Raw genomic sequence first — 110,873 nt, 5'->3', positions numbered from 1 at the left:
TATCTGCAAAGTTTGACGAAATTTTGTGCAGCGGTTTAAGAGGAGTTGCGCTGACAAAAAAGCAGGACTGACAGACTGACGAACGGGTCAAAAACATTATACCCCACGCAACTTGTTGCGTGGGGTAAATAAACATATATAGGACATACTGCTCACTGCCACAAAAAACAATATCACATCAACAAGCCAAAAATTAGTCATTTTTGAAACAATACTAAACTAGATGTGTCGAATGCCCCCGCAGGCAGCCAAAATTTCAAATGCCATATTTAGTTTTAAATTTGTTTCTCGAACTTGACCTGTATTTTCTGGTTAAATACCTCCATATGCGATTTCAACCTTATACATATATCCCTACAAAAGTAAGAGAGCGGCAACAGAAAATTTCTTATTTTTTTTCTAGAAAGTTCAAGAAACCGTCACGGTAGCTCAGTCGGTAGAGCGCTCGCTCTGTGATGGGAAGGTCGTGTGTTCGAATCACGGACGCGACTGACCTAAGGCGATAGAAAATAGGTAGCAACTGTTCCTTCGTCAAGCGCTCGGCACTTTGAAGTGAAAGCTGAGGGTCTTAAAGATGAGACCTTAAAAACCGAGGCCCCGTGTCACTGTAGACGTTGGCATGATAAAGAACCCTCACACTACTCAATGGTCCTGAGTGCCGAGTAAAGGTCTAAATTTGAAGCCCTTCACCGCTATATGGTGACGTCTTAATATGAGTGAAAATTTCTCGAACGGGATGTAAAACCTAATTACAATCAATTTAGGTTCAAGAGGGATAACTCCATTAAAAATCATCAGACCAGGACCAAACTCGAAGTTGACCTGCGTATTCCTATGACATATCCGTATGTCAAATTTGAGTTGAATGTGTGCAACTGTTGCTGAGATAGTGAAGGGATGGTCAATGATGAAGGAACGACGGAATAGGGTAACACTATATGCCCAGGGCCATTTTATGACTTACTAAAGTTTTAATGTGTAAAATATATTATGCAGTTTCATAAAATTTTCAAATAATGGTAAGGTACAAAAAAAGACAATCAACAAGTATTTGAAGATAGATATTTTATTGCCAGGATATCAATGATTTTTTTAAATTTCTGTCAAAAGTTATTTTATCAGAAAATTCCTATTCACATTAGATTCCTTTTCAATTCTTTCATTCTTCTGATAAAGACTAGAATCACCACTTTCCTCCCTTGCCCCCCTTCTTTTTCCGTTTCTGTGCTTGGGCTGGTTTCTGTTGGCGGGGGCCCTGAGCAGCTGGGGCCGGGGATGGGGCGGTGGTGGGGCTAGTTGTGGTGGCAGTGCTCGGTTTTGGTGAGCTTGAGTCACTTCCAGGGGTCTTACTGGCATCCCTGTAAATCAGTGAGATTAGATATACTAGTCAATCTACATCCTTGAAGAAGTATAAATCTTGTTGTACTCCAATTAACACTGTTAGTGTTGATGATGAAATTCAGATACAGTTTATACTTACAGACTGTCAGTAATTCCACTGGTGGCACCTTGTGGACCTTTACCTAAGCAGAAAAAGATAATGATGAGACAAACACATATAATATCCAAAGAACACTCCAAATCAATATTTTTGAAACAAAGAACACAACAGAATTCTCTATAGGCTACATTACCAATTTCCTTGCGTTTGTCCCTTCTCTTTCCTCTATAATACGATCTCTCCTTCCTAGGCAGCCATCTTTCTGGGTCTATCTCAGCATCAGGATTCTTAGGCATTTTACCTGTTAAATTTTTATATCTTGTTTTATATACATTCTATATATTCATTATAGTCAGTATCATTATTAGGGATATGTTTGCAGTTTTTCTTGCTTGAAATAGCAAATTACAGTATGATAATATGAAGAAATGTGGAAGTTTTAAACAAATGCAATAAAGGTTAAATCATTATCTAACATATTGAGTAATTTGACTGTGTTTGATTCTTCTGTAACATACATATACTTGTGTATACCACATTCATATATACATTAATTTCAGAGCTGTTTACCCTATTCAGCAGTTTTCAGTAATTAAATGTTTTATCTCTGTAATTTGAACTGTTCGTCCCTAATTCATTGTTGGCAAAACATTATTTTAATTTTCTAATGTACAGTAGATAACTTAGATGTGAATGGTTCTTATTATCATTTAATTTCTATAAAATAATTGATTCTGATTGGATAAAAAATTCTTTTGATAACTGCATCAATAAAATCTGGAGTTCACTTGCACTTAGCAGCCGGAACTACTTTAGCTGGCTTTTCATGTATATTTCCCGCTTCTAAATTACTTTGTGAAAGAAAAATGAAATACTTTTACTCTCTTTTCCTGAATTTCAAAACTTGTCCGTTACGTTCCTGAGTTATTTTCTACTTTTGTTTCTTTTCGAATTATCCCCCTTTACTAAACAAATGATCGTCTGCATGACAACAATGCAGTTGCGGAAAAGAAGGAAAGAAATCATCATACGTATGTTAAATGTTTGTCTTTGTGATAACTGGTATGAACAATAGAACTGTGAAGAAATGTTTTTTATGCTACCAAAGCGGGGAAATGTCGTTAATCTGTAAATTCTTAGGAAATGAATGCACGAGAAAAACGACACTGAGCGAGGACGGAATTCTTTCAATGTTAAACAGTCGGCAACCGACTCTTATAGATTTTACAGCATGTTGTGTTATGCATGAACAGGTTGTGATAGTATTTATTTGTTCGGTTTGAAATTCAGATGAAGAGATGCGCGAATGAAATCCAAAATTTCTGTGACCTAGAAAGAATTGTTAGGGTTATATTTGAGTAGTTTCCCTTTGCATTTACGAACCTAAAGATATATCAGCTTACCAGGGAAAATATACCCATTGGGATATCACAAAAATTAATAACACGACAGTTAAGTTTTTTGGTGTTAAAACTTATTGTTAGCAAGTGCTGGTAATGACACGACAATATTTGAGAACGTTGTTTCTTCGTTATGTATTACTATGCATCTGAAAATTTAGGTAGCCTAACTAAGGTAGGCCTGTATGTTGGACAGTCATTCATTCTCAGGTAAAATTCATCATTGAAAGATAAATATTAAACGAGAAGATATAAATCTTATAATTTTTTCTTTGGTCGATGTATCAAAGAAACTTGGACGAAAAATTTCATCAATGCGCGTAGATCTATACATTCAGCCATTTTGAGTTTCAGCAACGTTGTTGTGTTGTATACCTACGCACAGTCTTTGATGCGTAAATTAAATATTAAAGTGAAAGAAAGTTTCATTTTATTATTTTTAAATCATAATTAAATGATAAGAAATGAAAGTAATATTTTTTTCTTTGACCGAAGTATCAAAGAAAAATTTGGGCGGAAAACGTTTTCATCAATGCGCTACTTCCAAATTTTTCTTTGATACTTCGGTCAAAGAAAAAAATATTACATTCATTTCTTAAGTTATGTTAATTTCCTTTTTGTTAGCATGTATCATGCATAAATGGCATTCTGAATAATTATATATTAGTCTAATTTAGGTTTTCAAGTATATCTTTATCATTACTAAAGTATTAATATAACCAACAAAAAAAAATAAATAAAATTTGGAGCATAACACAAATGTAATTTTCGGAAACCAATACGTATACTGTATTTTAAAACAAAAATCTGCGATAAATATTAGAGAATTTCCGTAATAGTAAACAGCTTAATAATTTGGACATTTAAAAAATCCATATATTCAAAACTTTCTCCTTACCTACATGCACAATTGTATATGAATAATTTAATCCTATGAACATGATCTACGCCCAGTATGTTTTCTAAGTCTGGACTAAATAGCATCCTCATTTTTTTCCAAGCATTCTTGGTACCTATGTACCTACCCTTCTTCTTCTTCTTTTTCTTCTTCTTGACAATCACATCACCAGCCCTACAAAATAATAAGATATATTAATGTACATGTATACAGTAAACAAGGAGATTTTCATATGAGTAAAAGTTGCCAGTTTTGTTTACCAACACTACAGATGGGGGAGTATTTGTGCAAACTTGAAGGAATGAAATTATTACAAAAATATATGAAAAACTACTTATACATGTATATGTATTATGAGATTAAAAGAAAATTGAATGGGAGGGGGATAATTTGTGAACTTTCTCTGATCACAATATATAGCATTTTATATAAATTTTGTATTTAATCTATAAATCATACACAACTTCCATACATGTATCTTATTGCAAATTAACACCAAAGAAATCCCAAACTGTTTAGGGGGGAGAAGATAGTTTCTTACAGAAATGTAAAAAAAAAATTCAAATTCATTTTGTGAATTAAATTCAAACTTCAACAAAAATTTGTAAATTATGTCGTCTTGTTGAGAAATCATCTATAACTTCTATGTGTATATCCACCATTCACATAAATTATAGCAATAATTATTTTAATAAACAAGAGCAGATCACTCAATTTTCCAGATCATGTTAAATAACACTGAGTCACGTGAAGATAAATGTAGAAACTTACGGTCCAGGTGATGGGGCTGTGTCCGTTTTCTTCTTCATATATTTAGGGCCAAGTGTGCTGAAGGAGGACTCGAGCTGATCCACGTCAATGTCCTGAGCAATCTTCTCAACGGACGGTAAGTCTTTACTGACCCTGACAGAGGGTTAAGGAAACTTGGCATCAAATTAAGAAGCTTCTAAGGCTCATAAGGGGTGAAAACATATGTATATCTCAGATACTTCCGATATACCTGTATACACATACATTCAAATTATACATCTTTCTTATCTATTTTAAAATATTATACTTTAAATACTTCATCAAAACATGTACTATGATATGTTTTAAAATAGAAAGAAAAAATGAGTAATTTGCACATACATGAATAAATTATATCCATCTGATTAGTAAATAAGCTTGTATCCCTATCAATAAGTAAGAATATGGATCTATCAAACAGACTTTCTCTCTCTCTTATAGAATGTACAGTATTAAATATAACACAACAAGGATACAGTTTAGCTTTCTCTGGATCAAACTGGGAGTAGGCAGTAATCAGCTGAGCCAGAATCCTAGGATCATCGGGTTTCTTCCTATAAAACAATAACATAATTCTTTATTGTTGTTTAAAAACCTGTTTTGTACATGTATGTTTGTTTTTATCAAATTGTTAAATTGTGGCAAACAAAATATCTATTTGTTTAATACACGGTACATCTACCTGTATAGCTTACATAATACATGTAGAGTTTTGCAAGATGTATTATGACATTCTCATTTATAACTTCAAATTTATGATAAATGCAAAAAACATAATTTTTATCATTTGAAGACAACAAAGAATGAAAAAACAAATCCTTACTTTCTCAGCTCTTCTAACATTTTAGCAGCCTGTTGAGGACTTCCATTTTTCAACTGGAAGTCAGCATTGGCTCGCATAAGAACAGGAAGAGAGGGTGACTGAGGCTGGAATAACAGAGACATCAACATATTCATATCTCAAAAAGGAGTCGAGGCTATCATTAAAACTCAAACTTTCCAAAAAACTCAAACCAGGAGGAATCTTACCTGGTTCTTGTTGTACCAGTCCACAGTCTGAACCAGAACTTCAGAAGCCGAGTCCTTGTCTTCTTGATTCAGATACAGAGTAACTAAGGCTGATACCTACAGTAGGTCCAGAGAGTTATTATCAAAGAATTTACTTCATTATACATAATAGTATTTGCCAATCTCCTTTACAAAATTTCATTTGTTTCTCTCTCACACATCTCTGCATTGGGCTCAGGTCTCGATATTTCACATGAAGTAAAAAAAAAAAAAATGATATTCCAAGGATCAATTCAAATTAAAGTTATAGCTCTAGATAAACTAAGGAACAACTAACTTCTAAAGATAACAATTATTTCAAATATCTAATTATAATGAATTAAAACAAATGCACTTTACTGTGCTAATCGTATCGATACATGTATATGCAAACCAATAACAGAGGTGAATTTATGAGCCAATGGTAGAGAGTTCACAGAGTATTTCTTCTATAGAAGATAAAATGAAAACAGCTTAAAATACTATTTAATGTGATCCAACAATAAAATACATCTATTTTACAAAACAAATTTCAGTAAAAAAAAAAAACCCAAACAATCAAGCATGTTCTGGCTTCAAAAGTAAAGTTGAAAATATCTAGTGCCTGTTAAGCTATATATTAAATGTGAAATAAAGACCTACCACCCCTGGTTTGTATCTTAGATCCCCCAATGACTTCAGTGAGTTACAGGCTTCATACACATGACCCTGAGTAAGGTACAGTTGAGCCATCACTAATTTAGTGGTCAGGGCCTTGTCTGGGTGACTCTTTGCATACTCCTATTAACAGAAAACTAATTAAATCATCTGGTTCATAATTAAAACAATGATGTGCAAGAATTATTATTTGAAACTTTCTTGATATACCTTTGTAGTTTGCTGTTGTGGACCATTCAATCAATAGATAATGATGAATCAATGTATGTGGGGGTTAATGTTCTTGCCCACAATTAATCATAATTCAACAGTATCTAGTGAGTGAACGGTCCCTTCCCACTAACACTTACATTGAGAAGGTTCTTAGCTTCCTCCGTTTTCTTCTCCCTCACAAACTGAGCAGCTTCTATCAGTACGGGGGAGGCCATATCAGGGTACTGCTTCTTCAGCTTGGCTGCAAGGCTGTGACATTGCTCACCCTTAAAATACACAATAACAGCATAAATTTTGTGTGTACACACTGCTTACATTTCATTTGGAATTTTTTTTTTCATTACAATAAACTAAAAACATTTGGCACACAATTAATTTTAAAACCTTTAGCACAAGTAAAATTCATTATGCACCAATGATTTTCCACTTTATTAATTTTATTTTAAGTTTAAGGTCATTCTCTTGTTAAATGATATACATGTACCTATGGAAACAAGACCTTACTTAATTGAAAGTGGAGGTATTCTTATATACACACTGACACCCGTAATAATGACCGTTTAAATATTGCTGCATAAGCACAGATCAACTAATCAAATTGTGCTTTGCTTTTCTGTACCTATTATTAACACCTATAAAGTTCGGTTCTTCAAGTGCCAGGTTACCCTTAAGTGATAGACCTTTAGTAGGTATTTGTGAGAAGTATATAATATGGAGAAATGATTGAGGAGAATGTCTCACCTGATTTGTGTACATGTGAAGTAGACACTGATTGACGTTTATTGAACATTTCTGACGAGACGTCAATTTCTGCTTCAAGTTGTCTCCTGTGGCAAGCTTCATCTTCTTTTTGGAGTCAAATACATTTTGATCCTGTCCAAATCACATAAAATGATTAATACAAACCTGTTTTTTGGGGGCTGGATAGAAATTTATATCAAAACTTAAAGGAAGTTGGTCATTGTTCAAATTTTACCTTATTCAGGGTGACAACATTGTTGGATGCTACTGCTAAAAGGCCAATGTCATCTGGTCTAAATATTTATATAAAAATTACAAAAAAAATACAGGATTATAAATCTTAAATGAGGCACATTTTAAATAATTTGCTTTTTATTAATTATTTTGACAGAATTGTGTAGCAATTATCAGTTAAACAATCAATTTTTAAAGAAGTCTTCCTTGGATACCTGCTTTTGAGAACCTGGTTGTACAGCTGCAGAGCTTCTTCATTTCTGCCAAGTTTTTGCAAAACAAATGCCAGCTGAACCCTAAAGATCAGATGTCATTTTTAAATAATAAAATCATTGATAAATATTGTGCTTGATAAATGTGATGGTAGTTAATAACATCAATGTATCATACATGAAAAAAATCAAAATCATTTTGAACAAAAATGTATAATATTATTTGCATTTAATTTTTAAAAAATCATGCAAGAAATGAGAGACTTTAATAAAAACCTTTTTGTTACCTGATGATGCCCAGTTCCTCTTCAATCTCCTCCTCAGTTACATCAGGGTCATCCTCAAAGCTCTGCTTGCAGTAATCTGTAAAATATTAATGGTTTGTAATAAGTTATAGGAAAGATTCAAAGTTCTGTTAAAAAAAGTATTGATAAATACTGAAATCTCCAACAAAGATTAAAAAAGGGTTTAATAAAATCCATCTACAATGATGATAGCATTCTTACCTTCAGCTTTCTTCAGCTTTTTTTCTGCTCCTTTGTAATCCTCTTTCCCAATGAGGTAACAAGCCATGTTATAACATAGCTCATATGAGTTCTCCTCCAAACCTGGGTCATCCTTTACAACAAATTAAAGAAGAATATAATTGTAGCTAACATGCTGATAGTGAATACAGTGAAACTTTGGTATCTTGCACCCTGATACACTGAATACCAGAAATATGTCAAAGTAAATCTTCAATTCTAATTTTATGATGAATTCCAGTCTCAACTCAGTGTTTCACACTCTAAGATTCTCAGATTTGTTATGGTCACCTAATTGAGTTCAAGATACTGGTACATTGTACAAGGTTTGACTACTCATGTTGACATCAAAGTTTTATTGTATCATCTTCAGTAACACAAGTTGATCAAACATTAAAAGAACAAAAGGAATGAAGGAAATTTGATCATAAATGGGGCTTTGCTTTTATTGTCATTTCTGTGTGACATCACCACAACTAGAAATCTTTTTTGAAAAAATCATGATGTATAACAATACAAAATTTTGGCTATATTCATCCCTACTAAATTCTTTGTGCATGTCTAGACTGTCTTTTTGTACAATCTCACCATATTCTTCCCCTCCCAGAGCTGCAGTGAAGCAATGACAGCCGAGAGATTGGTCTGCCTCTCTTCATCATAATCATCCTTCAAAATATAAATATTAAAGGGTATCATTTTATTAAGCCTGAAATAAATGAATACACATCATGCTAAAAATTGTGCAGATAGTTTACATATGTTTCATTGTTCTGTACAAATGGAAATTAAATACACTGATCTCACCTCAGAGTTTTTAATGACATCCCTGTACAGGTCATAGCATTCCTGATATTCCTCAAGACGATATAGCTAAAACAAGAATAAAACGTGAGTTAAACTGCATAAGATAATCATGTGATGATAGAGATTGATCAAAGTCTCAGGGAAAATAACTGACCACTTGAGCTAATAACTCCTTTGTTCGAGTGTCTGGTTGAGATATTCCTCTCAGTGTGTTTAGGGCTTCCTCTGTTCTATTCAGACGGTATTCACAATATGCCTTTTCAAATGCTACATAACTGTAGTAGAAAATATTACCATTTAATGACATGCTAGATTACAAGCACAATATATAATACAAAATGAAAACTGTTAATATCGCTGATGATGATTATGAAAAAAAAAATGTTGCCGTAGTCTGGTATGAATGAGTTATATCTTTGTGTTCTCTGCCATAATACTATACCTCGTCAATTCTTTATTCTTATTAATTTGGGTCAGAGCCTCATCAAATTTGTCTAGTTTGATCAAACAAACAATCTTGCACTGAAAGGCAGTTTCATTCTTTGGATTTTCATGTACAACTGAAACGAAAACCAATACAACATAAATAAAGAACATAGAATATTACACTTAATATTTGGATATAATATAATAATGATAAAAGAATCATTGATTTTTTCACCTAGCTAAAATATACTAAATGGGATAATGCCTATCTTTGCAAAATAACATCTTCTAACCAAGGTTTGACACTAGGGCTTGTCTAACTGACTGAGTCTACAAAACAATAGGTCTGGTCGGGTAAAATTCTGTATACAAGACAGACTGGTGTTGGAAAAATAAAAGTATCCTTCATTTAAAACCTAAAATAATTATATTCTACTAAATTAAAGGACTTATCGCAAGCTCTTAAAAAAATCATAATTTTATGAAAAATATTACCTACAACCTTGTTTATTACAATACCAAATTCAATAAACATTGTTGTATGCATATTTCAAGCAATGTTGAGAGTTGAAATTCAAATACGGCGATGTGCATATTTCAATCGGATTTCAACAAAATACTGCTCTGACTTCCTAGGCGACAATTCAGTAATAGAGAGATGAGGAATTGCATACTGTTAATGGAATTATCAACGACAAATAATTGCAATATATTACAATATTAAATTCTTGTTCATTTTTGCTCTTTTTCGTGTATTACATTCCTTATAGTCACAGAATATTTGTGTTTTTACTGTGGATATATCTCGGTAATTAAATGCTAATCGATTAAAATGAAAACTCCTGAATTAAAAATCCAAGTTAATTAAATATTGATCACGTGACCATGTGACATCAAAGACAATGACTGATCAGCTCTCCATGTTAATCTTAATAAAATATATATGTAATACAACCTGGATTTTCTGCATTATGACAACAAATCACTGATTTTTTTGGATATGAATTTGGACATCTGACCTTATATTTTTGAACTGTCAGTTTTTAGTTTTTAACCTTGTTTCTGAAAATCTAATATATTTAATAAATTATTTTGAATAAAAGATTTACAAAGTGACAGTTGCAATTATTCTTGTTTTTATTTCAAGAACATCACTTTGAAACAATAATTATATCATGGTCTCACCGTGTATCCTATTTTTATAAAGAATAAAGCCATAGCGTACAAAATAAAACCATATAAAAGCGAATTCTCATTTTTACATTTATTTCCTTATTGAATATTGACATTAATGTGCCTCCGTAGTTAAACCAGACTTTTGACAAGGTTCCAAAATGATCATCATTTTTTTACTGGTTTAAATTATTTGATTGGTTGCCTGGATGATAGAAATAAAATGTAAAAAACATGATCGACATATGCAACAACGTTCAGGAAGGAGGTATTTTTTAAGTGAAAACAGAGAAACATTGCACTTGTTTACGTAGGCGACAATTTTGTCAAATATTTTAATGACACTGCGCAAAAAATTCTGTGTTGAATATCTAACTTTTTTTCTTTCAGAGCACAGATAATGTCTATATTTTTACAAAAATGTTCCACACAAGTTAAAATTATGCACCATTTCACACTATTCTATGGAATAAAAAATAAGATTTTTCTCTCCCAAATGGTCAGTAAATACCGAATCCGATATGGGCCATTGACCACAAAACAGGGGTTAAAACCACCATTTGCAGGGTTTGAAATTAACAGTTGCCCACTCGCAATTTGCGAATTATGTTCCATGTGGGTGACTTAAAATTACGTTCAAGTTGCCCACATGGCGATTAGAAAATTTACGATAATAATTATTTGTTTTTCAATTTTGTCTGAATGTTTGGTATTTTTCTCGTGAAAAATTTCGTAATCAGTAAAGTGCTTTATAATTACCCGTAAGAAGTACTTATACATAAAGCATCTAAGTGATTGTGTCGGGCACAATGTGGCATCGACAGGTCAATGAGCCCAAGAAACCAAAAAGTACTGTTGTTATTTGTGAATGAAAATGTGCCATGTGCTCTATAGGTGTTATAACAGTATTTCACTTGAGGTTCACGTCAAATCATGGCTGACGCAAAATAATTCCTGAATCTTCCCTTCCGTTTCGGGCATTTGAACACGAGACTGGAGCTGAATTTTTTTATGAGATGAAAAACAACATGTAAACTTCCTGTATTGACTAGATTCATTATAATTTAGGGCGTGCTGATTTTTCTATATACTGTATTTGAGTGGGGAGTGATTAGGTCCTGGACTTGATTTTCAAGCACCTGCTCGACTTCAACCGAAACAAACTTGCGTGCCTTGCTGGATGGCTATGTATTTTTTGGTACTAAAATCTTTATAAAGAATTGCTTTACAAGATTTGAAAAGGAAACTTCTCAAAAGTTTGTTTTCAGTTAATACCACCTACTCAAAGTTGTGCATTTTTGGTAAGAATATATAGCAAAATTTAATACTGTTGTGCAACCTATATATGATATTGAATGATCATATCAATCTTCATAAACAGAAGAGTTCCACTTCAAATTTAGATAAGTCATGCATAATGTTACAACGGATAGAAAAAAAACACAAAGCACATGATAAAAAACAAGAGGCCCATGGGCTACATCGCTCACCTGAGCACATTGGCTAGGCAAAAGCACAAATCAGTTCAGTATTGAAAAGATTACCGGGGGAGGGGGCTTGAATTTTAAACTACCTGTTGTTGCTTCCATGTCAATATAACAAATGGCTTTGTTGTACTTGAGAAGATTTTAAAAAAATTTTCCTATATATTCCTTTGTAAAAATTTGATCCCCCATTGTGGCTCCTTCCTATCCCAGGGGTCATCATTTGAACAAACTTGAATCTACACTACCTGAGGATGCTTCCATATCAATATGACTAAACATAGCTTTTCTGTTCTTGAGAAGAAATATTTTTTCTATATGTTCTTAGGTATAACTTTCAATCCCACATTGGGCCATACCCTACCCCCGGAGGTCATCATTTGAACAAAATTGAATTTACACTACCTGAGGATGCTTCCATATCAAAATAACTAAACATGATTTTCAGTTCTTCAGAATAAGCTATTTTCCTATATGTTCCTATGTAAAATTTTCGATCCCCCATTGTGACCCCACCCTATCCCCGATTGTCATCATTTTAACAAACTTGAATCTACACTACCTGAGGATGCTCCCATATCAAAATGACTAATCATGGCTTTGCAGTTCTTCTTCAGAAGATATTTTCCTTTACATTTCTATTTAAGACTTTGATCCTCCATTGTGGCCCACCCTACCCCAGGGGGTCATGATTTGAACAAAATAGAATCTATACTACCTGAGGATGCTTCCACATAAATATGATCAATCAAGGCTATTGCTGTTCCTGAGAAGAAGATTTTTAAAGATTTTTCCTATATTTCTATGTAATTCTTTGATCCTTCATTGTGGTCCCACCCTACCCCAGGGGGTCATGATTTGAATAAATTTGAATCTACACTACCTGAGGATGCTTCCATATAAAGATGACCAATCAGGGCTTTGCTGTTCCTGAGAAGAAGATTTTTAAAGATTTTTCCTATATACATGTATTTCTATGTAAAATTTTGATCCTCCATTGTCGCCCCACCCTACCCCCGGGGGGTCATGATTTGAACAAACTTAAATCTACACTATCTGAGGATGCTTCCATATAAATATGACTCATCATGGCTTTGGTGTTCTTGAGAAGAAGATTTTTAAAGATTTTCCTATATATTTCTATGTAAAACTTTGATCCTCCATTGTGGCCCCGCCCTACCCCTGTGGGTCATGATTTGAACAAACTTGAATCTACACTACCTGAGGATGCTTCCATATAAATATGACTCATCATGGCTTTGCTGTTCTTGAGAAGAAGATTTTTAAAGGTTTTTCCTATATATTTCTATGTAAAACTTTGATCCTCCATTGTGGCCCTGCCCTACCCTCGGGAGTCATGATTTGAACAAATTTGAATCTGCACTACCTGAGGATGCTTCCACATGAGTTTCATCTTTCCTGGCCCTGTGGTTCTTGAGAAGAAGATTTTTAAAAGATGCTATTAATTTTTCACTAATTCTTTATTATCTCTCCTTGAAAGAGGGTGTGGCCCTTCATTTGAACAAACTTGAATCCCCTTCACCCAAGGATACTTTGTGGCAAGTTTGGTTGAAATTGGTCCAGTGGTTCTTGAGAAGAAGTCGAAAATGTTAAAAATTTACAGACAGACAGACGGACGCCGGACAAAAAGTGATCAGAAAAGCTCACTTGAGCCTTCTGCTCAGGTGAGCTAAAAACGAAAAATGGGATTGTTGTTTTTATATTCAATAGAAGGTCTGATAATCTGTGGGCGAATAAATTTTGATGTGGGTCCCAGAATTGCAAGGTTCAGTAGACCACATGGCTATCAAGGATTACAAGTTAGTTTGAAACCCTGATTTGGTGGTATGTGCCCAACCTGATCTATCTATGCACTCAAAACAATTTTATTTTGTTTCAAATAGAGAAATAAACTGAAAATTTTCCCTAGAAACTTGTAATGTTATGAATATTTTTTATATTTTTGTAAAAAAAAAAAAATCCTTAAAGCCGTAAAACTTTTCAAAGATTATAATGGGTGACGTTGAGTGGATGGAGAAAATTCGAGTTGAATATCAATGATCCTCATATCTCAATAACTCCCTTATTTTAACTTACTTCTATTAGCTACTTTTAAAGCTTTAGCATAATCCTGATTCTTTGCAAACTTGTTCAACTCTGCGAATCGATCAGACAAAGTGGAAGCATCTTTTTCTGACTTTTGTGCCATATTGTTCTAACAACCGGAAGTTGATGGCGAGACCGGTAAACGTCAAAGGTAGTTCGTTCCTAGATTATTCTTACTGGGTAGTGTGTGCGCAGAAAATGTTTACAATTCAAAACTTTTTCCTTCCTAGCCTCAGCTATACAATATTGTGAATCTGATAATAACAAAATTTAAAACCTCAGACATCATGTTAAATAATTGAGAAGAAAACAAATATATATCTACAGTGATGAACATTATTTTAAAACACTCCTGATTTCCAAGAAAAAAATTGGAAATTCAAAGAGTATCTTCAAATTAAAAATATGAATAGTTATACCCCCCCCCTTGATAAAAAAAGATAATCGAAATAAGGAGAAGACTGAATTTTTTTTCAATTATATTTTTTAAAATCGATTCTGATTTGTTTTATTAGTTTTGGAGAAAATGCATTCTTTATAGAATAATTGCCTCTTAAAATCTTCAAGTTTGAATTTAAAATAATAATGGAAAGCTCAGTTAAGATAGACGAGATTTCCCAGTTATCACATTTAGATCGACAATGAAAAAGGTGAGATAACGAACAGTGATAGATCGATCTCAAAAAAAAAAAAAAAAAAAAAAAAAAAAAAAAAAAAAAACTACGAACAATGCAATGATCTGTGAACAGGGCATATAAAACATGATGGACCCCCGGAAATTCCAGAGGTGCACAGAGGCCACAGCAAGTGTTTAATTTCTTCTTCTCATGTAGAAATTTCAGAATAAATTCTTCTTAATAGGAAATATAAAAATAATTCGGCTAATAGAGGAGCACAATTAATGCCAATCGGAATTTTGTTTATGACTAATCATAAGATACGAAAATTTCTTAGTTCCATTTTTATAGAAAAAGCAGTTGTCTATATATCAACAAGATTAATTTTTAATTTATTGTGAGGAATGGTTGTATAAAATGTAGAAAAGCCGTACGTTTTGATGTAATTTATTTTAGAAGAATTTGGTGATTAAAAAGGATGACTGCACTTAACGCCTGTTTTTGGGTCTTTTTCGGTTGCTTCTGTTGCTTTTATATCTAAACTTTATTTCACTTTTGTATGTTTATGAAAGAATCCTGTCAATTTGGAACCAAATTTAAATCTTAAAATGATTTTAGACTGTGATACAATAAAATGATTCAATGTTTTTTGTCCTTAGTGCTTTCAAAATATAGTGAATTTACACTTACCTGCCCTTGAATGAACATTAGATATGCATAAGAGGTGGAGCTAACATTGTAAATATGGGTCTAAAATTAGACTTGATAAATAACAATGACATGTTTGAAAAAAAGAATGTGGTCACTCTTTCCAATCTCCCTCTCCATTCTGTATGGCACAAATACACTTCTGACAAAGGTTTCAAAACGAAGCTAACAATATGAGCACGTCAATGTAATTAAAGCAGATTGTATATCCATGCCAGATGACTTAACGTATTCGAACACAATGTCCTAGTTAGCACAAAACATGCTACCTTACAAGTCACGTGACGGAATTTAGTATTCACAGAGTTACCTGAGGTAGGACATCACGTGGTGAATTATAATATTCAACATGTCGCAATCCTTGTTTACAACACAGAGAGCGAATGTAAGAAGAAGCAGTTTTTTCTCTTTTTAACCATGAGCGCATGTTTGTCTATTAATCTCCTTTTGACACATTATTATCTATGCAAATATACAACTATTGTGAAACGGAGAACAATAGACAAACATGCGCTGACTACGTATAAAGTCAGTAAAAAAGTGGGCGTCCTCATTATCGTACGGAGATTCAAGAAATTGTGATGACCCCTGCCTTTGAAAACAGATTCGAACTTCGTAAATACACACTTTTATTATAAACGTAATTACATAAAGTTGTAGATTGGATGTTGGCCATTCTTGCAATGAAAAGAAAAATGCTTGTTTTGAAAGTTTATTTTGTCGCAGATTTCGCATATCCTTAAGTGCAGTCATCCTTTTCTAAAAGTTCTTTAGAGTTTTTGAAAATCCATATCTGATTTACACCACAGAATCACAGGTGCTTGGGGAAAAAGTCACAGAATCTTTTGGGTACGGAACACGGGGGAGGGGGGGTCCCGTCCCCCCAATCACCAGTTCATATGCTTAAGTTTCTCCTTTACAGTATATTAAACACGAAATGAACAATCTAGATAGCATCCCAGGAGCGGTGTATATATGCGGATCTTCTATTGCAAATGAAAACAACTTAAACAACATATACACAAGTAAATTCTTATCAATGGAATTTTAAAAAGCATAACTGTATAGGTACATATTTTAGAGTGAATGAAATTCATAAAATAATATATAAAGTTCGAGGGTAGAAAATAGAGCCCTTTCGCAAAATAAACGAGTCCTTTTGCATGGCCAACATTTTCTCGATTTAACCTCTTTTTAGGAGCTCTTTAGAGTGGTGAAAATGAACGTTTATTTCAACCTTGCGTTCCTCGATCATACGTTTGCATTCATGATTGCATTCGCATTTTCATATATAGCGGAATATATATGATACCTCTCTCTCCAATTTTCTCTGTCCCTAATTTCCCATTAGGGAAAGTAGTCTTCAATTTGACTGTGTGAATTTTCAAATATTTCATTCCTGCTAAGTTGCCTTCTTTGTCAATTGGAAATTTTTGTCCGATTAAAAGTTGAACTACCCCTTGGTTACCCCTCAACAAGTTCATGCGAGTTGAAATCGATTTGCGTCTTCTGAGCGCTTCAGATTATAGCGGGAAATGCTCTTGAAAGGAAGTGCCCATTTGAAACAGACAACCGAGTGACAGGTTCTTGTAAATATTTATCCCTTACCACGATGTTGGTTTTGAACGGATAATTCCTATTTTAACGATAAAATTTATTCACCATGTCTGACTCAGAAGATGAGGCACCGGATAAGCAACTGAAAATCGTGATTATTGGAGATGGTGCCTCTGGAAAGGTAAGAAAATGTTACAGTGTTGGACAGTATCCAACGAAAATCGGGTTTATCTACTTGTCACGAACTGTTGATCGATCGAATTATGTAAAGGTTATCGTTATTTTATGTTATTAAATTAGCAGAACACACACTATGTGATTGAGGTTTTACGTTGACGTCAACAGGTCAAAGAAAGCAGTTGAATTCATAAAGGTTATCAAAGGGTCATATGCATTTATTCAAATACAAGTTTGAAATTAGCATGATTAGGGGTCATATATTTAGTAAATAAACATGTCAATTTCCTGAATTTTTAGATGTTAATATTTTTGTTATTTTATTAGCTGTCTTGTTAAAAATAATTTACTCCAAATTTTTGGTGTAACAAACTAATTATCATGATTATTATATTGTTTAGAAATATTCTCTACAAACAATTGAACACCTTTTGATAAATTAATAAATTATAGTTTAATAAAGTATAACAATTTTGGCACTACAGGCATTCATATCAATAAATGATCTTATACATAATTTTAAAATTTATAGTAATGCTCAGCTGTCTGTGAATGCCTTCTAAGAAGTTCTTTATGTACAAGTGAGAAATACAAAGAAATATCAGTGTATGATTATTTATGATTATTTTACAACTAACTTGTATAATTTTATCTTCAACTTTTTTTGAAATCATTGAAAGTGTTTTATTATATAGACAATGCCCAAGCAAGGTTTAATATCCATTGCATACACATGATACAGGCCTGGTAAAAGGACCCTGTTCCAATTAAAAATTGACTCTTTTTTCCAGAAATGAAGATAAAAATTTACCAATGACAAGCAGATTGAATGTTTCAGTGCATTTTATCAAAATTTTTGAATTCTGAGATTATATAAAGGTGTGCATAGTGGATAAGCCTACAGTCTGCAGTAGAACATAATTATATGTTATCAATATTTCCAAAGTTCACCTTTTTTTCCAATTCAGAATTCCCAGTTGAAGTGGTACAGGACCCTGTACAAAAAAGGGTCAATTGTCACGGATTTTAGAATATACAGCAATATATGAAAGTCAGACTATAGCCTAAGACCCCCCAAAAAAATCCTTATTGGTTTACTTTTCTCCCATCAAACATCAAATGAGACTTTAATAGCTATAACAGGAATTAATAACAATCCAGTCATTCATCAGTGGCATTTGTTAATTTCACGAACACATTTTGTCCTTCATGTCCTTAGAAGAATAATCTGAAACAAATTATCAAATCTTATCACAGATATACATGTACAGTCAAACCTTATTATCTTGAACTCGATGAAAAAAGAAAAAACTTCCGAGATATCCGAGGATTTGAGATATCGAAGGTAAAATGCTTAAAGAATAAGCGGTTGGGACTTCCAAATCACTCCGACATATCCATGGTGTTCGAGATATCAGTGTTCGAGATACCAAAGTTCAACTGTATATAACAGAAATAAACATGATAAACAATTTCCTGAGAACTTGATATATTATAGTAATTAGAATCAGCAATAACATTCAAAATGTGGATTTTATAAGTAATTTTCATATGGTGGTGGGGGGAGACCGAGTGATAGGATCCCCCCCCCCCCCCCCCCCCCCCAAAAAAAAAAAAAAAATTATGGAAGCTTCCAGGGTGCTAGCTGCAGAACTGTAGCTCTCTGGTTGAGAAAATTCAGACAGATAAACCAGAGAGCTACAGATCCAAGAATTGTAAAAACCTTCAATTTACGCCGCCGCTTTTTTGTTGCTTGCTTTGGGTATTATTTCTTGTATTTTATGCATTCCAACGCTACAAACGTGGTATCAGATAACAAATTATATATTTTACTCCCATTTTTGACACATTATTTACCTTTCAACGATTCCAAACAGCTGGAGTATCAGTTTTAAAAAATGCATTCCAAGCTCCATGTTAGTGTAATGCTAAAAATAACACGCCCGATTGGTTTTATCTCATTTTTAGCTCACCTGAGCTGAAAGCTCAAGTGAGCTTTTCTGATCACCCATTGTCCGTCGTCCGTCCGTCTGTCCGTCCGTCCGTCCGTCCGTCTGTCCGTCCGTCTGTAAACTTTTCACATTTTCATCTTCTTCTCAAGAACCACTGGACCAATTTTAACCAAACTTGGTACAAAGTATCCTTGGGTGAAGGGGAGTGTAAATTGTTAAAATAAAGGGCCAAGTCCCCTTACAAGGGGAGATAATCAAGAAAAGACAAAAATAGGGTGGGATCATTAAAAAATCTTCTTCTCAAGAACCACTGGGCCAGAAATACTGAAACTTATATGGAAGCATCCTGGGGTAGTGTAGATTCTAAATTGTTAAAATCATGACCCCCGGGGGTAGGGCGGGGCCACAATAGGGAATCCAAGTTTTACATTGAAATACATAAGAAAAATCTTTAAAAATCTTCTTCTCAAGAACCACTGGGCCAGAAACACTGAAACTTATATGAAAGCATCCTGGGGTAGTGTAGATTCTAAATTGTTCAAATCATGACCCCCGGGGGTAGGGCGTGGCCACAATAGGGAATCCAAGTTTTACATTGAAATACATAAGAAAAATCTTTAAAAATCTTCTTCTCAAGAACCACAAGGCCAGAAAAGCTGAAACTTATATGGAAGCATCCTGGGGTAGTGTAGATTCTAAATTCTTCAAATCATGATCCCCGGGGGTAGGGCAGGGCCACAATAGGGAATCCAAGTTTTACATTGAAATATATAGGAAAAATCTTTAAAAATCTTCTTCTCAAGAACCACTGGGCCAGAAACACTAAAACTTATATAAAGCATCCTGGGGTAGTGTAGAATCTAAATTGTTCAAATCATGATCCCCGGGGGTAGGGCGGGGCCACAATAGGGAATCCAAGTTTTACATTGAAATATATAGGAAAAATCTTTACAAATCTTCTTCTCAAGAACCACTGGGCCAGAAATACTGAAACTTATATGGAAGCATCCTGGGATAGTGTAGATTCTAAACTGTTCAAATCATGACCCCTGGGGGTAGGGCGGGGCCACAATAGGGAATCCAAGTTTTACATTGAAATATATAGGAAAAATATTAAAAAATCTTCTTCTCAAGAACCACTGGGCCAGAAAAACTGAAACTTATATGGAAGCATCCTGGGGTAGTGTAGATTCTAAACTGTTCAAATCATGACCCCTGGGGGTAGGGCAGGGCCACAATAGGGAATGCAAGTTTTACATTGAAATATATAGGAAAAATCTTTAAAAATCTTCTTCTCAAGATCCACTGGGCCAGAAACACTGAAACTTATATAAAGCATCCTGGGGTAGTGTAGAATCTAAATTGTTCAAATCATGATCCTCGGGGGTAGGGCGGGGCCACAGTAGGGAATCCAAGTTTTACATTGAAATATATAGGAAAAATCTTTAAAAATCTTCTTCTCAAGAACCACTGGGCCAGAAAAACTGAAACTTATATGGAAGCATCCTGGGGTAGTGTAGATTCTAAACTGCTCAAATCATGACCCCCGGGGGTAGGGCAGGGCCACAGTAGGGAATCCAAGTTTTACATTGAAATATATAGGAAAAATCTTTAAAAATCTTCTTCTCAAGAACCACTGGGCCAGAAAAGCTGAAACTTATATGGAAGCATCCTTGGGTAGTGTAGATTCTAAATTGTACAAATCATGACCCCTGGGGGTAGGGCGGGGCCACAATAGGGAATCCAAGTTTTACATTGAAATATATAGGAAAAATCTTTAAAAAATCTTCTTCTCAAGAACCACTGGGCCAGAAAAGCTGAAACTTATATGGAAGCATCCTGGGGTAGTGTAGATTCTAAATTGTTCAAATCTTGACCCCGGAAGGTAGGGCGGGACACAATAGGGAATCCAAGTTTTACATTGAAATATATAACTTAAAGAAAAATCTTTAAAAATCTTCTTTTCAAGAACCACTGGACCAATAAAGCTGAGACATATTTGGATGCATCCTGAGGTAGTGTAGATTCTAAATTGTTCAAATTTTGACCCCCGGTGGTAGGGCGGGGCCACAATAGGTATATTATAAAAGAGGGAAATCTGGTAAAGAACAGCATGGCCAAAGTTACTCAGGTGAGCGATGTGGCCCATGGGCCTCTTGTTTTCTTTTTACATACATATTGTTTTCTTTATAGACAAGTGAATTAATATACATGATACTTGAACCTCCAGACTTTTTTAATTCACATTTTCTCGACAGATGGATGTTCTTTTAAAAACTTTTTACACATGACTCCCAACATGGACATTGGGATGGGGAATTTTTAAAATGATATTCTAAGACCACATAGGGACATTTGGAACCGTTGAAAGGTAAATAAAGTATAAAGAATAGGAGTAAATTTTATGATTATAATTATTGGATACCATTTGTAAATTGGGGGAACACATAAAATACAAGAAATAATACCCAAAGCGAGCGACAAAAAAGCGGCGGCGTAAATCGAAGGTTTTTACAATGCTTGGATCTGTAGCTCTCTGGTTTATCTGTCCGAATTTTCTCAACCAGAGAGATACAGTTCTGCAGCTACCAGGGTGCAGAAACAGAAAGGAGGGTTTGTATCTGGTATATTACTAAATCCTACCTAAAGTTAAACATGAAAGTTTGGAAAATTTTGCTGAATTGAGTTTCCAAATGTTCACACATGAATTGACATCATAATCTTAGATTTTGATAAGATTTTCATTGTACATGTATTAATAAATATTTTACTGTAATTCAGACATCTCTTGCAACCCGCTACTCCCAGGAGCAGTTTGGGAGAAATTATAAACAGACTGTCGGCCTGGATTTCTTCTTAAAGAGGATCGTTTTACCTGGTTTGTGATAAGAATTCTCTTACCTTCAGCTCAATATAATCAATATTTTGATTTAAAAAAATTCGATAATAATCTGATGATTTTATGACAGGTATTATAAATCTAATGTACCTGTATTTTATGTGCATGCAGTCTAGAGTAAATTACAACTTTTTAAAATATATCTCATGCATAATTGATTGAATTTCACAGTAAAATATGAATTCTCCGAATGCAGGAACATGATATATCCATTATGTCTTTGGTAAATGTATGTACATGTAATCACATGCATCTCTTTTGCAGGAAATGTCCACGTAGCCCTGCAGGTGTGGGATATTGGTGGACAAACCTTGGGAGGGAAAATGCTAGAAACCTACGTATACGGATCAAGTGTAGGAGGACTCTTTTTTATAAAAATTCTCAATGTCCACATTTAGACTATTACTTAATTGATATTATTGATAAGTCCTGTCATGATTATGTTTCATGGTGAATTTTAAACAAATTCATTCACTCCGTTTCATTCCAAGAATATTTCAGTTTTAAAAATTTACAGGTTGTGTTGATTTTGTGCAGGGTATTCTTTTGGTGTATGATATCACAAACCTTGCAAGCTTTGAGAATGTGGAAGACTGGTATAGCTGTGCAAAAAAAGTCTTTGGAAAAGACACCAAGATGCCTCACTTAGCACTTGTCGGCAATAAAAGTAAGAACTCAAGACGTAATATTCAGTTATTGGTTGATATTTCTGGGAAACTCAAGTATGCAGTTACTGATAAGATAGAGAAAAAATTGATGTTTATTCCTCACCATGAATATGGCTGGAGCATATAGTATTTGTCATGTCCTTCTTCCATCCCTCTGCCCTGTCTTTCCATCCTTCTATCCTTCCATCTTCTTTTGGGTTTAGCTCAGTTTCAAAGAAACTGTTCAAGATATTTTTATCAAACTTCATATGCTGTAACATATTGATGAGAGCTATTCAACTGCATCAACATTTTTTGACCTCGACCTCACTTTCTTAATGATTATCTCAATTTCAAAAAAAACTCAAGATATTTTTATCAAATCTTATATGCTTAGATATATTGTTGAGAGCTGTTCAACTGCATCAACATTTTTTTGACCTTGACCTTTCCTTTGCCTTTGACCTCACATCTTATTAAGCTTCGTTTCAAAGAGACTATTCAAGATATTCAAGATATTTTAATCAAACCTAATATACTGATGAGAATTTATCAACAGTGTTCATTTTTTTTTACATTGAACTTCCCAATGACCTTTGACTTTACTATTTGTTGTGTGTTAAACTCAGTTTTAAAGAGACTATTCAAGGTATTTTCATCAAACTTCGTACACTAAAATGATTTTTTGTGTTGCATTACTAATGAACCCTGGGTGGGGCATTCATGTCCTATGGACATATTTTTAGTTTTTCTATGGGAAAAAATATGCTTACAACACATGTTATTTTTTTCTTCATAAATTCAATATTTTGGGAGATGCATAATTTTTTTTTTCATATTAAATGTTGATATAATAGTAGCTAGATATGGTTAAAAAATGAGTAATTATAAAAGATATGTTTTAATTTATCTCATTCTTTGGTACAGAAATATAATTTGATTTGGAGCTATAGTATATTTTTGTATTTAAGTTGACCTTGAACACATGAGGACAGTAAAGATGGATAAGCATCAGAAGTTTGCTCAAGAGAGAGGCATGTCTAGCCATTTTGTGTCAGCCAAAACAGGGGACAATGTAAGTAAAAGTTAAGACAATGTTAGCTAAGAAAATACGATATATGTAACAAGGAGTCAGAAAAGAAAGGAAAATATATAAAACACTAAATTGATCAAGACCATCGACAATGGATGTTAAACAATGTCAGATTAGACAGGACACAATGTATGTAACATAATGTCAGAAAGGACGGGACAATGTACATGTATGTAACATAATGCATTTAATACACCCGTTTTGCAGCAAAGAAAGGAAGAATTAATGTACACACCATGTTAGCATATATGTCTGCAAGTCAATTTATAAAACAAGTGTTTTTTGAATTGTCATGAGAATTTCATTAATTTAGTTTTCATGTCATAAATAAGTACAAGTCTTTGATTAAATTATTTTTTCCAGGTGAGTTTATGTTTTCAAAGAGTAGCAGCTGAAATTCTTGGAATCAGGTTGACTAAGCCAGAAGTAGAGCAACATCAGAGAGTTGTCAAGGCAGAAATTATTGACTCAAAACACGACGCAACTGCCAAACCCGTACCAATGACACAGAAAAGCTCATTTTGCTCTATACAATAGTACATCAGACAAAGATTAGGGGCATTAACTCTTACATACCTATTTTGTCAGAATCTCTCACTATGAAATACAGGATACAAGACTGGATGGAAAAGGGAAGACAAACAACATTGCATGGTTTTGGGTGTATGTTATGTATACTTTTAGTGATTTTTCCCATTTCTTCTTCAGAAAGTTCTAAAAGGTTTTGGAACAAAGTTCTCTTGTGTAATGTACATGTACAGTTAATCAAAAAACTGCTCAAAAGGGTTTTACATCATGTATAATGTTCTAAAAATGGCAAATGCTTTATTGAAATATTAAGAAGGTCTCTAAAAGGTGATTTTATATCAATCATTTTTGCATAATACATTATTTAAGGATAACATATACAGCTGGCTTTTGGAATCTGTTAAAGGAGTTAAAAACTTATTTTAAGTTCTAATTGCTATATAACCAGTTTCTTAATATAGAATTTCAACTTTTACTGAAAAATGATTGCAAGTGTGATTTTTTACTTTTTTTTTTTAATTCAGCATGTAAGTATAAATAAATGTTACATCCTTATTTCTAACACATGTGGCAAATGAAGTAGATGTTTTCTATTGATGCCAAATATAAGTTTTATTGTTCATAAACATAGTTGTACTGGATGGCATTATATACACTCTTCATGTGCTCTACAACATGCTGTGTATCACAATTTGTGTATGTACATGTATGTACTGGTCTTCTGGTCTATAGGGTCTGAATCTAGTGTTTAAATTCACTGGTGTTTAATGCTAATAAAAAATGTCTTTTTTTCAATCCAGTTTCAGAATTTATGTTTCTTATGAATAGATAAAATGACAAATGAAATTGATGGACAGATGGTATTCTTCTACATGTATTGAGATTCATCTCTCAAATTTCCCTTGTCATGTAAAAAGTGGAATAAAATAAGGGAATATACCAGAGATCAAAAACTATCAGTAAGATGAACATCTGTATATTTAGGTTGTGTAAATGAGGGATTTATACTGTATGTTCAATGATTTGTGTAGATAACAGAATTTTTGTTTCACAACTACTGGTAGTTTATTGACCTTCAGAATAAGTGTTTTGTTTGAGAAACAATTTTATTTTCTTGATATCCATTTTGATTAAAACACTGGCAATGAGATATATGTGAGCACTGAATTCTAAAAATTAGAACACATGTATGTTAAATGTTGAAAGTAGCTCATGGGATCCAAGAGATTTTTGTTGAAGAAGTATTGTTAAGCAACGGAGTTGAATACATTGTACATGTGCAGTTGCTCTGAGTTTGGTTCATTGATATCACCATTTATGTATACATTATATTATTTGCCTTTTCATTTCTCACTTATTTGATGTTATTAATCATACATGTTGTTACCTTTAATCATTTTGCTTTTATTCATGAATTTTTTTATTGCCTGTTTCATTCATTTGTCTTTAATTTGTACCCAGGATATTGATGTGTCTGCATTAACTGAAGGTTGTTGGGTGGGACATGCAGTACTTTTACTACATGTACCAACTTTGAGATAAGATTGTAAAATGTTGAATTCAGTCTTTGACAGGGAGATATATCTGTGTTTTTTCATATCATACTCTTTTTTCTTCATTATTTCACTCATATCGTACTTATTTATTTTCTTTTTATATACATACATTATAAACTGAAACTAAACAGCAATACACACATGTGTAACAGTGTGTGATCACAGATACTTCAGTTCTGAGTTTGTATATGTTTGATTGTTCAGTTTTTAATTTTATTTTTTCATGTTTGTCCTCCTTTGCACTGCCTGTAGTCCAAGTGCAAATTTTTTTTTCTGTATAATGTTCTATTTGTGTTTTAATGTCTTTTACTTCAGTATATTTGCGTGCCTTCATTTCAACTATGAATCAAATTCGAATTGACCCGTTTTGGAATCTTGCTCTGTAAATCACAAAAGTCTTTCAACAGTGGTTTTTGGAGAGAGAGAGAGAGAGAAAAAAAAGCTGTTTATTATTTAAAACATGTAAATCTGATTAATAAAGATATGTGAAAATGCACATAATTACATATCAAGCAAATTAGATCTGTATTAGTTTCCCTACCTGGTATTGTGGTGTTTGGATTTCCCCCTTGTCCCCTACCCACCCATAGCATTTCCTAGATAATACAAGACACTTTTGAATTACCTCAGTTGGCTTGCACTTTTGATATGTATTTGCATTTGATTCTTAAAATATTTATTGCAACCATATTCTTTAATAGTGATTTTTATTTTTTTTCTCCGATTTGAAAAACATTCGTCAAGGTAAAATGAAAAAAGTTAAAGGTGAAGAAAAGTTGATAGTAAAGAGAAGTAATTTTCACCTGGAAAAAATGTTAACTTTTCTTTCAGTGTCTTTCAGTTTGAAATATTTGCAATGGTTAATGTAAATTTAGATTTGATTTTGTTTTGTTTTGAATCTTTTAGTTGTTTTTAATGATTTTATCAAATCATTAGTTATTTAGTTAATAATATGCAGGTTGTTCCATGTTTTTGAAATTATCAGCAGGTTATGTAAGAAAGGCTTTGTTAAGATATTAAAACAAACACTTTGTCAGGTGGTTGTTGTACTCAAATAAAATGTTGACCTTTATTTGTGTTTTAATGTGTTCTGAACTCAGAGAAACACTGAAATTTTTAGTATTTAGTATAGTTAAGTAAGAATGAGCAACATGTATAAGACTAACAAAGATTTCAACAGGTTCAAAGGTGTTTGAGAGTTGGAAATTCCCTTGAGATCAGTGTTACACACACACAACTACAAACAAAAATAGATATAACATTTAGCTAAACAAGATGACCATTTACAGTGTGTTGGACTGAGGAATCCGTGAGGAATTAGGAAGATGGGATTGCCCCTGGCAACCTTATTTAACATGCTTCATTGTCAACAAAAGAACTAACTTGTGAAATACTGTATATGTACTTAAAAAAGCGGGCTTCTTATTTTAGCGGCTTTGGCGCAGACAACGATCCGCTAATTCATGAATACCGCTAAGAGGTCATTTATAAATACAATATACGGCACGGACATGTAATTCATGATTTCGCCAACAATTCTATACCCAGTGATTGCGCTAAATTTTAAACACACCAACTTATGTACATGTACAGTATCATCTTCATGATATAAAGGCTGGCTAACATCATGCCCAACTTGCATAATTTCATACAGATATTAGTATGTCATGAAGCTCATCCATGGCAACTTTGAGGTTAATAATTAATTAATTATAAGTACAGACTATTAATAAGGTCTTTGAGAGATTTTGTACATGAATTCAGTATTTTAAACTGGAATGGTAATTAGAAATAGAAAATATCATGATCGACGCTTATTTCATTTTAAAATTTTCCAACTTAAATAAGGTACATGTAGTTTCTGGGAGTCCATAGGTCATATAAAAGGTAACATGTGGTGCAAAAGTATAAATCAAACATAAAATAGCTCACTTTCAATTGATGAATGTCTCACATGCTGTCAAACATCAGTATCTAATTAAAAACATCCACTTTTTCTTTATTTTAACCTCATTTATCAATATCTTAATTTGTGTCTTGAATATTTGGATATCTTGAAGGTTTTTCTTGCTCCATCAAGTTTGAAATATCAAGGATTGACCATGTATGTAGTGAGACGCATACAAAATGAACTTAAATTAGTTCTTTTATCATTATATGGCAGGATGATTTCTAATATAAAAGATACAGGTTACATGCATTTGAAACATGAATGGGTTAGTATATGCTTAGATGTATAATCCTTTCAAAATTCATCTATATGCACCTTGAAGGTACAAGTGTATTATTTTTCAATGAACATCATGTTTCCAAAAATTTAACAATTATCTGGATATTTTATTCTTTTGTTATTTAAAGGGTCCATGGATTGGGAATCATAGCACTGCCAAATCCATTAATTTCTTTTTGGGTTTACAAGGATATAGCAGGTAATTGATCTGAGTGCATGTAAAAATTTGAAAAAGTTGAGAGAAGCTGTTAATGGGAGAAACATATGCTCTGGCTCATCACAACCATGCACTAAGTATGTTTCCTTAATAACAATGGGCAGAGAAGAAAATTTGCAAAGAAATAATGCTTTTCTACTATATATTCAAAAGAACTTCATCTTAACACCAAAACCCCTGACCCCAGGGTTTTGAATTTCAAAATTCAATATCCCTGCTCATCATTACTATGCAATTAATTTTTCTGTTAAATACCCTGGGGCAGAGAAGATTTTCAACAAAAAAAAAAATGCATTTCCACTATACATGTATATTCAATAGAACCCTCCCCCAACTAACCACTGACTCGGGGGCCCCATTTCACAATTTTGGAAGAGGATCCTTGATCATCATGACCATGAAATTAGTTTATCTGCTAAATACCCAGGAGCAGAGAAGAAGATTTTCAAAGAATTAATGTAATTTCACTATATAATCAATAGAGCCCCACCTTAACATTGAACCCCTGACTAAGGAGCCAAGATATTCATAAGTTTGGAAGAGGTGCCCTTGCTCATCATAATTATATGCTTGGTTTATCTGCTAAATACCTAGGAGCAAAGAAAAAAAATTTAAAGAAATAATCCATTTTCACTGATCAATAGAGCCCCCTCCCCCTCCTACAGAACCTCTCCCCTTGGGGTGTCAAATTTCACAATTTGGAAGAAGCAACCTTGATCATCATAACCATGCACCTAGTTTATCTGCTTTATATATAGGGGTAGAGAAGAAGAAATTAAAAAAAATATGCAATTTCACTATATAATCAATAGAGCCCTACACTAACACCAGAGCCCCTGACCCAGGGGCCAAGATAAATACCTAGGAGCAGAGAAAAAAGATTTTCAAATAAATAATGCACTTTCACTTTATAATAAATAGAGCCCCCCCCCCCCCCCCTCCAAAAGACTTCTGACCGGGGCCAGAAATTTCACAATTTTAGAAGAGGAACCCTTGATCATCATAACCCCTCACCTAGTTTATCTGCTTTAGTTAGAGGGGAAGTGAAGAAGATATTTAAAGAATTTATGCATTTTCACTATATGATCAATATATAGAGCCCCACCCTAACTCCAGAACCCCTGACCCTGCAGGGTCCATGAATTTCATAATTTTGGTAGAGGGCTCAATGCTTATCACAATCATGCCAATAGTTTGACTGCTTGATGTCCAGGAGTAAAGGAGAAGATTTTGATGGTTTTGGCCCCACTTCTAAGGCCCTTGGGGGACAGGGACCACGAAATTAACAAATTTTGTTCACCTTCACTCATAGATGTTCTATGCCAAAATTGGTTGAAATTGGTTCAGCGGTTGCAGAGAAGAAGCTGAAAATGTTCAAACGTTAACTCACAATGACGGACGAAAACGGATAGCATTAGGTCACCTGAGTGACTCAGGTGACCTAAAAAATATCTCTAACAGTATCTTTGAAACTAAGATAAACCCAAAATAAGAAATAGTACAGTCAAGGGCAGGTTGACGTTAGAAAAGTATGACACAGTAAAAAAAAGCTCTCACCAATACATGTACACATCAGTGTATGTAATGTTATGTCGTTATGATAAAAATCGACTTGCAAACTGAGGAAAGTAAGATAAAAACTTAGGGAAAGTATGTCAAGGTCATAGGGAAGGTTATAATTAAGGTCAGCTCTCACCAAAATGTATCTATGTATGAATATTAATAAAAATATCTTGAAGTTTCTTTGAAATTGAGCTTAATACAAAGATGCACAAGACAAAACTCCATGCACAGGCCATATTCATGATGGGACATAAAAAAATCTCTTCTATGACAAATTCCTGGGTAAGAAGCGGTATTTTTGACTTCTGAATGACCTTTATTTCAGTTTCTATGGTAACTTTATTGACGTCTATGAAATTTGTAAACAATCAACGTCAAACTCCTTCAGTTGCGTATAGAATTTTTATTTTTATCATTTTTAAATTTTAAAATAAGTTTTCAAATAATTGTACATTAATTACCTACAAGATGATTTTTACAAATGAAAATATTTTTAAACATTAAATTCCTTTGATATTAGACATGTTTGACATGATATTTAAATTTAAAAATCCACACTGATTAATCATCTGCTCCCTCATTTACTCATTCTCCAACATAAAATAAACAAAAATACATAAAGTAACATCTATAAAATCAATGCACTATTATACATAAAATAATATATTTATCACAGTTTACAATGAAAAATTGTCCTGTCTGAAGTGTATGTGTTACTTCTTCAGTTCTTAACTATTATATATAATGTACATGTATAACAAAGAAAATTGTAGGCATATCCATAGAGTGTGTGCAGAATGTACAGAGTTCCGTACCCTGAAGAGGAATTTATTTATTTTCTTTTTTTACTTAAAATTACCATGAAAAAGAAAACCCCTGGTTAATATTAAAAGTCTACCACATATTTGACTACAAACCCTTGGAGATAACAATGTTAGTGTCTCCCTACCAGAACCGAAGAGCACAAACCAGTTTCAGTTTATATGCACTATGACATAGTCCTCCAAATGGTCAAAGCAAGAATTTCAAATCTTTCATTTCTTACTGGATTCAAACTATTCTGTACTTGTTGCCTTTCTTTGGATTGGACATGTTTCTTTTGATGAAAACTCCACTTTCTTCATCATCTGTCTTGCGTCGTGATCCCTTTTTTCCTGATTTCTTCCCATGTTTTTTAGCTCTTGCCATTACTGATTCAATTTCTTCATCAGTCTACAAGGAAAAAAAAGCTCAAATGAGAATCAACAGTATACAAACATTTTTGAGACTTTCATGGTACCTAACACCTGAAAACTTAACTTTGTACTCTCCTACATCTACATGTACATAATAAACATTTCTCAAATTAATGAAAGAAAGAAAAGAAATACTAGTCAAAACTCCCAGAAGAAAACATTACCAAAATTATTTTTTAAAAATTATCATCAGCTTAATATAACTTGTAAGTAAGCATTCAATGAGCAGATTAATTCTTTTATACTTTGGGAGATAAATCTTTCAATTATGGTCATTTACAGAAAAGAGAATTGAATATTTTTACATACACTTTCTTCTCCATACACCCTGGTCTGTAGTTGGTACTTCATCTCAGCTATTTCTCTTCTGTACTCATCTAGCTGGGCCTCTAGCTTCTCTCTTCTCAGTCTTTCATAGTCAAGTTGTGCCTCTAGCTCAGTGATGGTTCTGAAGTAATTATATATCATCCATTCAAGAAAAATCTTTATGATGCAATGATTTGTTGGAGTGTTAGAAGAACCATACTTTATTTAATCTCTAGAATAATTGATTTATTGCAATTATTCTTTCTAAAGTATGCAAGATTCATTTATAAATGATAATCTATGAGGATTGTCAAAAAGTTTGTTGAGTTGACAAATGAAAAGTTTGTTGATGAGAAAGGAAGTTTGGCTGATGTTTTTTGGGGAAGGTAGAAGTAGAAGCTTATTAAAGACCATGAACTTTGTTGTGGAGGAAGGAAATGTTTGAGGAGGAATCCGTGTGGAGTTTGTTGAGAAGCAAGGAGATTTGTCTTACTTGTCTTTGTCCCTGATCTGCTGCATACGTTTCTTGTCCTCTGCCAGTCTTCCTCCAAGCTGTGTGTAGTTCTTTTTGGCAATCTCCAACATCCTCTCAAGTTCAGATACTCGCTTCTTGGCCCTGGCTGTAAATATCAATTATATTCATGAGCATTTTATTCTAAAATCTGATAATTTGCACCACAATTTGGGTACATTCTTTTTTAGGTAACACAGAGAGTATAAGTTTCATCTCAACATCACATTACAGAGAACTAAATACTTTCACATTAGAGAAAATGTATCACAATTCTTCATTTCACTTCTTTATGAGCCTATGCACATACACTGAGTACACATAAAGAGGAGTACATATTAAGGGGATACTTACATCTTGCTTCCTGTTTTTGCCTCTCTGTTTGGGCCACTCCTCTTCCCTCTGTGCTGGCCTCTACATCCTCCTCTCCATCTTCTTCATCCTCTTCTCCCACCACCACAGATGTGTCCTCCTCTATAAACAAAGAAACACCTTAATACAAACTCACCAGTCATTGTATATAGGTCAACATTAGAGGAAAAAAAATCTTGATTTTTTATGAAAGGACAACTTCATATATTAAGCTCATCTTACTATGACACAATTTCATGCAGGCTCAGATCTGCAGTAGAATTTTTCATACTTTAATGATGTCATATTTTAAAATTGTAAGGTCTAAGTCTTTATATTTCATAAAAATTCTCTTTACCTGGATCTCCTCCTAGAAGCTTGACACAGGCCAGCTGACCAAACCTTCTGGCCACATCTCTGGGGGTCTCTCCAGCCTGGTTGGTGATAGTCATGTTGGCTCCCATCTCCACTAACCACTGAAGAACATGGAGGTGACCATTTCCAGCAGCTACAAAAGCCAAACAAAAAATCAGTTATTTGTGTGATGGATACTGCTACCTAAACTACAGAAATATTTTTTTAACATATAAAATGAATTTGATTTCTTGCCTCTGTCTCTATTTGAGACCCTTACCTTTGTGAGCTGGAGTGGCCCCTTTCTCATCCCTTTCATTTATGTTGATTACTCCATTTTCCACTAACATGCGTAGATGATCTAAGTCTCCTGTGTAAGCTGCCACATGTGCTGGGAATGCCAAGTCTAACAAAGAGAAAGCAAAATAAACTTTAGCAGATCTGATTTATTTGAATATTAAATCAATATTTGTCAAGGTTGTAAATTTGTTTATATAAAGGAGTATTCTCAATATCTTCAGAATTTGAACCTCAATGAAATACAATGATTCTACAGTAGAATACTCTTTAGTTTTGTTAATTTATAGGTAGTACATACTTTCTGCCTCTTCTGGGTGGTCCCTCTCCCACTCTATCCCATTAATATACTCCACTATGACATCCTTGTAGAACTGCTGGGCCAGATCTTTGGGCGTCTCCCCCTGGTCATTCCTGGCACCCAGGACATGTAAAGGGTTGACACCTGTACTGACTAGATACTTCAGGCAGGGAAGCTGGCCTTCTCCAGCAGCTAAGTGAGCTGAAATCATACAAGGTGACAGGGAATTGACATGATGCCTGATGAAAATGACAATATTCTGCAAAGATCAAAGGGCCATAACAATGGCATAAAGTTAATAACATGTTATAAATCACTTATATTTCATCAAGTACCATATTTTCTGTTTTTTGGGGGGTTTTTTCTTGCATCCTCTGCGCAATAAGTAAAAATTACTTCTTGTTATTATTCAAGAGACTTTATTTTTGTTTCTTCTCACGAAATTATTTAAGAAATAATGTATCATTCTTAAACATCTATTGGGATATAAATACGCGTTGGTCATGAGATCATATTCCATAAAGCCCGATGGGCTTTATGGTAAATTTGATCTCGTACCAACCCGTATTTATATTCCGATAGATGTTTAAAAATGATACATTATTACTTATATTTACATTTATGACTTATTCATATTTTATATTTTCCTGATTATAATCTTTAACGCATGAAATGTTTTATTTTTCAAACTCAACGGCACGTATTTGATCCGTTGATTGTGCGTCGACCCTTTATGATGTCACCGAGAAATTACGTCGAATGTTTATGAGGAACCCGTGTTTATACGGATATAGATACACATTGCTTTCAATAGTGTTATATAAAGGAAAGCATTAATATTTTGCAAATGTAAATATATGAAAATAAAGTTCTTGCATTAAAAATGTGATTCACAATGTACGTGTTTACTTCTGTTGAGAAGATAATGCATGAGAAGTACTTGATGTCTTCACCTTCCAAACCATTTCTATGGAAAATAAATGTTTAAAGTAGTACCTGGTGTGTTTCCAACCTTGTCCACTTCATCTATATTTGCTCCCCATTTGATTAATAACTGAAGGCAGCCCAGACGGCCGTGATAAGCTGCTGAGTGAACCAAACTCCATCCAAAGTTGTCTGTTGCATTCACATCCTTCAAGAATTAAAATTTTAATTTACCTACTTGGTAAATCTGTCCTATTCTATAAACCTGAACAGGGCTTAATTGACCCTTTTTGGTACAGGGTCCTCTATGTATCCTTTTAGTTGAATTTTAAGTCAAAAAGAGGCAAAATTTTGAAATATCGATGCCTTTTCTCAATCTAGTTGTCATTTGGGAATTTTTGCCTAAATTTTTGGGGAAAAGGGTAAATTTCCATTGGGACAGGGTCCTTCTACCGGACTTGGATGCAAGGTTTATTAAGCCCTTTTGAATATACATGTATTCTTCTATAATATTTATTCTGACAACCAATGTACATTTTAATGAATATATACTTACAATTCCAGCCCTTAAGATTGTGTTGAGTGTGAAAGAGTTTCCATGAGCAGCTGCTAGATGAGCTGGAGTGCTTCCCCTTGAGTCTTTTGAAGACATGCTGACTCCATTATTTACCAATGCCTAAGTATGTGTAAAAATGAAATTAAGAACATTACATGAACAGTTACTAGACTTTCAACATTCATGAACATCTATATCCATCGTTTAACATGGCTTAATAAATATTCTTCAATTCACACTGAAATTTAGCTTTAAAGATCATCTTAATTTGATCGTTTACCTGCATGCAGGCATCTTGGCCTCTGATTGCTGCGATGTGGGCTGGGGTCCAACCTCTTGTTGTGGTCACTGTGGCATCAGCTCCATGCCAAAGCAACCAATGAACACACTGACAAATATAGATGGATGCAAATAAAACATATATTGCAAGACTGTCAGGAGATGGTAGCATTTGTTGGCACAAAAATGTGCTAAAGAATCTTGAATACAAATCAATTTCTTTTATACATTTGTCATATTTCTTGGTTTTCACCAAAGCAATTAAGACTGCAGAACATTAACTGGCAAGATTGGAAATATGCACCTTACATCATTTCCATCTGTTATTAGTAAAAAAAAATTAATTATAGACAATGAAATGGGCGGGTAAAGTTTGATTTGGACATCTGAGAAAATGTAGGACTGAAGTTCTAGTTCAAAATTCATTCGTCTTGAATGGATACAATAATTCAATAAATCAGAAACATTTCTGTAAACTAATTGCAATGCCTTCCATATATTTTCTTCCCTCATGCATTTATTTGAACCTTGTCTTATCCAGTGAATTTGCTTGGAACCACTCTTGAATATTTACATTTGCTGTGTTTTTACTTGGCCAACTATGAAATTAATTTGATACCATTTTCCTGTATAGTCAGGCATAGAAATACATGTATACATGGAGAAATGTGTGTTACAGTAACGTCATAATGACACAATGGAATTTTTTAAAAAATAGATAGCGATATAGGGCAGCAAAAATTTCAAACATTGACTGTATTTTTCATTGTTATAAAGCTTTAAAATATAAATATATACAGAATGTTTTTTTTTTCAGTTTCTGAACGTTATTGGTGTGTAAATCACACAGACTTGCAGTAGCACATAGTCATTTGTTTACAAGAAGTGCTTAGAGGCTTCATGAAATATGCCTATGTGACAAGTCTGTGTGATTCACACACCAATAATACTCACAAAACTGAAAAAAAATTCCTTTATTGACATGCAAACTGCATCATATTAAAACAAGGCTACCATGTCAAAATTCTAGTGGGTAAATAGGAAAGGGTGGGGGTGGTGGTGGGAGCTGGGGATGGGTAGGAGGTTACACAGTGTACTTACCTCTAATGCCCCACTATTACAGGCAGTGTGTAAAGGAGTAAACTTGTCTGCCTCCTCAACTTCGTTTATACTGGCACCATTTTTTACCATAGACTCCAGCTCCAATACATCTCCATTTTTGACAGCATCGTGAATCCCGGAGTATCTTTTCGGGGCTGTTTTTTAATTCATAATGTTTTAAAGGTAAATTATTAGAATGAATAATCATTCTAAGTTTCTTTTGCTCTTAAGTTGCTTAATTAAACTGTTAACAAACCTATTCTGTACAGTCATTTCCCACATTAAATAATTTTTCTCGAGATTTCCCATTTCAGATAGAAGGATAATTTTTATTTTCTCTTATCTTATGCATAAAATTTTGAAAGATTGTAAATTAATCTAAAATAAATGCCCAAAAACTTACCTGGCATTCTGGTTGCCAACAAACTGTTTTGCCGGAAGTGTACACTAGGAGTTTCGCAGTAAAGATAACCATCTAAACTTTCCAAAAGAAAAAAATGGAAAAAAAACAAACAAGTATGATGGGGTGAAAAAAAACAAAAAGATAATGGTTAAAATGATTCATTTATTCTGCAAAATTTAAAATTGATTGATCCAAACAATCATTTAACCGGAAACGCAGGTGCGCGGAATAGTCCCGCGGTTACTGTTAAAGCACATGGGCTGAACGAAAATCAAAACATTGAATGATTGACTGATTCAGCCATTTCAGGATATCTCTGTACAGGTTATTTACCTTTCTTGACCTTACATATTATACTGGCTTATAGTATTATGTGTTTGCAAAGAGGTAGCTTTACTTGTCATCAACATTTTAATTTGCATCCATGTGTTGTGACTTGAAAAGGAAAGGGGGTAGAAGTATCAGAATATGGACTGTGGTAAATAAAATTATATATTTTTATGACATATAATGAATATTTCCAGAATAAGCCAAACAGGACAATGCCTGGGTTTCCAAGGTTTCAGTGTCCAAATGGTTCCAACTTTTCTCCCAGATTTCATCAAAGAGGTCTATCTCCAAATCATCATAACTTCTATACCCCACCGCGTCACCCATCACCAAGACAGCAGGTTTCATACTCTGATATGAATGTCTTCAATAATGGTCCGAGAAGACTGCAAGCAGCAAACTTTGGCAAGAATACCTTTCATTCTCCACCTAACTTTAATTCCCCACCTCCCCGACACCAGATTTCCTATGCAGATTCAGACATGTTTACACCAAATTCTGGACAACAAAAGATTGTCAAAAATGGAGGTGTTACTCAACAACAGTTTAATCCACAGTGGCAAAACCCTCCACCTAGATTTGCTCCTCACCAACAGAATGGACACCACTGGCAGAATAATGGAAGTCAAAATTGTCAGTGGGGAAATACTTCCCAAAATGGAATTAACTTGAATTGTCATAGGAATTTCACAAGTAATGGTGTGGATGGTAGTACAGCAAATCACAATCAGAATAGAAACAAGAAACCTTGGTCCAATAATATCTGGAACAATCTACCAAAAGATTCCAACAGAAACCAGGAGCACTTTCAGAAGAAGGTCAGTGCTTCATTGAAAAATTGTTTTAATTTTGTACAGAATGGTATGCTTTATTTTTTAGATGTTTTGATTTTAGTTACAGGGATTTTTTTGGGGTCTCTCTGGGGCCGAAATTCGGCCCCATTCCCAATGCTGAAAAGTGCATGTTTTTCCCAAAATCATACCTAAAAATTCCCAATATGAAAAAAAAAGTATTAGGTTGTAAATTATTAAAATAAAATAATGACAAAAAGGTGTTTATGTTCTCTATGTGCGATGTACCAGCCACCCGAGGACTTTCGAGAAGTTATTCGGAATACTCCGGATCTTTGCATGCATACTTTTTAAAGCGAGATCGATGTTTAAAAATTAAAGTTGGGATCGTTATCTGAAAAATAAACGTGCATCATGCTCATGTCAGTCTCTCCAGTTTGCTTAGGACGGTAATTTTCAGGCTGTGTTGAATCACTCTTATTCTTATAAACTGATCAAACAATACCGATTAACCACTCATCTGGAACAAACCCACTATTAAATGTTATTTGAAAGAACTTCTTGCATAAAGGTAATAAAGATGACGTATAAATATGTTCATTTACAATGTTATCATACCCTGTGGCTTTGCCATTTTTAAGCTTCTGAATTTCAACAGCTGCTATTATTTCGTATCACTAAAGCTGGTTTAAGCCAGCTTCATACTATAAAAAAAGAAAAATTATTAAATATTTGACTTTTGCTTGTTTTTTCCTATTTATTTGTATGAAGATATTTTTCCCAATTTCAACCAAATATCGCTATTTTTCCCAATCTTGACGGCCCCGGCCCCTGGAATCAAAGGGTTAAAAAATCCCTGAGTTATCAGGGTTTACCTAAGACCCAGGGACTGGGGAATTTCCCCGCCTATTATGACATAATCCTCAGGTTATTCTGGTATTCTCCCACAGCCCCCTCTTAGAAGTGGAACCCCTGACTCCCTTCTACTTTTTTAATGTTTCCTAGCTGCTATTTCAGATCTTAGGGACAACCCTGAGTTATACAATGTCTGTTGAAATTAAGTATGTTATAAATGCATGTATAAGCATATATGTACATACCATTGCATTGTGCATGAAAAGTATTCAGGAACAATTCATTAGCTTTATTTTGAGTTGTCTTAAAATTTTTTAACCATCAATTTTCATTTATTTTGATATAGAAGAAGAAGCCTAAAGTAGACAAAAGAGATCTGGCAGAAAATAATGTTTATTTCTGTGACACTTGTGACAGAGGATTTAAAATGCAGGAGAAATACAGGGAACACATTCAGAGTCACGTCAAGGTAAGACGTGAAGAATTACTGAATGTCCTAAATATAAGCATTAAAATTAGTCAATATTTGTATTCACACATGTATCTTTATTTTTTTTTTTTTACTTAAAAAATTAAAAGCTTTTATCAGTCTTTCAATGACGAAATCATATTTCAAAAGAAATACTGTAAAGATCCATCAAATAAAATATTCGTTTTGGTGTTAAGCCTCTACTTATAATGTTCATTTTTCATATGTTTCTTGAAATTGGTAGTGAAAATAGATCCTGTACTTTTTAGTGTCACCATGAAGGTTGTTCTTATACAGCTCACCCAAAACTTGTAAGACTCCATAACAGAACAGTAAGTAGGAGTCCTGTCATTCAATTTGCTGAATTTTTTGGGAAATCTGATTGTATAAAGTATTTGCTGAGGGAAGTTCATGTATCATAGGCATACAACTTTATAATTTCTGATTTTGTTGATTTTAGCAACATTTTAGTGGGCTAGCATCAAAGATATGGAAACTGGAGTCCCCGGAGGACATTGAAAAATGGAGACAAGAAAGGAGAAAGTAAAATTCTACCTATTCCACATAATTTACACTCTTTGCAGTTAAAACTTTCTCTAATCTTTCGTATAGAAAATATATCTGAAATGGTTAATTATGTTTCATGTGCAAATAAATTCCATTTATTTCATGCAGAAATTTTCCAACTGCTGAAAATGTTCAGAGAAAGAAAGAAATTCTGGAGGAGAAAAAAGCCAGGGGTGAAGTTATAGAAACCAAAACATTTGGGTGAGTAATTTTAATGATGAATCATTTAACACTGATGTGTAGATACATTTATCTGTATTTATAAACATGTTTTGTAAAATTAAATACACTCCAATTAACTTATACATGATGGGGGAATGAAATCATAAGTAAAATTGAAAGTAGCAATTTTGAATAGCTTAATTGTTTACTTATGTATTAGTAAAAGGAAATCTGGAGATTTAAAAAATTCATATATTGAATCACAACCTTAATTAACTCAACCAATTTGAGCCATTCTTCTTTAAGAATGTATATTTTTTTGTGTATGTGAATTAGTCAACATTGTAAATTGCAGTAAAATGAAGAATAAAGGTGGAAAGAGAGAAAGATTTGGAAAAGGGAGAAACCGGAGACAAAAGAACAACAGGAATAACTTCTCATTAGAAGATGTTAAGAAGGAAAGTCCCCCCAAGTCAGAGGTCACCATTGCAAAGGTAACAGATTAACAGCAGAATTATCTCTTGAATGCTGTCATTTGCTCACATTAGAATACAGGTGACTCTCGATGGCTCGAACTCCGATCTCTCGAAGTTCTCGATCTCTCGAAGTGAACCTCCGGTCCCGTTTTTTCCCTCTATATAACTAAGCAAATTTACTTCCGATCTCTCGAACTTCCAATCTCTCGAAGTTCTCTATCTCTCGAACCACGACCTGGGTCCCGTTACACATATTTCATTGTTTTTTACTCTCTATCTCTCGAAGTTTTGATTGCGCGTGTGTACACGCCAATCAAGCGTAAAACTAATGCAGCTTGGACTTACCTGGATAAAAGTGAACGCCTGGGGCTGGCGTGGAGGTGTTAATTGGGTGTTTACATAGATGACACCATACCTGTGAGCTTCCGAGTGTTGATATAAATTAGTAATTGGTTATAATTGGTAAATTATAAACGAATTGCTTCACAACTTATTTTGACTGGACGGCGAGACGAAAATTTTTAGAAAATAATTTAAGAGGCGTGTCAATAATTTTCCATAGATTATGAAGTTTTATTAGAGTGTACATAATCCCAGCATGACAAACATTGCACAAGAAATCCTATCTCAAGAATTAAATACCGATTTAATACGAGAAATCTGATAAAGGACCCGATCAAGCCCTGGGGGTAGCCACACCGACGATTGCTATTCAGGTTTTATGTAATCATGAAATGAGAACAAATAAATATTGAAACTTAAAGAGATCGTTTTATTTATTCAAAATACGAACATTGTCGTTGAAATCAAGTGAATTACCTATAAAATACGAATGAAAATGTGCAATGATATTATCAACATATACTTCCGGTATTTATAATAGTTGAACAATGATGATCGGAACTGAAAATTCCGGATTTTATTCACTTTCTATCTCTCGAACCCCTCGATCTCTCGAACTTTTCTTACGGTCCCTTGAACTTCGAGAGATCGATAGTCACCTGTATATTACATATCGGGGTCTGAACTTAAATCTACAATTTAACTTTTGTCCAAAGACTCCTTTCCAGATCAAAAGTATGCAGAAATTTTCTTTAAATTTTTGAGATGTTTTATCCAAAACCCAAACACATGCATTCATGTTGTTTCCATTTAATTTTTTGGTGACAGAAGAACTAAAAGAAAAACAAATTAACTATCACTTTTGCCATTTACATCTTGGACAAACACTATATGTTGTAGGAAAATGTTGATAAAGAAGGCATGAAGAAATTTGATGGGGACCCACTGTCAATGTTAGAAGGATTAGAGGAAGTTACTCAGGAGTCAGACAGACCAGTCTCAGCAATAGGAGGACTTGCTACATTGATGGCCAACTATAGTGATAGTGATGAGGAGATAGCTACACAAACAGACTCACAAATAAGTAAGTGTCCTAATACAGGCCAGGCGGTAATATGCTTTATGAAAGCAAAACCAGGGAGAACACTTTTTGAAAATTTATGTCAGTGTATTGCTATTGATTTGATGGTATTTTTCAGATAAACGTGCCATTGTTGAAGATGCTGAACATGTAGAGAAGAGCCTGTCTGGTGAACTGAAGAATAAAAGATCACGAAAACGAAAGAGACAGAGAAGAAATGGCCAAGATAATGACGGCAATAGTCAGCCCAAAGTCCGCAAATCTACCCTACTGGAAAAGGTCGAATTACAATGTTGTGTAAAGTTTAGTGTTATTGCTTTAGTAATTCAAATATTGTTCATGTTTTGATTTGTTGAGAGAATCTATCAATTACAAATTAAAGTATTGTCAACAAATTACTTTCTCCTTAATTGTAATACCAATGTGTTAAAGAATAAAAGAAAAGCTATGTGTATTTATATACTACTAAAAAGTACTTTTATAATTATTAAAAAGTGTATATGAGATATCATTTGTAACTATTTTGATAGCTTGGTTGCTGGTTTAATATAGACTATCAGACAAACCATTCAAACACTTTTTGTGTGAATACATGCACATTGTATGTGTAAACCTGAAAATATCAGATTTTAAAAAAATTGGAGAGGGCTACATTATTGCAGCTAATATTATCATTATTATTGAATACAGGGTTATTTCCCCATATTATTTTCATAACAATATTGTCACCCTATCACTCTTGCAAACCATTTACCCCACTTTAAATTCACCTAGATACAGTTGTAAAAGAGATAAATGTTTCTTCTTTGATTTCGCTCCCTTTTAAATTTATCCACTTGTCACAAAAGTGAAAAGGGTGAAAGTAAAACTGGTGTGAAAATTTACTTTATACGAGTACAGTACATGTAATTATTTATTACACACAGTTTTGATGTCCAGATTATTAAAAAGATATGCAGCCACAAGTTTTGAAGACACACAATTTTAATAATACATGTATTGGACATAGAAGCATAGAAAAAGACAATTTTTTATTTGAATTTCCTTAAATCTCTGCTCTTAATATTTTCTAAATTTTTCTACATGTAGTCTTACTCTATTCTTTTATTGAGGCAGCAATACTGAATTTATGTCCATTGTATTTTCAGCTACTGGCACCAGACATAAGAAGGGAGAGGAATCTGATTCTGCAGTGTGTGTATCATATAGTAAAGGAAAACTTCTTTGGAGTCGGGAGTCAAAAAGAGGGAAATTCTCAAAAGTCAAAAACTACATCTAATAACAAAACCGATAATCTCTCAATTGAAAACTGTGGAACTGACAGTGATAATAATATGGTGAAAGATTGTAAAACAAAATCTTTCACTGAAATTCCTGCAGAAAGAACTGATGAGCAACTAAATTTTACCAGAAATCAAGACAATGAGTGCATTATTGATGATTATGTCTGGGAATAAATTGTTCTTACAGTTTAAATGACTTGTTGATAAGAATTATATCAAACCATTAAATATTATTTGTTACGTCTGTATGCAGTTTGTTTTATTTTACATGTATTAAGTGATACTCTGTTATTTAATACTAATATTTACTAAATTCCACAAAGATTTTTAATAAGCCAAGTCCAAGATCTGAAGAATATTACAGTTTTAAATTTTAGTAACAGTTAATATTTACTCGTAATTTTGGGATCTGAGGTCAGGCTGTAACAGCTTTTAAAAGCTTCAGAAACAGCTTGGAAGATTGGTCATTACAGAAGAAATAATCACAGATCGAAACAAAGATGCATTTCATGACATAAAATCACAATATTTTAAAAAGATGGCTATTTATCGCTATAAGCCCAATTGATATATACATCACTGTTGGCAAAAATTGAAAAATTTCAGTTTTATTATATGACTCCAGAATTTTAAGATCCAAGTATTACCATTGGTGAACCTTGTCATATAATTCTTTTTGGTGAGGGAAGTTCATGTATCATAGGCATACAACTTTATAATTTCTGATTTTGTTGATTTTAGCAACATTTTAGTGGGCTAGCATCAAAGATATGGAAACTGGAGTCCCCGGAGGACATTGAAAAATGGAGACAAGAAAGGAGAAAGTAAAATTCTACCTATTCCACATAATTTACACTCTTTGCAGTTAAAACTTTCTCTAATCTTTCGTATAGAAAATATATCTGAAATGGTTAATTATGTTTCATGTGCAAATAAATTCCATTTATTTCATGCAGAAATTTTCCAACTGCTGAAAATGTTCAGAGAAAGAAAGAAATTCTGGAGGAGAAAAAAGCCAGGGGTGAAGTTATAGAAACCAAAACATTTGGGTGAGTAATTTTAATGATGAATCATTTAACACTGATGTGTAGATACATTTATCTGTATTTATAAACATGTTTTGTAAAATTAAATACACTCCAATTAACTTATACATGATGGGGGAATGAAATCATAAGTAAAATTGAAAGTAGCAATTTTGAATAGCTTAATTGTTTACTTATGTATTAGTAAAAGGAAATCTGGAGATTTAAAAAATTCATATATTGAATCACAACCTTAATTAACTCAACCAATTTGAGCCATTCTTCTTTAAGAATGTATATTTTTTTGTGTATGTGAATTAGTCAACATTGTAAATTGCAGTAAAATGAAGAATAAAGGTGGAAAGAGAGAAAGATTTGGAAAAGGGAGAAACCGGAGACAAAAGAACAACAGGAATAACTTCTCATTAGAAGATGTTAAGAAGGAAAGTCCCCCCAAGTCAGAGGTCACCATTGCAAAGGTAACAGATTAACAGCAGAATTATCTCTTGAATGCTGTCATTTGCTCACATTAGAATATATTACATATCTAGGTCTGAACTTAAATCTAAAATTTTAACTTTTGTTCAAAGACTCTCCTTTCCAGATCAAAAGTATGCAGAAATTTTCTTTAAATTTTTGAGATGTTTTATCCAAAACCCAAACACATGCATTCATATTGTTTCCATTTAATTTTTTGGTGACAGAACTAAAAGAAAAACAAATTAACTATCACTTTTGCCATTTGCATCTTGGACAAACACTATATGCTGTAGGAAAATGTTGATAAAGAAGGCATGAAGAAATTTGATGGGGACCCACTGTCAATGTTAGAAGGATTAGAGGAAGTTACTCAGGAGTCGGACAGATCAGTGTCAGCTATAGGAGGACTTGCTACATTGATGGCCAACTATAGTGACAGTGATGAGGAGATAGCTAGACAAACAGACACACAAATAAGTAAGTGTCCTAATGCAGGCCAGGGGGTAATATGCTTTATGAAAGCAAAAACCAGGGAGAACACTTTTTGAAAATTTATGTCAGTGTATTGCTATTGATTTGATGGTATTTTTCAGATAAACGTGTCATTGTTGAAGATGCTGAACATGTAGAGAAGTAGGGATGCGCGATTTTATCGGTATACCGGTATATCGTGATTTTTCATTGCGTGATACGTATCGTGATACGGAGCCTAAAATACCGGTATTTGGTACATAACTATAAATTCCGGAAATTATTCATGTATTTGTTCAAAATATTGAATGACAATTATAGGAAGTGTAAATAAGGTTGAAAACAGTTAAACAACGGCATCAAAATTTGCTATATACTAAATAAATGAAAATTTAAAAAGTAAAGTTATGTTTTTATAGCATATTTTTAAGAAATATAATGGAAATTCATTTTAAATTGTATTAAAAATTCAGTGTAAAAATATCACGATTTATCGTGATATTTTTGGGAAAAAATCGTGATATATCACAATACGAAATCTTTACCGATACCCATCCCTATAGAGAAGAGCCTGTCTGGTGAATAAAAGATCACGGAAACAAACGAGACAGAGAAGAAATGGCCAAGATAATGACGGCAGTAGTCAGCCCAAAGTCCGCAAATCTACCCTACTGGAAAAGGTCGAATTACAATGTTGTGTAAAGTTTAATGTTATTGCTTTAGTAATTCAAATATTGTTCATGTTTTGATTTGTTGAGAGTATCTATCAATTACAAATTAAAGTATTGTCAACAAATTACTTTCTCCTTAATTGTAATACCAATGTGTTTAAGAATAAAAGAAAAGCTATGTGTATTTCTATACTACTAAAAAGTACTTTTATGATTATTAAAAAGTGTATACGAGATATCATTTGTAACTATTTTGATAGCTTGGTTGCTGGTTTAATATAGACTATCAGACAAACCATTCAAACACTTTTTGTGTGAATACATGCACATTGTATGTGTAAACCTGAAAATATCAGAATTAAAAAAATTGGAGAGGGCTTCATTATTGCAGCTAATATTATCATTATTATTGAATACAGGGTTATTTCCCCATATTATTTTCATAACAATATTGTCACCCTATCACTCTTGCAAACCATTTACCCCACTTTAAATTCACCTAGATACAGTTGTAAAAGAGATAAATGTTTCTTCTTTGATTTCGCTCCCTTTTAAATTTATCCACTTGTCACAAAAGTGAAAAGGGTGAAAGTGAAACTGGTGTGAAAATTTACTTTATACAGTACATGTAATTATTTATTACACACAGTTTTGATGTCCAGATTATTAAAAAGATATGCAGCCACAAGTTTTGAAGACACACAATTTTAATAATACATGTATTGGACATAGAAGCATAGAAAAAGACAATTTTTTATTTGAATTTCCTTAAATCTCTGCTCTTAATAATTTCTAAATTTTTCTACATGTAGTCTTATTCTATAGTCTTTTATTGAGGCAGCAATACTGAATTTATGTCCGTTGTATTTTCAGCTACTGGCACCAGACATAAGAAGGGAGAGGAATCTGATTCTGCAGTGTGTGTATCATATAGTAAAAGAAAACTTCTTTGGAATCAGGAGTCAAAAAGAGGGAAATTCTCAAAAGTCAAAAACCACATCTAATGACAAAACTGATAATCTCTCAATTGAAAACTGTGGAACTGACAGTGATAATAATATGGTGAAAGATTGTAAAACAGAATCGTTCACTGAAATTCCTGCAGAAAGAACTGATGAGCAACTAAATTTTACCAGAAATCAAGACAATGAGTGCATTATTGATTATGTCTGGGAATAAATTGTTCTTACAGTTTAAATGACTTGTTGATAAGAATTATATCAAACCATTAAATATTATTTGTTACGTCTGTATGCAGTTTGTTTTATTTTACATGTATTAAGTGATACTCTGTTATTTAATACTAATATTTACTAAATTCCACAAAGATTTTTAATAAGCCAAGTCCAAGATCTGAGAATATTACAGTTTTAAATTTTAGTAACAGTTAATATTTACTCGTAATTTTGGGATCTGAGGTCAGGCTGTAACAGCTTTTAAAAGCTTCAGAAACAGCTTGGAAGATTGGTCATTACAGAAGAAATAATCACAGATCGAAACAAAGATGCATTTCATGACATAAAATCACAATATTTTAAAAAGATGGCTATTTATCGCTATAAGCTCAATTGATATATACATCACTATTGGCAAAAATTGAAAAATTTCAGTTTTATTATATGACTCCAGAATTTTAAGATCCAAGTATTACCATTGGTGAACCTTGCCATATAATTTTTTTTTGGAAAACCATACACAAAAAATTATATAAATGCATTTAATTGTTTCTTGATCAGTATTTTGCTTGTATATCAAGAAAAAAAATCATCTCGACTTGTGCAGTTTCTGGAAACAAAATGATTGGACAGGTGTTCTCATCCTTATCTGCAAATTTTTTTCTGGCATGTTTTAAATTTATTTTTCAAAGTTCTGTTTCACTTATTATTATTTGCAAGTTTATGGATGAACATGGCTTGCATAGTTATTTTGGCCATTAAAGAAAGTTCAAAGGGGGATCCTTACTTCGTACGATCTATCCAGCACCTGAATCAAAAGCGTCTAATAGACATTGATTATTGGCGGGTGACGATCAGAGGAAATTCGGGACATGCAATGGTAAAGCGAAAGCCAGAAAAGGGGTTAGCATTGTTTAGCATTAAGCTTTGCAAAAAACAAAAAAAAATGTATAGGATGATATTGAAGGGATGAAAATTGATATTTAGTTTCCGAGTCTGATACATTTAAAGTGCGAGAGTACAAATATACTTATATAGTTCCTGAAATTGAAATGAAATTTTTCTGGTACAAGTAAATTAAAATCAGAAGGGCCAGTAGGTAATGTACAGTTATTTTATAGTCTTAATGCAATAAAATTGAGTGTAAACTCATATGAGTATGATTTAATGAAACACTGCTGTGTAAAACGGGATTAAATTTTTTAACATTCACTTTGTACAGGTTACAGTCCATCACAAAATTTTTTAAAGCATCAGAAGGCCAACAAGGTATGTTTTCAAAATGTGTTCAGAGACGTATATCGTGTACATGTATGTCTCTATAATATTAAAAGGCTATTTTGATTGTGTGTATTTCAAATGAACTATTTAACTGTGTCTGGTAAGACAGATAAACATAATTTATCACCTTGTAAACATGGTAAATGAGAGACCATTGAGGAAGGCACAAAAATTCAATCTTGTAAAGTGCAGGGTTTGACACTAAGGCACGTCCGACCGACCCAGTCTGCTAAATGAGTGGTCTAGTCGTGTAAAATGTACTTGAACTAGACTGATTGGTCGTGTTGATAAAATAACTGTTAGAGTCCCATTTCAGTGTTCAAATAAATAATCTAATTACTTTTAAAGAAATTTTTTTCTCTCTCCGAAGCCATTGCTGTATGAAATAAAAAGAAATCCCAGTATAACACAATCCCTATTTTAGCCACGACTGTAACTGGCAAGTCAGTCGAAACTACTGTCGTTCAGTATCAATATGGTTAAAAAATTTACATATAGTACAGTTTTAAATTTATTAATATTTACGATAATCATTTTATTTAATTCATCAATGTTCTTTAAGGCTTATAGTACTTGAATGTCCCTATGAACCACACTCAATTTTGGCTGGGAACTATAGAACAGTCTGTCAAAAATACTGACATGTGCAAAAGACGACATCTTTCTTAAATATGGTTTCAGAAGTTACCTCATTAAAATTCTCGATTATAAGAAATAAATTTGCATGTTTGGTCAGGGCTAGTGATTTTATGGTCAGGGCTAGTAAAAATTATCGGAAGTAGCCCGATTGGTCTAGTACTTATAAAAGTTAATTTCAAACCCTGAAGTGATTGATACCAATATATTTCCATTTCTATTTGTTTTCTCTGTGATAACTCTTTGAAAGTTAGGAGAGTTGATTTCTTGATCATTCTAATGGAATGCAAATTTTGCCAAGGGAAAGGTCAGTAGCTAAGAAGGCATAATATGCATGTAATTCTCGTGCGGCTGTCTTTGTGTCTGACTCTAAGGAGGCCTAATATGCATGTAATTCTCGTGAGGCTGTCTTTATGTTTGACATCAGTGGGCGGGGACTATTGAAATTGACATGTGAGGCCTCATGTAATTTAAATCTATTAGTCTAGATTTTTAAAATCTAAATTTATATTTTATTTCAAAATGAAATGAAAATATAAGGAATCACTGTCTAGTTAGGGAGACATCAATGATAGTTGGAAACATGGAATAATTTATGCATAATGGGCTTCGCCCATTATGCAAATTATCCCACGTTTCCAACTATCGTTGATGCCCTGGTATACTCTACTAACTAGACAGTGATTCCTTAAATTGATGTTTTTCTTAAATATAATACTGTAGCCATTTTCACAAAAATTCTGATGACTTAGATTAAAATTTGATAAATGTTTAATTTCTTTGTTCGATAAAAGTGTTTTTTTTTTTCTAAAGGATTAATATGTTGATGATGTGAATGTTGGAGCTAGCACAGTTGTGTATATTATTGGATAGCATACCCATTTACTTTTAACTTAGATCTGCCTCTTCAAACTGCATGAGACATTTGGAAGGTCTAAACTGTGATGTCACATGACATCTTATATTGTTAGTTGCATATTTCAATAAAGTCTGGAATGTTTAATTTTGTTAACAAAGAACATTAAATCTACCATCTATCTACAATATTCATTGAATCAAGGTTTATTATTTGTAAAAGTTTTTTTTTTTGGTTATCGCAAGAATTCATTTGAGCACAGTATAATATTATGGAGCATTATGGGTACTAAGTTTAATGCTGAAAAAAAAAAAATATTTGGATTAATGTGCACAGTCTGAATTTTCTCTTCGCCCAAGAGATGCTGTAAGAGCTTGTAGTGATAAGCGGCATTTTATGCCACTTGTTGCCCTCGCTATTAATTTACAATATATCCTGATGTACTAGAAATATAAGATTTTTTGTGACCTACTATAGATGAGCTACTTTATGGAAAGTAGAAAAATTTTTATCTTAGTTGTAAGATATTTGTGAAAAGGTCTGCTGATCTGTAAGTCTATACGATCCAAAGGGGTAACATTAGAGGTGTCATCTGACCGAACAAAAACGCATACAAAAAATTGTACAAACTGATAGATGGGCTTATGACAATCAGTTGTCATCTTCTTACTTTTTGACCATTCCTATACTTTAATTTATGGTAAAGGAGCCAAAAAGTAAGAAGATGACAACCCATGTGACAGGGATGGGCACGATTACTGAAAAATGTAATCGATTAATAATCGATTACTTAGAGGAATTTTGTGTAATGGATTATTAATCGATTACACTCATTTTTGTCTTGTAATCGATTGTAATCGATTACTTTGGAAGATGTAATCGATTAATAATCGATTACTTCCTAGTTTTTATCCCTTCAAATATCAAAGCAATATTTAAATGGTAAATGTTGATGTTATCCACTGAAGTTTGAATGTGTTCCTGCAGTTTCAGTGCAGATTCTTTTAACGTTTTATTCTGGCTAATATTCTCACTAAATACCCAAATGAGGGATTCTCTACCATGGAAAGTGGAGACATGATTCCTACAATAAAATATGCCAAGGAATTAATTATTCCTTTCAACCTTGGATCTGAACCTCTTTATTTATTGACTTGTTGCAAAAATTATTTAGTACTAGTCTTTATTGTGAATTACTTCATTAGAAGTATTTGGGCTGCCCGTATGTTGACAGTACACATTAAACATTCCTGTATGTGTCTTTTAAAAAAAAATAAGTAAATTAGAACTCTTAGTAATAAACATGTAAATTAAATGTGTCTTGAAGTAATTCAACTACTAGCACAATTTCATTCTGTATTGAAATAAGTGTTTTGAGAGCTATTAATTATTTTAATTATACTGTTTGTCTTCAATGGAATGAAAGTTAAACACTAGGTAGTTCACAGTTTACACCTCATTATCTGCAAATCAGGGATGTCTCGGTCAATTGATTAGCCGTTTAAGATAAGCAAACACAGTGACACACTCCCTCTATTACAGACACTTATAACCTCTCATTGATATAAAAGCAACCTTACAATTTTGAATGAAAACATGAGAATGATTTTGCAATCTTTAAAGTTACTAAAACACAAGTTTGAAGTTGTTTAAACATTTTCAGATATGAATAAGTACATGTATTTCCATCTTCTTTTTTTTTCGAGTACAATAAAGTTTATTTACCAAATTATTTATATTTAATACAGCACTTAAATCTGTTTTTGCTATTTATAATTTTCTATTACAAGACAAAGTTTTTCAACATCTGAAATATGAAAAAGGACATGCAGCAAGAGGACAATGGGTCAAATGTAAAATGCACACGAAAAATCTGTATGGTTTATTAATAAATGGTTGAAATACACTTCTGAATTATTTAATACTTGACCAGAAGGTCTATAATGCAAATTTTATTGAGAACATTATTAAACTTATGATAATAAAAGTTAATAGGAAATCCAAACATTACACTAGGTGGTTTATATTTGATTATTTATGTGTGACTGACTGGAAATAATTCTCCAAAATAACATTCATTTATGTATAAAGTAATTGAAAGTAATCGAAAAAGTAATTATAATTACATTGAAAATTTTAGCTGTAATCGATTAAATTACGATTACAAGTAATCGAAAATCTCTTTGATTACAGATTACTGTCGATTACTTGGAAAAAAGTAATCATTACAATCGATTACGATTACTCGATTACGATTATCCCATCCCTGCCATGTGATCTAATTAAAATAAGACCATGTGGATCAAAGTGGATCTGATCCACTCGCACAGATTGCTTCAGTGAAGGATCTATCAGTAATGTGGAACAATCTTCATGAATGGAACTTAAAAGGATCTTACTAACTTAATCATATTGTCAAAATATATTGACTCATATGACCTAGAGCAGAGACTGAGTTTTATTAAAAGAAACAGAGTGATACTTGGGGTAAGAAAATGATGCCTTTAATGCAGAAACATGTAAAACAAAAAAATTAAGATATTTAATATGATTAAACGGTGTTAAAAAACAGATATGACATTTTATGCAAATTAGCTGTAGTAAACGGAAAGAAGCCTGCACAGTCTCATGTTCTCTATGGCATGGAACTGTTAGAGTAACTTTCTCTTGTCGCAGATATAACCCGGCCTGTTCTCGAATTCTCTTCATTATTGTTTTAGTTAAATTATGAAATATCTATGGTTCATGTGATTCCACAAAAGTATATGATTATGAAAATCCTAATAAAATAATAATATACCAAATCCCTCTATGTGAGGTCTAGTTAACATACTATCTGCAGGAAACAGTACAGTAGTAAGAGCCATGTTACTCTACACCATATAGAGTCAATGTCAGAACATATAGAGTAGGAAATAAACACCATTTTCTTTCAAATTCTAAAATCAGTCTGTTGAATCTGCTATGCATTAGTATTATGACTCATGTGTGCTCAGTGAAGGGATTGTCAAATTCTTTGTATTATTTTGTTAAACTGTAAAGTTGGCATCTTCAGCTTACAACAGCTGCTTCAGATGGATTGCTCGATGTGTGCTGGTCAAATTAGCTTGCTAGCTTTGTATTGAATGACCAGAAAGTAGCAAACAGCAAGTATACATGTATAAAAAGACGATCAAGTTAATTACTATTAGTATTACGATTCTGTTTTAATATTTATCCTGACCATTGGTGAAGGTACTATTTGATAGATGACATGTAATTAACTAAAAAGTAAAGATAAATACTGTATGTAGTACATGTATATAGATAATATATAAACATTCTTTAATGTAGTTGTATAGGCAATAGTATTTGATACCTGCATGTTTTTAAGTTAGTTTCACTTTTAAATATTGTTATCCAACCCCATCCTTATGTCGAAGTGATTTGGAAGTCCCATACACTTATTCTTTATGTATTTTAGCCTGGATATCTCAATCCTCAAATATTAAAAAAAAATTCTCAGTCCCATTGAGTTTGAGATAACAAGGTTTGACTATACTAGTATTTATTTAATGAAAATTTGTTATATTTAACTATTTATAATTATAATTAAAAAATTCTAATACCAGTGAACTCTTGAGTACAATATGAACTTTTGATCTTGCCCCTTATGCAGTGAACATATCAAATAACAATTGTTATAAAGAAGATGGGGGGTTAAGGCGGGCAGAATGCCTACAAAGCAACGGTTAAGAAACTGTAAAAAATAATATCTCAAATTGCCAAAAATTGTTCATTTTCTATTTAAAAGTATTCCAAATTTCTCATTTTAGCCTTTAATAACTTTTTGTTGACCAGGACTTTGCTTACATCTTTTTTTCAAATGTCCGTGAACCAATAAATGTGTTAAAATGTGGTAGAAAACAAATAAAAAAAAATTTTTTTCTCATTGAGTGGGTCATCTCTCCATTTTTCTAATTACTGAATTAAATGCGTTAAACAAAAATCTTTTATTTTCAGAAATCTAAAAAATGGAGTCAAGACCCACTCTATGTTAAAAAACAACTTTTCCTACATGAGATCTGTCTTTTTGCTCTGAAAAATTTCTAAGTCCGTATAACGCAAAACAAACTATGTTTTTCTAACCGACTATTATCATGATCCAGTGTGGTGTAGTGGTAACGCGCTAGGGTTTTAAATCAAGTGTCGCTGCATCGGGGGTTCGAATATGCTATTGTATTTTTGTTTGTTTGTTTGTTTGTTTGTTTTTTTTTTTTTTATTACATTGTTTTACCTTAATTCTAACTTCTTTTACAAGAGTAATTTGCTAAATAATTTTTAGGATAAATTAAATTCCATTTTTTTAAATCTGTGTTTAAAAGTATATCAAGAATACTTTTCGAATATGCGGCTGATATAGACAGATAGATGTGGTTAACGTGTGTAAACAATGGGTCCACCGGCTCGATATGGCTGCTGTGTATGTAAAAAACAAGTGAAAGGGAAGATAAAGCGCCCTGTAAGTAAAAGTCTGATGAAGATTCTTCGCGAAAAAGGCCTACATATTGACAAAAACAGCCAAATTTGTAATCCTTGTAGACTTGATATAGCTAAACAGGTACAGGGCAGACCAAAAACTACTGCTAATTCAGTCACAATTCCTTTTTGTTCAGCTGGAAAGTCACATAGTAAGTGTGCGTTTTGTGACGGTAAAATAAATCTGAAAATAATTCCAACAGAAGCTAGAATCGATTCGTTTGTAATGTTTGGGCTGCTTGTACCAGTTGGATGCAAGTGTTGTCCAAAACATTTAATAGGAAAAAACCTTAATCCAAATCAAGCCATAGATGTGACCTCTTACAGGAAGAAAATGTCTTCCTTAACATCACAAGAAGTATCTGACTTGCTGACAAAAATCAGAACAAGAGCCATGCACAATTTAACAACTTACAAGCTTGATTTTGAAAACTTACACGATGAAGACTACATGACATTGCTAGGACTTTCAAAAGAAAACTTCTTTGATATTACATCATTTACAACATCTCTAAGAAATACAAAAATGAGATCAATAAAGAATGCTATTGGAATACTTCTTTTTAAACTGAAATCTGGTCTTTCAAATGGCATACTTGCCACACTCTGTGGAATGCGCACAAGACGTCAAGTAGCTGAAGTGGTGAAAAGTGCTCGCGTGGCAATGGTAAAAGATTTCGTGCCCCTCAATCTCGGTTTCCAACATGTTTCCAGAGATAGAATAGTCAACCATCACACTACAGATATATCCAAGCAACTTTTCACAGATCCCATTTCAGACACTGTTGTACTAGTCTTAGATGGAACATATATTTATATTCAAAAAAGTTCATCTTACAAATTCCAGCGTCTTACCTATTCAATGCACAAAAACCGACCCTTAGTGAAACCTTTCATAATCACAGCTACAGATGGATATATCGTAGATGTAGTAGGGCCTTTCTTTGCTAACGGCCGGAATAATGATGCTTCCATTTTATCACATATTGTTCAAACAAATGCTGGCAATTTCATGGGTTTTCTTAAGGAACACGATGTTTTGGTTGTAGACAGAGGCTTTAGGGATTCGGTCCATTTTTTACAAGAATGTGGCTTCCAAATAGAGATGCCATCATTCTTATCTAAAACAAGTAAACAACATTCTACAGCCGAAGCCAATTCGTCCAGATTAGTAACCAAAATCCGTTGGGTCGTCGAGGCAGTTAACGTGAGGATAAAAAAATGGCAATATCTAAACAACGTTGTTCATAATAGTCAAATTCCATACATAGGAGATTTCGTTCGAATTGTATGTAGCGTCATAAATAAATACAGACCACCAATTAAAACTAATGATGACGATGATCTGAATCTTGGTTTCAAAATGTTACTAAAATCCAGAGAAAACGCAAATGCTTTGAAACAATTGTGCACTAGAAATCACGCCCACAGGTTTACGGTAAATTCAAAATCTTGGAAAAGCATAGATGCTCATGATGCTGTTCTTGATTTTCCCGTCCTTAGTGAAGATGAAGTTAGACAATTAATATTTGGAGTCTATCAAATTCGACAGGCAAATTCATATGTCAGGGAGCACACAGAAAACGGACAGTACAACATTGATGTATCTGAAATTGAAACCGGATTAATTCACACAAGAATCCAATCTAGACATCGAAACAGTACCCTTTACAATCTCTGGATAAAGTACACTACGAGCAGTGTTTGTGGATGGTACTGCCAGTGTAAATCTGGTGCTCGTACTGTTGGGTGTTGCGCCCACGTCTGTAGGGTTATTTGGTATTTGGGATACTCCCGTCGTCAGTGTAATTATACAGTTAGGGCGAAGGATCAGTTTATTTCAAGCATTCGTGATGCAGGTGCAAACCAAACTGACTCTGATGAGTTATCTGATTAGTTATATATTTAAAATAAACTAAATTCCATTACAAATATTGTGTTGATTCTATATATAAAAATGTAATTGTATTCCTGCACAAGACACGACATCTTTTTTGTACACAGCTTTACAAAACATAGCGCACAGGTAAATCGACGTGGAATTTAAATATCCGATTAACTTCACAGGTAAATCGACGTGGAATTTAAATACCCGATTCACTCCGAAAGCAAGCATTCATGAATAGGCAATCGGCTCGCCTTCTCCACCCATCTTCTTTGTATTACAAGAGAAAACTATGAAACATTTTAAATTATGTCACTTAAAATTGAAAATAAATAACATGGTCTTCCTTCAGAAAGATAACATTCTTGTTTTGATGTTTCTCACACTGGTAAGTACAGTGATATTGTAGCTTTGTTGCTTATGCTATAGTTCATACATGTGCAAAGTATTTATGCATGTAGTGTTGCAAACAAATTACTCTACATGTACTCCTTTAAAGAGACACAGTTTTTTTTGCACCTTTGGCTTGATCCTTAGTCTGCTACTTTGATTGTCAAAATATTGATGTTTTTTTTTATAGATGAAATACATAGAAATACTGATGGCTCAAATTCTTTATCCTAACCAGTGTTTGTGCTTAATTTTGATTACAATAGTATATATATATAGTACATTTTGTTTGATAGATTTTTATGTTTTTTGTTTTCTTTAGTTTTATTGATCTGTACACTCTCTTAGCGAGCCATGAACCACTTCCGACATGTCTATAACTCAGGACATGGACAATATCATGTACAGCCCAGAGAATCTGATAAAGAATCCTATGATCTACATAGAAGAGGCTACCCACACAGAGATAGGCAAATGCCATCTAGATATAACCAAGCAGCAAGAGAATCAGTGTATAATGCTGGTAGTTATGATCCTAGGGAAAGGAATGCATATTTTCCACAGGGGTCATATTCTATTGATTTTGAGAGAGAAACACCGTGGAATTCTAATGAGGGAAATTATGAGAACAGGATGAGCATGAAAAACCATAGGGATTACAGGAATTCAGAAAGAGGCTATGAAATTTCAGAAAGAGGCAGAAATTCACAGAGAGGCTATGGAACCTCAGAAAGAGACAGAATTTCTCAGAGAGGCTATGGGATTTTAGGTAGGGGCATAGATTCACAGAGAGGCTTTGGAATTCCAGAAGGAGACAGAGATTTGAGTAGAGGCTATGATATGGTAGATAGAGGCAGAAATTTACAGAGAGGTCTTGGAATATCCAAAAGAGGCCATAGTAATTATTTTGAAAGGGAAACTTATGGAAGCAAAAGACCTTATTGGAAAGCACACGGACCAGAGGAACCTTATTATCTTGGAAATGTTGCAAGTGAGCCTACTTACAACAGACCAGAAAATGGAAGTGACCAAGTGTTTGATGAGTCACTAAGGAAGGGAACACATTCTCATAATTCTCAAAGACAATTAGGTGAGGACACTGTCCAAAATCAGACGTTTCCAAGAGGTTCATCTCTGAAGAAATCCCCTAAAAGTGCAACTTTAAAATACCCTGAAATAAAAGCTTCAACTGCTCAAGAAGTTTTGAAAACAAACTATGTAAAGAAAACCGCAGACAGAGAAAGTTCAGGAAACAGTGGTAAGACCACAGGAAATGTTCAGAAGCAGAACTTGTCAACATATAAAAAAAGCAAAAGGAGTCCCCTAAGCATTGCTAACATGAAGGACAAAAGGTTAACAAGTAAGACAGACAAACCTGATTTAGCTTATGGTCAAATGGGTTTGGATACACATGAGAAAGATGATAAACAATCAGTGGAATCAACAATTAAGAATAAAAATGTCTCTGGACCTGACAGAAGATGGGATTTCATACAGATCAATGATACTATTCCTATTGACATAGCTGGAACTCATCCTAACAAACTAATGGAGGCATCCAGTACAGAAGTGACTGTGATTGAAGCAGGTGCTAAGGATGAAATTTCTCTGGAATCTGGCAAAACTTTGTCATCTGGTGAACCAAAAAATGAAATTGAGCACCTGGAAGGGCTATCTGCTCTGACATTGGCTTCTTGCTATGATGAAGGTTAGTTCGGAATGATTCTGAGTTCTTTTTGCCTTTATTCCACCAGACTCCTCATTGCAACTCAACTTGTGTGTATTTTTACATATAACTGTGATTTAACTCATCCAGGAATGTAGCATATATCCTAAGTATAGATGAGAGAGATTGAATTTAACTAAATCTGAAATTAAGGAAATACAACTTTAAATCTCAACATGTGTCACTCCTGTTACCAAGAGGAAGCAATAAAATATTATGTATCTAATAAATGAATGAGTCATCAATACTAGCAATTTAAAACAAATCTTTTTATGATTTATTCATTATCCAAAAATTCAAAAGTTTTATCTTTTTATAGCGTGCATGTTACAATGTGTGTTTTTTGTGCTACCTGCCAATAAACCATAAATAAAACCATATACAGCTGTAGCATACTAACAGCTTGGCCCCAAGATCTTGAAAGAATTTCGACTTTAGTCAAAATCTACATATTCTGCTGAAATTATGTAGATTTAATAGAAATAATGCAGTGCAAAATAAATAAATTATTAAAATTGCATAACCAATGTTGATATCTGCAAAATTTGACTCTCACTTCACAGTGAATAAGCATCTCATAGATGTATATAATTTTGATTTTGATCTAAGTCTGTTTCATGATCTGGAGCTGAGCTTATCTTGATTGCACTACTGATATATTTCATTTTATTTGCTTCTTGCATGCCTTTCTTGTGCTATTTACCTGCATTTCTAACATAGTAATAGTATTCAAATCTTAAAGCTATATTTTTTATGAAGCACTCATTTATATTCAACATATGTTACACTTATGCATTTACCAAAATACTAGTCACATCAATTTTTCAAAGAAGGTGTCTTAAAATCAAGAAAAATAAAATTAACACCCCATCTTTATATACTTCCAAAATACAAACTTCATGATCTATTGGTATACAACAACAATATAAATCAGTATTTATCTCAAGTCCAAAATTAAAAAAATATAGCTTTGATTGGTGATAGGTATTCAGAGGAGGGGGTTCTACACTGTACAGTGGAGGATGATAAACAGAGCAATGATGATAGGGTTTCTTTGACCTATGACCTATTGTTACCCCTATGGATTGGGACTTGCATGTATTTATACCAGCACTTTCTAAAGAAAGTTTAGGTATAATGTTGCATGTATCCACATTTGCAAGACCTTCTGCCTGTCCATTTGTTCATCCCTTAGTCTGTTCTGTAAAAGTCATTTTACAATGTTTTAAGAATATGTCAAAAGTCCTTTAAGGTCAGATGACACATTCCTTGAATATCTGTTTTGTATCTCTTAGTAACGTATTAAAAATATTAATAATTATCATTATCTTATAATTTCTAAACCATTTTCAAAATGCTTTAAAAAGAAATACTGATGATTTCCAGTAGGATTATATAGAAAACACTGGTACCTTGCACAAATGTCTGGTAAGGTACCTCATTTTTTGTGAGTAAAGTTGTTTAAGTAGCAACACTTTAATGACAAATTCTTGGGGAAATTATATATTATAGAGGAATGTGTTTTCTGACCTTAAATTGCATAAGACTGGTTATATATTGTAGTTATGCAATAAGACTTGATTATGAAGAGTATTGTTTACATTCATTTGTTAGATATTCTGCATTTGTATGCCCCCAAAAATCAAAGATTCAGGGGCATATAGTTTTTGGTCTGCTGTCTGTGCAAAGACTTTATCCTTGCCCACAACTTTTGATTGGTGGGAGCTAGGGTTTTCATATTTGACAAGTGTATTCCATTTGGCCAGAGATTTTTTTTGGGTACAAACATATTTGACCTCTTGTCCTTGACTATGGAGTTTGACCCACTTGCAAAATTTTACCAAATTTTAACGTTGGCCATACCTTTTGAATGGTTAGTTCTAGGGATTTTATTTTTCACAAATGTATTTCTTGCAACTAGATCTTCCCTTCGTTACTAACATTTTTGACCTTGACCTTGGTATTTGACTTACTTTTGAAAAACTTTAACCTTGGTCATATCTTTTGAATGATTGAAGCTTTCTTTTTTCACATGTGTATTCCTTGTGACAAGATCTTCCCTTGGGTAAAAACATTTGGACTCTTGACTTGACCTTGGAGTTTGACCTACTTTTGAAAAACTTTAATTCGATGGTCATAACTTTTGAATGGTTGGTGCTAGGGCTTTCATATTTCACATGATATTTCTTGTGACAAGATTTTACCTTGGATATCAACATTTGTGACCTCTTGACCCCGGAGTTTGACATGCAATTGAGAAACTTTAACCAGGGTCATAACTTTTGTATGGTTGGTGCTAGGGCTTTCATACTTCACATGTGTATTCCTTATACAGGACCTTTCTTTGGATACCAATGTTTGTGACCTTTTAACCTTGACCTTGGAGTTTGACTTGCATTTGAGAAACTTTAACCTGGGCCATTACTTTTGAATGGTTGGTGCTAGGGCTTTCATATTTTGTATACAGGTTTTCCCTAACTTTGGGTACAAACATTTTTGACCTGTTGACCTTGATCTTGGAGTTTACTTGCAATTGAGAAACTTTAACCTTGGCCATGGACTGTCTTATGGGGGCACCAGTGTTTGATCTGAGATGAAAGCTCAAGTTAGCTTTTCTTATCACCCTTAGTCTGTCTGTCTGATTGTCTGTCTGTTCGTCCTTCTGTAAACTTTAAACATTTTCGAATTTTTCTCAAGAACCACTAGGCCAGTTCAAACAAAAATGGCACAAATCAACATCTGGTGAAGGAGATTTTAAATTGTTCAAATAAAAGGCCACGTCGTATTCCAAGGGGAGATAATCAAGTAAAGGCAAAAATAGGCAGAGGTCATTATAATATTTTCTCAAGAACCACTGGGCCAGAAGCTTAAGAGACTCTATATGAAATAAATTAAGAAAATCTTCTCAAGAACCACAATTGCACTTTTCATATGCAAACATTCCCAAGTTGAGTGGATTCATTTTTTTCCTACAATTTGGGCAATGTGGGTTAGAGTTTGCTAAAATAGGGATCAAATCTTACATAATGCATGTATACAGAAAAGAATTCTCTTCTCCAAACTGCAAGGCCAATTTAATCACAATGATATTGTAGCATCTCCATGTTGTGTGGATTCAGAGACACTCAGAGTTAGAGTGGGGTTATAATATTGGGTCACAATTTTATATGGGAATCTTCTGAAGAACAGCTGGCTTAAGTACATGTACCTAGGTGAGCATTGTGGCCCATGGGCCTCTTGTTTTTAACTTTTACAACAAGACAGACAACTTTTCAAAATTTCCCTTGCATAAAATTTTAAAGTATGTTCGAACCAAATTCACCCAGTATTGTAGCAATATTTTTCTCTGTAACAAAATGTTAAATTTACTGAAATGAAACCAGAAGTACTTAATCAAGCAGTGACTAGTCAGATACATTTAATCTGTACTACATATACAATCTTTCTTTGGCAAAATTGGTGTGAATATTATGACAAGATTTTCTAAATAACCAGTGCCTAGACAAACAGTGGAGTATTGGTATATTTTGTTTTTTGAGACTTTAGCTTGTTGTACAAAAAATCAATCTTTTGAACTCTAAATTCCCCAGAATTTAAATTTATGATGTTCCATTTCAGGTAAGGTTCTTTCATTTTATTTTGGATGTTGTTTTTTTCTTGTTTGATTTAATTTTATGTTTTATTTTAATTAGGGCCCCGCAAGGATTTGCGGGTGCCCTATAGTAATCACTCTGTCTGTCTGTCCATCTGTCTGTCCGTCTGTCATTCTTTCGTCCACAAATTTTCTGTTTTTTTCTAATAACTTTTCTTAGGGTTGACCAGTTAAGTTCAAATTTGGTATGTTGATTGAATAGGCAGTAAGACATATTTTGATGCTAAGTTTGGGTCTCTATGTCATCCGGTTTGGAGCTGGGGTGGTGGGGGTAGATTTCTTAACTTTATATAAGAGTGAATGGGCAAAGAGAGATAACTGCTGAGAATGTTCCTATTGTAAACTGTGAAAGGCTGCAATGAGTCACTTGGGATTAATTAACTTTCCTCTTGAAGAAAATCCAAAGCATTTATCTTTATCTGTCACATTGAGATTAATTAACACCTCTGTCTGCAAATGAAGTTTGTTTTGAAGTTAAGGTCAATTTTGAATGATGTTTACATGTTCTCTGAAATGTGGATTTAAATAATGTTCATACTTTATTTTGGTAAAATACACAATGAGTTATGATTTTATTGAATTCTAAAAACAATATATACATGTAGATAAAGATATCTTTTTTATTATTTTCTTTTTTTTCTTTTTTGTTTTCTTTTTTCTGCCTTATGTAAATTCAAGAATACTACATGTATTTATTTTAACAGGTATTCAGATAATAACCTCATTCTATCATTGCTGAAAAAGTTCTTATTGTTAACTTAGAAGAAAAGGTTGAGAGAGCAGTATAATTAATCCCCTGGGATTGATTATCTTGCTGGTTTGCAGAACATTTTAGAGGGTTATCTTTCTGTCACTTTAAGATTAATTAACACCTTTGTCTGCAACTGATATTTGTTTTGAAGTTAAGGTCAAGCCTCCGTGATATTTGCATTCACTGATGGCTGGCATTCATGCTTCATTCTTCTTTAAATATACATTTAATTGAGTTATTATAGATATGATGTTTTTTACTGCCTTATGTAAATACAAGGATGCTATTTACAGGTTGTTGGATATTTAGCAGTTGCTGTTGCTTATTCTTTATATATATTTAAATTTTTTTAATCAAGTAAAATTCTCATCCCCTAATCTGCACCCTTATATTTCTACCCCTCGGCGGGGCCCTTGCTGACTGGTCAGATTTCTAGTTAAAATGATTTTTTATTTAAATTCTGCATATCTACCAATGGTATGGCCTGGAAAGCATTAATTGATATGTATGATAGTCCTTTCCTCATACCAAGATAGATTGTGGACACATTTTCCTCACCTTTTTTTTCAAATGTACAGAGGGGGTTGTGGGGGTATATCTTTTAAATACCATCATGTACATAGGCAAGGCATATTGTGTTTGTCTTATGGAACCTCCTTTTGTTTGGTTTTTGTAATGAACATTTAACAGTTCAAAAGTCTGACGTTCATGTTTCCTGTGGTTGACTTTGACCATGTTGACCATGCATATTTGTGTTATTAAGCATTTAGCTTTTTTAAATACATTATAGTGAATGATCATTTAAATCATAGGGCAGAAAGGGGTGTTCATTTCCTATGGACATGTTTACTTTATTAGTAAAAGAATGAAGATAAACTATTTCTGATTTGAAAAAAAAAAATGGCCTAAGTTTCTGTATTATTTTCTCCAAGTAATTTTACATTTATAAACATGATCTTTTTCTTTTCTTCCAATTTCACATATTTGATACATTTAAGACTTCACATTTCATGATTATGTAATGTATATTCTTCTTGAGTACTCTCTTTAGTTGTACATTTGAATTTCTTCATGCTATTTTGTTATAATCTGTATAAATCATATATTCATTACAGAAATAATAAAAATTGTAGGAAAAGAACCCCAAGTATGATGTAAACATTTTATTTTGTAGATGTCCGTACCAAATCCATTGCTAGGGCTGTGAGGGAAGATGAAGCTTCAGGTGATGACTGTATAGTAGAGAATCTTGTCAGTAAAACATCCTCAGCACAAGTTACTGCAGTGGGGTGTTCAACAGCCAAAAGACCTGTAACAATCAAAGATCAACTACAAACAAAGGAAGGACCCGTAACAATTAATGAACAGATCTCTAGTGCTCAAAGAGCAAATGTTCATTATGACTCAGATTTAACTTCAGGACAAACATTGAAGTCCCACAGTGCTACTGAAAATGCTGATTTTGAAATGAAAGATGATGGTATTTATGAAATTGATAATAAAGGTAGTCAGTGTAATTCTCTTACATTACCTACAGTAAAAAGTAATAACTCTTCAAAAATTTATTTGAATGAAAAGAAAGAGAGTGGCTCAATAAAGGCAAAAACTTCTAACAGTAGTTCTGAAGAAAGCCTGGGAAGAAGTGTTGATAATTTGTGTGTTATTGGATCAGATAATACAATGTTGTCGGGAACTTTATACAAGACAGAATCTAGGAAAGGAGGCAAAGTAGACAGTGTGCAAGATAATGTAAGTGTAGAACCAGGTTATAGGACACCAGGGAATTCAGTACAGGACAGTGGTCAGTTCTCCTCAGAGAGGAAAGGAAAGGAAAGGACACCAACTAGTGACAGTAAGTATGGTACAAAGGATAGACAAAGAATGCAGAGTGGAGAAAGTCAACGTTTTCCTACGAAGGAAAGACTGGGAGAAGGAAAGAGACGCCACTCAGAGGAACCACAGTATGGGAGAGAGAGTTATCTTTTACAACACAGAAGTAGCATAGACTCCTCAAGTCAAGATAAGAGAGGGGTAATGCAGAGGTCCCAGTCAGATAATTCCCAAGAAATCACTCCTAAAACTGCTCAGACATACAGGGAATATAGAGAGGCAAAGCAGAGACAGTTGGAGAGAGAAGAACGAGAGAGAAAGAGGAATCAGATGAGGTCCACTTCCATAGAGAGGCATAATGGCCACTCTACTCCAAGAAAGGACTCCATGAAAAACTTGGATGACGTGGCAACACCAAGCAATCCTTTAAATAAAGGTGGACAGGCTAGCAGTTCTATATCTACAATTTCTGATTCCCTGGAGTCTAAATTCTGCATTGTGTATGGTGCTGATTTACCAAGTCCTCAGGAAACGAGTAAGAAATGAGTTTTGTCTTTTACATTTGTTTTGCACTATATTCATTTTATAATCTAATTTATTATGTATAAAGATAATTATTAACTTGTAGAAGTTAAGAAAAACATTGAATGAATAATAAGTACTTTTTATCCACTGGACTTCTGATATTGTTTTGTAGGTGATAGACTGAGTGACTTCGACATAGATCTAGATGACTCAGATGATGAACTCTTAGAGACTCCATCCTTTTTAAAAGACTTAGAAACTGCCATGTAAGTTGATTCCTAAAGAAAATTTAATAGATAATTGATATTATTAATTTCCTCAATTTTTGTTTGATTGTAGTACTATATGTATTTATTTAAGAAAATTTGCAGTAGATAGGTCTTGCAGTTGGTTAAGTTCAAAGGTTAAGATTTGAGATAAATGTGTAGGTTTGGAAAAAGGATCTTGGTTTAAAAGAACTTTCAAGACCAAATAGTTCAGCTATGATGATGCCTAACTTGTTCCTTAAGCTATCATCAATAAAATAGAAATAGACAATCTATTGCCCTTCTTCAGATTGATCTTGATATTAGAATAATAGAATTATTAAATGTTTTTATTGTAAGTTCAGTTGTTGATTGAATCGTTTATCAGGATTCAGTAATCTTGTATTTTGTACAGAACACAGCCAGTTCCTGGCACTCCACCTCCAAAGAATCAGTCAGTAAGTGAACATTTATTAACGACTTGATCCCTTTGTGTTCCATTATACTCTTGCAACGAAACATTCAAAATGTCTTTATCATTTAATGTAAATGCCTTAAATAGGAGAGTCAAGCATCTACTGCTTATGGGTAGATGAAATATTTTTATTTGTTAAAATGTTGTATGTATGTTTCAAGACACTAAAGAAATGTCTTGTCAAATTAAAAGAGCATATGGTTGTATTAAATAAAATAAAGCTGTCATGAATAATTCATTTACACACTTACTCTTCACATTTTCTAACAATATTGTATTCAGTTTTGATATTTCTATAGTCTCCGGGTCCAGGCAGTCCCATTCCAATGGCAAACACTAACTCCATTTTTATTCCATCCACATCAAGATTTGCCAAGTTTTCTCTGGACAGTTTGCTGGCAGAACATACAGACAAGGTAATTTGTAACATTGTAAGCAGACAAAAAAAAAAGTTTTTCATCCAACTTGACAAGATCTTACTGGCCTAATCATCTAGCTCATGAATAAATTTAAAGGAGACAGTGGTTATTGGAAGCAGATATTGTTAATGTGGAGTTGATAAATAAAAAAAAACCATGATTTGGTTAAGAGTGTAGATTTAACCATCTCAACATCACTCTTTCCTTACTTTCCTTAAGACAATTTTTACTTTGTAAATTTTCAATTGGCCTTGATATGTACTTGTAAGGTTTTATTTTAAGCCATTCATTTGCATCTAAGCCACTAAGTATAGTTAAGAAGGAGAAAATAATGTGTATTTTTAGGTCACTTAAGTTTCAAAGGTAATGTTGCTATCCATTTTATCCATCATTTTGTTATCAGTTGGGCATAAACTTTACACATTTTTGAGTTTTCTCCAGAACCACTGAGTTTGTGATTTCAACCAAATGCTCAAAAGAAGAGGGGTTCTTTCTTAAGAGTGGATTGAAAATATGGTGGGGCCATTGAAAATTATTCTCTAGAAGCACTAAGCCAGAATTGGAAAAATAGGTGGGAGCTTTCTTCCACAGTGAAGATTCGTGTTTGTTCATCACGACCCATTAGACCATAAAAGAGGTCCAAAATATGCTCTAGAAAACTAGCATAATGACACTTAGGAGACTTTTTAAAAGGCCCATAGGCCTCTTGTATAAAGATGGTTTTGTAAATAAGATTCTTTTAAATAACCGAGAACACCAAAAAAAAATTCAAAAGCTTTAGTAATGAGTAAAATTATTTTGCATTCAAAACAACATTGATTTCTTTATTGTAAATGGATAAAACCTCGTGAAGGTTAAAAAAAAAAGCACATTTTTGTGAATGATATCTTACTCGCATCATTCAATCTGGATTTTGGTGAAGATAATGATGCTATAAAAATCTTAACTGAGAAAAAAAATTATTGAGGATATTAGGTTTAAATACAGTATTCATGTATGTATACTAGTTATCTGAATGAAACATCTTGTTTAAAGACCATCGTAAAGTACAAAGTTAATCTTTTTTTTTTTTTTCATCTAAATGAAGTATGATGTAGCACAGAATTTATCATGGTCATATTTTTCAGCCTGAAGAGCAAAGGGAGTTTGAAGAAATGCAGACTGAATTAAAGGTTTGTCATTTAATTGAGAAAACTGGTATTTCCAATATAATTATGTGGTTAGACAAAACAAAAATTAAAGAAATAAATTGATAATGAGTTTGTTAATTGATATTCTATTTAGAGAATTTCTGGTGATTTTAATTGAAAAGATTGTTGATAATTATTGATTTGAAATGTGTTAATTACCCCCAGCTTAAAGGATATTATATTTTTTGTGTCCGCTTTTGTATCTTTCTCATTCTAATTATGACTGTATAACATCACATGACAGAATTCAAATGTAGTGGGATGGGGGGGGGGAGAGTAGTGTGGGGGAGGGAAGATATGTCAAGTCTTAATAAGGTTTCATAACCATTTTGAGGGCATGACAGGTCAAATATCAACTACAAAGCAAAATACATGTATTATGTGATTTTGGATTGCTAAGTTGTGCTGTATTGTAAAGTAGCTACTTATATGAAATTGGCATATTATTATCAGGTCCTCTTACTCTTGTAGCACTGGGCTTAATTTAAGCTGGAAGGGAATATCTGCTTTCAAGTCAACTTAAATAAATAACACAGTATTTCATGTACATGTACCATAAAGAAAGTTATCCTAATATCAATATTTTAATTTACCATTAGGAGTCTGTGAGAAAAGGGGGCTTTGTGAAAGACACACTTGAAAAGCAAGAAGATCATACAGAACAAAGTATGTATTATCATCACTTTTTGGGGGTTTTTTTTGGGGGGGGGGGGGGGGGTCTGTACAAGTGAAATGCTGAATTGTAAAATTTCATATGAAAATTTTTCTTTTTTTTTAAGATTTACTTCCTGAGCACCAAGAGCAGATAGAACATGTAAGTTATAAATATAGTTCAACTATTATGCCTGTACATGTATTAGGAACATGGCAGGCTTTAAAAAAACTATGCAAAATAGAATTTTTATTTTCAAGTGAGATATTATTCAGTTTTAATTACATGCTTTGTTATAAAAAAAAAACAAAAAAAAAAAAAAAACAGAAATATGAGTGGTACACCTTTGGTTTGAATATTTCAGCTTGAAATGAAGAAAAGTGTCATATCCACAGCCCACCCAGGAGAGACAATTTTCTGTCCAAATCGCTACAAACAGCTTTACACTTCAAGAATCTCTCCCACCATGTGTGGCTTTACTGCAGGGGAATCCTTCATTGACAAGTTCCTTACAACAGTCCAGCCAAGTAGGTGTTCTCTCCCTTCATAAGATACCTTAAAAGTAGGTGTTATCTCCCCTTATCAGACACTAAAAAGTAGTTATTATCTCCCTTTGTAAATTACTAATCAAGGTAGTTCTTGTCTTCCTTGATAAGATAGCAAAATATAGGTGTTATCTCCCTTTCCATCTGAAGTAGGTGTTATCTCCCTTTATCAGATACTAAAAAAGTAGTTGTTTTCTCCCTTTGTTAGATAATTTAGAGACCTTTTCAGAGAGGTGTTGTGATTTTGATTGTAAAAAGGAAAAGTGGTAAATGTAAATGAACTGACAGAACTGAATATTCCTCCTTTCAGAAGATTTTGATACGCTGTTATCATCTGAAGTTCTTGTCAGCAGTCTGGAGAAGGTGTCCTGTCCAAAAATTCTCCTCAAATGGCTCATCTTTCTGTGTATGTATATTTACTGCAACATGTATACAGTGTGTGAATTTTCTTCTTTGAAATTATAAATCATCATTTGTCTCCATTCAGTTTTATGTCAACCATAATTTTGATATTTATTTAAAATTAAATACTTGCACTCCTCTGACAGATTTTAGTCTGAGATGTCACTATATATCTATTTTTAGCTCACCTGAGCTGAAAGCTCAAGTGAGCTTTTCTGATCACCCGTTGTCCGTCGTCCGTCCGTCCGTCTGTAAACTTTTCACATTTTCAACTTCTTCTCAAGAACCACTGGGCCAATTTTAACCAAACTTGGTAGAAAGTATCCCTGGTTGAAGGGGAGTTTAAATTCTTAAAATAAAGTTCCCTTACAAGGGGAGATAATCATGAAAAGACAAAAATAGGGTGGGGTAATTAAAAAATCTTCTTCTCAAGAACCACTGGGCCAGAAAAGCTGAAACTTATATGGAAGCATCCTGGGATAGTGTACATTCTAAATTGTTAAAATCATGACCCCCGGGGGTAGGGCGGAGCCACAATAGGGAATCCAAGTTTTACATTGAAATATAAAGGAAAAATGTTTAAAAATCTTCTTCTCAAGAACCACTAGGCCAGAAAAGCTGAAACTTATGTGGAAGCATTCTGGGGTAGTGTAGATTCTAAATTGTGAAAATCATGACCCCGGGGTAGGGCAGGGCCACAATAGGGAATCCAAGTTTTACATGGAAATATATAGGAAAAATCTTTAAAAATCTTCTTCTCAAGAACCACTAGGCTAGAAAAGCTGAAACTCATGTGGAAGCATGCTAGGATAGTATAGATTCTTAATTGTTAAAATCATGACCCCCGGGGGTAGGGCGGGGCCACAATAGGGAATCCAAGTTTTACATTAAAATATAAAGGAAAAAAATCTTTAAAAATCTTCTTCTCAAGAACCACTAGGCCAGAAAAGCTGAAACTTATGTGGAAGCATCCTGGGATAGAGTAGATTCTAAATTATTAAAATCAGGACCCCTGGGGGTAGGGCGGGGCCACAATAGGGAATCCAAGTTTTACATTGAAATATAAAGGAAAAAATCTTCTTCTCAAGAACCACTAGGCCAGAAAAGCTGAAACTTATGTGGAAGCATCCTGGGGTAGTGTAGATTCTAAATTGTTAAAATCATGACCCCCGGGGGTAGGGCGGGGCCACAATAGGGAATCCAAGTTTTACATGGAAATATATAGGAAAAATCTTTAAAAATCTTCTTCTCAAGAACCACTAGGCCAGAAAAACTGAAACTTATGTGGAAGCATTCTTGGGTAGTGTAGATTCTAAATTGTTCAAACAGGACCCCCCCCCCCCCCCCCCCCCCGGTAGGGCGGGGCCACAATAGGTATTACGGGGGGGGGGGGGGGATCTGGTAAAGAACAGCCATGGCCAAAGTTACTCAGGTGAGCGATGTGGCCCTGCCTCTTGTTTTATTAATCATTCTTGTTTTGGAATACACAGAGATTTTAAATCTTTTGTTGATTGTAGTATCTGTGGATGAGAGTCATCTTGTGATGGATGGTTGTTATAAAGTATTGGAGGAATATCTGTATTGTCACAAGGTTTTTAATGACGATCAGGACAATCCCTGGGCTCCCTCTATTGAGGACTTACTCTCTGTGTTCATGAATTGTGGTAATAGACCATTTTAGATTATGTGCAGATGTATTTCAAAGCATCTGTGGTTTCAACTGGTTTGTAATTCCAAAATTTTGCACAATGAAAGAATTCAGTGTATTGATAATTTTATTATGAACACTTTTCTTTTTAAAGGAGCATCTGAAGAAAGCATTTTACCTAAAGATGTGTTTAAAGGTGATGAAGAAATAAGGTTTGTTGAAATTGGGTATTTCACATCAGAGTTGTAACATTTGCCCTTAGCTTAAAGTCTGACACGAAAAAATAAGACTGAATCTACCAGCATGTGAAGTAATGTATTTTATTTTGATCCTCCTTGTATAGATTCTAATTACAAATGTCTGTGTCACTTTTCTTTTAAAATTAGCACCCTTGGTAGTAAGGTGACTAGAGAGAATAACCAGCCCCTCCCTCCCCCTAATGTGGGCAGCTTTAACAGAGAAAATCTCAGAATGGTGATCCAGGTTATAGCACTTGCTCTCCAAAGAAGGTATGTTGTTTATTGTAATTCTCAAGCATTATAAAACAAGTACCTGCTTAGAAAAAAAATAATCATCAGATCTTAGGATGCCTCTCACTTGCAACCAGATTCTTTGTAGCACATTTTTATTTAGCTGTTGATTTGATAGGTATTCAGTATGAAAAAAATAGTACATACTTCATTTTATTATTATTATTATTATTTTTTATTGAAAGTCCAGAACAAAAATCTAATGCATTATATGTACTTAAAAATTTGGTACTTATAACTTAATTTTTTTTTTTTTTTTTTTTTTTGATATTTATCTCCTAGAAAAAAAATTAATCAATAGAAAGCACATTCCATCTTCAGTCCCTGAAGAGAAAAGCCAAGTTTATCATATTGCTGTAGCTTGTAAATAGGACTACATAAAATCATTAAGGAAAATTAAAACTCTTGTCAAACAATCTTTTACAATAAATGCATTAACCTTTTACCTAGACCAAAGTACCAGACTTCCCACCTGCTGGCATTGTATGTCATGTTATGTAGAGTGGCCCTGGACAAGTCCTTGAACTGGTAAACTAATCTATAGATGTATTTTTAAACATTACAGCGTAATTCTGTCAATGAATAATAATTTTGATAGCAAGACAAATAATGATATGAACTTGAAATGCTAAGTTTATATTTTTCAGTGGTTTAATCAACATAGAAATCCAGTCTTGTTTAGGCAGCATTTTGTGTTGTTATTCAGATTCAGAATGGAAGACTTGTGTAAGTTTGCAGTATATTATCAGACATAAAATTTATTCACTATTTTCCTTAATGGAGATTTAATACACAACAGCTTATAAATGTTATCATTTATAAATATTTTACATACATTAAACATTTCCATTCAGTAAGACTGTAGTTGAAATTAGTAAATTAAAACTTAAAACATAAATTGAAAAATTATCCTGATACATGTATCTATTTTCCTTATACATTTTCTTCCCCATGTCCATGGAACAAATACTTGTGCATGTAGACATCTCACAGGTGACATTTTTCAAAGTATTTGCATCTTCATCTAGTGTATTTGTAGATACCTTGTGTAGTAAATTATGTATAAATATTTCATGCTAAAATCTTAAGAATTGTCCTTGTAACTAAGTATAGAATGTGACTACAAATATTTACTTATGTAAACATTTTATTCTTTCTTTGATGTTTTAAAATGATAGGACTCATATTAGAGCTTAGTACATTCATCTTTTTTTTCATTTCTCTGTGCATTTTTGACCTAACAAAAACATTATTCCATTCATATACTTTTCTTACTAGGCATTGCAGCTGAGTTCAGTCCTCCCCACACTTACAGATCACCACCACAACAAGGCCTACCTGGCCTCCTTGTCCCCCTATGGAAGGCGAGGACAGTTCCTACAGAGGAGGGTAGCTTACATCATGCTGAGGCAGCTGTTTGATTTGGAACCATGTTCTACAGAGAAACTAGAAAACTGCAAGGTTACTAAATGCATCAATATAATTTGTTGTCTTATCTGCCTTTATTTGCCCATATGCTAGACAGCTGTATGTGTTCTAAAGCATACTATGTTAGTCTGCAAAAACATTACACTGAAATGAAATACATGTATTAAGTAGAATGCAAACGATTTCAAAGAATAACATAATATCTAAGATGATTTGTGAATATTGGCTTACCTCTGGTTACACCTGACAGATTTGATCACCATTGTAGATAAGAGACCTTCACCAGTTCTTGCCACACCTTCAGAATTTGGTGAACACAGACATGTACAAGTTATACAGCTGTATCATGCTAATAGACCTTTGTGTAGGGAATGGTCTCATTACTCCAGCAGAGAAGGTACTATCTTTTACCACTGTTATCTCAAAATAAAAAATTCTCTGCCCCTAATTAGAGGCACAGTACTTAAGTCAAATAAAAGGTCCACAAAATTGTGTTCAGTTTCACCATCTTATGTGCTTTATCACAGAGATCATTTTAAGAATTAATCATGGAAAAATATTCTGACATTAGGGTGAGTTAACCATGCATCGGACACATACCTTGCTTCGGACAACTTTGAGCAATAAACTTTCATTGAACCTGAGTCTCCTCGTGTTTTTACTTGTTTCTGTCTTAAAGGTAAAGATTTAAACTTTTTCATGATGCAGATTCTTATTTTCATGTTGTGATAAAAATACCACAAGAATGGCCTTGAAATTACGTCATATTTTGCATCATCAAAGGGGAGTAACCAGAATTTTCCGATTTTGCAATTTTGAGAGTTGTCGCTCTTTTAAATAGACTTCAACGGAACGAGTCGGACCTAGGTAAAATTTGTCAATGATTGATAATTTAACAGAAATTTTTCAAAAATTTTATTTAAATGTTTATACATTAATTTTTAGAGTTGTTTTTTACTAGTATGTTTGTTTCACCGTACATCGGACACAAATTAACCATGCATCGGACACTTTCCGATACATGGGTAATCACTTCCATTTTCATATAAAACCCAAATGACAGCTGTTTTTTACGGAAATAGAAAATAAAGACTCTATATTTTAAGTGAAAATACAAGATATCGATATATGACGACTAGAAGTGAACCCAATTTATTTCTTTAAACAAGATGATGATAACCCACCTGACAAAGGCACGAGTTGCCATATTACTAGCATTGTAAAGCCTTTCTAAGGCGATGTGATGTACCTAAAACACCTCTTCACATTTGTGGATCGAAATAGTCATTCAAATTTAGCTAGAAGTTTAATGTTTTAATAAAAGATAAAAATGTTTCGATATCACTAATTTTAAAGGACCGAGACCAAGGTGTGATATTTTTCTGGTTTAAATACCGTATGTCCGATGCATGGTGAATATTGTCCGATCCATGGTGAATTCTGACTTATTTCGAAAAACTCGGGTTTTAATGATATTTTCTCAATAAAGAGCACACGACTGTGTCAAAAATTTATATTTTAACTATATACTACATGTTAAGTTCAATTTTGATAATCTTCGGTCGGTAGCGATATCACTAGAACTTGTTGAAATGCGAGGGTGTCCGATGCATGGTGAATTCACCCTATTTCCAAAGTATTTTTCACAGAAATTATGAAAGAAACATATTGCATTTAAAAATGTATATGTAATGTACATCAAAATTCACTTTTCAAGAAAAAATTACTAAGGTATTGATGCATCTGGGGAAAAAAACTTTTAAAAAAAGAAGATATTTTTTTTTTTTTTTTTTTTTTTTTTTATTACAATAACCCTTTAACAAAAAGGTATAGGTAATGCCTCCTCAGAGGCCACATAGAGTCCACAATTCCCCCCTACGATTGTATACTCCAAAGGCCAGGCCACCTTTGGATAAATAAAAAATATCACAATTTTTCAGACAACTCTTTAATGATTTTGAAATCGCATGCAATACTTTTTGCTAATTTTGTTATGAAATAAAACTGAGTCAGTGCATTTTTTAAGAAACACATTAAACTCTCATTAGTAACACAAAAAAAAAAAAAAAAGAAGAAGATATTTCATTGAATATTTATGCAATTATAAAAATAGTACAGTATATACAGTTTCTTCTCTTCATATTAATTTTCACAAAGCTATGTATAACAATTTACTAATGAACATTGAAATATTAGTTGAAAATTATGTGTCATGAAAAAAAAAACAGAGCTTTTGTCTCGTGATGAGAATCGGTATGAATTTCATAATCGATGATCGGGCTACTGTAACTAACTAATTATCAATTATAATCGGACATTTACAAAGTCTGTCAATTTAGTTTATTAAATGGTAAGAATGGGTGAATAACTACTTTCTGCGGTGGTCCAGCTTTAGTTAGAATAATCTGTGTCTCGGGATAAGCCTTAGTCCGTAGGACAATATCATTTTAACAATAGAACGTTCTATCTAGTCCAGCTGGTTCATCGTTCATTTTGTAGAATCCAAAGTACGTCCATACCTGGGAATGAGCGTTGTTACCAGGGTATGAATACAATGTCTGTTCGTCTGCGCCATTATGATGCACAAATAAGTGAATAGACAAGTCCCAGCTGGAATATTTGGCTTAAAAGCTATTATGCTTGTAAAATAAAATGAATAACATGATTAATCAGAATAAAAATTTTGTAATCGAGCGCTTGGATTATGCCAGCAATCGACTGCTTTTTGATTATAATTGATGATTGGAACACCACTACTTTTGTCTCATAAAGATAAATATAACTTGAAATAAAAGTGGTATGTAGTAGGTATTAAGTGAGGGTAAACAATGAGATAATAATCTGGCTTTCTGATACACTTCCTGTTTATGAATTGAAGGATAGCCTCCAATACCTGTCAGAACAGATAAAGAAGATTTGTGGAGATACAAGGGATGATGTCCGTATGTTAGACAGAAGCCGGGTATGAATTGATCAATCTATATTTTATTTAATTTTCAAGTTGTTTTGAAATAATAGTAATATATTGTTTGAAATTCTGAAAAAAGTACTTGAAATTCTTTCTTAAGGGAGGCCAGGGACCTATATACTAACGGGATAGGCAACTCCCGCAAGTCTCGCGATATCTCGTAAGTTGCGTGATTTCGTAAGTCAATTTTAATTAAATATATTTCTTTTGCTATCAAATATTTCAGAATAAAATCTTAATTTATCTATCAAAAAAATATTCAAGATTTGTTATTAGCACTGTTTTTATTCCTTATCTTAGTAGTAATTACGTTTATTTAAAAATCAGTGTGTGCCCCTGATCGGCCGTATTTCCGAGAAATCGCTGATTTTGGTGGTTGTTTACTTAATATCTAAATTATTTTATAATATGTGCTTTAAAATTTATTAAATATCCATTCTGATACACAAAAAGAACAGTTTACATTAATCAGAAAACAAGCTTTTTACTTGGAAAAAACGTAGTTTGAAAAACTTGCAGTGTTGTGTGTGACGTTGTGGGTAAATAAACATGGCGCTGAAGGAGTTGCCTATCCCGTTAGTATATAGGTCCCTGGGGGGGCTATGTACATGTACACTGTATTGTGAAAAATAAAGACCTTACTTTCATAACTCATTCATCTTAATTGATGCAAATTTGAAATATTTTCTTAAAATGCAAATCTTTTTCTTTGTTGGATTGAAGGTGAAGGACCAAATGGTGAGACTGACTAGTAAATGGACATTGATGCTACTCACAGTGGGCAGCAAACAGGTAAGGAAAATGAATACAATTGATGTTACTCACAGTGACTAGTAAACAGGTAATGAGAATTTCCTGTTATGTTACTCATAGTGGGCACTGGGCAGCAAACAGGTAAGGAAAATTACAAGTGATGTTACTTAGAGTGGGAAGCAAACAGGTAAGGAGAAAAAAATCCATATTGACCAAGGAAAAGTCAAGGTCAGAATTTATATTTTCTTCTGGTGAAAACCATACACTTCATGCATGTGATATTTTTTATATTACATCACCTTTTGATAAGTTATGTTCCCCTTCCTAGAAAATATCAATGAGGAGGATTTGGTTTCTGTTCTAAGGAGGTAACAATGTTCTTTTAAATCTCTTTCAACCAATCAGATCCAATCATTTTAAGTGAAAGAATAATAATTTGCACACACATATATATATATTGGTACATAAAAATTTTTAATCAGAAAACTGATTATTTACAGAAGGGTATGTTAAACTGTAACATTGAAGGAGTTTGATCCATATTCAGGCCTTGTTTTTCATGTTTCAGTACTATAAAAACGTTTAATTTAAAAAAAAAAGGGGGGGGATGAAACATTTTTAGTCTCAACAACTGATGCAGTCGGAGACATGTATGTCTTATGTACGAAGTATTCTTTTTTAAACAGTGTTTTTTTTCCTCATTGTAGAGGAGCATATTTGCTTACACAAGTTCTAGAGCTCCCCAGAGTTTAACAATAGAGACAGTTCAAACCACCCAATCAGATGAGAGCCAATCTGAAGAGGACTCTAATGAGAGCCAATCAGAACAGGGATCTGATGAAGATATGGACCCGCTGGAGGACATTGATTTAGACCCCACAGAAATGCAAGCTGATGATGTCCCTACAGAAACACCAGCTGATAAAGTCCCCTCAGAAATACCGGCTTCTGATACGTGACAGGAGACAGTGCCATGTGACCTGGGATTAGTGCTTTTGAAATTTCATTTTGTTGAGATTTTAGACAGAGATGGTAAACATTGTTGACATTTGTTAGAATTAAATTAAACTAGTCAAATAAAGTACATGTATGTAATTTCACCTCTCATAGAAACAGTCTTGCTTTTCTTCTTTTGATATGGGTCTCTCTGTCTGTCCAACTGTCTGTCATTCTCTCTATGTGTAACACTAACTCTAGTTTTGGGATGATATTTCAAAAAGTCCTTGAGCTTTTGCAGTTAAATTTGTATCATTTGTAAGGCCCTATGACTTAAGGACATATGGACTTAAAAAGACCCTGTTCATTTTGAGGTCAGGCCCCAAGACCATAAACTGAGAACAGACTTAAGTCAAAATTTCGAATCAATATAACTTTTGAAATAATCTTCAGAACAAAACAAAATTTTCATCATATGTTTAAATTAAAATATTATACAAACCTGCAAATTTTTAAGCACATATGTTAAATAAAATTCAAGATATTCAAAATCAAAATTTTCAAAATTTTGACTTAAGTCTGTTCTCAGTTTATGGTCTTAAGGGCAGAGATCAAGGTCGGATATTTATATATTGCATAAAATGTTTTCCAGATGACAACTTTAGTAATCTAAGAGCTTTTGCAATGAAATTTTATGTTATAACTCCTTATGATTTTAAGAACATCCTCTTTGATTTTGAGGACAAATATGTGTGTGAGTATATATATATATATATATATATATATATATATATATATATATATATATATATATATATATATATATATATATATATATATATATGTGTGTGTGTGTGTGTGAGGGTGTGTGTGTGTGTGTGTATATATATATATATATATATATATATATATATATATATATATATATATATATATATATATATATGTGTGTGTGTGTGTGTGTGTTTGTGAGGGTGTGTGTACATATATATATATATATAAATATATATATATATATAGTTTGAGCTTTTGTAATTAAACTAAGGTGATAAATCTAACTGAAGAAAGACCTCTATTGATTTTAAGACCGAAAGGTCAAGGTCAATTCTTTTTCTTTTTCCCATCTGCATGTCTTATGTCTTCTCCTTCTACCTTCAGTGTTTTAGCTGGGGAAATAATTTCCCTGAATTAGCTTGATTATCAAATCATTTATATAAAATGTGTTCTGTAAACTTTTTTAATAAGAAAAGAAAAGAAAGCATGCATGTGTATTTTAATTAAATTTCATAAGCAAGAACAAAAAAATATCAAACTAGAATAACATGTATGTGTTGTATTGGTGTTGAGAAATTAGAATAAATTGTACTGTTTTTATGAGTGTGATTTGATAGTATATTCCTTAGACAGATAATACAGAGACATGTTGTTATGTCATTCCTGTAACAGTCCACTTTTTTTTAGCTGTTTGAAACTAATGTCACAATATAGTATAGACATCTTTTAGTGTACATGTAAATATCATAACAGGGTTTCTTTCATATTTTTAAAAAAAGTCATTGCAACAGATCAAAATAATATGCTTTTAATCAGTCTTATTTAAATTTAAGAAAAACAAGAGGTGTTTGTGAAATACTGATGTGCCCATATGGAAGCTCATGGCTAAGGTTAAAGTTTCTCAAATGCAAGTCAAACTCCAAGGTCAAGGTTATGAGGTCAAAAAATTTTGGTCCTAGGGCAAGGTCTTTTCAAAAGGAAATTACCTGTGAAGTATGAAATCCCTAGCACCAACCGTTCAAAAGTTATGGTCGAGGTTAAAGTTTCTCAAAGGTAGGTCAAACTCCAAGGTCGAAAGGTCAAAAATGTTTGTACCCAAGAAAATGTCTTGTCACAAGCAATACAGGTGAAATATGAAAGCCTTCAAAAGTTATGATCAAGGTTCAAGTTTTTTAAAAGTAGGTCAAACTCAAAGGTCAAAAGGTCACAAATATTGGTACCCAAAGAAAGGTCTTGTCATTTGGAATACACCTGTGAAATAAGAAAGCCCTAGAATCAAACCTTCAAAAGTTAATGCCTAGGTTAAAGTATTTCAAAAGTAGGTCAAAGTCAAAAGGTCACAAATCTTGGTACCCAAAGAAAGTTGTCGCAAGAATTACACGTGAGATTTAAAAGCCACAGCACCAACCGTTTAAAAGTTATGGCCTAGGTAAAAGTTTCTCAAAATTTTGTAAAATTTATTGTTTTAAAATAGTTCCTATATAAATCTATACTATAAAAGTCTAACATTAGTTCCTATATAAATCTATACTATAAAAGTCTAACATTTCTAATGTTTTACTGAGCGGTCTTAAAAAAAATCGATGTTTGACCGCAGAGTGAGATATTGGACCTGTCAGTGAGGTATTGGACCGCTTACGTCACACTGTGGATGGAATCAGCTAAGTCTTATTTGCATTCGTTGGTATGGAAGCCAGAAAAAGATAAGTGTATAACATAAAAAAATAGAAGGTATAACAAAACATTTATTGAGTGTGTTCTCGGGCAAAATGCGTTTTGCCGACCCCTTGGACCAAACTGTTTGCCTGCGGCCTGACTGCCTCAGGCAAAGAGTTTGGTTTTTGGGTCCGACAAAACGCACGTTGCCCTCGACCCCAGTTAATAAATGTATATTGTAGGCCTAGATTTAGGATATTGATATTGCATCCATTTAGATTTGGAGGAGCAAACCTTGAAAATCATTTAATTGCTGTTGTATCATGTTAACAGAGAATTCAGCAGTTAAAACTAGTGAGAATTAAGGTTCGTTTTTCTTCGTATTCCTATATAAAACTTTGATCGCCCATCATGGCCCCATCCTATCCCCGGGGGGGGGGGGGGGCAGAATTGGAACAAACTTGAATCTTCATTACCCCAGTTAGCTTTCCATTGAGTTTCATCTTTTCTGGCTCAGAGGTTCTTGAGAAGATTTCTAATGACCCCACCCATTTTTCACTATTTATTAATTATCTACCCTTGGAAGAGGGCATGGCTCTTCATTTGAAAAAAAAAAAGAATCCTCTTTACCCAAGGATACTCTGTGTCAAGTTTGGTTGAAATTGACCCAGTGGTTCTAGAGAAGAAGATAAACATGTGAAATGTTAACAACGACATCGCCGACGACAACGACAGACAACGGACAATTTTCGATCAGAAAAGCTCACTTGAGCCTTCGGTTCAGGTGAGCTAAAAAGGGGGAGTCGCAAAATACTTGGGTAAAGGACAGATGATACAAACATTTTTTTCCCCAAAAATCATGAAAATGACAACTAAATTATCATTAATATAAGTAAATTGAATAAGTTAAACCCCATAGATTTTAATTTTTATTCAAAATTTCACAATAATGTTATATAATACGTAAAAGGTTTTATAGGTTGATTACAGAAAGGTAGAATTTTGAACATGACAAAAATTTACATTCTCTAAATATTTTTTAAAAATTTTATATTTGCATTATTTACAACCAAAATAAGTCCAAAAATATGCAACAATCCAGGCATCCATTTTTTTGTTTGTATCATCTGTCCTTAAAAGCGACTCTTCCGTTCTTTTTTTTGCAACTCCCCTAAAGTAACGGTAAGATACGTTGAATTAATTGATCTTTTTTTTTATTTCGATAAATTGCTTTGCCATTGTTACAAAAAGAAATCTTTCAATGTACTACCCCTCCTACAGTTTAGTCTCATTTTAATCAAACTTGGTACTAATGATTACACAAAGTTACATTGTATAGAATGCAGTCTTAGTTCTTCTGTTAATTAACTTGAATTGTTATATAATACATAGTGTAAAAAGCTTGTGTTATCATTGTAAGACATCACAGATCACTTCTAATTTCATTTTATAGTAAGAAGCATTGGTATCTAAAGCAAGATAAAAGGGAAATCGATTTCTCTAAAAATGTATATATCTTTGTACTTTATGGGATGCAAATCTCTACTTTTTACAAGATTGTTTCTGAGAGTACAAAGAATCTTGAATCGTATCGAGATGTATTAAATAAAAATTGTTGAGCGAAATGATTTGAATTTCAAATTTCATTTTACTTTGAAACTTTTATTTTCACTAAGGCCCCCACATAAAGTATATTAGTACAATAAGAGTTTAACAATTGAACAAATCAACATGTGAACAATTAACATAGTGAACTACAAAAAGATCTTTGATATGGACAGTACTGACGGTTGTCCAAAATATTGTTTAATGTTTAATGATAATTCAAGAATAGTTTTACAAACTTAGCTACACCTAGTAATTCATATATATCAGAAGTATTCATAAAATCATAAAAAGATATTGTGTTTGGGTTTGTGTAAATATTGCTAGGTATAAATTTCTGTCTTTTATTTTTAGACTTACGCAATTAAATAATGATTTTAAGAGTTACCTTTCCTGGCTGAGGGGCAGATATCCTTAATATCAAAGGAATCTCAAGTTACGACCAGGACATTTTATATTTGGATGTAGATTGCCTAAAAAATTGACGAAGCTTGCTTTGTTTCACAATTAACAGAACACGTTGTTTTGTACTATTTATTAACTTCTTTTAATCATATTTGCGTTGGAAAAAAACTATTTAGAAGCTCCTACTGAAACAAAATTACATTACAGTCATCCTGTTCAAAAATTGATTTCTTGCATCTTTCTTCTGATAAAGTTCAGCGCTTAATTTTAGTCTTATTGTTCATAAAAGTTTAAGTTATGTTATGCAGTATTATCATAATAACACACTTTTTACAGCAAAATGAAATTATAAAATTGCAATGAATGAAATAATCAAATGCCGTAACAAAACATTCATGTAACAATTTTCTTTTGTTATTACATAATGGACAGTATCAGATGAGCACGAAGAGGTTTTAAAATATCTGGCAATCAGTTCTATGCTATCTGTTCAGCAAGAAACGTCATTGGGCGAAAGAAGCATTTTATCAACCAAACCACAAAGATATTGAACAATTTCTTTATATAGATGTTATTCAGAAGAAAAAAAAATCTTGGTGATTTCTTACTATTACGAGCTCAATATTAATTAAAAACAAATTTGAATCGGGTGATACTACTAGTAATTTGATCAAACACTAATTTAAGTGGGACCAAAGGAGTGGTAAGTTTGATATAAGACTAATTTAATTGGGACCAAATGAATATTAATAGATATACCAGACAATAATTTGTCCAATTGAAGAGTTTTCAAAGAGATATACGAGAATTTGTGGTGCTAGAACTGAGGAGCGACTCGTCAATGAGGTAAATGATCTCGCATGCTCTTTTCAACCATTTCAGTAAGAGAGAACCACCATGAAGGATAAGTGCAATTAAAGTCTGTTAAAACTCCTAGGGGAGGTGAACAGATAAATTGGAATGTTAAAAGTCTTACAAGGAAAGAAAACAAGAGGCCCTTGGGCTACAATGCTCACCGGAGTCACCATGGCTCCTGCCGTTCTTCATCATCAGATCCCCCCATATTCCTAGGTAAAACCTTGATCACCTATTGTTTTCCCAACCCTAAGTACCCCCTGGGGTCATGATTTGAACAAATTTGAACCTACACTACCTGAGGATGCTTGCATATCAATAAGACTAATCATGACTTCGCTGTTCTTGTGAAGAATACTTTCCCCTTTATATTACTCTATAAAACTTTGATCGCCCATATTGGCCCCACCCTACCCCCTGGGGTCAAGATTGTAACAAATTTAAATCTACAATATGTAATGAAGCATTCACAAAAGTTTCGACTCTTCTGCCCAAGTGGTTCTTGAGAAGATTCTTAAAGTTTTGTTCCTATATACTCCTGAGTAAAACTTTGACTACCTATTGTGGTCCCATTTTCATTTATCTATAATTTAAAAGTTTACCTGACCATAAAAAAAAATTATGAAAGTACTTTTGTTACAAAGTTTCTTGTATAATTCTGTTATTCCATTGACCTTTTAAGTTACATTATTTACAGTTATTAACTATTATAGGTGAATAGCGAAGGGGACTAACTTCTTTCAGTAGAAATTAAGAGCCATTCTCTGTAATGACTTGAACTTTTACATAGGAGCTGTGGCACGCATAGTCTCAGAATTTCTCCAAACTCTCTATGATAGAAGTCTTTGATACCGTAAACTCAAATTAGGCAAAAATTGGTTGCTACGTGTCATGGTTACCATAGCAACATGTCCTAAAGTTTGAAAAATGGCATATTTCAACATGTTCAGAGTCCCACGGTTAACGTTTGCAGCAAAGCAAACAAGTAGCAATGACTGTTTCTGAAAGTTGAAGGCTTGATGTCTTAAATGCATGATAAACATGTTTGGTAAATCAGCTATTACATACGTTACTATGGAAACAGAGTATTCAAAAGTAATAATTTTGTTCATTAAGGTATGTCACTCGTGAAGTTTGCTATATCAAGGATTTTTTGAGAAGTATATTTTGGATAATTACTCATATAGTATGACTCAAAATCGCAGAGAAAATGGGGGGTCAGTGTGCATCTAACTGAGCTACGGTACAATTAAGTTGACCTTTTTGCACTTAAATTGTAACTCTTTGGTTAATCACTTTAACCGTTATCATATTTTATCAGATGTAACCATGACAATAAACATAATCTTATTTTACGTAAAATAGTTTGAATAATATTTATCATTGAAAAAAATCATGCAAATTAATGCGCGTAAATTATTGTGTGACCTTTTTGCACTAAAAAAGTCTCATATTTGGGGTATTAAAAATCTAAATAGGCAATAGAATATTTTCTTGTATCAAACTTTTTACGACTTAAGTGCTGATTGGTCAAAAGTATGGAGTAGTTTAAAATAATGAAAGAAAAAGTTGGGGTCAGTGATGTAAATTTTGAAATATTGATCAAAATATGCGATTTTCTTGCAAAAACTGTGTAAATTTTATCTCGATTTCCTTACTATATCTTCATTTCTTGGCAAAGTTTGTTGAGCGAAGGTGTAAATTTTGTTATAAAAATATAAATTGAGACCTATATTTAATATTCCAGGCATTTCATAACGGAAAATATTCTCTGAGTAAAAGTATGTGAGGCTAAAGTTCCAAGATATTAAATTTAATAAATGTGTAGATTTGCAGAAATTTCTGCTTAATATCCTTCCACCACAAGAAATAGTCCCTTATAAATCTAGCTTCTTTGTGAATTTTTGAGCAGTTTTTTAATTGAATGTTGAATATTTTACATTGTTTAATTTAAATATGTTATAAAGATTGAATTGTAATAAATAGTTTTTAAGTAAGAGGTTCTGACTGAAATTTTCTAAAAAGCTGACGAGTGACATACCTTAATATTCACTGGTTTTGAAGCCTTATTCACCGGAAGGTCGGTGCGCGTGCAGCGGTATTGTGACGTCACTATCAACACCTCAAACAACGCTGTGAACAATGGTTGGAACGGTCGGAGCCAGCTGTGTATCTGAGCAGGAAAAACATTAGCCAAGCCTATCGCAGGATTATTTTCTAAACATTTCGATGTCTTACGAACAGCAAAAGGAAAACACGGAAGCTATAACTTGTAATCTGGACATTTTTTTTTATTTTTCCATGATAGAAGTTCGTAAATGAAAGTAGTATCATCACGCTGCCTTCAACGTCTTATTTATTCAAATCCGGGCTATATAATAAAACGTTGTGTCATTTGTCGTTGATAACTCCGTAAATAGTGTGTATATTCTCATCTCTCTATCACTGAATTGTCGCCTATGACGTCAGAGCAGTATTTCGCCGAAATCCGACTGAAATATGCATATTGCCGTATTTGAATTTCAACTCCCAATATCTCTTAAAATATGCTTTCAACAAAGTTTATTGTATTCAGTATTTTAATAAACAGGGTTGTAGATAATATTTTTCATAAAATTACGATTTTTGAAAAATCATACGATAAGTCCTTTAACAGAAATTGCATTGAAGTCTATGGAGACAAGCAATTTTTTTTAAATAATATTCAAATAATAAGAATATCAATAAATACTGTGGTGGAAAGGTGCATTAAATCATTAGAAATAAAATGACAATTGAAAACAATTTTTTACCGTATAGATTTTTTAAAATTGATTTTTATTACTTAAAAAAGAGGGCGATAACTCTTCAACAAAGGTCAAGGTCATAAATTAGAACGCGTTCCATTATTACATGCTAATAGTAATAAATGGGAATTATGTCTAAATATACTGAGTATTCCACCCGTTCACATCCGTTATGAATTCAAATTCATTGAATCTGAGGTATTAGGGATGGAATACCTAAATACCACGAAGGGATTTCAAATTTACTCTCTTAGTGTTTTAATCTTATCCTATCCTTTTAAAAAGCATATTTCTATATAACTGATGATCAATTTTTAAAGGCATTGGTCTGACCCTAATTTTCACATTTCAAAAAAATCAAATTCAATTCTTTAAATAGAGCGTTGCTACGGAAATTAGCCGAAAACATATGCAAAAAAATCTAATAATATTCTGTTTCCTTGGATACGTACCCTTGTATGTAGATTCCCAAAACTTTAATGATTGATATTTATGAACAACTAACCTGACTTTCAATTTTGACTACAACCCAATCTCAAACAGTATGCAAAAAGCTGGCACATAGGGTTTAATATTGATATAAAGTTAACAAAATCGAACATTTTCCCTTCTTAAAAACCATAGCAACACTGTTGTATTTTTCAACAAACTTTATCAATATATGATATTTAACTTTAGTTCTACCAGATAAGTACTAATAAAAGTGAGTCAAATAATATGATTCTTGATTAAAAGGTAAGTAAATTCCTAAGACAGCAAAAAATATCACTTTAAAAAACTGGTACATTGTTTTCATGGTTACACTGCAAAGTATGATGGATTGATTGATTGGTTATTGTTTAACGCCGAGTTGGCAATATTTCAGCCATATTTCGGCGGAAAATTAAGTTTATTTGACCGGTATTTGAAAGATTTTGGTTTCTCTGGCGGCCCCCAGTGAGCTTAATCTTTTTCAAAATCCAGAGAAACGATCTTTTACGTTCCAAGGGGGTTGTTATCCTTGACACGGGGCACCATTTAACGTCCCATCCGACGGACTTAAAATTTAAGGTATGTCACTCGTCAGCCTTTTAGAAAATTTCAGTCAGAACCTCTTACTTAAAAATTATTTATTACAATTCAATCTTTATTACATATTTAAATTAAACAATGTAAAATGTTCAACATTCAATTAAAAAACTGCTCAAAAATTCACAAAGAACAAGATTTATAAGGGACTATTTCTTGTGGCGGAAGGATATTTAGCAGAAAATTCTGCAAATCTACACATATATTAAATTTAATATCTTGGAACTTTAGCCTCACATACTTTTACTCATTATTTTAAACTACTCGATACTTTTGACCGATCAGCACTTAGTCGTAAAAAGTTTGATACAAGAACATATTCTATTGCCTATTTAGATTCTTAATACCCCAAATATGAGACTTTTTTAGTGCAAAAAGGTCACACAATAATTTACGCGCATTAATTTGCATGATTTGTTCAATGATAAATATTATTCAAACTATTTTACGTAAAATAAGATTTATTGCCATGGTTACATCTTATAAAATATGATAACGGTTAAAGTGATTAACCAAAGAGTTACAATTTAAGTGCAAAAAGGTCAACTTAATTATACCGTAGCTCAGTTAGATGCACACTGACCCCCCATTTTCTCTGCGATTTTGAGTCATACTATATGAGTACCTATCCAAAATATACTTCTCAAAAAATCCTTGATATAACAAATTTCACGAGTGACATACCTTAAAAATATGTAAACTGTTAAAAAATAAATTGCTCTATGTATTTCTCATCAAAATTGATAAAATAATTCACTTCTAAATTTTACTGTAAAAATCAGTTTCATGTAAATATTCCAAAATTGTATTAACATTTATATTTGTAAAGAGATATACATCGTTCTCACATTATTAAAAAGTCTACTTCGAATAGTTCCCCATTGAGTAAGTATGAATGGGTTATTATTGAGTGACCAATACGTATTCCTGAAATTACCACTTCATCTTGACGCTTCAGGCAACTTTGTTCTCTATAGCATATAATTTATCTGTATCACAAAATTCCCAATAAATTTGCCAGACTGAAGTTATATAAAGTTTTACTAAGTACTTTAGATCAGTATAAGGAATTTTTAACTGTGCAATTTCATACTGAAGTGCCATTTTTGCAACACTGTTAGCTTTAGTGTTGCCAGGTATGCCGATATGACTTGGAACCCAGCAAAAGTTTATCTTTTTTCCTTGTATAGTTAAATGTTAATGCTGGATTAGTATATCCAAAATATATGGGTGATCAATGTTCATATTTTGTAAAGATTGTAAGCAAGAGAGCGAGTCCGAAAATATTGTAAAAAGGTTTTCACTAGATGTTTTTAAATAGTCAAATGCAAGTTGTATGGCTTTTGCTTCTGCGGAAAAAATTGTAGATTCATGTGGAAGCTGTAGAGAAAATATTATTTTGAACAACGGCAGCTGCTGCTACTTTATTTTTATCTTTTGAACCATGGGTATAAATTTCGATTGTAGAAGGCTTAGATTGTTTTATTTCAGCTAATCTTTGCTTGAAAACGAGGGAATCAGTTTCTGATTTCTTGAATTTAGTTAAAGAGGTATCTACAACTGGTTTAATTCATTTTCATGGCGGTTTATTAGAATAACTTATGGGTTTTATAATATCCGAAGGTAATTCGGAATCTCTGATATGTTTTTAAGATCTCAAACCAAAAGGTTTTATACTTTATTTTTTTCATTTTATTCTTGTCATACAAATTTTCATTCTGCGGATTAAAAACACAATCAAAAGCAGGGTTATCTGTATTTGCTTTTAATTTTAGAATGTACTGTAACGTTAGTTTAATTCTTCTTAAATCGAGAGGTGGTTCGTTCGCTTCATACAAACTGTCTACAGGAGAGGTTCGGAAAACTCCTAAGCACAGTCGCAGACCTTGATGATGGACCGCATCAAGAGCTTTTAAACAAGAAGTCCTTGCTGATCCATATACAATGCAGCCGTACTAATCTAACTTAGATCTAACTAGGGAGCGATAGAGTTTTAAAAGAGTATTTTTATCAGCCCCCCCCCCCCCCATTTTGTGTTTGCGATAACTTTAATTACATCTAGAGCCTTTAAGCATTTCTCTTTAAGCATTTTAATGTGTGAAACAAATGAAAGTTTATAATCAAAGATGACACCTAAAAATTTTATCTCTTTAACCACTTTTATTGGATTTCCATCTAAATGCAGACATGGATCGTCGTGTGCTTTCCTTTTGGAACAAAATGGACACATGCAGTTTTAGTTTTCGAAAATTTAAACCCATTTTCATCAGACATCTTTTGAATTTTATTCACACATAATTGCAGTTGACGCTCAATTGCGGTCATGTTTTTAGATTTGTAACAAAGAACAAAGTCATCAACATATAAACTTCCATGCATATCATTTTTAAGTACTTCAGCTAAACTATTTATTTTAATTCTAAATAATGTGACTGATAGAATACTCCCTTGAGGCACACCCATTTCCTGTTCAAAATTGTTTGAAACTTAGACCCTAAGCGGACGTTGAAATTTCTATTATTCAAAAATTGCAAAGTAACAATTAATCCCATTTTTTCTTATGTTGTCGGTGTTGCAAGGTTCTAAGGGTGTATATGTGCCAGTCATGAATTTTATTGTTTTTCCTCAAGATAGTAGCAGTAACCCAATCTTAGCAACAGACTTTCCATGGTTACACTGTGTTACCATTGCAACCATAAAAAGTTATTTTTAGAATAATATTGCCAATACCTTATTACTTAAGGTCAAATATTTTTATTGTTTTTCTTAAGTTGTTGATTGAGTTTGATCATGTAACACCTATCAATAGAATATTGAGTGTTTTTCAGCATCTTTCAGCATCTAAAATGTATTCCAAATGTACTCATGGTAACCACTTACTTAGAGATAAATCCTAAAAAGTTTCTTTATATAGCATAATGGCAACAAGGTGTCATGTTTTGTGAGAATGGTTTGTTTGTTTTTCTCGGTCTTTGTTAAGGCTTAATAAAGATTCAAAGTAGCTGAAAATATCAATTTTTCAAACTTTTCTGGCTGTTACAATGGTAACCAAGACACATAGCAACGAAATTTTATTTGATATATGCTTCTGGTATCAAGTTGTAACAATGGGTAAAGTTTCATCAAAATCGGTGACCATGCATGGCAAAGAAGTTTAAGTGGTTACAGAGAATCGCTATCAATAAATAAACTAAAAGGTACAGAATTTCAAAATCTGGTAAAAACTCCCTTAAATTGCTTATGACAACTTTATATACTGTATTTGCCTCCTAGATGTCCAGGAGCAGAGAAGAAGATTTTCAAGGAAATAATCCATTTTCACTATAGATTCAATATAGCCCCACCCTTATACAAAAGCCCCTGATCCAGGGGCGAAGATATTCGCAATTTAGGAAGAGGCACCCTTGCTCATCATAACCATGCACTTAGTATTTTTCCCTAATAACAATGGGCAGAGAAGAAGCTTTTAAAAGAAATAATGCTAATATATTCACAATTTTTGATGAGGCACCCACCCTTGTTCATCATAACTATATATTTGGTTTATCTGCTTAATACCTTGGAGCAAAGAAGAAAATTTTTTAAAGAAATAATGCACTTTCACCATATAATCAATGGAGTCCCCCTCCCGCAGAACCTCTCACCCTTGGGCCACAAATTTCACAATTTTGGAAATAACCATAACCATGCATCTAGTTAATCTGCTATATATACAGGGGGAGATAAGAATGCATTTTCACTATATGATTAACAGAGCCCCACTCTAACTCCAGAACCCATGACCCTGGGGCCATGAATTTCACAATTTTGGTAGAGGGCTCAATGCTTATTACAATCATGCCAACAGTTTGACTGCTTGATATCCAGGAGTAAAGAAGATTTTTAAAGATAGCACTAATTTTGATGGTTTAAGTCCCACCCCTCAGGCCCGAGGGGGGGGGGGAGGACCATGGAATTCAAAATTTTTGTTCCTCTTTACCCATAGATGCCATACTCTAAAATTGGTTCAGCGGTTTCAGACAAGAAGCAGAAAATGTTCAAATGTTAACACATGACGCACGACGGACGACAACAGAAAGCACTAGGTCACCTGAGTGACTCGGGTGACATAATTATCAGTCAATATATATTTTTGTTTTGTGTCATTTTATCAGTAAAGAGCACACGGCGGGTGTGATCGGTCAATAGGGGAAGCTTACTCCTCCAAGGCAACTGATCCCACCTCTGGAATTTCCGGGGATCTGTGTTTTATGCCCTGGTCATAGATTTTGTATTGTTTGTGGATTTTTTGAGTTCGGTCACTTTTCGTTATCTTCACCTTTTTCATTTGTGTCTCTATATGATCTCTTCACATATCTATATGATCTCTTCACATATCTATATGATCTCTTCACATATCTATATGATCTCTTCATCAATATGTGAAAATAAGAAAGGTTTAAATGTATCAAGTATAAAAATAACTAATATTCCTTAAAAGTTTAAGAAAGTTAAAAGAAATCCATGTCAACCAATGTATATTTCAATTTGGTAGTAATAACTGAAATAAGTTGGTGTAGTTTACACATAATGAAAAACCTACAATATTTTAAAATAGAAAGTGCCATAGGATTGGCAATAGAAATTTTTCTTATGATTCTTAATGTCAAGGAAAAGGATGTTGACCTTCACCTGACCTTGATACAAAAATAAGAGATTTAAAAATTTAACTTGAATCTGTGAAAATGCTTTATTAAAGTAATAACCAGAAGTACACACCTAGTAATATATACAAAATGATATTTATTATACATTAATTACTTTGGCTATTGCATGTCTCTTGGAGTTATCGAGTACCTTTAAATATTAGATTAAAAAATCGAAGATTTTTTTTCTCAGAATGAATAAAAACCAGCACTGAGTTCTGCAATCTATGTATATTAATAACAATCATTTTTCCAGTATTACATTGCTTTGAAGTTATAACAAATGACTCCTCGCCAACCATGAATTAAAAAAAAACCATGGAGAAATAGTACATGTTTGCGCATACTAGAGCACATTTTATTATTTCAGTGAAGTTGTAATTGAAGTATTCAGAGCACTATTTCTGGAGCTCCAGATCAAACATGTAGAGAGCCAGCCCAGCACTGTGCGATTTCTTCATCAGATCCAGATGAGTTATAAGGTCACCAAGATGTTTGATGATTCGTACCTGGCTGTCTACAAGATTTTCATCCAAGAACAGCTTCATCTGGATTGAAATTAAAAATATATAATTAACCTTAAGGTATTTTGGGCCTTTGCATAAAACTTTATTATTTAGGGCCCAACTTCTGTTTTGATCTTTTTTATTCAAAGGTCAAGGTCAAAATGTCCACTGTGAAGGTCCTGTACAATCTTCTATATCGATCTCTACACTACATATTCAAAATACATCATAATACAATTAATAAAATATATGTATTATTATTAATCTTCTTTTAATCAATCCATTTGACAGTAAAAGAAGAAGGAAGAATAATAATATTTAAAGAATTACTCAATTTTTAACGGGACTTAAAACCCGCACCCTAAGACTTTAACGCCTTTTGTCATGATTTTTAATTTTTTACAATAGTACGTACATTTGGATCCTTATATTTGATGGCTATGCTGTGCTGCAGAAGGATCTTGACGTTCAGCTGGCGGGAAAGTTTAAGTGCCAGATTGAGCGCAGCCTTTCCATCGCTGAAGTTGATCATCACTGGCGCCTAATTAAAACAAAACAAGCTGAAATTATACTATATGTACGAATATTTACCTAGAAAATCAAGAACATGTTAAAAGTGAAAATCTTTTTCACTCATGGACATATAAGAAACTACAATTGCATGATTATCATGAGCAAGGAATCCTTTAGCAAAATTTGTGTTTCATAACCTGTTGGCCACGGTTCAGTCCACGTGGTGGGGATAAGATAATCCTGTTTTTAAAAAAATGTATTAAAAATAATCATTGAAAGCCCCCGCCCCCTGAAGATATGCCAGTCAGACTGTCTGCATGAGCATTAAACCTTTTTTTCAGATTGTAAAATGCATCCCCCTGTAAGTATATATAGGATTCATTCTTGAAGGTGGGCTTTCACTGCAAGGTGTTTTAAATTAGACAGTCTTCTTCCTTACCAATGCCATTTAGCAGAAACCTGCTAGCATTATTATGCTGGGTATAGTAATATTAATTGTGTGAAATTCATATCTTCATAGTCCCAAGCTTTTTTGATCTTTAAAATTCGAACAGAAAGGCCAAAAACATACACCCTTAATTACAAGGGTTTTTTTTCTAATACATGTGCATCACTAGCCGTCGGAAACCCACGGGGTTTCTATCCATTTACAGTCGATGGAAGAAATGTATATTGTACGAACGAGAAGCAATTGATTACTGATGGTTATGCCCGATATATCTCCTCATTGTGGACAAAAATAAGCTAGATGACGAGATTAAGGAAGTTTTTGTTTATAAGAAAATTATTGATATCTAATTTATCTATGAATATTAAGTTATGCAGAAATAACATTTTTTACCTGAGAAATTTTTTTTTATTAAAGTTTCGGATTCTCATGTACACACTCTGTAAACCATGATGATATCTGAGCAAATTTAGTGATAAACATATAAATGTTTTTACTTAGAGTACCTCAAATAGCGGTCTATGGCTTGTTTATAAAAACCCGTAAACATTCCTTACGACATATGCCGTACAGTGATTGCTGGTTGCCCTCTTAAGTATTTACACTTTTAAAGCAATTATTTTAACATACTTTATCAAATTTAAGGACATATGCAACGTAGTTTGTACTTTATTGTCTTTTTCCCTGGAGTCGAAGAGTTCCAAAACTTAAAGGAACTGTGTGCTACATTTTAATGTCTATATATGCTGTTGTACACTTCTTCTAAAACAAGTTTGAATAAACAAAACATCTAGAATATATGTTTAGTAATTTTTGTATATTTTTCTTTGAATTTTACAACAATTCTCAAAAATTGATATCTTTTCAAAACCCCTGGTAATGCATGCTGATTTTTTGTCTACGAACATCTGATAGCACTATGATCTTAGATTAAGAATATCTTGAAAAATTATCAGTAGGTAAAGTACGTTGCGTATGTCCTTAACAGAATTAAGATTTTACTATTACCAATAATGAATTTAATTACTTTAAAGAATAAAAATGATTATTTACGATTTCCAACTGAAAAGTAGATGAATGTCATTTTTAATGTGTGTTGGTAATGCTATATGATTAACTGACGTTCTTCAAGAGAGGGACATGAGTTACGTATATACGCCTTTGAAATGTTGAACACAAACATTTGAATATCTCAGTTATTTGTCATTTTCTGTGTAAATCCATTTTAAGTGTCATTTTTGTACTACTCCTGTCAAAACGAGAAAATTATGTAAATTTTGACATTTTTAGTTCCCCCTCCCCTTCTACAGACCAGACGGTAGAATTTTGTATTTCTTAAATATAATGTATAATTTAGTATTACTCGTCACATATTAAAATTTGAGCAAAAGGACTATTGTAGTATTTTTATAATTTTCTTTGAATAAAAGCATTTTCCTCATACAGTCCAATCCTACAGTAAATGTAGTATTTTACAGTAATTTGAAATGCCCCCTAAAATACCCAGACAGTAAATCTTGAAACTTTAATTACAAGTACACTGAAGTCAGTGTAGGCTTTATATGGTATAAAAGTAAAGAGATTTTTCACACACACACATATACGAAAAAAAAAACAACAACCAAACAGACAGCTCCCTTAAATGAAAAAGTAATTCATCGTTTGTAACCTACTTATATTTGCTTTTTGTTCGTTTGTTTGTTTTGTTTTTTTGTTTTGTTTTTTTTGTGTGTGTGTTTTTTTTGTTTTGTTAGGTTGCATGTTGTTTTTTCTTTTTGTTTCTTTTTCGTTTTGTTATTATTTTTTCGGAGGCGGATTCATAGCACAAGTATATAATTTTTATTCGTATATAAATTAAAAAGGTGCATGAAAATCATCGTAACTGGTGTGATGAAAATAAATATACCCTTATCCTCAGCAGTTTAAGGGTGCCTCCTCTCTTATTCATGTATTCCATCATTACTTTTGTTCGATTGTGCTCTCGTTGCGAACTGTCCTCGAAGTATTTCTGAAAACCCGGAAGGGCCACATCTGCACGCCCAAAATAGTTAGCCTGTAATGAACATCGTAATATCAAAACTATCCAATGGTAAAATTGATGAAGTTTTGAATCAAAACTGCCCAATGGTAAAACTGATGAAGTTTTGAATCAAAAATGGTAAAATTGAAGAAGTTTTGAATCAAAACTGACTAATGGTAAAATTGATGAAGTTTTGAATCAAAGCTGCCCAATAAAATTGATGAAGTTTTGAATGAATTCAATAATAGCAAAAAGCTGAAAATCTCACCATTGCAAGATATTGGTAGTGCTGGTTTAGACATTCTGTGATTAATTTGTTGAGACCCTTTCTACTTATTTTGGCAAAGTTCTGTTCAACTTGAGTCACATGTCCTGTAACTTTAAAACATTTCTACTTGTATAGATATTCATATTATGAAACCTCGAAGAAAAAATATCTTATTCACAAATTTGTATCAATAGATAGAATATATGTTAATATGACCAATAAATGTAAGCCTTTATTCATGCAAAGCATCAATTTAAACAGAAAGAATGAAAGACAATGATTAGCAGATTTCGTTTGTTGTATATAAATTCAAATGAATCCATTCTATTTTAGAAGGACAGTGTATAGTCAGCTTTAGATGTGTTCTTTTCAGTTTTATACAAGACAATGAAAATTGTTTTGACACTTTACTTTTACTTACCTAGCCGGGGTATCTTAGGGTAGACTCTCTTTGCTGTTGCTCCACCCAACCAGTCCTGTCCATGGTAACCAAGTAAAGCAATCGCAAGCCCAAATAGCGCTGTCACGAACACGCGCATCTTGTTTTCTCTTTAATGTAAACCTTACGGGAGCAAAGTGTACTTCCGGTTTTTCAAACCCGCTTGACCCCAACTAAAAATAACGATATTAGGGTTATTTAAAATGGATATTTGATTTTGAAGAAATCAAAAAATTAAGCTTGTTTATCAAGCAAACTTTAATAGGTGTTGTACTTCGATTTTTGGGATTTTATCTTTTATACCTTTTTTGGAAATAAGATAAATAGAGACATTTGTAAAACAATGCATTATTAGAAAAATCATTGAAAATTAAATTTTGATAAATAACCGAAAAAAGAATGACTTCGCAAGTTTGACATTTTTTAATTGGAATATGTCAACATGTGTATAGTTGTATTTAAAATTATGATGTGCACTACACAAGTTAACCTACAGATAACACCCATAAATATTATTTTATCATTGATAACAGATTAAGGTGTGGGTATAAATGTGATCGCTAAGTAAAGTATAACAATCCTAGTACAATATAAATGTCCTAAATAATTCATTGTTATCACGCAGACAGCAGAAGGAGCAGTTAAAGCTGAAAGTAAAATCTGCATAATCAGACAGGATGTCATTTGATTTACGAAGTGAGAGAGACATTCTTAATTGTTCTAGAATGTTCCAAGTTACCATGAACTTTTTAATCCTTTAATATAAATTATCTTATTTTCAGAAGAGTATTTTATTTCTGACCTTATCATTTTTTTCAAAGAAGCAAAAGCATGTAGTTTTCAGGGGGGGGGGGGGGGATTAGGCCAGACAAATTATCATCAGTGTCACCGTGAAACATTTACTTAGACCTCCTGAAATTGAAAGGGGTTTTCTTTCTTTATCAATCAAAAGGTTAAAATGAACACTTAAAAAAAAAATTATTCTAATGTAGAAACTCAATTGCAAAAATTATATGAGAACGAAAATTTTACTTTAACATTCAATATTTTGATATTTTAAGAGTAAAACTTGAAAGAGTTAATGATGCACACACAGTATGATTTGGACAATTTCCTATAAAACAAACATATCAGTACCCTTGGCCTGAATTGTAAGGTCTGTGCCTGTACTTTGCTCGGCTTTTTGTTCACTCTGATCTCACGTTAATCTTACATACGTGGACCGAGTATCGGACAGACTGCATTTTAAACATGAAGTATCTCATTGTTTTCGCCTTGTTTGCTGTGGTATTTGCTGGTAAGTAAAAATATAATAAATATTGATTTAATATATAAGTACTTTCACTTAAAAGAACATGTCATTGGTATTTTCTCAACTAAGAGTGGCTTTGTTTCAGTTTCTTTAGTGTTTCATATTAATTTACATGGACATTGATAGACAAGAGTAAACTTTTCTTCTATATAGCAATTTCATAAATTTACCAAATGGTAACAGAAAAACAGGATATTTTGATTTTTAAAACGAAATACGATTTGCTCGTAACATTTCAGATGTGAAGAATGTTCGTCAGAAGTTTAAGGCGACTGCCGTTACGGCCATAAATGAACAAATCACACGCGAGTTACAGGCCAGTTACTTTTACCAGGCCTACGTAAGTAGACTTTATTGTCTCGAAAATGTCATTTTATCAGAATGTCAAAGTTTAAAAGCATTAGGCAGACGTGCTATATAAGATATCAACATACAATATACCATTTTTTGCAAAGCAAAACTCAAAACTGGCTGAAATACTCAAGGTATTCATTTATTTTACGTGATTAATTATAAGAACTTATAAATCAAGAGCCCTTTCCAGTTACCTTAACATTTGAATACCAAAAGAAGTGGTAATTGCATGAATTCTTATTACTTTTCTCTTCACATTTCAATGTGTGCCATTGCACGTAAATCCTATAAAAACTCTTTTATTACTGGTGGAAGTATATATAAGTATAGATAGATAGATAGATAGATAGATAGATAGATAGATAGATAGATAGAGGCTTAAGATGTTTTGTGAGAAGGGCTCCGGATCCATTTTTTGAGGGGAATCCGAATCTGAAGCCTCGGGTAATGTTTGGATCTCCGGGAAGCCAAAACTTTATTTTGCCTGACATTGATACTATTTACTTCATATTTTACTAGAAAGGCATTGATGGCATACTAATGTAGTTTACGTCTCCCATATGATTCATATGCAAGAAAATGCTCTATTTACGAAAATCTAAAACGAGGTAGGCTACTGAAAAATAAGTTGATGTACAATTATAACAACCTCGTTTAAGGTCAACATTTCTCAAATTTCATGGTCGATACAATAACTTTGATTGCAAATAGGATCTGTCGTTAGGTCGAATGTTGAACAGTTGATAGGGGCTGCTTACACCTCCTGGCACCTGATCCCACCTCTATTTTCAGATCTCCATGTTGTCTCTGCTCACAGTCTGAATTTGACTTTTGAACATGATCACTGTTCGTAATCTCATTTCACAGTAGAAAATTTTTTCTGGTTTGTTGTTTGACGTCCCTCTGGAGAATTTTTCACACATATCAAGACGCCACCACTTGCCGGTGGAGGGCTGCAAATTTTGACCTATACTCGGCACTCAGTGCCATTGAGCAGTGAGGGATCTTTTTCGTGTCAGTACCTACTATGACACGGGACCTCGGTTTATACGGTCTCATTCGAGGGACCAGTCTCCACGTCCCGCAGTGGGATTCGAACCCACGACGTAAGGATCAACTCCTTAGTTACACCTCGACTCTAGAGCAAACACTCTAACCACTGCGCCACGCAGGCGACCAGTAGACGAACACATGTATGAATAGTTTTGATACAGGGTTTCTTCTTAATCTCCCCTTCCCTATCACCAGTACTAATCTAACACTGTTCTCATTGGATGCATGGACAATTTTGTATGTAGTCATTGCTTAATCTCTATTTGGTGTTTCCAGTCACAATACTTTGCTCGCTCTGATGTGGCACTGTCTGGCTTCTCCAAATTTTTCTCGGAGGCCTCAAAAGAGGAAAGATCCCACGCAGAGCAACTCATGGAATACATCAACAAAAGGGGCGGGGACGTACAGCTGAAGGATATTAAGGTAGTTATGCAGCAAAACTACATCATCATCATGCTGTTGTTTATGATTTTGTCAGTATGAGAATTTATTATCAGATAACAACCGTGTGTCAGTAACCTTACAAAATACGATAACATGCATCCGGGTGGAATATTATTACATTCATAAATACAAATAAATATTTAATGTTTATGTATATTTCATATCTTTGTTTGCTCCTTTTCTCAAATGATATACTAGTAGAGATGACATACAAATTCGAGGGAAAAATTATATATGTATTTGTATATGATATTTGAAGCTTATCAATACTATATAATAAAATTTGGTTATACTTTGTTTGCATTGTATAATCTACCAATAAAGAGAGCCGAATAAACGAATCATTCAGGTTCATTCGAGATCTTATGTAATCCGAGATTCCTCCGATTCCTACTTCCGATATAACATTTGCACAGCACAAAGTGAGGTAAGAGTCAAAGAAATCTCGGATTAGACTCAGTGGAAACATGAACTAAATGACCAATGATACAGATGTTTATTCCGATTTATAACTTACAACATTGTTTTAACTTTCCGAGTTTAATACGTTAATTTTTAGTTGCAAGATGTCTGCAATATTGTAACCAAAGGACTGGAGGACGTCAATTTCAGTTTCACGAAAACAAAATCATGTGTAAGACGATATTTTCTTTATTATTATAGTTTTGAGACATGATTTAAAGAAATAAAAAAAGAATTTTTAAAAAATTATTAATTTCAATAGTGTTTTCATAGGTCTACATTTATTGTGTTGATTTTTCTTTGCCAGTATCAATTTCAGACCGCTATATTCTGCAATAAATAAAATATTTCAAATTAAGATGAACAAATTATGAACTATATTACAGATCTGTAACTTTATGACCGGCGACAAAACGACTCTTTCAAGTTTGGAATGTGATGTAAGTTCACACTAGATAAAGTGGTAAATTAAAAAACAAAATTTAACAAATATTGCTCGCAATATAGAGATGTACTGTCCGTTTCTTAGAGTACCTTGCGTGATGACTGGCACAACGGGCTATTGGCCATGGAGGACACACTGGTTTTGGAGCGTTACGTCAACGAAAAACTGCTGAAACTGCACGAAGATTATGACGATGACGCACATGTAAGTCATGTTTTTCGTGACATGTTACAAAATTTAGGGATCGCGATGTCAAAGACCCTCAAATAGCCTGATCAAAGGAATCTATAGTTCATTAATCGAAATAAACATTGGTACATGTACGTATTTTAGGAACAAAATGAAATTAAGCATGTGCTTATTGTACATGTATTTAACTGTTCTATAGTATTTCATTTTATACACGTGTAGCAGTGTTTTTATGGTTGAATTCTTTTGGAAAATAGATTCACCGTGTGTTAAAAAATTCCAATCGATTCTTAAGATTAAAATTTGCTCTATAGTGCTCTATTTATCGGCAAAATTATTGGGGGCACGGCCCCTTCCCGTGCCCCCACCCCACCCCCGGTTCCTACGGCCATGTTCACAGAAATCTTTAGAACGTGGAAAGAAAAAAAACCCTCATCATTATCTATCCATTTATATCAAAGTTCTCAGTAGACCATTAATACCTCAGAGTACATAATCATATTGTGTTGTGTTGTTTCATCGCTCTATTTTTCTTCTCTTTTACGTGGAGTAAAAATGCCCAAATCATTTTAAGAAGGGTCATTCAGCAAACACAGGTTAGCTACATGTACATCTACTTTATCGATCTACGCTGAACAATTCAATAATGGACACCTTGTAAATCCAAGGACAATACTAATTGTACATACCACTAACTCAATTTTTTTTTAACCGAAAAGCATAAAAGGTATCGGGATAAAATAACTTGTTGAATATATTAGCAGATCATTTGAATTGTAGAATATAGGGGGGAAATCTGCGAACAAAACCCAATTCGAAGTATTGTTTTACTATGAGGCGCCGTTTTGGTATTAATTGCTAATAAATGATATCGATTTTGAATTGGTGATATCACCATTTCGAATACGTGATATCATCTGTTCATTTTGAATAGGTGGTATCACATTCGAATAGGTTATATCACCTATTCAAACAATGTATGAAATAACAACTGCTCCCAAGACTGTACATGTACTCCATACATTTACTCTATACAGGAAGTAAGCATTTCAGTCTCTTTGTACATAAGCAATAATAACAGAGAAAACATACACATAAATATAGCAAACCCGACCGCAAGAAAAATAATTAGTACTTCATAGGGATCGACATCGTCGCAAACCATGGCCAAAATGTACGATCCTCTCCCATTCTGGAGAGGAGAGAGCTATATGCGGACTCCGGACTGTGGCTTGAGACGATTAGGGATCGATAACATGTAGTGTTGTTTAGGATAAATTGAAATCTGTTTATTCATTTGTAAACTTGGGATGTACTATGGACCCACGTTGTATACATATAACAAACGAACCCTTCCCCCTTCTTTATGCCAAAAGGGCGATCTTGCAGCAATTTTCCAGTTTATTTGATCTATGCAATGCCGAAATAGTAGAGGATGTGACTCAAGTTCAGTTCATCAACAGAGAATCTTTTAAATTTTTTCAAAGAAGTTTGTTTAAGAGTGACAGAATCAATTTCATCATGTTTAAAACAAAACTAATAGAATAAAATAGTTCTTTGAAAACCTTATGAAATTTCATCCTCTACTTTTCATTAAAGCTATAGATTGTCTTGAAGAAGGGAACATTCATTATTTCATGCAAATAGGTGATATCATTCATTCATAACAGTGACATCACCAATTCAAAATGAATAGATGATATCACCTATCAAGTAGTTAATATCACCTATTCAAAATGGTGATAAATGGAATTTGATTGATTAATTGTATATTGTTTAACGTCTCATTCCCAGATTTTTTTTCACAGTTGTAGCAGTGAGGGATCTTTATCGAGCCAACATCTACCGTGATAAGAAGGCAAAGGGAAAATCAAAGAAAATGTATCGGTTTGTAACTGAAGTCTCATCAGAAATACTCATGACTTTCACCTCAGGTGACGAAGGAAAAGTCACTACCTGTTATATTTCAGGCCCGTAGGAAGCAATTTCGGCATTATCCTGTTATTGACTTCGCAAAGTCAATAAGTTTGACGTTGTTGACGTTAACGTCAAATTCATCCCAGGTCATTTTTATACTCCCAACATTCTCAGATTTTCATATCGCTTACAACAGTTACAATGCTGGGTCCGTAATGTTCAAATTGTTTACAACTATTTTACCCATTGAAGCGAATCAAATAACAGGAGTATATATATTTAAAGCCTTTGTATTTCACCATGAAGCGAATCACATAACGGGAGTAATCAAAGTACTGTATACGAGTTAGTTGTAGGTAGGCGTAATTTGATGAATATTCATGAAGCAAGAAATATCGATAACGGCAAATATCAGGAATTAAGCTTTGTGTCCATCGACAAAATGTCTTTGAAATAATTTGAGAGTATTTGTTAACTATGTAGGTGCATTTTATTTTCAAACATCAAATCAACCCTATTTTCATTATTTTGACTCTGCAAAAATCGCCGCTAGGGTTCGCGTGATTTTACACTGTTGTTATTTATATCCCAAAAGCAATTAAAGCCCGGAACTCATTTGATTCGCGAATCAAATAACAGGAGGAGTATATATAGAGAGACGGGGGTACTAAAGAGTATGTATTTCACTGTAAGCGAATCAAAAACAGGAGTATTTTGAGAGATCGACGTATATCATTCCAAAAGGTACAAGAAGGGGAAGATTTCCCCGGGAAAAGGGTTTTCTTTGGGGGAGAGATATAATAAAAATGGGGCTTGGTTGTTTTTTTTTTTTGGGGGGGGGGTCATTCTTAAAAATGCATGTTTTAATGAAAAGCGAATCAAATAACAGGAGTAAATAGCGACGCATGTAAAGCCCGGAACTCATTTGATTCGCGAATCAAATAACAGGAGTATATATAGAGAGACGGGGGTACTAAAGAGTATGTATTTCACTGTAAGCGAATCAAAAACAGGAGTATTTTGAGAGATCGACGTATATCATTCTAAAAGGTACAAGAAGGGAAAGATTTCCCCGGGAAAAGGGTTTTCTTTGGGGGAGAGATATAATAAAAATGGGGCTTGGTTGTTTTTTTTTTTTGGGGGGGGGGGTCATTCTTAAAAATGCATGTTTTAATGAAAAGCGAATCAAATAACAGGAGTAAATAGCGACGCATGTAAAGCCCGGAACTCATTTGATTCGCGAATCAAATAACAGGAGTATATAGAGAGAGACGGGGGTACTAAAGAGTATGTATTTCACTGTAAGCGAATCAAATAACAGGCGTATATATAGAGAGACGGATATCATTCTAAAAGGTACAAGAAGGGAAAGATTTCCCCGGGAAAAGGGTTTTCTTTGGGGGAGAGCTATTAAAAAAAGGGGTCTTGTTTTTTTTTTGGGGGGGGGGGTCATTCTTAAAAAATGCACGTTTTAATGAAAAGCGAATCAAATAACAGGAGTAAAAAGCGACGCATTAAAGCCCGGAACTCATTTGATTCGCAAATCAGATAACAGGCGTATATATAGAGAGACGGATATCATTCTAAAAGGTACAAGAAGGGGAAGATTTCCCCGGGAAAAGGGTTTTCTTTGAGGGAGAGCTATAAAAAAGAGGCTTGGTTTTTTTTTTTTGGGGGGGGGGTCATTCTTAAAAATGCACGTTTTGATGAAAAGCGAATCAAATAACAGGAGTAAATAGCGACGCAAGTAAAGCCCGGAACTCATTTGATTCGCGAATCAAATAACAGGCGTATATATAGAGAGACGGATATCATTCTAAAAGGTACAAGAAGGGGAAGATTTCCCCGGGAAAAGGGTTTTCTTTGAGGGAGAGCTATAAAAAAGAGGCTTGTTTTTTTTTTTTGGGGGGGGGGGTCATTCTTAAAAATGCACGTTTTGATGAAAAGCGAATCAAATAACAGGAGTAAATAGCGACGCAAGTAAAGCCCGGAACTCATTTGATTCGCGAATCAAATAACAGGCGTATATATAGAGAGACGGATATCATTCTAAAAGGTACAAGAAGGGGAAGATTTCCCCGAGAAAAGGGTTTTCTTTGAGGGAGAGCTATAAAAAAGAGGCTTTGTTTTTTTTGGGGGGGGGGATCATTCTTAAAAATGCATGTTTTAATGAAAAGCGAATCAAATAACAGGAGTAAATAGCGACGCATTAAAGCCCGGAACTCATTTGATTCGCAAATCAGATAACAGGCGTATATATAGAGAGACGGATATCATTCTAAAAGGTACAAGAAGGGGAAGATTTCCCCGGGAAAAGGGTTTTCTTTGAGGGAGAGCTATAAAAAAGAGGCTTGGTTTTTTGGGGGGGGGGGGTCATTCTTAAAAATGCACGTTTTGATGAAAAGCGAATCAAATAACAGGAGTAAATAGCGACGCAAGTAAAGCCCGGAACTCATTTGATTCGCGAATCAAATAACAGGCGTATATATAGAGAGACGGATATTTCTAAAAGGTACAAGAAGGGGAAGATTTCCCCGGGAAAAGGGTTTTCTTTGAGGGAGAGCTATAAAAAAGAGGCTTGGTTTTTTTTTTTGGGGGGGGGGTCATTCTTAAAAATGCACGTTTTGATGAAAAGCGAATCAAATAACAGGAGTAAATAGCGACGCAAGTAAAGCCCGGAACTCATTTGATTCGCGAATCAAATAACAGGCGTATATATAGAGAGACGGATATCATTCTAAAAGGTACAAGAAGGGGAAGATTTCCCCGAGAAAAGGGTTTTCTTTGAGGGAGAGCTATAAAAAAGAGGCTTGGTTTTTTTTTTTTGGGGGGGGATCATTCTTAAAAATGCATGTTTTAATGAAAAGCGAATCAAATAACAGGAGTAAATAGCGACGAAAGTAAAGCCCGGAACTCATTTGATTCGCGAATCAAATAAGAGGAGTATATATACATAATATGTCGCCATAAGGAATAAACGGAATAAAGCATAAAAGTTTCGAAGCATACAAGTTAACACACATTTGAAAATGACTGCATTATACCATATGGGGGGGGGGATATAGAAATTTACGGAAGAGAAGTTGAAGAATTTCATTTATATTGATTTAAAGATATTTAGATATCGATACTTACTACACAGACTTCACCTCCAATCATAATTTGGTTTATTCCGTTTATGCATTTCTCCAAAATATGTTAACGCACATTTGAAATGACTTCATTATACTGGTTCTATGCCAAGAGTCCACCTCCCTCTTCAATCACTCCTGTGTCATATAATGTCCTAAATTTTAATTACAAAAAGAACATTATTTACGGAATAAAGGCATATACTTTATTGATATTTTCGTCTATGTTCTGAGCATAACATTATAAATGATTTTAAAGTAAAAAGTATTTAAATCCCTCATTGTCTTATGTAGTTATTGTCTATAGTATATTTAGGCAATTCTCACATCGGGAAAAGTGTAATATCATATAAGGACCCAAAGGTAAGAATTTGACGTTAACGTCAACAACGTCAAACTTATTGACTTCGCGAAGTTTCGGTTAATTTCTTAATTAACTTAATTTCAGTTTCGGGGGGGGGGGGGGGCACACCCATACATTTTCAGATTTACAGTGGGGGCCACTATCAACTACCAAAAATTCCTTGAAAAGCAAAAAAAAAAAAAAAGAAAAAAGAAAAAAAGAAAAAAAAAGGTCATCAGACGTTATTATTGAGGGGGCACAAGTATATAGTAGCTATGTTTTCTATAGTATTCTATATATCGGCAAAATTATTGGGGGCACGCCCCCCCCCCCCCCCCCCCCCCCCGGTTCCTACGGCCATGTATTTTCACGAACTCGTGCGAAGTGCATTCAACTACAAAACATTGAGTTTTCTGTTTATTACATTTTCTTTGATTTTCCATTTACCTTTGTTATATTCGTAGCGCAGTGTCGTAAGCTTTGACGTCATGCTTGTGCGGTGGATAAACATACATCATAACTAAGCAATTGCCACTCTCTACCATCGGCTCATACGTGTCTGGGAGAGGAACGAACGACAACTCTGCATAGGAGATTGAGCAATTGCATTTTATTGAAAATTGTAGGATTTAACAACAATTTGGAGAAACTTTGGCAGATTTAGTCTATGCCAGAATGTTTATTTTCTATCGCTATCTTTCAACAGGCTAAGGGGTATTTTAATAACACTCGTCTTGAAGGAAGGAAAACCTCGAGTTTTGCCGCACATCTGATATTTTTTCATAGTGTGAAAAAAAATCACATTCTGAAAAGTATCAATTTTTATTCCATTAATAAATTTTAGTATCTTACTGTTGAAAATCTAATAATAATTATTATACATACATAACACTTAAAGGTATATATCTTCATTTGTGTACACAGTCTATGTCTTTATAGTAAATGAAAAATGATAATTAGCCCATAATCCATGACTTTAGAGAAGTTGACATCCCCATCAGAGTTTATTTCCATTATAAAGGTGTTTCTATATGTCTGTGGTGAAGTGTATTGCACTTCAATTTACGTAAAAGCCGCAAAACGTGATGAATTAGTGGTTTTCAAGATGCGCTCAAATATTGAACGCCTACAACAGGAAAATCTTTAAAAACAAATATTGACATAAACATATGGTAATATAACTAGCACAACAATAACGTTTAATTAAAGTAACAATGAAAAATAACCTTTCTATCCCTACCCAGAGAAAAATTGCCGTAAAAGCGAGGATGATACATTAGTACAGTGTAGGATGATACAAGTACAGTGTAGGATGATAAAAGTACAGTGTAGGATGATACAAGTATAGTGTAGGATGATACAAGTCCAGTGTAGGATGATACAAGTCCAGTGTAGGATGATACAAGTCCAGTGTAGGATGATACAAGTCCAGTGTAGGATGACACAAGTACAGTGTAGGATGATACAAGTCCAGTGTAGGATGACACAAGTACAGTGTAGGATGATACAAGTACATTGTAGGATGATATAAGTACAGTGTAGGATGATACAAGTACAGTGTAGGATGATACAAGTACAGTGTTTTTCCTTTTCAGTTGTCCCATGTCCTGGAGCACGACTTCTTGGAGGAACAAGTAAATGCTATCAAAGACATAGCTGATAAGATCCGCCAGCTTAAGAGAGCAGGAAAGGGTCTGGGAGAGTATTTGTTCGACCAGAAGATGTAAAGGACTGTGGCACTTTGAGAAAATTGTTCAAATTACAAATGTAATAAACAAATACTAAATTACTGAACTTAGACGCCATTATCCATGTGTTAATTTTTGGGTAGTACTAATATTTCATTATACATTTGTTATTTTTGCCATTTTGCATATGCATTTTTATAGATAGGTTTCATGTTATTTATTTACGTATATAATAATGAAGACCAATACACTGTCAAATGATCCCTTACTTGGTTGTGAACCAAGGTTTGTACCAACACACATCTACTAGATAAATGTGTATTGAATTACTTCATAGTATATGACAAACTAAACATGTACACAACCAAATTATAGAAAAGTAACCATACTTAAAATGATGATTCTTTAGCAATTTAGTTACAATTTACGTATTTCCATTAACTTGAAAAAAGGACACTGGCTATCGAAGTTACTTTATTTTATCTCCCACACACGATTAATTATGCAGATTTTATTTTAAAAATGGTTTTCTTTTCTACATGCTTTTTATCATACTAGTAGGTTTGCCATTTCTACGTAGAAATCAAGTTTCTTTTTCGATAAAAGGTTGATTTTTACACATTAACAAAAAAAAAAAAAAAAAAAAAAAGAAAGAAAATCAAAAAATAAAGATTTTCCTTTACTGTACCAAAAAAACCCCTCTTCAAATACAGTAATTTTTTAAAAAATAACTTGAACAGCAATGAACAAACTCTTTGACCTTAGTGATCATGGTAAATAAAAATATATACCTGTAAAATTATCACATAACATTTGTTCCTAAAAAAAAGATAGTACTTTTTGAGCTACATTTTGATATATTCTTGATGGTTTTGTTTTGTTCTTATTGTGCTTACATAATGATGATATTAGGATTTCTGACCAAGCTGTCAATAACTCGTCTAGACATTTATCATACCCACGTGTATTTTTCACGTGACATTTGATTATTACACTAAATATTAGCTATTTATGGTACAAGGATCAGTTATTTAGAATTGCTAGAGTATATGCATCAACATGCCATCAAATAATCAACATAAACAACTGCAATCATTTTTTGCATGTGACAAGGACTGCTACATCAGAATAATTAAATTTGCTCATGCCTGTAGTGATTTTATATCTGAACAGAAAAGGGAAATTGAATACGTCTATCCTGTGCTGAAATTTTATGAATTTCCTTCTGATGAATGCTAAAATGTACCCCTAGAAGCACGAGTCTAATTAAATAAGTACAGGGTCAGCATAAGTAGCATGCCTAGCATTAGATTAGCAAGCTGATCATTTATGCATGACAATAGAAAGCGGAATGCCCTTTACTAATTGGTTAAATATCAATTCAATTTTCATTGACACAAAAGTTTGTTGGCAGAGATGATTGGGCAGCGATATAACCAATGAGCTCAAAAATCTTTCGCTGTCCTTGAGGTAGCTGTATGCACTTGAAGAGAATGCTGACAAATGAAGGAAACTACGACAAATGCCCCGTTAATTTTGCTTTTGCATTAGTGCACTGAATATTTGGTAATGTTTGGATCACGCTTCATTGCCACGAACAACAAATGAACAGTACGTAAATATGAAAATTTCTATTACATCGATAATAGTCATTTATCAGTGAAAACTAGAAGTCTGTGATGAGACCGTAACTCTATTGGTTTGTACTTATAACATTTAGGAAGAGAAAAGTAGCACTTAATACTATGCAACAGCGATAAATAGAATAATAGTCCTTCTTTTAGCCTCTTTGTGTCAATACTTATTGCTATCAGACTAAAACTGTTGGAGGAGTAGCCTTTAGATAGAATTTCACCAAAATTTCTATTGTTAATAACATGGCAAAAACATTCAATTAAATCAAAAACCGGTAAACAGAATTATGCACCTAAATCTAATCTAAATGTGTGCAAAGTTTAGTTATATTAAAATCAGACTAAAACTATAGGAGAAGTAGCATTTTTAAAGTATTTCACAGAAATTTCTATTTTTAGTAACCATGCCAACACCATGAAACATGGAGATTACGAACAGTATTCAAGCTCAAAGTCCACTTAGACAATACAAATATGGAGCAGAGCAAACACGGACCTTTAAAACATCAGAAGTGGGATCAGGTGCCATGGAGGAGTGAGCATCCCTTGCCGATCGGTCACACCCTCCATGTGCTCCTTGTCATGATTGAGAAAAACGGGAAAATCCGTAGACAATTCAGTGTCTAAATAATGGCCTAAAAATTAGGGTGAAAAACATCAGTCAGCATTTTACCTAATGATAGGTTGTATTTGCTGACAAGGTCATTATATTGACCATAAAACTTGCGAAATGATGACTTCAAACGAAACTGTTGATATCCTTGTTTCATCAACTTGTTTGTCATTAGCTTGCCTCAAAATGGAAATGGTTCATATGTAGAGCATGCTTTTGTGTATCGAATCAACTGGGAGATAAAACCCCAAATGCAGGTGATAAGTAAGGGAAGTTGACGATTTAAAAATTAAAGTCATCACGTTGATAAAAAAAGTCGTCACGTTTTACTTAAATAAAACCTTGTAAGTTTTGTTACTAGGTTACCATTAAAGTCTTTTTCTAGTAAAATATCCAAATATGAAAAGATGTGTCAGAATCTCTGGCATCTTTTATTTCAAGCTCACTGGAATATATCGAGTCGACATATGAATGGAAGTAGCTAATTTTTTTTAATGATAATACGTCGTCGATATATCTGAATGTCGAGTTGAAGGCCAAGCAAGTGTTTTCTTCTTCCCATATAGAAGTGTTTGAATAAATTCTGCTTCATATGAATACAAAAATAGGTCTGCTAACAAGGGGCGCAAAAGGTACCCATGGGGTTTCCAACAGATTGTTGAAAGACTTGATCTTCAAAAACTACATTGATATGGACAATTTGAAACTCAGGCATCCTTTGAATATCAACCTCAGAATACTTGTATGTACAATAAGAATGCTTTTTCAACAAAATAATTTTGCAATTGACCAATGGCAAGGTAGGTATATTTACGAGTTCCATTTTTAATTCAAAATCGAAAACCGATATATATAGAATTACTTATCTGACTTTAAAATCTCCTCGTGTCTAAGTTATATCGAAATCAGACCAAAACTGAAGGAGGGTTAGGGTTGTGAAAGTATTTTTCAGAACTTTTTATTTTTGGTAACCATGGTAACAACGTTCACCAAAATCAAAAACTGATGAAAGAAATTATGTATCGTTATAAGTCTACTTTTGTGCTGAAATCAGAAAAACTTTAAGAGGAGTAGCATTTTAAAGGAATTTTACAGAAAGTTCTATTCTTAGTAACCATGGCAACATCATTCAGGAAAATTAATTACTGAATTATGTGTCCTAGTGTAGTCTATTTTTGTGCCAAGTTATACTGAAATCAGACCAAACTGTAAAAGGAGTAGCATTTTGAAAGTATTTCACAGAATTTTCAATTTTTAGCAACCATGGCACCACCATTTATAAAAATAAAAGACCGATGCACTGAATTACGTATCTTATTGTTGTCTACTTGTGTGCCAATTTATATTGAAATCAGATCAAAACTGTAGGAGGAGTAGCGTTTTAAATGAATTTCACAAAAATTTCTATTTTTAGTAACCACGGCAACAACGTTCATCCATATCAAAAAACCGATGCACTGAATTATGTATCTTAGTGTAGTCTACTTGTATGGAAAATTAAATTAAAATCAAAACAAAACTGTAGGAGGAGTAGCGTTTTAAAGGAATTTTACAGAAATTTCTATTTTTAGTAACCATGGGAACACCATTAATCCAAATCAAAAATCGATACACTTAATTATGTATCTTAGTATATCTTATTTGTGTGCCAAGTTATACTGAAGTCAGACCAAAAGTGTAAGAGGAGAAACATTTTGAAAAATTGTTTACAGACAGAAGGACAGCTAGACGGAGGGACGATGAACACCTTACCTTACTTAAGCATAAGCTCAAGTAGAGCTAAAAATGAAAATGCAATTTTTCTGATCTCATAGTACAGATTTTAAAATATGAGTTTTGGAAAGAAGATTTTTGTATAATAAAAAAAATTAATTATTTTAATTAACTTTAATTAATTATTTAAAGTTAATTATCACGGCAGGCGTTGGCACGATCAAGATCCCTCTCTGCTCAATTTGCCTAAGTGCCGAGTAAAGGTCAAAATTTGAAGCCCTTCACCGGTATATGGTGACGTCTCTATATGAGTGAAAAAATTCTCGAATGGGACGTAAAACAACATAAAATCAATCAATCCTGGCTGAGGATCGGATATGCTTAAAGTTGCGTAGCGCCACACGACTTTTAATACAAACGGGAAGTAACCCTTAAAGATAGACAGTGATGGATGCCAACAAGCAAAACGTTAATAGATACTTTTGGTAAGAAAAAACAAACAAAACTATTTAAAACAAAAAACAAAAACCAAAAAAAAAAAAAAAAAAAAAAAAAAAAAAAAAAACACAACGGAGCGAGAATGATACATGTAGATATACCGACGGAGAGCCCGAACT

At 33.3% G+C, this 110,873-nt stretch overlaps 10 protein-coding genes across 10 annotated transcripts; 7 read left to right on the top strand and 3 right to left on the bottom strand.

Moving 5' to 3' along the window:
- Positions 1-1,050: 1,050 nt before the first annotated feature.
- Positions 1,051-14,299, bottom strand: LOC133180925 (signal recognition particle subunit SRP72-like). Its single transcript, XM_061315378.1, has 20 exons — positions 14,141-14,299; positions 9,403-9,520; positions 9,115-9,235; positions 8,961-9,026; positions 8,745-8,822; positions 8,139-8,250; positions 7,920-7,995; positions 7,636-7,716; positions 7,422-7,479; positions 7,187-7,318; positions 6,583-6,711; positions 6,218-6,355; positions 5,558-5,653; positions 5,352-5,455; positions 5,005-5,082; positions 4,511-4,642; positions 3,867-3,913; positions 1,635-1,742; positions 1,481-1,523; positions 1,051-1,358 (listed from the first exon to the last, which is right to left on the bottom strand). Exons 1-20 carry the CDS (start codon positions 14,250-14,252, stop codon positions 1,184-1,186), a joined length of 2,004 nt encoding a protein of 667 aa, XP_061171362.1. The 5' UTR covers positions 14,253-14,299; the 3' UTR covers positions 1,051-1,183.
- Positions 14,300-17,018: 2,719 nt separating this feature from the next.
- LOC133181245 (ras-related protein Rab-28-like) lies at positions 17,019-26,955 on the top strand. The gene is made up of 6 exons (XM_061315781.1): positions 17,019-17,212; positions 21,942-22,038; positions 22,324-22,412; positions 22,597-22,726; positions 23,678-23,781; positions 24,163-26,955. The coding sequence occupies exons 1-6, from the start codon at positions 17,138-17,140 to the stop codon at positions 24,334-24,336; spliced, it is 669 nt and encodes a 222-aa protein (XP_061171765.1). The 5' UTR covers positions 17,019-17,137; the 3' UTR covers positions 24,337-26,955.
- A 3,371-nt stretch (positions 26,956-30,326) lies between these two features.
- On the bottom strand, positions 30,327-36,552 carry LOC133181244 (ankyrin repeat domain-containing protein 42-like). The gene is made up of 12 exons (XM_061315780.1): positions 36,512-36,552; positions 36,109-36,263; positions 35,009-35,116; positions 34,729-34,848; positions 34,245-34,380; positions 33,249-33,449; positions 32,931-33,056; positions 32,655-32,804; positions 32,300-32,419; positions 31,928-32,054; positions 31,438-31,576; positions 30,327-31,105 (listed from the first exon to the last, which is right to left on the bottom strand). Exons 1-12 carry the CDS (start codon positions 36,516-36,518, stop codon positions 30,944-30,946), a joined length of 1,551 nt encoding a protein of 516 aa, XP_061171764.1. The 5' UTR covers positions 36,519-36,552; the 3' UTR covers positions 30,327-30,943.
- A 223-nt stretch (positions 36,553-36,775) lies between these two features.
- Positions 36,776-43,102, top strand: LOC133180924 (FMR1-interacting protein NUFIP1-like). The gene is made up of 10 exons (XM_061315377.1): positions 36,776-36,835; positions 37,036-37,659; positions 38,834-38,956; positions 39,226-39,288; positions 39,417-39,499; positions 39,632-39,724; positions 40,041-40,164; positions 41,404-41,587; positions 41,703-41,863; positions 42,733-43,102. The coding sequence occupies exons 2-10, from the start codon at positions 37,054-37,056 to the stop codon at positions 43,039-43,041; spliced, it is 1,746 nt and encodes a 581-aa protein (XP_061171361.1). The 5' UTR covers positions 36,776-36,835; positions 37,036-37,053; the 3' UTR covers positions 43,042-43,102.
- Positions 43,103-43,604: 502 nt separating this feature from the next.
- On the top strand, positions 43,605-45,009 carry LOC133181138 (uncharacterized). Its single transcript, XM_061315677.1, has 5 exons — positions 43,605-43,691; positions 43,824-43,916; positions 44,233-44,371; positions 44,666-44,849; positions 44,966-45,009. The coding sequence occupies exons 3-5, from the start codon at positions 44,237-44,239 to the stop codon at positions 45,007-45,009; spliced, it is 363 nt and encodes a 120-aa protein (XP_061171661.1). The 5' UTR covers positions 43,605-43,691; positions 43,824-43,916; positions 44,233-44,236.
- A 142-nt stretch (positions 45,010-45,151) lies between these two features.
- LOC133181137 (uncharacterized) lies at positions 45,152-46,693 on the top strand. Its single transcript, XM_061315676.1, has 3 exons — positions 45,152-45,169; positions 45,407-45,523; positions 46,388-46,693. The coding sequence occupies exons 1-3, from the start codon at positions 45,152-45,154 to the stop codon at positions 46,691-46,693; spliced, it is 441 nt and encodes a 146-aa protein (XP_061171660.1).
- A 1,231-nt stretch (positions 46,694-47,924) lies between these two features.
- On the top strand, positions 47,925-77,682 carry LOC133180921 (SMC5-SMC6 complex localization factor protein 2-like). The gene is made up of 21 exons (XM_061315376.1): positions 47,925-47,958; positions 56,578-57,963; positions 63,559-64,749; positions 64,912-65,005; positions 65,400-65,442; positions 65,759-65,875; positions 67,006-67,050; positions 67,668-67,734; positions 67,848-67,882; positions 68,085-68,247; positions 68,576-68,671; positions 70,185-70,331; positions 70,470-70,527; positions 70,702-70,824; positions 71,296-71,373; positions 71,493-71,571; positions 72,124-72,306; positions 72,542-72,670; positions 75,152-75,235; positions 75,965-76,033; positions 76,702-77,682. Exons 2-21 carry the CDS (start codon positions 56,610-56,612, stop codon positions 76,951-76,953), a joined length of 4,407 nt encoding a protein of 1,468 aa, XP_061171360.1. The 5' UTR covers positions 47,925-47,958; positions 56,578-56,609; the 3' UTR covers positions 76,954-77,682.
- On the top strand, positions 53,895-55,877 carry LOC133181135 (uncharacterized). Its single transcript, XM_061315675.1, has one exon. It carries the CDS (start codon positions 53,895-53,897, stop codon positions 55,875-55,877), a length of 1,983 nt encoding a protein of 660 aa, XP_061171659.1.
- A 13,463-nt stretch (positions 77,683-91,145) lies between the features above and the next one.
- LOC133181242 (ferritin, lower subunit-like) lies at positions 91,146-95,133 on the bottom strand. Its single transcript, XM_061315778.1, has 5 exons — positions 94,941-95,133; positions 94,520-94,629; positions 94,138-94,284; positions 91,686-91,811; positions 91,146-91,312 (listed from the first exon to the last, which is right to left on the bottom strand). Exons 1-5 carry the CDS (start codon positions 95,056-95,058, stop codon positions 91,163-91,165), a joined length of 651 nt encoding a protein of 216 aa, XP_061171762.1. The 5' UTR covers positions 95,059-95,133; the 3' UTR covers positions 91,146-91,162.
- A 1,029-nt stretch (positions 95,134-96,162) lies between these two features.
- Positions 96,163-106,335, top strand: LOC133181241 (yolk ferritin-like). Its single transcript, XM_061315776.1, has 7 exons — positions 96,163-96,255; positions 96,510-96,610; positions 97,954-98,100; positions 98,681-98,755; positions 98,970-99,023; positions 99,113-99,232; positions 106,204-106,335. Exons 1-7 carry the CDS (start codon positions 96,210-96,212, stop codon positions 106,333-106,335), a joined length of 675 nt encoding a protein of 224 aa, XP_061171760.1. The 5' UTR covers positions 96,163-96,209.
- The last annotated feature ends 4,538 nt before the right edge of the window (positions 106,336-110,873 follow it).

This window comes from Saccostrea echinata, unplaced genomic scaffold (genome assembly GCF_033153115.1).
Source record: "Saccostrea echinata isolate AGI-Se365-2 ecotype Australia unplaced genomic scaffold, CSIRO_AGI_Sech_v1 ptg000008l, whole genome shotgun sequence".
In the NCBI taxonomy this organism is placed as follows: domain Eukaryota; kingdom Metazoa; phylum Mollusca; class Bivalvia; order Ostreida; family Ostreidae; genus Saccostrea; species Saccostrea echinata.
This window is presented reverse-complemented; position numbering and strand designations above follow the sequence as displayed.

Excerpts from the sequence above, each read along its gene's own strand:
- LOC133180925 (XM_061315378.1), bottom strand. The coding sequence starts at position 14,252 with ATGGCACAAAAGTCAGAAAAAGATGCTTCCACTTTGTCTGATCGATTC. Across the intron at positions 5,654-6,217 it reads TAAGATACAAACCAGGGGTG|GTATCAGCCTTAGTTACTCT; the intron begins GTAGGTCTTTAT and ends GACCTACTGTAG. Across the intron at positions 5,083-5,351 it reads ATGTTAGAAGAGCTGAGAAA|GAAGAAACCCGATGATCCTA; the intron begins GTAAGGATTTGT and ends ATTGTTTTATAG.
- LOC133181245 (XM_061315781.1), top strand. The coding sequence starts at position 17,138 with ATGTCTGACTCAGAAGATGAGGCACCGGATAAGCAACTGAAAATCGTG. Across the intron at positions 17,213-21,941 it reads GAGATGGTGCCTCTGGAAAG|ACATCTCTTGCAACCCGCTA; the intron begins GTAAGAAAATGT and ends ACTGTAATTCAG. Across the intron at positions 22,413-22,596 it reads CCTACGTATACGGATCAAGT|GGTATTCTTTTGGTGTATGA; the intron begins GTAGGAGGACTC and ends GATTTTGTGCAG.
- LOC133181244 (XM_061315780.1), bottom strand. Across the intron at positions 31,577-31,927 it reads CAGATCAGGGACAAAGACAA|AACCATCACTGAGCTAGAGG; the intron begins GTAAGACAAATC and ends TAATTACTTCAG. Across the intron at positions 31,106-31,437 it reads GGGTGTATGGAGAAGAAAGT|ACTGATGAAGAAATTGAATC; the intron begins GTATGTAAAAAT and ends TTTTCCTTGTAG.
- LOC133180924 (XM_061315377.1), top strand. The coding sequence starts at position 37,054 with ATGCCTGGGTTTCCAAGGTTTCAGTGTCCAAATGGTTCCAACTTTTCT. Across the intron at positions 39,289-39,416 it reads TAAGACTCCATAACAGAACA|CAACATTTTAGTGGGCTAGC; the intron begins GTAAGTAGGAGT and ends TGTTGATTTTAG. Across the intron at positions 40,165-41,403 it reads AAAGTCCCCCCAAGTCAGAG|GAAAATGTTGATAAAGAAGG; the intron begins GTCACCATTGCA and ends TATATGTTGTAG.
- LOC133181138 (XM_061315677.1), top strand. The coding sequence starts at position 44,237 with ATGAAGAATAAAGGTGGAAAGAGAGAAAGATTTGGAAAAGGGAGAAAC. Across the intron at positions 44,372-44,665 it reads CAGAGGTCACCATTGCAAAG|GAAAATGTTGATAAAGAAGG; the intron begins GTAACAGATTAA and ends TATATGCTGTAG. Across the intron at positions 44,850-44,965 it reads ACAAACAGACACACAAATAA|ATAAACGTGTCATTGTTGAA; the intron begins GTAAGTGTCCTA and ends GGTATTTTTCAG.
- LOC133181137 (XM_061315676.1), top strand. Across the intron at positions 45,524-46,387 it reads AATCTACCCTACTGGAAAAG|CTACTGGCACCAGACATAAG; the intron begins GTCGAATTACAA and ends TTGTATTTTCAG.
- LOC133181135 (XM_061315675.1), top strand. The coding sequence starts at position 53,895 with ATGGGTCCACCGGCTCGATATGGCTGCTGTGTATGTAAAAAACAAGTG.
- LOC133180921 (XM_061315376.1), top strand. The coding sequence starts at position 56,610 with ATGAACCACTTCCGACATGTCTATAACTCAGGACATGGACAATATCAT. Across the intron at positions 64,750-64,911 it reads ACCAAGTCCTCAGGAAACGA|GTGATAGACTGAGTGACTTC; the intron begins GTAAGAAATGAG and ends ATTGTTTTGTAG. Across the intron at positions 70,332-70,469 it reads CTCTGTGTTCATGAATTGTG|GAGCATCTGAAGAAAGCATT; the intron begins GTAATAGACCAT and ends TTCTTTTTAAAG.
- LOC133181242 (XM_061315778.1), bottom strand. The coding sequence starts at position 95,058 with ATGCGCGTGTTCGTGACAGCGCTATTTGGGCTTGCGATTGCTTTACTT. Across the intron at positions 94,630-94,940 it reads CCCTAAGATACCCCGGCTAG|TTACAGGACATGTGACTCAA; the intron begins GTAAGTAAAAGT and ends AATGTTTTAAAG. Across the intron at positions 94,285-94,519 it reads ACTACCAATATCTTGCAATG|GCTAACTATTTTGGGCGTGC; the intron begins GTGAGATTTTCA and ends TGTTCATTACAG.
- LOC133181241 (XM_061315776.1), top strand. The coding sequence starts at position 96,210 with ATGAAGTATCTCATTGTTTTCGCCTTGTTTGCTGTGGTATTTGCTG. Across the intron at positions 96,256-96,509 it reads GTTTGCTGTGGTATTTGCTG|ATGTGAAGAATGTTCGTCAG; the intron begins GTAAGTAAAAAT and ends GTAACATTTCAG. Across the intron at positions 96,611-97,953 it reads GTTACTTTTACCAGGCCTAC|TCACAATACTTTGCTCGCTC; the intron begins GTAAGTAGACTT and ends TGGTGTTTCCAG.